The 120,170-nt window shown below is 36.1% G+C and overlaps 1 protein-coding gene across 2 annotated transcripts; it reads right to left on the bottom strand.

The window, feature by feature from the left end:
- Positions 1-36,837: 36,837 nt before the first annotated feature.
- Positions 36,838-73,817, bottom strand: DCN (decorin). Of its 2 annotated transcripts, none has more exons than XM_081248121.1 (8): positions 73,524-73,817; positions 69,443-69,689; positions 57,919-58,031; positions 51,876-52,089; positions 50,953-51,066; positions 46,360-46,453; positions 42,832-42,970; positions 36,838-37,555 (listed from the first exon to the last, which is right to left on the bottom strand). In XM_081248121.1, the coding sequence occupies exons 2-8, from the start codon at positions 69,654-69,656 to the stop codon at positions 37,361-37,363; spliced, it is 1,083 nt and encodes a 360-aa protein (XP_081104247.1). In that variant the 5' UTR covers positions 69,657-69,689; positions 73,524-73,817; the 3' UTR covers positions 36,838-37,360. The 2 variants fall into 2 exon arrangements, with proteins under 2 accessions (XP_081104247.1, XP_081104248.1); XM_081248122.1 differs by lacking the exon at positions 73,524-73,817 and adding an exon at positions 70,457-70,606.
- Between the last annotated feature and the right edge of the window lie 46,353 nt (positions 73,818-120,170).

The raw sequence follows: 120,170 nt of genomic DNA, 5'->3' as shown, positions 1-120,170 counted from the left end.
CATGTATAAAGCCATTGGTGTAGGACTTGGCTTAAAATAAGTGATTAATAAATTTAAATGCATAATATTTTATAGCTATTATTAGTTATTATTCATAGAGTCATAGAACCACAGAATTGGGATGAATCTCAGAGATCATCTAATGATGGGTTCTATGAAACCAGTTCCCCAAATTCTGCTGCTGGTCTTTTTTTCTCATGTGAAGAGCTAAAGATAATGTGGTAAGAGTACTCCATCCAAATGAACTGCCATATTGTTTTCCCTTTGTGGTGGTTGGATGGCATGCCATGTTCTCCAAAGCTCTGTGTATGCAGTGAGATACAACTGTGCATCTATGAAAGTGAAGTCATCCTAGAGCATAGAATAGGATGAGCTATAATGACAATTCCCTGCTAATAGAGGAGAAAGTTCTGTCTTTATCATTCTATACATGGAGGTTTCAAACTCAACTCTCTTCTTATTATATGTGACATAAAAGTTGTGTGTTTTGGCATATTTAGAAAATGCAGAGGACAATAAGAATTTTAGCCCATTTGGAGAATACTTAGAGTGGAAAAATAAAAATATATATTCTAGCCCAGAGATAACCGTCTTTTGGTGCTTTTCCTTAGGGTGTGACTATGTACGCACACAAACCAACAGACATCGGTTTTCACAAAAATATTACAACATTACGCTTATAGTTTTATAATCTTTTTCACATAACAGTAAGTTGTGGATACTTTTCTATACATATTATTAAATATTATTCTCTACTGTCATTTTAATTAACTGCATTAAATTCTATTATATAGAGGTACCATAATGTAGTTGTTATTTTTTAATATTATAACGAACATTTCCTTTCTCTTATAATTTGCAAAGCACTGTCACATGCAGTGGAATTTTATTCTTCACATTGGTTGTACCTAATCTGTCTGTTCTGCTTATCTCAATAGACACATTTTAAATGAAAATGCCATTTTAGTAGGTGGCTTATGTTTTCGAATTAGACAATAAAGGAGTGGATTTGAAGTTTATTTTCTCCCCTCACATCAATCTTTTTACCATTCTTAATTTTAGCATTTCTTTTTTTTTTTTTTTTTTTTGCGGTACGTGGGCCTCTCACTGTTGTGGCCTCTCCCGTTGCGGAGTACAGGCTCTGGATGCGCAGGCTTAGTGGCCATGGCTCACGGGCCTACCCGCTCCGCGGCATGTGGGATCTTTCTGGACCGCGGCACGAACCTGTGTCCTCAGCATCGGCAGGCGGACTCTCAAACACTGCGCCACCAGGGAAGCCCAATTTTAGCATTTCTTATGAGCCATAGAACTATCTTTCATCTGCAGTCCTTACATATGGATGTATATATATATATTTTTTTACATTTTTTTCATGTAATGTCTGAAACACTTATATGAACATATTTCCATACAAATAGCCCAAAGAAAGTTTAGTATTAGTTGTTTTTTTGTTTGTTTGTTTGTTTGTTTATACTGCAGGTTCTTATTAGTCATCAATTTTATACACATCAGTGAATACATGTCAATCCCAATCGCCCAATTCAGCACACCACCATCCCCACCCCACCACGGTTTTCCCCCCTTGGTGTCCATACATTTGTTCTCTACATCTGTGTCTCAACTTCTGCCCTGCAAACTGTTTCATCTGTAACAGTTTTCTAGGTTCCACATACATGCATTAATATACGATATTTGTTTTTCTCTTTCTGACTTACTTCACTCTGTATGACACTCTCTAGATCCATCCACGTCCCAACAAATCACTCAATTTTATTCCTTTTTATGGCTGAGTAATATTCCATTGTATATATGTACCACATCTTCTTTATCCATTTGTCTGTTGATGGGCATTTAGGTTGCTTCCATGACCTGGCTACTGTAAATAGTGCTGCAGTGAACATTGGGGTGCATGTGTCTTTTTGAATTATGGTTTTCTCTGGGTATATGCCCAGTAGTGGGATTGATGGATCATATGGTAATTCTATATTTAGTTTTTTTAAGGAACCTCCATACTGTTCTCCATAGTGGCTGTATCAATTTACATTCCCACCAACAGTGCAAGAGGGTTCCCTTTTCTCCACACCCTCTCCAGCATTTGTTGTTTGTAGATTTTCTGATGATGCCCATTCTAACTGGTGTGGGGTTATACCTCATTGTAGTTTTGATTTGCATTTCTCTAATAATTAGTGATGTTGATCAGCTTTTCATGTGCTTCTTGGCCATCTGCATGTCTTCTTTGGAGAAATGTCTATTTAGGTCTTCTGTCCATTTTTGGATTGGGTTGCTTGTTTCTTTAATATTGAGCTCCATGAACTGTTTATATATTTTGGAGATTAATCCTTTGTCCATTGATTCGTTTGCAAATATTTTCTCCCATTCTGAGGGTTGTCTTTTGGTCTTGTTTATGGTTTCCTTTGCTGTGCAAAAGCTTTGAAGTTTCATTAGGTCCCATTTGTTTATTTTTGTTTTCATTTCCATTACTCTAGGAGGTGGATCAAAAAAGATCTTGCTGTGATTTATGTCAAAGAGTGTTCTTCCTATGTTTTCCTCTAAGAGTTTTATAGTGTCCGGTCTTACATTTAGGTGTTGAATCCATGTTGAGTTTATTTTTGTGTATGGTGTTAGGGAGTGTTCTAATTTCTTCTTTTACATATAGCTGTCCAGCTTTCCCAGCACCACTTGTTGAAGAGACTGTCTTTTCTCCATTGTATATCCTTGCCTCCTTTGTCATAGATTAGTTAACCATATGTGTGTGGGTTTATCTCTGGGCTTTCTATCTTGTTCCATTGATCTATGTTTCTGTTTTTGTGCCAGTACCATATTGTCTTGATGACTGTAGCTTTGTAGTATAGTCTGAAGTCAGGGAGTCTGATTCCTCCAGCTCTGTTTTTTCCCCTCAAGACTGTTTTGGCTAATCGGGGTCTTTTTTGTCTCCATACACATTTTAAGATGATTTGTTCTAGTTCTGTAAAAAATGCCATTGGTAGTTTGATAGGGATTGCATTGAATCTGTAGATTGCTTTGGGTAGTATAGTCATTTTCACTATATTGATTCTTCCAATCCAAGAACGTGGTATATCTCTCCATCTGTTGGTATCATCTTTAATTGCTTTCATCAGTGTCTTATAGTTTTCTCCATACAGGTCTTTTGTCTCCCTAGGTAGGTTTATTCCTAGGTATTTTATACTTTTTGTTGCAATTGTAGATGGGAGTGTTTCCATAATTTCTCTTTCAGATTTTTCATCATTAGTGTATAGGAATGCAAGAGATTTCTGTGCATTAATTTTGTATCCTGCAACTTTACCAAATTAATTGATTAGCTCTAGTAGTTTTCTGGTGGCATTTTTAGGATTCTCTATGTATAGTTCATGTCATCAGAAAACAGTGACAGTTTTACTTCTTCTTTTCCAATTTGTATTCCTTTTATTTCTTTTTCTTCTCTGATTGCCATGACTAGGACTTCCAAAACTATGTTGAATAATAGTGGTGAGAGTGGACATCCTTGTCTTGTTCCTAATCTTAGAGGAAATGCTTTCAGTTTTTCACCATTGAGAATGATGTTTGCTGTGGGTTTCGTTGTATATGGCCTTTACTGTGTTGAGGTAGGTTCCCTCTATGCCCACTTTCTGGGGAGTTTTTATCATAAATGGGTGTTGAATTTTGTCAAAAGCTTTTTCTGCATCAATTGAGGTGATCATATGGTTTTTATTCTTCAATTTGTTAATATGGTGTATCACATTGATTGATTTGCGTATATTGAAGAATCCTTGTATTCCTGGGATAAATCCCACTTGATCATGGTGTATGATCCTTTTAATGTGTTGTTGGATTCTGTTTGCTAGTAATTTGTTGAGGATTTTGGCATCTATTTTCATCAGTGATATTAGCCTGTAGTTTTCTTTTTTTGTGATATCTCTGTCTAGTTATGGTATCAGGGTGATGGTGGCCTCATAGATTGAGTTTGGGATTGTTCCTCTCTCTGCTGTACTTTGGAAAAATTTGAGAAGGCTTGTTGTTCTCTAAATGTTTGTTTGTTGTTCTCTAAATGTTTGATAGAATTCGCCTGTGAAGCCATCTGGTCCTGGACTTGTGTTTGTTGGAAGATTTTTAATCACAGCTTCAATTTCATTACTTATGATCGGTCTGTTCATATTTTCTGTTTCTTCGTGGTAGTCTTGGAAGGTTATACCTTTCTAAGAATTTGTCCATTTTTTCCAGGTTGTCCATTTTATTGGCATAAAGTTGCTTGTAGTAGTCTCCTAGGATGCTTTGTATTTCTGCAGTGTCTGTTGTAACTTCTCCTTTTTTATTTCTAATTTTATTGATTTGAGTCCTCTCCCTCTTTTTCTTGATGAGTCTGGCTAATGGTTTATCAATTTTGTTTATCTTCTCAAAGAACCAGCTTTTAGTTTTATTGATCTTTGCTATTGTTTTCTTTGTTTCTATTTCATTTACTTCTGCTCTGATCTTTATGATGACTTTCCTTCTGCTAACTTTGGGTTTTGTGTGTTCTTCTTTCTCTAGTTCCTTTAGGTGTAAGTTGGGATTGTTTATTGAGATTTTTCTTGTTTCTTGAGGTAGGCTTGTATAGCTATAAACTTCCCTCTTAGAACTTCTTTTGCTGCATCCCATTGGTTTTGGATCGTCGTGTTTTCATTGTCATTTGTCTCTAGGTATTTTTTGATTTCCTCTTTCATTTCTTCAGTGATTTTTTGGTTATTTAGTAATGTATTGTTTAGCCTCCATGTGTTTGTGTTTTTTACGTTTTTTTCCCCGTAATTCATTTCTAATCTCATAGCATTGTGGACAGAAAAGATGCTTGATATGATTTCAATTTTCTTCAATTTACTGAGGCTTGATTTGTGACCCAAGATATGATCTATCCTGGAAAATGTTCCATGAACACTTGAGAAGAAAGTGGATTCTGCTGTTTTTGGATGGAATGTTCTATAAATATCAATTAAATCTATCTTGTCTATTGTGTCATTTAAAGGTTCTGTTTATTTATTTTCATTTTGGATGATCTGTCCATTGGTACAAGTGAGTTGTTAAAGTCCCCCGCTATTATTGTGTTACTGTCGATTTCCTCCTTTATAGCTGTTAGCAGTTGCCTTATGTATTGAGGTGCTCCTATGTTGGGTGCATATATATTTATAATTGTTATATCTTCTTCTTGGATTGATCCCTTGATCATTATGTAGTGTCCTTCCTTGTCTCTTGTAACAGTCTTTATTTTAAAGTCTATTTTATCTGATGTGAGTATAGCTACTCCAGCTTTCTTTTGATTTCCATTTGAATGGAATATCTTTTTCCATCCCCTCACTTTCAGTCTGTATGTGTCCCTAGGTCTGAAGTGGGTCTCTTGTAGACAGCCTATATATGGTTCTTGTTTTTATATCCATTCAGCAAGCCTGTGTCTTTTGGTTGGAGCATTTAATCCATTCACATTTAAGGTAATTATCGATATGTATGTTCCTATAACCATTTTCTTAATTGTTTTGGGTTTGTTTTTGTAGGTCCTTTTGTTCTCTTGTGTTTCCCACTTAGAGAAGCTCCTTTAGCATTTGTTGTAGAGCTGGTTTGGTGGTGCTGAATTCTCTTATCTTTTGTCTGTAAAGCTTTTGATTTCTCCATCGAATGTGAATGAGATCCTTGCTGGGTAGAGTAATCTTGGTTGTAGGTTCTTCCCTTTCATCACTTTAAGTATATCATGCCACTCCCTTCTGGCCTGTAGAGTTTCTGCTGAGAAATCAGCTGTTCACTTTATAGGAGTTCCTATAGGAGTTAATTTTTGCGAATTTGATTGCTGTGTGTCTTGGTGTGTTTCTCCGTGGGTTTATCCTGTTTGGGACTTGCTGCACTTCCTGGACTTGGGTGGCTATTTCCTTTCCCATGTTAGGGAAGTTTTCACCTATCATCTCTTCAAATATTTCCTCTGGTACTTTCTCTCTCTCTTCTCCTTCTGGGACCCCTATAATGCGAATGTTGTTGCGTTTAATGTGGTCCCAGAGGTCTCTTAGGCTGTCTTCATTTCTTTTCATTCCTTTTTCTTTATTCTCTTCTGCAGCCGTGAATTCCACCATTCTGTCTTCCAGGTCACTTATCTGTTCTTCTGCCTCAGTTATTCTGCTATTGAATCCTTCTAGTTTTCCTTCTAGTTTTCATTTCAGTTATTGTATTGTTCATCTCTGTTTGTTATTTAATTCTTCTAGGTCTTTGTTAAACATTTCTTGCATCTTCTCGATCTTTGCCTCCATTCTTTTTCCGAGGTCTTGGATCATCTTCACTATGATTATTCTGAATTCTTTTTCTGGAAGGTTGCCTATCTCCACTTCATTTAGTTGTTTTTCTGGGGTTTTATCTTGTTCCTTCCTCTGGTACTTAGCCCTCTGCCTTTTCATCTTGTCTATCTTTCTGTGAATGTGGTTTTTGTTCCACAGGATGCAGGATTGTAGTTCTTCTTGCTTCTGCTGGATGTATATTTTTAAACACATTCTATAATTGCTTCCGTTTCTCTTGGCATCTTACATGAAAAAATACTTTTAGAATTATCAATAGTAGGGTTTATTATATTTTTGTATTAATTAGTTTGCACTGTAGAAGTAATATACATGAATGGTATAACATGCTGAAACATTTAACGGCATACCAGGATATAAGGTTAAATGTAAAATAACCTCTAACCCAACTGACTTTCCAATCTCACTCCCCAGAAGTAATCGTTTTTTTAGATTTTGTTACTTCAGATATTTCAGACGTGTTCTATATACCCAACCAAATTTCATCTCTCTCTCTTTCTTTCTTTCTCTCTCTCTTTTGTCCTATATGCCTTGTACTTTTCACCTAGAATATTTATCTTATTTTATCTGATTAATATATATATATTTCTGCATCATGTTTTATATAGTTACAGAACACACTGTTGTATAGGTGTAACAAACATTACTTATATTTTTGCTCAATGGTGAGTGTTTCAGTGGTTTCAGTGTTTACTTTTTGTTGTTAGCACAGTTCAGTTGTTATGACACACAGTGTTTTGTGGAGCAAATTTTGTGCACTAATGCAATATAACTTAGGGAAAATTCCAAAAGTGAAATTTCTGATGAAAAGTGTGTGCACATTTTAAGACTGCCATCATAGTCTAATTATTGTTCTGATTATCACTCTCATCAGTGGTACATGAGGATATATTTTCACCCTTCATTCATGAAATTTGGATATAATCAAGCTTAAAATTTCTGTGATCTCATTGTTCAAGCTTTATTTACTAAATAATATTTGGTACTGGTAGTCTCCCATCTTTATTCCTTAAGATAACAATAATGAATTCATTATGTGTTAACATAAATAATATTTTAATTAAAAACCCAATAGTTTCCAAAATATACATAATGAGAGGAGAGGAATTATATTTTTGCAAATCTATTTAATAAACGGCTTAGTAGACAAGAACTGGATTCTTATAGCTGCTTCTTTGTTCAATCTGTTGTGATATGTTGTGATGTTTGATATGTCTGAAGAAAATCTTGTCTCAGATATTAACTTAGGAAAATAAGTATATTAATAGCTTTTTAAAGATAATTTCAAATACTCTTCTTTAATAAAACATCAAACCTCAAAAAGTGGTAATTTTAAAAAGGTTAGTTGTAATGTGAAACCTGAAATCATATCAAAGAACATTTTTTACACTGATTTCTAAAATTAAAGGGATTAATCTCCAAAATTTACAGTTCATGCAGCTCAAGATCAAAAAAACAAATAACCCAATCAAAAAAATGGACAAAGACCTAAATAGACATTTCTCTAAAGAAGACATACAGATGGCCAAGAGGCACATGAAAAGATGCTCAACATTGCTAATTACTAGAGAAATGCAAATCAAAACTACAATGAGATATCATCTCACGGCAGTCAGAATGGCCATCATCAAAAAGTCTATGAACAATATATGCTGGAGAAGGTGTGGAGATAAGGGAAGCCTCCTACACTGTTGGTGGGAATGTGAACTGGTGCAGCCACTGTGAGAACAGTATGGAGGTTCCTTAAGAAACTAAAAATAAAGCTACCATATAATACCGCAATCCCACTCTGGGACATATATCTGGAGAGAAACATGGTTCGAAAGAGTACATGCACCCCAGTGTTCATTGCAATGCAGTTTACAATAGCCAAGACCTGGAAGCAACCTAAATGTCCATCGACATAGTAATGGATAAAGATGTGGTACATATACACAATGGAATATTACTCAGCCGTTAAAAAGAATGAAATAATGTCATTTGCAGCAACATGGATGGACCTGGGGATTATCATACTAAGTGATGTAAGTCAGACAGAGAAAGACAAATATCATATAATATCGATTATATGTGAAATCTTTAAGAAAATGATACAAATGAACTTATTTACAAAACAGAAACAGACTCACAGACTTAGAGAACAAACTTATGGTTATGGCGGGGAAGGAGGGCGAAGGTACATATTGGGAGTTTGGGATTGACATGTGCAGTCCCAAGAAGAATATATTGATTTTTATTGCATCATAGAATAAAACATTTCAAAATACTAATAATTTTAGACAAAATTTTAAAATTTAGAAACATTTTTGAAAAACAATGTTTTTAAGTATTTTTGCAAAATAAGACCACAAAGTATAATTGCTTTCTTTTTGTTCACTTTTATAGACACACAATTTGAGGATTTCAAAATAATTATTTACTGAATAACAGCTACATAGAGAAAGGATAGCAGGTGTAAACAAAGAGAAATAGCAGGAGAACAGTATTGTTAGTGAGAACAAACTAGATTAATCTCTAAAAATACATTCATACTCTATCCGTATGACTATAGAAAATTCTAGAAAGCACAAATAAACACAGGCAAGTAGTCTATTAGCCACCAGAACAATACCACATGTCATGTTGCCTCTGAAAAAATGCTTTTCACTTCTGAGATAATTAATGTGAAACATGCAAGTAACATCTTAATGTTATTATAAAAATAATTTTTACACTGTGAACTCTCTGAAAAAAAGTCTTGAGGTTCATGATCTACACTTTGAGAACTACTGCCTGAGACCTTTTCCTTGTGGGCTGCTCATCACTTAGGTCTCAGCTGCCTCGGACAGGCTTTCTACCACCCAAACTGAGGGGGTCAGGGACTTGCCTTCATTTATTCTCTATTGCTTTAACATATCATCGTTTGTTGCATTTACCACTCTCTGGAATTATCTTAGGTTGTTTGTTGATTTTTTTAGCAGTGTATTTTATAACTATCATTTCCACAAGGATAAGGACTTTATTGGTCCCTTAGGGTTGGCACAGGTCCTCCATATATGTTTGTTGAGTGGATGAAATACTTTTCAAGAATACTCCTTGTTGTTCTCAACTTGTCTATTTTTTCAGATGGATTCTCATTTACATTTTTATAGCAAAAACAATACTGTTGGATTTGAATGAGGTCACACTGATTTTTATAATTCAACCGAGGAGAAGTTGACATCTTTACAATATTGTATTTTGACATCCGAGGATAGATTGTCTTAGCATTTATCTAAGTGGTTTTTTGTAACTGTGAATATCTAGCTTTTAACTGACTCTGTACAGTAAATTAATTAACTTTGCACAACTCCATGACATGACAGAATCATGGTGGAATATGATTCCACTCTAACCATTGGAGAATTTTAAATAGTTTATTTTTAATCTTTTTTTCAGGTCTAGTTTTCTCTAGATTATCTTGTCTCTATTACTGAACCAACCGAACCTAGAAGATACAAAAATACTATCATTTACAATGCTGATATGGATTTCGATTTTTTTGTACAGGATAAGCAAGAATTTAACTTCCCTTTATTTTTCATGAAAGTAGGTAAAGCACAAGGAGTGTGCTCATGACATTATAGTTTTTTTTTAAGTTCAAAGTTTCAACCTAGAAGTTTCTCTGACATGTCCTTTAAAGCTCACAAGACAGATACAAGCCACTGTATGTGAAGCATGTCTGCCAGCTGTTACAGTTTATATATGTCTAATATAATGTATATCAGGATTATAGATATTAATTGGATTTAAGTGGAGTGAAATAGGAAGAAGTGTAATACTCATTTCAAATACAAAATTTTTTTAAATACATCAAGGTTATATTATGACAACTAAGCATAAAAAAGTGATGACATCAGGCATTCTGCCTTCTTCTATCCCTTATTAATCTGTGTGTGTGTGTGTGTGTTTATGCAATACGTTCTAGCAGTTAAGAGTGTTCTATAACATATCTGCTGATTCATTTTTAGCAATTCACTTTGCCTCAGTTTGCTTATCTTTAAAATTGGAAAGGTCATGGTGCCTATTTTGCAAAGCTTTACTCATGACCTTAAATGAGTTATGCATGTAAAACTTTTAGAAACATTTCTTGCAGACAGTAAACACTCAGTGATGGTTAGCTATTATTACTGTTATGGAGGTCCACCACTTCCAGCGTGTATGAAAGAGAGTGACATGGAAGGTGGTGCATTGTGTAGGAGCAGCAAATTCCCTGAGATGGGAGTCTTTGTTTCTGTCTCTTCTGTTGTCTGCTTTGCAACTAACTCTATGTATATAAACTCTATGTATTTAAACCCTTTAAATCTCATTTTCCCCTTTTGTAGAATAGAATTAATTACCACCATCATGGGCGATGGTAAAAGGATTAAATGAGTTAATACATTACTTAGAACATTGTAAGCATACAGTGGTTTATTTTGGTAAGCTAAAGCATATAAAAATAGACATAAATTATTAATATTTATACTAATATTTACATTAAACATGCAAAAACAAATTAAAAATACAACTTATCAAAAGTATTATAAGGTAAACTAATAAGATGTAATGAAAGAGACTACAAGCATTGGAAAGCAGAGAAAGCCTGCCTGTTGGATAAACAAATATTTAAACTGGGTAGGAAAATGTGAAGAAGTGGAGCAAAGAGTGTTCAGTGCAGAGATTTCAGAATTTTTTAATGAGGGGTCAATGATAAAAGCTGGGTAGTTTAGTGGCATGGAAATTGCAGTTGGTTATGTAATGATGACCAGGTTATGTAGGTCATCACAGTCCATACTATACATTTTAGATTTTCATTCAAGTGCTTTGGGATGCTAATAATTGTAGGTAATTGAATGACAAGAGGAAGCCGAAAGGCCAAATTGGACACAGCAGCATTAGTCCAGACAAGAATTGAAGATGATGACTTGAACTACAGAGGTGGCAATGGAAATGGATAGAACTTAGTACATATAATTTCAGTATAATCAAAGAATGAGTTAACTGCATAAAAATATTTCCTTCTAATGTCTGTAGCTGGAACTTAATTAAGAACTTTAAAGACTGTAAGCACTGAAAAAAAATCTTATGGAGCTACTCTTCAATATGCAATTCAAATTAAAGTCAATACAAACCTATACAATGAGTGTAAGACAGTTAGAAAAATTCTGATTTGCCTTTTGAAGGAAAACCAAATTATTCATTTATTGGTCCACACGTAAATGCCTATAAAGACTTAGGCACCATATTGCACTAGAGAGTCGAGGTGGAAAAGATGCAAATAAGCATGCAGTTATGATGCTGTGTGGCAAATGCTCCTACAGAGGAAAGAATAAGAGAGAGTAGCAGCAGCAGAACCAGGCCTGATTGATTGAAGAAGGTTTTACACTGGGAAGTGAAAATCAAGATGAGCCTTTACAGTGAAGGATGAGCTGGGGTTAGCCAAGGGGAGCATAGTTCACATAATTCCGGACAGAGGGAAAGCTTTTGAAAGGTACAAAGGGTGGAAGAAACCTATACTTTTGGGAATCAACCGCTTTCCCGTGACGGAATTCATGAATAGAAGGTCTGTATATACACTGAAAGTTTAAAATAAATTCGTTTTTCTTCTGATTAACTCTATGATGGCTCAGAACATATCATTTTCCAAGGAGCTAAATTAAACAAGGGTTTAACTATGCACAAATAGCATAAAAGATTAAAAATATTTTTGTCTTAACCTTTTAAAAAATGAACACTTTCCTAGGAGTCTAGGAGGCATATTGTACGACTATAAAGTTTTTGAAAACTGAAGTTATCCTGAAGTGTATTTTTAGTACCAAAGTCATGTTTTGAAAATGACATAATATTGACTCATTATAAAACAGGTTCCACTAAAAACAAATTGACTTCTAACAGCAAATGGTATAAGGACTCATGATTTTAATGTTGAAAGCTTTGGTCCTGAAATTTAATATCTACCCTCCATTCCAAATATCCTTCCTCTGTTACATGTGCAAGGAAATGGCTGACCTGTAAGATTAAGTAGTTAATAGACTTTCAGATGATACACATTTTCCAGGGCTATAGGGTTTCCCCTAAGATTCAGAAAAGAATTTTAGAAAATAGCTCTGGGGTTTTAAAATATAAGTTGTAGTTGACTTATTCATAAACCACAAAGTTTTTTAGGATAATTACTTCAATATTGAAGACTCTAGTGTACTTCTAAGCTTCCCGTCTGCAGAATATATATTTTTATATACTCACCCAAACCTCTTATATTCCAACCGATGCTTAATTTCTTCCTTTGCACAACAATGAAATGACCATGTTAATAAAAGTCTTTCTAAAGTTTCCAAGAGGAAAATGGGGCAGATCCATTACAGTAATCTTGGCAATGATTTGTTGATTTAAATATTTCTGTATTAAAAAAAATCATGGTTTTTGGCTTCTCTAATTAGATTTGGCCATAACTCAAATTTTGAAATAAATTAATGATTTCCAAAGTTGGCTGTTGATTGAAATCCTTCAAGGAACTTTTTAAAAAAAAATACAGATTCCCAAGAAATGTCTCTTGGAGATCCTAATTGAAAGTGTGTACTATGACATTTACATTTTTAACAAACACCGAAAGTAATTACGATAATCAGATGAAAGTAAGTTATGTTCTATTCATTCCTCTATTTTTGCTTCTCTATGTAGTAGACTATCCAAGGTTTGGATTCTCCTCGTTTCTCTATGTTTGCTTCTCTGTATAGTGGAAGATACCATCACCCTAAGTTTGGAGGCCTTAGGCTAATATCAGGCGTTTGTACTATTTTGTGCTATTGTACAATACGTGTAAGACAGTTATAAAAATTCTGATTGTACTATTTGTACTTTGTACCATTGAAATGATCTTCTCCTCAGGACCTTAGATTCCAAAAGCCTGATTTCTTATAGTCCCCTGTGCTAATGAAACAGCCCCTTCGTAATTCCTGTGCCTTATCAGTTGTCTTATGGAGAGAGTGTCTCTGCCTTTTTTTTTTTTTTTTTTAAGTGAAAAACGTGTGACTCCAATGGAGGAAATTCAGGATTAGTTAATCAGAAAGACCCATAGGGGAAGCGAAGACTTCATCATAGCTTTCTTCATGACTATCTATTCAGTCTATTAATAATGCAAATTTGGGGAGAGAAGATGTTAAAAAACTCAGGGTCTTCAGGAATATTCCTATTGGTCCAGACATGGACTCTGGCAAATCTAGAAACTAGTTAGTCATGGAATATTTATGCATTTTATGTTGATTGAAAATTAATGCATGGAATTCAGCTGGACAAAGAAAATTACAACACTTATTTTTTTTATTTTTTGTTTAATCTCCCTTCCACCAACACTAGATGGGAGGAAATCTGAGCTTAGTAGTTGACATTTTGTTAGTCTCCATCTATTTAAATAGCCCCTTTCAGTTTAGATTGTCCCTTTAGCCTTCCAGAGTTTAACTCCCTCAACATTATCTTCTACAGGATGGAATCTGGGTGTGGAACTTAATATATCTTCCTGGTGACAGGGGCTGATGAAGGGATGGAGCAGCTACTAGGATTGGTATGGTGGTTCTTTTGTTCCTTGGTATCTTCACTGATGAACTCCTGCACTGGAGATTGTGGCTCCTGAGTTTGTGACCTCTTATCTCTGGGGTGGATTGTGTACCCATCAATCCTCTATGATGCTCATGTCTCACCATCTCTGGCTGGCTTTGAGTAACTTCCTGATGTTTGGCTATGACTCCCAAACAAATCCTTGCTTGAGTGGTTGTCTCTGCAATCACTGCAGTAATAGAACCAAGGCCAGAGTAGAGTGAGGGAGGTCAAGAAGGGACTTAGATGAGTTTCAGGATCAGTTTTCCTGTTGCTGCTGTAATAAATGATCACACACTCTGTGCCTTAAAACAGAACCAATATATTATCTTTCAGTTCTGAAGCTCAGAAATCCAAAATGAGTTTCACTGGGTTAAAATCAAGGTGTCAGCAAGACTACATTTTGGTGGGGGGTTGGGGGGGCTCTAAGAGAGAATTCATTTCCTTGCCTTTTCCAGCTTCTAAAGACATCAGTTTGTTTTGTCTCTTAAGTCCACCGTCTTCAAAGCCGGCAGTGGTCAGTTGCGTCTTTCTCACATCACATCACAGTCACATCATGTTACATCACTCTGACATTAACTTTTCTGATTCCTTCTTCCACTTTTAAGGACCCTGTGATTCCATGAGGCTTACCCAGATAAACAAGGGCCATCTTCTGTTTTAAGGTCAGCTGAGTAGTGTTCTTAATTCTGTCAACTACCTTAAATCCTCATTGCCATGGAATGTAATATGTTCACAGTTTCTGGGAACGAGGATGTGTACATCTTTGAAAAGCCACTATTTTGCCTACAACAGTTTCTAAAACATTTTGGGGAACTATGGGTTCATTTAAATTAAATCTCCAAGGATGTTTGATTAGAAGAAAGTTGTGCTCTTTAGATCTATGACTTCTAACATGTTTGATCATAATTTTTATTTATTTATTTATTTATTTATTTATTTATTTTTGCGCGGTACGCGGGCCTCTCACTGTTGTGGCCTCTCCCGTTGCGGAGCACAGGCTCCGGACGTGCAGGCTCAGCGGCCATGGCTCACGGGCCCAGCCTCTCCGCAGCATGTGGGATCTTCCCGGACCGGGGCACGAACCCGTGTCCCCTGCATCGGCAGGCGGACTCTCAACCACTGCGCCACCAGGGAAGCCCTGATGATAATTTTTAAAAAATCAATTATAGCCACATCACATAGTATCTCCTAATTTATACTCTAACATTAGACAATTAGACTTTTTATTTTTTAGCTTTTATTATCCAGCTAGGAAGGTGATCTGAGATTTGACTTTTAGTAGCGTGATTCAGCTGTTATACATTGCCAAATTGTGTATTTAATATTCCCTTGGAATCAAGGGAAAATAAAATTATAATAAATTTATTCCTGGTCTGCTTAATGTCCTTTCTCGGAATAGACTTGGGTGTAACTTAAAAAGTACACTGAGACATTTCCTTGTGGGCATGTGGGTTGTTCTTCCCAGAAGTGTTGTTGTATACTAGTCTGGGCAACCAGTCTCAGAAAGGAGGGTGTGAGTGCTCACAAGTCTGCATTTATTTCTGTGATCAACATGGTCATGGCTCAGAGTAGAATCCCTAAATGAGTCATATCTCACTTTGCCACTTTGGAAAAAAAGAAAAAGATGAGTATCTAAGAGAAAAACAGTTATGTGGTTGTGCTGGATCATGGATCACAACCACTGAAAATACTAATCCCAATATGAGTACCAAATTTCTAATATCATTTTGTCCAAGAATTTTATCAGGATCCTTCCTAACACCAACTCCCTCCTTCCCCATTTTCCTGCCTACTCCCCAGTTATATTTCCCTTTACTGCTCCTATGATTACTTTGTGATAAACACAACACCTGCTATTGTTTTATATATAATGTAAATATATACATAATGTGAATATATATTAATATATATTTACGTATTTTATAATTATGTTATTTTACATATATAAATATATATAATGTAAAGTAAATGTATATATGTAATATATATATATATATAAAAACATGTTCAGTAATTCCCCTACATACGGACCTTCAAGTTGTGAACTTTCAAAGATGTCCCTGTATGCCCCTGTATGCCAGCTGTTGTACTGTACTACTGTACTTTTCAAGGTACTGTACTGTAATATTAAAAATGTTTTCTTTATTTTTTGTTTGTTTTTATATATTATTTGTGTGAAAAATATTATAATATTACAGTATAGTACTGTATAGCCAATTGTGTTAGTTGGGTACCTAGGCTAACTTTGTTGGACTTACGAATTGGGCTTACAAATGAGTTCTCAGAATGGAACTCATTGGTATGTAGGGGACTTACTGTATATACATTTAGTTAATATGGTTTCCACACAGAAGACGACTAAATAGAACAAGAAAGTAAACAAAGGAAGGGAGTGTATCATTACTTTTAAACTCACTACTTCAATTTTATTAGCTTTTATATATGATTCTTCTTAAGGAATACTGTTATAGTATATATTTGGGGAGCATTCCTTAGAAAAAGAAAAGAAAGGCAAAGTAAGTATTTTTCAAATAGGGCTAATGTGGTTGAATTTGAACCCTCTGCTTCCCTTCCTCAATTCCAAATGTTACTTTCTTCCTAAATGAAATTCCAAGGTCTCCCTCTTCCACTAATATAGGAATCTTTCCAACTGAAGTGGTGAAACATGTCTAAGACATTATTATGTGTTTGAAGACGGTCACTCTAAAACACCAGTTCTAATCAGGTCTCTCTAAATGCATCTCGTTGTATATGCAGAGCTCCATAAGCAGTTTATTTTAATTCCTTATTTCTTAAAAGAGTCTTTCATGGTAGTGATATCTAGAGAAATTCACCATTTACCATTCTTGACAAAGGTAATAAAGATCATTAACGTTTTAGTTATTTACAATATAGAGAGCCCTTTTATGTATATTATTTGAACTGATCCTTGTTAAAACTCAGTGAAATACAAATTATTAAGTCTGTGTTAAAGATGAAGAAAATCAGGCCTCAGAAACAGGACATGTGCCTCCAAATTCCTTGACTTCTCAGCTCCACCATCCCTGAAAGAGGAGATACTGTCTCATGTTTTCCATTTCCTTTTGGATACTCATTCTCTCACCACCCCTCATGACCACCCCCAACTCAATTCAGATTCTTCCACTGCACATGGTACATGTAAGCCCTAGGGCTTTTCTCTCAGCAGGCTGTCTGTCTCAGTTACTCTTTTGTTTTTGTCATAATATTATCTAAAGTGGGATCTGGCTGCTTGTTGTTCTAAAGCCCATAAAGAGGCAAAGTTGGTGGAAAGGAAAGTTTGCTTTACTTTGGAGGCCAGCAACCAGGAGGGAGGGCGGACTCCTGTCCAAAGGCCAACTCCCCCAATGACAATCAGTGGGCAAGAGTTTTGTAGGCAGAGGGAGGGTCTACATGCAGAAATGGCACAGTCAGCTCTGACAGTCATCTTGAAGTTGGTCATGCGGTGTTCAGATCAGTGTCATCTTGATTGTTTTAAGTACAGTTGATCATCAGTTCCAGGATCTATTTGTTCCCATTTCTTTGAGGCCAGCTCTCGGAATTGTGGCAGCTTATGTCATGGCTATAGTCTGGTCATCATGTAGTTAACTTCTTCCTCCTGATGGGGGTTTTAGTATCTATAAGACAGCTCACAGAACATGGCTCAGAATATTATCTATAGCCCTTGAGGAGGAGCTAAAAGTCCTTGACTACGCTTAATGACTAAACTATTAATCTTTGGTCTTTGACTGCTTTCTTTTGCTTCTGTTCTGCATTTTCTCGCTTCTCTGATTAAACTTATTAAAGGTTTTCTGCAGACAAGGGCCATAGGGTCCTGCTCTGCTTCAGTAGCACCTATTACAAGTTGCCTTTTATTTATTTGTCTGCTTACTCTGTGCGTGTGTGTGTGTGTGTGTGTGTGTGTGTATTCCTCAATGGAGTGAGATCATACTTGCTTTTTATGTTGTTGTTTTCATCGTAAAATCTCCAGCATCTATCACAAAGTTCTGCACAGAGTAGGAGTTTAAATATTTGTTGAATGAATGAACAAATACATGAAGATCACGGTTTAATCTACTCACAGCTAAAATATTATATATGCCAAAGGATTCAGAATTCGATTCGGAGTCTGATGAATATCTTTTAAGAATTAAACCATAATGGAGGTAGTTCCGGGATTATGTGAGGTCTTCCAAAAGTCTGGGAGATATCCAAATCTCCCCACACTTCGTAGGCTGTGTCATGAAAGCATTTAAGTTTGTTCCTTTTGCCTCACAGTAGAGTCTTTAAACTTTCACTTCTCAACCAATTTGTGCTTCAGAAATATTCATACTATGAGTCTCACAGATTTAACAGTCTCTCATTGCCAATTTAAAACATGCCATCAACACTAAGTTTGCGTGCAAATGATAAAGAATACAGAACTTGTGGACAGGTGGTAGGATTAGTTCTTTCACTAATTTGCTGTTTTTTTCTCCCCAGGGCAGTTTTTTAACTTCTTTGGACTTCACAATCTTTATCATTATAATGAAGTCAGCAAAGTATAACTAGGTAAAACAACAACAACAAAAGAAATAGTAAGCAGAGAAAATCAGTTACCATTTTAGACCTATGAAATAACATTAAGAAAATTTTTTTCATTGGCAAAATGTAATGAAATGTTCAAAGCTGTTGATCCAGTAATCCCCATATCTAGATATCAAAATATTAAGTGATTTATAATCAGGACAATAAGTTTCTCAACCCTACATAATTTTTTCAACATTATGTATTATTTTAGAGTAATAGAAAGTTGGACGAAATTCTAAATTAGAGGAGAAAAAAGCATGCGTAAGTGATTATATGGTAAACTCATGTAATGAAATATAATACATTACTAAAATTATACCAATATTATGTAATAAAGAGGAAACAGTTTTATTCAAATAAATCAGTAAAAGTGCAATATATAATTTCATAATCTCTCTTTGCAGTGATATAGAGCTATATGGTCTTGCATCAGCATACATACCTAACAATGAAATTTTAAAGTGAAATCATTGACACAATTATCTCCTGGAACTAAAGATATCTTTATCTCTAGTCTCATAATTTTACACAACTTAATATCAAAATAATCATCTTACTAAGAATCAATTCCTAATAATGAATAATTCCTAAATGCAGATACAGAATTCATTATTTTATGGGTATTTTTTGTAATTATGATCTTATTTATGTATTCTTATCCCAACCAGAAATAAAGTGAAGAGTTTGACTGTCAAACATATGTGGGCATTTTGGATAAAAGCTTGAAAACTTTTAATTTAATTTTTATACTTTGAAAATTATAATAGCTTTTTGAAATGAAATTATACTTTGTATTTCAAATTTGATAAAAGATAAAATAAAAATTTAAATTATATATGTTATGAATTTATTCACATTTCTATTATAAATAATGTGAAAAATATTATGATACATTTTGTCAAGAACATCTTCCCTCATTCTTTGCCCATATTTGTTTTGAAGAACGTACTCTGGGTACTCAGAAAGCATTGCCTCACCTCAAAAATATAGTTTTAAATAAATGTACTGTCTGATGACCAAAGGAGGCTTTTCAGACATTATGCTTCATGTAAACACAAGCCAACCTCAAAAAAACCCTGGCTCAGTTTGCAAAAAGGAATCTTTTAGGTGACTGTTTTTAAACTTCATTAACTCTAATTTTCCATTTCATCAGTAATGATCAGAATTCCTGAGGACTGTCCCCTAAGGTATCGATCTAACTCACCAACATTTATAGAACCCACTACAACAGATGTGATTTTCCCTCATTTTGCTTGCTGAAAATAATGTGGTGTTTTACCACAACTGCAGTTTTCTGGTTTCAGAGCCCAACCCATAGAATTTCATTTGGTTTTCTAATTTGATCCAGCTGTTGAAATGGAACTTTTCTTTTCTCTTTTCTCCTTCTCTTCTCTTCTCTTCTCTTCTCACCTTCCTTCTTTCCTTCCTTCCTTCCTTTCCTTTCTTCTTCTTCTCCTTCTCCTCCTCCTCTTTCTTCCTCTCTCTCTCTCTCCAGTCAATTATTCTTTGGAAATTTATGGCTAAATCGAAGTAACATTGTTAAAAAGAAGTGAATTTTCAGCATGACAAATGCTACCGGCACACACCTGTTTCATAAGGCCGGTACAAGGAGTAATGAAGACTTTACTAAATGTGCTCATCTGTGTCACCTTGAACCTATCCCCTGCCTCCGCCTTCTAGAATCCAAGTTACTCCTTCAGGTTCTTCTGGCAGAACCCCTGTTATAAAATATCTCTATTAACTCTTTCACCCTGAACACTCAAAATTAAGAAAAAGAAGGTAAATAAAAGCAGCTAGCTTGCAGTTTTGAATAATACTTTCAAACCTTCTGAGTAGCTGGCTGTGAGTGTGAGTATAGAGTCTAACCAAATGGTCTGCTTTGCTCTGACATTCGTTCATTCATTTAGTCCTTCATTCATTCACTCAAGATATATGGAATGTCCAACTGTGTGTTTAGAATTAGCCTTTGTTCTGGACGGATAGCAGTGGATAAGATGGACAAAACCCCTGCTCTCAAGGAGTTTTTTGGGGGAAAAGATAATAAACAAATAAACAAGACACTGTCCAAAAATAGTTTAAGTACTATGAAAAATAAAATAAGGTAAAGGGATGGAAAGTGATGAGAATATATGCTGTTTTATAAATGGTGGTCATGGAAATGGAATTTGAGCACAGATCAAAGTGTCCCAGACAGAGGAAAGAGCAAATACAAATGCCCTGAGGTAGGACCAAATTAGCATGTTACAGGTGAGAGTTAAGTGCAGAGGTTTGGACAAGGAAGTGTTTGTGTAAAGCCTTATAGATTGTGATGTGGGGTTGTGTAGGAGTGGGGTAGAGAGAGAGGGTGAGTGGAAGCAGGAAAATCACTCAGAATATTTCACATCCCAGGTGAGAGATGATGGTGTTGAATTGGATGATAGCAGCGTTGATGAAAAGGAGACGTATTGAGGATGTACTTTGGATGTTATGTTAGTAGTATTTACTGATGGATTATCAAAAACTTCCCAGATTTTGGGTGAACTAATCAATGACTGTAGAACACTGACAAGAAACAATGTTTGTTTATTTCAGTAACATGAAGGGAATGAAAATCATATTACATTCTTTTGGACAACAAAAAGCTAAGAATATTAATAACGATTAGTTGAAAAACAGGTGCACTAATTACTACTTAATAAGTAAAACTCATATTCCTTGTTTAAAATTCAGTGGGTTTATTACAGTACACTAGTGATTTGAAAAGGCTTTCTCTACTATTCTTTCTTTTTTTTTTTTTTTTGCTTTCTAAAACTTACACTTATAGATTTTTTTAACATCTTTATTGGAGTATAATTGCTTTACAATGGTGGGTTAGTTTCTGCTTTATAACAAAGTGAATCAGTTATAGATATACATATATCCCCATATCCCCTCCCTCTTGCATCTCCCTCCCTCCCACCCTCCCTATCCCACCCCTCTAGGTGGTCACAAAGCACCAAGCTGATCTCCCTGTGCTATGTGGCTTCTTCCTACTAGCTATCTATTTTACATTTGGTAGTGTATATATGTCCATGCCACTCTCTCACTTTGTCCCAGCTTACCCTTCCCCCTCCCCATATCCTCAAGTCCATTCTCTAGTAGGTCTGCGTCTTTATTCCTGTCTTACCCCTAGGTTCTTCATGACATTTTTTTTTCTTAAATTCCATATATATGTGTTAGCATACTGTATTTGTCTTTCTCTTTCTGACTTACTTCACTCTGTATGACAGACTCTAGGTCCATCCACCTCACTACAAATAACTCAATTTCGTTTCTTTTTGTGGCTGAATAATACTCCATTGTATATATGTGCCACATCTTCTTTATCCATTCATCTGTCAATGGACACTTAGGTTGCTTCCATGTCCTGGCTATGGTAAATAGAGCTGCAATGAACATTGTGGTACATGACTCTTTTTGAATTATGTTTTTCTCAGGGTATATGCCCAGTAGTGGGATTGCTGGGTCGTATGATAGTTCTATTTTTGGTGTTTTAAGGAACCTCCATAATGTTCTCCATAGTGGCTGTATCAATTTACATTCCCACCAACAGTGCAAGAGGGTTCCCTTTTCTCCACACCCTCTCCAGCGTTTATTGTTTGTAGATTTTTTGATGATGGCCATTCTGACCAGTGTGAGGTGATACCTCATTGTGGTTTTGATTTGAGTTTCTCTAACCATTAATGATGTTGAGCATTCTTTCATGTGTTTGTTGGCAATCTGTATATCTTCTTTGGAGAAATGTCTATTTAGGTCTTCTGCCCATTTTTGGATTGGGTTGTTTGTTTTTCTGATATTGCCTCTTAATTCAATTAACAACTATTTATTAATTGCTTACTATAAGCCAGGTCTTAGGGAAATAACACAAAAGAGTGCATGGACATAGTCACAAAACTTTCCGTCAAAATACTGAAAAGTTTGCTCCATCTTCTTCTGGAGTTTAGTGCTGTAGAGAAGTCCAAGGCAGGTGTAATTATTTTCCTCCTGTAGATAGAGTCCTTTATATTGTTGTTTGTCCCACATTATACCTGGGTGATGTTTTTGATTATTTGTTTTGCACAGTTTGAATTCGTTTCTTTTTAAAGAACAGCAATTACTCATGGGATGGTTTTCTCCTTCTGTTTTTATTTGTCTTCACATTGGACTATTCACACCTTTGTCTTTTTCCTTTGCCTTCTCAATGCAGTGTTGATTTACCTCTTTACTGTTTCTGAAATGATCTTATTTTTCTCATAATGTATTTTCATTTCTTTAAACTCTGCGTGTCACCCAGATCTCTCTTTCCCTCTATCTCAGTATCTCTTGTGTCATAAATGCTACTTTTTCAATATTTATTTAGAACTTTTCAAAATTTCTGTTTAGATAAATGATTTTCAAAGCAGTGATTCCCAACCACCCCAATGCCAGTTCAGTTCTCCTTTTTATTGTATGTTGCAGAATATTTTCCTAAAGTTCTAGCTGTTTTAACAATGTTTTCTCATCCTTGAGTGATCTCTACTCAGGCTGGCATTTTGCCCATCAATAAACACTTCAGATGCTTCTTCTTGTCTTTTTCTCTCTTCTGGCTTTTAAAAAATAATCCTTTTATATATTAAGCAGGAAACTAAGTGGTGTGCAGCATTCTGGTCTTTCACAACGATTTTTAGACTGTGAATTTGCTGAGCTAAGGAGGAAATTCCTGGTTCTATCACCTGGTCATCTTATCTTTCCAGATACAATGAAAAGAGGAAAGTTTCAAAAATAACATAGAAAAGCAAAAGTGCATCATTTCTGTGGCTCTGCCAAGAAACATAAAAACAAAAAGCCTATATAAGATGTTATAAAAATGAATTGCCTATTTCCAAACTTACACTGTTGCACATGGAATACCATTTTTATCCATTTTGCATGTAACTTATTGAAACTCCAATCCCAAAATGAGTGCAAAAAAGTATTAATTAAGGCCTAAGATTAAAGAATATAAAAGCTCTTGTTCATTCAGAAATTGACTCTAGATACATAGTAGTGTTGGCTCTTTGACAATGGTCTCAGCAATATTTTTTCAGATCTGTCTCCTCAGGCAAAGGAAACGAGCAAAAATAAAGAAATGAGATCTGATCACACTTAAAAGCTTTTGCACAGTGAAGGAAACTGTCAACAAAGTTAAAAGGTTACCTACGGAATGGGAAAAAATATTTGCAAATGATATGTCTGATAAGGGGTTAATATCCAAGATATATAAATAACTCATACCACTCATATAAAAAAAAGCACAGCCTAATTAAAAAATGAGCAAAGGATCTGAAAAGACATTTTTCCAAAGACATACAGATGGCCATCAGACACATGAAAAGATGCTCAGCATCACTAATCATCAGGCAAATACAAATCAAAACCACGATGAGATATCACTTCACACCTATCAGAATGGCTATCATAAAAAAGATAGCAAATAAGAAGTGTTGGCAAGGATGTGAAGAAATGGGAAACTTGTACACTGTTGGTGGGAAGTAAATTGGTATAGCAACTATGGAAAACAGTATGGAGGGTCCTCAAAAAATTAAAAATAGAACTACCATATGATCTAGCAATTCTACTTTTGTGTATATATTCAAAAAAAATGAAAACACTAATTTGAAAAGATATATGCACCTCAGTGTTCATAGTGCCATTATTTACAATAGCTGAGATATGGAAGAAATCTAAGCATCTATCAACAAATGAATAAATAAAGAAGACGTGTGTGTGTGTGTGTGTGTGTGTGTGTGTGTGTGTGTGATGGAATATTACTCAGCCATAAAAAAGAATTAAAAATTGCCACTTGCAACAACCTGGATGGACCTGGAGGATATTATGCTTAGTGAAATAAGGCCAACAGAGAAAGACAAATACCGTATGTTAACACTTATATGTGGAACCTAAAAGATAAGATGAATGAATATTAAAAAAAAAAGAAACAGATTCACAGATATAGTGAACAAACTAGTGGTTAGCAGTAGTAAGAGGAATGGGGGATGGGCAAGATAGGTGAAGGGGATTAAGAGGTATAAACTACTAGGTATAAAATAAAAAAGACACAAGGATGTAATATACAGCACAGGGAATATAACCAATATTTTATAGTAACTTTATGTGGAGTATAATCTGTAAAAGTATCAAATTACTATGTTGTAACCTGATACCTACATGTACTGTAAGTCAACTGTACTTCAGTTAAAGAACTACCAAACCAATACATTGTAGATCTTAAACTTAAACAATGTTATATATCAATTATGTCTTAATAAGAACAACCCACCCCCCCCAAAAATAGTAGTGTTGGTTTCCTTACTCTGACTGACAAAGAACCAGTATTTTTTTGGTAGGATAATTATACCTTTCCACCAACCAAATATGACCATTCCAGTTGCTCAGTGAAGAGTTTGTATTAGAAGTCTTTTTACTTTTAGCCATTGTCATACAGGGTAGCATCTTATTGTGTTTTGTTTGTTTTGTTTTCTGTTCTTTAAATAAAAATTATATATATATATATATATATATATATATATATATATATATAAAGGGTACAACATGATGGTTAGAAAGACATATAAATAGTCAAATGATTACTACAATCAAGTTAACTAATGTGTCTTCTCACAGAGTCACCATATTCTTCTCTTTGTGGTAAAAGCATCTGAAATCTACTCTCTTAGCAAATTTCCAGTATTCAAAACAGTATTATTAACAATAGTCATCATGAGCTTTTAAACAGCATTTCCCTGAGGACTACGTGATCTGTACATGTTGTACATCGTTGATCTTACCATACATTTTTTGGGTTATTTACATATTTTCTTTCATGAAATGTCTGTTCAAAAGTTTGTCCATTTTTTGAAGGTTGTTTGGTCTTACTGAAGTTAAGTTTATGTGTGTGTATACACACACACACACACACACACTCTGGATAAAAGTTCTTTGTTAAATATATGTATTGGAAATGTTATCTCAGTCTGTAGCATTCTTTATTTTTCTTAAAATGTCTTTTGAAGATAAAAATTTTAATTTTATTAAAGTCCAACTTATAAACTTATTTTTTATGACAGTTCATGTTTTATGTATCATATCTAGGAAATCTTTGCTTACCTCAAGTTCACAAAGACTTTCTTCTATGTTTTCTTCTAGAAATTTTATAGTTTTAATTTTTACATTATATTTATGATCCCTTTTGAGTTAATTTAATTTTTATGTAGAGTATAAGGTAATGGTCAATTTGAATTGTTTTTCATATCAATATCTAGTTGTTCCAGGACCATTTGTTAAAGTGCCTTTCTGTCCCATTTCAATTGTCTTGTCACTGTCATTGAAAATCACTTGACTGTATATGTATGGGCTCATTTCTGGGCTCATCTCTCTTTTGTTCAATTAATTTTTATATCTATCCCTTGGCTAATGCCACACTATCTTCACAGAACTTTTTAAAAAGTGTAAATGATCAATTTTTTCTTGGAAAAAGAGCTTTGTATCTACCCAGTTGTTTGCATTTTCATGTAAACTTGAGAATCAGCTTGTCAATTTATATATAAAGTTTTATTAGAATTATGATTGAAATTGTGATGAATCTATAGGTCAATTATCTTACAATAATGAATTGTCAAGTGATGAACACTGTCTCCATTGTTAAGGTCTCCTTTGATTTCTTTTTTTAAAAAATATCTTTATTGGAGTATAATTGCTTTACAATGGTGTGTTAGTTTCTGCTTTATAACAAAGTGAATCAGCTATACATATACATATATCCCCATATCTCCTCCCTCTTGCATCTCCCTCCCACCCTCCCTATCCCACCCCTCTCACAAATCACCAAGCTGATCTCCCTGTGCTATGTGGCTGCTTCCCACTAGCTATCCTTTGATTTCTATAAGGGATATTTTATAGTTTTTTATGTATATGTCTTACATGTCTCCTGTTAAATTTATTCATAAGTTTTCAAACATGTATTTTATAATTCTAAGATAAACAGAATAACAAAAATTCCAGGTTTTTGCTGCTGGTAAGCAAAAACAAACCTGATTCTTGTATATTAACCTTGCATTCTGTGATCTTGCTAAACTGACTTATTAATTTTGTAGGTATCTTTTATTGTTATCTTAGTATTTTTATGGCTATATTCATGTCATTTTCAAATGAAGATGGTTTTACATCTTCTAATCTTCATTCTTTTCATTTATGTTTCCTGTCTACTGCATTATCTAGCACTTTCCGTACAATGTTTAATAGAAGTGGTAAGATTAGTCATTTTTGTTTTTTCCTGTTCTTAGGGAAAAATGCCCCACTTTCTAATAACGTCATATTGGGGGATAGGGTTTCAACAGATGAATTTTGGAATGTCACAGACATTCAGGCCATAACAGAAAGGGAATGGATAAATGAGAGAGTGAGGGAGTAAGCCAGTGAAGATGTAAAGGAGATACCAGTAAGAACACGGAGCAGGAAAAAGGATCTTTTTCTTCCCCGGTCTCTCAATAATGCAACTCTTTGTCCCCTAGCTAATGGATTAGGCCTATGTTTAATTTCATTTCTCTATCAAAGCCTTTTAAAATTACTTATACCTTGTCTCTTTCAGAATATAAACGAATTCCACTGTTGGTCGTAAAACAGCAATGAGATTATATCAGTGAATACACTTGTCAACCAAAGGCTGTAATATCAATGCAAAGCATTGCTATTGTTATTATTACTACTGAAAGAAAACCCAGTGAAAGGATATACACTGAGGGATGTTAACTATTGTGGTGATCGTTTCACCACTGTATATACAGTATGTGAGTGTAAACACCAAATTATTATGTTGTACAGTCGTCCCTCGGTATCCATTGCGGGTTGGTTCCAGGACTTCCCACAGATACCAAAATCCATGGGTGCTCAAGTCCCAGTCAGTCCTCTGTATCTGTGGGTCTGCATCCATGGAGTCCATTAACTGCGTATCACTACATGTGTTTATTGAAAAAATACGAGTATAAGTGGACCTGCACAGTTCAGACTGGTGTTGTTCAAGAGTTAATTGTATACCTTAAAGATAATGTTATTATTTGTAGTATTTGTAATAATATTTGTAATTATATCTCAGTAAAACTGGGAAAAAATACATGCTTGCCCATGTGAAAAAATAAGCCAAAACAACTTCAAATCAATTTGCTATTTTCAGAGTCAAAAAGGACCAAGGTCAAGGAGTTCTAGAAACCTATGAAAAGACTGTGTTTACATTATTACCTCATTTCCAGTTTTTGCCCACTAGGGCCAAAGGCATTCTTTCTCAGAAAGGAGTTTAAAGTGGACCCTAGATATCTGAGAAAATGTAGGCTTTGTGGATGTGACGGCTACTTTTATATCCCAGCTGTGTTCTACAGCCCACTCATGAGTAGCTGAGTTTTCTGCACTAACTTTCCCTTTCAGAAACTACAAACTCTGTCATCACTCATCTTAGGTAAATAGATGTCTAGTATATTTATCCATGAGAGTTGCTGAAGCTAGGAAGATATACCAGAGGAAAAAATCCATCTATCAGTCCAGATGTTATGAAAAGGATCTTAATCAAAATAACAGCATTCATGAACAGCTGGTCTCATAAGCTTTATTTATCATTTCCTAGACCTCAGAAAAAGCTTTGTGAGTTGTAGGTGGCCTGGTATTTCTCACAGTGTTCCAGATGTTTTTCCTGAAGTCAAAGACAGCCACAGGAAATTTGTTGAGCATTATAATTTTTAATCATGAACAGGGACACAATACTTTTGACTTTCATTTCCTCTCAGAATCTTCTCAGGTATTACCATTTCATTCATTTTTAAAGTTGATTGAAATAATATCTCACTTTCACATCCCACTGTTATTAACTACAGGAAATCAAATATACATTTTTTTGTTTTTATTTTCTCCAGACCTAGCATAGTTCCTGTCATATTCTATGTCCTCAATAAATGTGTGAATTAAATAAATACATGAATGAATGATCAAATTAATTAGAATTTTACTTTTTCTCTTATGAGCATGTTAAGATTACAAGAAGATACCCCCTCCATACACATCCCCCACATACATGATTTTGTGAGAAGATAAGAAAAAGTAAATTATTTCAAGAGAAATGTTTTATATTTTTTTACATATCGATGCCAGATCAGGTGGCCTCATGGATTCTTTATAAACTAGTGATCAATAGAAGTTATAACAGAATTGTCTATGCTGGAATTCCATGAAATAATGATCAGCTATGGAATTTATACGTGTTTCCGTGGTTTTCTAGTTAAATGTGTTGGTACAGTGCCTGAGGCCCACCAAGACCTCCTGCAGTTTGACGAATATGCTTTCTTTATGGTACAGGACTGTTTATTCATAAATGTCAAACATCCAGCAAATTATCAATCCACATTCAAGGCAGACACTAAGCTGTAATTTTGTTAATGTGAACTCTCGAGGGAAACAGAAACTAGACTGTGTTTTTATATAATTTTTAACTCATAAGAGAAAACACAGGGATTTTTTCAAAAACAATAAAATGCTTTCTCCTCAAGAGGTTTTTATTTCCCGGATTGTTCAAGCAAGGACTGTTTTGGAAATGCTGACAGGATCTTAGCAAAGGCATCCAGAGGGAAACATATGTTTATTTATCTTAGAAACCACAAGAACATTGCAAAACGCCAGAATTGGCCCTATAAAATGTGTTGCTAACATTACAGTATGACTGCTTAGTTTTGATAAAGTCAAATCATTTCTGTGCTGATAAAGGAGGGCAATCTATACTCTGACATCTCCCAAACTTATGTCTACAGCCCAACCCTCTCCCTGAGCTCCAGACTCCTAGATCGAGAGCCTCTTGTATACCTCTTCATAGAAACTGAATAGGCATCTTAAAAGGAACAAATCCAAAACCAGACTTTTGATTTCAGCGCTCTCCACCACAGCCTCCTCAGCGTTTCCCAACTCACTGGTGACTTCATCCTCCCGGTGGCTCGGACTAAAATTCTTGGAGTCGTCTCTGTCCCTCGTCTTTCTTTCTCACACCCCATTTGATTTCTCAGCCATCCTTGCCCTCTGTATTTTCAAAACACTTCCATACTGTGACCCATTCTCACCATCTTCTCTGTTACTAACCAGGTCAAAAAACATCATCATCTATTGTTTATAACAATCACATCCTAAATACCCCTCCTGGGTCCATTTCTGTTTCTGGGTCCATGCAACCTGAGGGACCCTTTCATAGACAGTTGAATCAAGTCATTCCTCTGCTGAAAACCCTTCAATAGCTTCCTGTCTTGCTCAGGGGAAAAGATAGTCTTTAAAATTGCCTAAAAAAGTCGTACAGGATTTAGGTTCCCATTACCTCTCTGACCTCATGCCATATCTTCCCTCTCCTTTATTCATTTTACCTGTTCACATTTGATCTCTTTCTTACTAGAACCTGCCATGCATCTGCCTAACATTGGGCTCCTTTTTTGGCTTTCTTCCTTCCATCCTTCATATCTCTGCTCAAATGTTACTTTATCTGAAGGTCTTTTTCTGACCATCCTATATAAAATAGCAAGTCCTATCCTCTCATTTTCCTTATTCTCTTATCCTTTTCTTTCCTCTGTTTTATTTGTCATGCCCCGGAAGGTCTCCTCCCACTGTGATGTCTGCTGCATGAGGGTGAGACACTCACTGTTCATTGCTGTATCTCCGCCACCAGGGCAATGTCAGACACACAGTAGGTCTTTAATAAATATGTGTTGAATGAACAAAGTGATATGTGCTAGTAGATATGTCAGGCCTAGATAGGAGGGTTAGATTATTTTGATGTTTGAGTAGATTTAAAAATTGATTTGTGTTCCTACGTTTGTCTGTGAAGGCCTGGGAGCATGAATTTAGCCCTCATAGTCCCTACTGCAATAAGGAGCCTGGAGGGCAAGTCTCCTAACCATCGATGGCTAATCAATGGTTGGGAGTCATGTACTCAGGGGGGCATTTCATCCAATCCTTCTCTGGTTATTGTGTACTGGGGGGGAAATATGGACTTTCTCTTACTTCAAATTTAACTCCATTTGAAGGTTGTTTTACATTCCTGGATGTTTATGTTTGATTTTAATAAGTTTAGTGTTTTCCCTCTCTTGGTTTTCCTTTGTTTTCCACTGTTACGGTTTGTATTGTGAAATTGACAGTCTGTCACAGACCTGTGACTTGAAGTAACTGTGACAGATGGTGCACTAGAATATATAAACAGATCTCTTAAAAGAAATTACTTAGAAATAAGTATGAGAATTAAAAAATGAGCAGCAAAATCAGAAATGAAATAACTCAGCCACCTATAACACCCGTTCTGCAGGAGATGAGAGTCTGAAGGGCAATGAAGTCTTGTAAAGAGTTAACAGTGTGGGGCTTCCCTGGTGGCGCGGTGGTTGAGAGTCCGCCTACCGATGCAGGGGACACGGGTTCGTGCCCCGGTCTGGGAAGATCCCACATGCCGCGGAGCGGCTGGGCCCGTGAGCCATGGCCGCTGAGCCTGCGCGTCCGGAGCCTGTGCTCCGCAACGGGAGAGGCCACGGCAGTGAAAGGCCCTCGTACCGCAAAAAAAAAAAAAAAAAAAAAAGAGTTAACAGTGTGCCTTGAGGGGCAGTCTTAGAACAGGCCTTGCTGGAACTCTGGATGAATGAGAAAGTGTTGTGTATCCGTTTTTAGTTTTTAGTTTACTTAAGGGATCAGGCGTCTCTTTGTTTGCCTGGAAGATAAGGGAATGAAATCCTGCATCTGCAGCTGCAATAAACCGTGGAATGAGGAATTGTATTATGGAGAAGGAGGAAGGAAAAAAGAAAAGGAAGGTATGGGGATGATTCAGTAAAATGAGTGAACCAGGAAAAGAAGCGGACACCCAGGTTACGCCTGATTTATGTGACGAGATTGACATAGTAACTTTCATTGCCAGATCAAGGTCATTGAAGAGGAATGCATGAAAAGAACATAAATACTGTGTTCTGGAAAATTTGGGTCACTTGAATATGGTAAGGTGACAGCTCTTAAGACCAAAATGTGTACAGCCTAGGCTAGCTTGAATGTGTGAAGGGGGCTTACCCAGCCACAAAGGGTCAAGGCCAAATTCATACTTCACAGCCTGTTATATAAACCACACACAGTCAAACAAAAGTGTCAATAAAAAGGAAAACAAAAAATAAATAAGCATTCTAATAAAGATAAAAAGAAGTGAGTGTTAATGGTTGAATTATGTCCCCTCAAGAGATAGGTCCAAGATCTAACCCCTAGTACCTGTGAGTGTGACCTTGGCAGATGTAATCAAGTTAAGATGAGGTCATACTGAATTGGAGTAGGGCTTAATCCAATATAACTGCTGTCCTTATAAAAGAGGAGAAAAGACAGACACACAAGAGAAGGAGGCCATGTGGAGACGGAGGCAGAGATTAGAGTTACGCTGCCTCAAACCAAGAACATCTGGAGCTACCTGGAACCTAGAAGCAGCATGGAGGTGTCTCCCTTGGAGCCTTCGGAGGGAGCATGGCCCTGCCAACACCTTGATCTTGGACTTCTAGCCTCCAGAACTGTGAGAGAATAAATTTCTGTTATTTTAACCCAGCCAGTTTGTGGTACTTTGTTACAGCAGCACTAGGACACTAATACAGTGAGTGAGTGGCAGGGGGGCAGGGGGTGTTGTTCACAGGGGCCAAGCAGTGGGAGACAAGAGACAGACATGGTCCAAGAGGAAATGAGAGGACCTATTGCTTTGTCCCTCAAAGTACAGATGGAGGAACAGCAACATTCCTGGGAGCTTTTTTGAAATGCACAATCTCAGACCCCACCCTAGACTTGAGACATAATTTCCCTTGGGATGATTGCAGCCCACACTGTGCAGCCTGGGGAAAACAGCAACAGCAAAAATCAACATATTGAAACCCTTCTCATGTATTAGGCTCTGATCTGAGAGTTATACTCGACAAGTTAACCCACTTAGCTCACACACCAATCTATAAGGTATGCACTATTATTATTCCCATTTCACAGACAGGGAAGTGAGTCACAGAAAGGTAAAGTAACTCTCCTAAGTATGTGAATAGCAAATGTTGAAGTCAAGGAAATGAGCCGCATGTATCTTTATTTCAAAAGAAAAATATACAAGAAAAAGTTGTGCTGATACCTAAGAGTGGGATGCTGAAGGGTTAGTCCTCTCTCTCCTATGGATCTGAAGGAAAATTAGAAACAGTTCTACTGCTGGAAAAGGTGTGCTGGAATATCTACCTTGCAGAGGAAACTCCAAAATCTTCCCCATCGTTCTATCTCTATCCATTCCTCACCCAGCTGTAGATTAAGCAGCAGGGTAGCTGCACTTTTTCCCCTACAAGAGGAAGCTACAGCATGAAGGAGGCAAGACTAGAGAGGAGAGTGCAGCATTCAAGGTCCAGCTCTGAAAAAATTGTCTAGAGATGACGTAGACCTTGAACACCAAATGCCTTCCCATAGAGATTACCATTTCACTGTAGTCATGAGAGTGGGATCTCTTGAGAGGTGTGAGAGAGAAGAAGAAAGACGTTTCCTCCCTCCTATTGAACATTTTGGGAAATTGATACTTTGTGGGCCAGCAAGACTGTGGAAAGAGAAAAAAAGGCCACTTCTGCTAATGTTATCCTCAGCTCTGTGTATATCAAATGTACATATAAACCACTGCTTCTGCTTCAGAAGAAAGTAAAGGAGCAAACCCTCCTCTATGCCACTGGATCAGAGATGATGTGCTATGTACACTTCTGAGTGGTCGAACTTAATCCACCCCCCATCTCCCTGTTGAACCTTCACACATTCATCAAAATCCACTCCAACACTTACCTGCTCAGTGAAGTCTTCCATGTTCCTCTGTGCTTATTCTCCTACCCTTGGGGGATCCTCTGAACTACTGCTGTAACGTGCGTATACTCCTGTGATAAAATTTATCCCTCTGTATTTCTATTGTTTGGTTAAATGATTGTGTCCTTTGTTAAACTCTGATCACCTTAAAGTCAAAGATGGCATCTTATTCAGTCTTATATCCCCAGTGCCTGGCACAGATCTAGTAAATACTTTTCCATGAATAAAAATCCACTCTGTACCATGAAAATCATATTTAAAGTCATTGGGAGTATTTAGAATATGATAGCAACCAGTTACATATGGCTATTAGCTTAAAATTCATTAAAATTAAGTAAAATTTAAAAGTAAGTTCTTCAATTCTATCACATTTCTAGTACTCCATAGCCATATTTGGCTAGTGGATACAGTACTGAACAGTATTGATATAGAACATTTTCAAAGTTGGACAGTTTTTGTACAATATTTTCAACTTTTATGAACAAATTTATCTTTTTTGAAATGTGAAAACACTAATTTGGACTGGTGGGATGCCCGTTATTTTATAGCCCTGCACACTATTGCAAAGAAGATGGAAGATGCTATGGATGTTCAGTGATTCTTCATTGTTGGGCACATTCTTTTCTAAAGTAGCAGAAAGCAACACATTGAAGTGATGGAAAGTTTGCCTTTCTTACTTACAGGCTGTGTATCCATGGGAAAATTACTTGACCTCTCTGTGGCTCCATCTGCTCATCTGTAAAAGGGATATTAAATAACCATACAGAGCCCACAGAGCTGTTGTAAACATTAAATAAGATACTTTATATACAGTTAAGACATAGTATTCAATAAATAATAGTGATTATCTTTATGGCATCTGCACCTCAACACTCTAACCTATTAACACAATGCGGAGGAACTGCTGAGAACCATGGATAGATTCCCTTCATAATTTTTAAGACTATCACATTTGGTCTTGACATGCTATGAATTGCATAAACCGTTGCATAAGCAAGGGCTGACCCTAACTGGATCAGGGCTATGATTCTGACTCTGCATTTCCTATATCTCAGTTTCATCATCTGTGAAATGGAAATAGTACATTCTTATGGAATTTTTGTGATAAGTAGACATGGTCCAAAAAGAGCCAAACACGGAAGCTGGCAATTTGTTGTATGCATTGAATAAACTCCAGAAATAAATATCTATTGTTGCTACTGTTGTTGTTGTTGTTTTTATCTTTCTACCAGGAGTTATCTCATGTCTGCAATATATTCAGCGCTAGTTTATTGAGTGAATGAATGAACAAATGAATGAATAGAGTATGCTAAAGCAATAAATAGCATTTTCCATTTATTGGCTGATAATAGACTATGAATAAATATCACTAACATGATCACTTGATAATTAAATAGCTCGTACAGAGCTTTGTACCTTCCAGGCAGTAACTGGTATGAGGAGAATATGACTTTAACTGCAGCAGTTTAGAGCCCTGTGCTCTGGCTCTCATGATTCTTGTTTTTTAAATTTATTTTTTAATTAATTAATTTTATTTTTGGCTGTATTGTGTCTTCGTTGCGGTGTGCGCGCTTCTCACTGCGGTGGCTTCTCTTGTTGTGGAGCTCGGGTTCTAGGCATGCGGGCTCAGTAGTTGTGGCGCACGGGCTTAGTTGCTCTGCGGCACGTGGGATCTTTCCGGACCAGGGCTTGAACCCGTGTCCCCTGCATTGGCAGGCGGATTCTTAACCACTGCGCCACCAGGGAAGCCCTCTCATGATTCTTATAATTATCCAAATATTATTTTGGTTTTCTGCCAAATTTATGTACAATACATAATTGACTGCTCGTTAATATTGACAGTGTGCATCTTCTGTTTACTCTTCGATTTTTAATACTAACCATATTTCTTTCAGTAAGTAAATTCTGCTTTAGTCAGAGCCATTATAAAAACAGTCTGCTGTTTCATAATAGAAAACCAGATTTAGCTAATCAGCTGACAAAGTTTCATCAAATATTTTTGTATTTATTAGCACCTCTGATCAATGCAGAAAAGAAAAATAATTGGGGTCATAAAAAGTGCCTGGGATGACAAACGATGTAAGTGTAATGCTTAGCTGAGGCTGGTGGAATTTGTTCAATCATCCTACGGATACTGTTGTAGTGTTTGGGCTAGTTATTCTTTGAGTGTCCTGACCAGATCCATTCCCCTCCCTTTTCTGCTCCGCCCCAGGAAGAGGCTTAATCTTCCTGGTTTTCTTGATGGTTATCTTCCCTTTAGGTTTGATCAGTGAAAGGATGTGAAGTAGAAGGAAAGAAAGGTTGATATCCTGCTTCAGTACTTCACCTCTGGTGGATGTTGCAATCCCTCCAGGGACATGGCTGCCTGGGCATGGGAACCTTCCATGGCTGTCCTCTCACTTAGCTCCAGAAACTCAATTTCTTCTGCTGTCCATTTAGCCACATGGGTGAGAATGCCTTTCCTCCATTGCCCATTCCTAGGTGCCTCACCATACCTAATTTCGTGCCATAAACTCTGCACACACTCTAAAATAGTCCCTTCATTAAATTATCCTCATTTAAATTCTCTGGGGTAAATTCTGTTTTCTACCAGACCCTGACTTGTACAAAGGTTAAAAGAGAAAGCTCTATTGCCAGGTATTTACCAGGTATTTAACTATAAGAAAGTTATTAAACTTCTCCTAACTTCAGTTTACTTTTCAACAAAATGGGAATAACAATAGTATTTACTCATTTACTCTATAGGGTTGTGAAATTTGTATGTAATAATGAGAGAGAATCTCATGACTTTTCCTGAAATTTTGTGTTAATATACTTTTGTGTGTGGGTAAATGATGGAGGAGATTCATATTTTGCAACCATACGGGAAGCCAGCCTGAAAATGTAATGAAGGAACGCAAAGCTGAAAGAATTGCAGAGAAACTCCGCTAGAGGCTCATCTAATAGCAGGACTGTTTTGTATTTCCCTTTATTGTTACCAGTTTGGATCTGGGTCTCAGTATTTACAATCAGAAAACACCCAAGGTTATAAAAGAAATAAACTGTTTTCTCATGTTTACTTATTAGATGGTGATAGCATAAATGTAGTTTTGGATAAATATTTACTCTTGGTAAATCAGCCCATTCCCCAGGCTTTTTGAATGGTCTGCTTTGATAGTTATTTCTAAATCCTGCAGAAAAAGAACTTTAAAATCGAAGGTTTAACTAAATGCAGGAAATATTTCTAATACATCTAGTAAGTACAGAAATGCTCAGCCTGATTACACACGTAATAGTTTTAAAATTGATTTAGTATTTAGTAACTAAAAATAGTGGTTTTTTAGACCAATAAGAGAAAGTCAGTTTGTGCCTTATCAGCTTAATACTGAATATAGATAAAGTAAGTTATAATGCACAAATGTCAAAGGACAGAGGTAGAATGCATACCTAAGAACTTGAAAAGGTGTGCTGTTTTTATCAAGAAAGCAATGTTTACTCTCTTCAGAAAATTGAGGTTAGGGAAGATTTACAATTACGCTTTTATACAATAGTAATTTAAAATGTACTTGTGAATTTATTTTTTTTCAAAATAATGACATTAGCAAAAATTTTACATAGCCTGTATTGAATTTACACACTCAAATGAGGCTTTATCAGTAATAATGGGGATGAATACATTATTGCTAGACTATGTCAAAGGTGCTAATCCCCCTATGAGTTACAGAAGATTGATACCATTTTTACTGATTTCTTCTGGAAATTAAAAGCTCTACTAAATTGTTTACTCCAAATTTTACATTTAGTGAAATAAGAATATCTGCAATAGCTCAGTTAACATCAATAATAAACTTCAAAAAAGGATTCTGAAAATGGCAGGCAAATTTTTTTTTTATTGTAGACAATTATTTAAACTGCATATTTGGCTTTACGCATAATAAGTCACGTGGGGAAAACATCCACATTGCAGTTAGGTTTCCAGTATCTAGCTTTCTTTTTTTTTTTTTTTTTTTTTTTTTGAGCTGTGATGTTAACGGGATTTTGCCAGGTTATAAAAACGAGGGCTTTCTTGGGAGCTACTTGTAGTTTCCGAGCTGAATGGCAGAGCGCACATAGACACATCGGAAGGTAGATGGCTGGATCTCCCAGTACTGGACTGGGTTGCTGAAAAGGCTCACCCCGGAATAAGAAGCCTTTTTGGTGTTGTATCCAGGTGGGCAGAAGTCGTTAGGGCCGATGGCAGAGATGTTGTTGTTATGAAGGTAGACAACCTACAACCCAAAATAATGGCACATGGTTATTTTCCTCTAACTATATTGAGACCGTACACGTATATACTTTATTCTTTTTTAGTACATTCATCCTTCAGTTTAAATACTTAGTACTTCTCAAACCAAACTTTTGATTTATCTCTCTCTTTTTAACCTTGCTTTTCCCTCCCTTAGTCTTCCTCATTTCAGTATATGGCATTTCAGTCCTTCCAGATGACTCAGGCTAAAAACATTGACGTTATCTTTGACTCTCCCCGTCTCTTATAGTCTCTGCCCAACCATCAACAAATCCCACTAGTGCAGCCTTCAAAATGCACATGTAATCTAGTTCTGCCCCATATCTACTCCTACAGCCTTATTCAAAGCCACCATTATTTCCTTCTGGATCATTGAAGTTGCTCTGACTGTTCTTCCTGCTTCCTCTTTTGCCTTCTTGAAATCTGTTCTTTCTTTCTTTCTCTTTTTCTCCCTTCCTTCCTTCCTTCCTTCTTTCCTTCCTTCCTTCCTTCCTTTCACCAATTATTTTAAAAAGTAAGCAAGTTATATCATCTTTGCCTCAATACCCCAGCAGCTTCCCATCTTATGCAGAGTAAAATCCAAAGTTCTCACAGTGGCTGACAAATCCTACATGATCTGGCATCCTTCTATGCTGAGCTCATCTCTCCTCACTGTTCAATCCACCCACCCTAACCTACCTGTTTCTCTTCTCTAGAGGATGGTCCCTCCTCAGGTTGACACACACTGTTTTCTCCTTCTGGCATAAACTTCTCCAAGATGTCTCCAGGTCTTACTGACTCATGTAATTCATTTATCCTTACCAAAGAAGTCTTTCTTGACTATCCCAGTCTGTCTGCCATTTTCTGTTCCAATTATATTTATTTATTTTTATTCAGCATAATGATCACTATATAAAATATTATACACATATTTATTTGCTTTTTGTCTGTTTTCCTCCTCTAGAATAAAAGCTCTATGAGGTAGGAAACCTGTTCATGACTGTATCTCCAGTGTCTACTAGAACAGAGTAGGTGTTCAACAAATATATGTTGAATGAATAAATGAATTCATGGCTATTTCATAAATTGTGTCTACATGGAATGTTATGTTTTCAGGGGAAAGATAAAATGGTAGACCTTTTAATGAATTATATAAAATAAGGAAGTAATACATAGTGAAGTAAGAGAGGGTATAGAGTATTAGAATTGAAATTAAAAATCACAAACTCTAAGAAAAACTTGAATGTCACTGCATTTGGAATATATAGACCTAGAAATTTTTAACAAAAATGTATTCTATGTTACAAATTCAGCTCAATGAATATAATGTTATAGTTCATCAGAAATTTTTTCTGAAATATATTTTATGGTTATGTTTAAGATAATGGTAATTTGTTCATAGATTTTCTTAGGGAAATTAATATCAGACTTAAAAAAAATTATAGAAATGAGTTTTTACTCCCATTATTTATATGTGAATTCTGAAGAATAAGAAGTGAATTGATCATAAAACCAAGGCTAAAATATAATGCTAAGGCAATAATTTCTAAAGCAAGCTATAAAACCTATGAGGTACTCCCTTAAAATAATTGACTTGAGGGCTTCCCTCGTGGCGCAGTGGTTGAGAGTCCACCTGCCGATGCAGGGGACATGAGTTCGTGCCCTGGTCTGGGAAGATTCCACATGCCGCGGAGCGGCTAGGCCCATGAGCCATGGCCGCTGAGCCTGCACTTCCGGAGCCTGTGCTCCGCAACGGGAGAGGCCACAACAGCGAGAGGCCCACGTACCACAAAAAAAAAAAAAAAAAAAAAAAAACTGAAATATTGTTCCACCTACCAGAACACTTGCACTCATATGCTGGTGAAAAGGGTCTTGATTAAGAAAGGGTTTAGAAGGAGAACAATAGATGTATTACAAAAATAGAAACAAGGAATATTAAAATCAAAACAGTATCTGTGAGGTTCGTGTGTGTGTGTGTGATTCTCAAACTTTGAAAATTTCTTCTTGTCGTTGACCATTCTCCATTTCTTAGAAGTGATTAACAAGAAAGGAGAGAGGTGTTTGGTGAGAGTTTATGGCTAATAGTGAAAACGAGAGAAGGAAATATCAAGACATAAAGTATTAGTCTGTGTAAAAAGGAAAGTAAATTTCCAACCTGTTCTATGAGGTCAATATTTTCTTAAAGCCAAACAAAAATCATCACAAAAAAGAAAACTACAATTAAATATCTCCTATATAGACAAAAAATTACAAAATATTAGGAAACTGTATCTCACATTATAAAAGGACTATTCACCATGGCCAAGACCAAGCATGATTTATCTCAAGGGTGTAAAACTTATTTAACTGGAAATCAATTAATTTAATATAGTATATTAAAGGAATAAAGGACAGAATCACATGATCTTCTCAATAGAAAAGAGAAAGCATTTGAAGAAACGCTTTCATGATAAAAATTTTCAGTAAACTAGAAATCAAAGGGAACGTTTTTAACTTGATAAAAAGCATCTACAAAAGACCTATAGCTAACATCATGCTGAATGGCAAAAGGTTGATTGCCCTTTTAAACTAGGGACCAAGCAAAGATGTCTAATTTTATCACTTTATTCAACATTGTACTGGAGATTCTAGCCAATGCAATGAAGTAAGGAAAAGAAATTAAAGGAATTCAAATAAAAAAGAATACTTTTAAAATTCTCTTTATTTTTCAAATTACATGATCCTGAATGTAGAATATCCAAAGGAATTCACAAAAAATTGCTGCAACTAAAAATTTCAGTACAGCACTAGGGTAGAAGAAAGATACACAAAAATCAACTGAATTTCTATAAACTAACAACAAAAAATTCAAAAATAAAATCAAGGTAAACAATTCATTCACAACAGCATCAAAAATAATACAAAATTTCGGAACTTAATAAAAAATTGTAAAGCTTGCACACTAAAAATGCCAAAATATTGCTGTGAGAAAATAAAGACAAAATAGAGAGATATCCCATGTTTGTGCATTGGAAGACTAAATGTTATTACAAGGAAAATTCACCCTTAATTGATCTTCAGATTCAACACAATTCCTATCAAAGCCCTAGCAATCTATCTGAGAAGAAATGAACAAGCTGGTTCTAAAATCTGAATGGAATGCAAAGAAACAAGAATAGCCAAAATTTTGAAAAATAAGAACAATGTTAGAGGGCCTTCATTTCTAATTTCTAAACATAATCAAAACCTACAGTTATCAAAAGGGGTAGTACTAGCAAACAAAATGTGGTATATCCATACAATGAAATGCAATTCATCAATAAAAATGAGTGAATTACTGACACACGCTACCATATGGGTGACCTAAAATTACTATGATAAGTGAAAGAAGCCAGCCACAAAAGCCACACATTGTATGATTACATTTATATGAAATGTCTAGAAAAGGCAAATCCATAGAGACAGAAAGTCGATTAATGGTTCCCCGTGGCTGGGGATGAGCTTAAGAACAAGTAGAAATATATAAAAGGGATATTTTGGAGGTAATCAAAATGTTCTAAAACTGGATTGTGGTGATGATTGAATAATTACATGATTTTGCTAAAAATAATTGGACTATATAGATATAGACAAGAAAGTAGAGTAGGTGAAACCCCTGGGACCCTCTAGAAATGCAGGTAAAATGGGTACATGGATGCCAATTAGAGATTGAAAACCAAGAGTGAGGTCCTTCTGAATGTGGGGCTCTGTGTGAATGTCCATGAGATTTGCTGATATTCAACAAAGATTTCAAAATGACATGTTTTAGAATTTTTTCTCTGAGACCCACAGTAAGACACACACTATATTATTGAGCTTTAGTATATATGGAGCTATGCATATGAAACAAAAATTTTATAAAATACTTACCATTACAGTGGTATTTTCTATTCTATTCAACTTATTCCATCCCATCCCATGGGATGTTCCAAATGAAACTATTAAACTGATTTTATGAGCTCAGTAATAAGTTCAGACTAAAATTTGAAAAACAGTAATCAAGAAGATGAAAATTATTATTCTGAGATCTAAAAACAAAACCCAAACCAACCAAACAAAAAAGCCCACCACCAACAAAAACCTTAATAGTGACAACATTAGCTATTTTTATTAGGTCTTCCAAGCATCTCGGTTTTACTTGTGGCTCCAAGCTATGCTTACTCTCCACTCTACCACCACCAAAGACCCACTGAAAATGAATCAGCATGAAATGAAACATCTTTAATTTCATCTTCATATGTAGAATTCTTACACTTTACTGAAAGCTAGCTAATGTAAATTGTGATATGTAAACTTAATTTGGAGTTTTGGGCACAACTCAATAGAATAAAAGAGATCAGAAATTTATTGACACCGTTGACAGCAGAGTAAAGGGTAAACCCATTTTGAACCCCAAAGAAGTTGAGATACTAGATTACCAAAAGGTCAACTTTATAAAACGGTTTTATCTGTAAAACAGTGTCAGTTTAAGACACAGTTTCTGAATCACCATGATTTAACTAAGTACCTACTGAAATTTCTGAAAGAAACAATTTAAATATAATCTTTAAAAAAAACTGAAAAATTAGAAGAAATATGCAAATATGTAAAATCTGTCGATGACCACATTATTGATCTTTTAAAAATATATAATTTAAATAATGTGTTTGTTTAATTTCCTCAAGGTAACAATGGAAATCTTATATTGTTATATATGAAATTACTATGATTATTTAAGGTAATAAGCACGCTTTACATTTATAGATTTATGGACTGTAAAGCTATATTACCATAGTGGGCCACTGAACCATATCTTCTTATCTTTAAGAATACACTATAACTTAATAATTTGTATAAAGTTAATTCAGTCAGTCACACTACTATCAATAGATAAACACTGTCTTTTGACCTATATGACATCTGCTGAAGCTAAAAGTTACAACTACTATTTTATTCCATATCTATGCACTACAGATGGTATCATCTTTTCCAACAAGTATGTATTTGTTACACAGATCTGTGACTTGAAACTACCCTGCTTCATAAGAAAAATATTACATTCTGGAAACAAGCATTATAGTAAGTTCAAGGCAGTAGTCCTAATTTTTAAAAAGTAATACTAATTTAAACCTATAGATTTCACAAAACCAGAATGAATGTGTAGAATCATTAAAAATATCTCTGCAAAAGAATTTCTAAGCAGAGCTTCCTGCCTCCTAGCATCCCAGTAGGGAGGATTTGCTCCCTAGATATCCCTCACAATAGTTAGTGGCATTGCATTACCTGGATGTACTTATGATCCGCCAGCCCACCAGGCACTTTGATAAGCTTGTTGTTGTTCAAATGAAGTTCCCTCAAATGAGGAGTGTTGGCCAGAGAGTCATTGTCGACAGCAGAGATGCTGTTGAAACTCAGTCCCAACCTGCAACAGAAAACAGAAATGAATGGATACACTACACGTGGATGCCTTCTTACAGGCGTTGTGTGATTAATCAAGTCATTAGGAAAAGAATTTTGTTTTGTTTTGTTTTTGTACTTACTGTTAGCTCTGCCTAATGTGATTTTTCCAAACTTTCTGAGTTGGATAGAGCCCATTTGTTCTTAAGGTTTCAGCTCAGAGTTACCCTCTTTAAAACTCCTCTGACAGTACCAGACTGGATACAGTGTAGTGTACCCCTAGTGAATGCTCATATAGCATCCTGTTATCACCCTCTTGTAAAACTCTAGGGACTGTGTACTTGTGGGTCTGCCTTGAGAAAAGTGACTGTCTTGTGGTATATCCAGTACTAACACAGAACTTGATATGATCAATGAATAGCTGCTGAATTGACTGTATAATGAATACAGTGAATTCATTTGAGAGAAAAATGAAAGGAACATTATCATTTCCGGCACTTTGTAAACCAAGCAATTGTATATTTATTATGCAAATTTATTTGTTGTAAATAAAAAGTGAAAGGTTCTAATGAGTCAATAAACCTACCTGCCACAAAGGTTAACAGAATTAGCATTTTACATTTGTTTGAGTTTATCAGTGACCATCTGTTAACTGTCAGAATATGCCTGGTGCCAACATTCTTGGCCTCCTGACACTGATCTCTGATCTCTGGCCTCTAGAGCCCTGATCTCTGACCCTGATCTTGGCCCCTCTGACATTTCTTATACAATGCCACTCAAGGTTTTGGGTTGTATTTTTTTAAAATTAGATGTTTAACAAGTGAGAGTCTGCAGCTGTGATGTCCCCTCACAGTAAATGGGATTCAAAAGTCAGGAGAAGTTGACTTGAAGACAAACTTGTGTACCCAACATTCTAGGAATAAATCTGTCAGAACCAGGGTTCTGTCAATCCAAAAGGGCAGAGAGAGATGAGGCAACGAGGTTGTGGAAGAGAACCAGAAAGTTCCTAGGAAGAGAAAGGGGAAGAATCTATTGGATTCCTTCAAATTTAGTGAAAAAGACTTGGGTCCTTTTTGTAGGATGATTCCTGCTTGCTTTCAGCTAGTTGAGATCTTTGAGCCCTTTTGGCATTTAGATGTTGGTTTAGGTAACCAAAGTCTTCCAATTTTAATCATGACTTGGTATTTGAAATAACTGAGATTAAAGTGTACTGATTTTAGGCTATTAATAGCACAGTTGGTTTGTCTTACTTATTGATTATCAATCTGGCATCTTGTCTCATAATATTTTGTTTTTTCCCAGTCTTAAACTCTCATCTCTTATTTCTGGTCTTTCCTTTTCTATTTCAGAATCATGTCTCTATTTCTTATAGCACTCTAAATCCCATATCTAATTTGGGCTAATACATTTCTTAGAATATAATAATCTTAATTATCTATTGAAGGAAACTACATTTTCAATGATTAATTTATATTCACTCATCAAATGTCTTTGAGAAGCTATTATGTTAAAGACTTTTATCCTAGGCTTGTGAGGGCAGAGGAGACATGGCTCAAAAACCACCATGATTCTTTCCATCGAAGAATATTCCATCTATTAGGGGAGATGATGATATATATGCTTAATAAGAAAAGGGAAGTTTGCCTGATTAGAACACTTTATTTTTTTGCAGAGGGACATACAGTGTTTTCTCTTCACTTGTTCCTAGTAACTAATCAGAATATTTGCACTGCAACAATGTTCTGAGATCAGTGGCTGCTTTTTTCTCCTTTCCTCGGTTTTGATTTTCATCACCAAAATACCCTTCATGTTCCAAAATCAGTGAGGAGCAAAAAACATAAGGATTTGATGGCTTAATAGATGGATTTTTCTGGACTTGATTCCAAAGAGAAATGTATTTAGTCAAGTCAAGAGTTGGGAAAGTTTGTTGGCCAATGAGGTATTTTCCTCTGATTTAATGAATGGAATTCAAAATCCATTTAAACAGAAATCTTCATTTCTATTGACCTTTTCAAAGTTTATTAGCTCTTTATACTTCTATGCTTCTATTTGATACAAAGCATATGATTTTATATTAAAGAGAGGAAACTCAAAATCTCCATACCACTTTCAGTACAAAATAAACTTTTCTAAAATGGCACAAATATTACGACTGATTTACCATATTTAGAATTTTATACTGTGGTCAATCCCAACTGCTACTTCTACTCCTCCTCTTCCTCCTCCTAATAATAATAATCCAATAACAATAGCTGTCCAAGAGACAGTTTTACACAATGCACAATAAACAGTGCAATTGTTCTACACAGTTCTACACAATAAACAATGCAACTTATCTTCCTACAGTTTTCTCCAGCTAGAGAGACCGAATCAACATAGAAAGGTAGGTATTGCATAACAGTATTTTGAAAAATATCTTCTTCATTAGAGAGTATAATTAAAATAGCTTTAGATAAAGGATTTCTTATCATTTGAGACACCAGGGTTATATATTGCAGCTATAGTCACATGCATATGACACCTTCAGGCCTCACGCTCCACTGGGTCACTGGGGGATACCCACAGAAATGGGAAAAACTGCATTATATATCCATCTGCTCTTAGGTATTTCTCAGAGACAAATGATATGCTTTATATTTATTTATCCACTATGAAATTTATGTGCAAAAAAAGGAGAGCCAATTTGGTACAACCCTGTGCTTCTCTGTAAGAACATTCAGCAACACGTGTGGATCAAGAGCAGAGTGCTCCTTGAAGACAGCTGAAGGGTCTGCCAGCCCTCTGGTTTTATTGCTTCACCACATTGCAAATACAGGAAGACTGAAGTTAGGTTAGAAAGCAGGATGGGCACTAGTGATCATCTATAAGGAAAAAAAAAGTTAAGAAGGCTCAGAAAAAAAGTTTTTTTAGAGTACATTAAATGTCCCGAGACATTTTAAACTCTTTAGAGAATAGGAATTAGAGAATCTCATGATAACTATTCTGTACTGTAGTGTGAGATGCCCAGTATTCCCATGTCTGGTAGCTTTCATTTTAATACATTTTCAAATTCTGAATACTATGTTATAATTTACTTAGCCTTCTGTTTCATACAGTCAAGTTAGAACAGATTGAATGAATATACTGATTTAATCAAATATCTTGTACATATGATATATCTAAATTAATCTAAAAACAATATGGTATTCATAAAAAATAAGGGTGATTTTGGTGGGGTTATGATAAGAACACTATTTCATTAGGTTTTTTTTTAATATTAATAATTGGGCAAGCTGAAGTTTGAGGTTTATAGAAACAACAACAAAAAATGTGGTTTAGGCAAGAGAATCAATCATCATGTTTCTAATTCTGAGCATATAGGCACAATATACCTAGCCATTTTACTGATAGAATGTTATGAAAGAATATTATTACTTAGCCAAATTATTCAGTCCTTTCAGGCTAGCTGCATCAACTTTGGTGATTTTGTTGCCATCAAGATGTAATTCAGTAAGGGAAGAAGGAAGACCTGCAATATGGAAATATAAGAAGTTAAATTAGTAGATAACTGTAATTAGAGAATGTACAAAGACTTAATGAGAACATGTGCCATCAATTTTCCACAAGACATACAGTTTCAAAGGATTTTCTTTGCATCTGATTCATCAGTTTTGCTTTTCATCTTTTTCCTTCATCCCTTTTATACAATAATATATGTTTTGGGAAGTAGTACAAGCCCTTTCTGCTTTGCTCCTAGATTTATTATGACAAAAACATGGTCTGGGTTTATCATGTAGTAGATTTTTGTCTTAGCCACTGTCAGGATACAGTTGTAGAACTGAAGAAAAACCCTGAATCTCATTAGTTTCTTACAGCTTTGTTAATGGGCTAGCACTGCCATTGACAAAGGATAATAACTGTAAAATGAGGAGATGGGCGTTTGCACTACAATAAAGCGATTATGTATAAGTTCAACCTATAAACAAACTTAACCAGGTATTTTATTAATGAGCATAATTAATAACTAACACTTATATACTGTGCTGGCTTTAGTTTTAATCAAGTTTTCCATAAAAACATCAAATGCCTCTGTAATACAGTGTGTAGCAAGAGCTAACACTTACTTGTTCCTTTAAAATCAAAACTGTTTCTTTATACAAGACGAGTACAGAGACCTATAATCAAGTGATCTGCCATATGTGGGGCACCTGGGGAAAAAATTTTAAATCCAAAGTATCCCCTAAACCTCTGGATAGTACTTCGTGAATGGCTACGACTTCTAAAAATTTAGTAATGTAAATTTAAAAGTTTAAATCTCTTATTTTCATTTCCTCCTGCCATCTGTGGCTCTATTAGGTTTTTATACAGCATTTTAAATGGAATATTGTTCCATGTACAAGAACAGCAACAACTACAAAGAAAATAGCAAATTGGTTACATGTAGAACTAACATCTGCTTAGCAGAAATTGGGTTGGCCAAAAAGTTCGTTCGGGTTTTTGTAAGATGTTGCAGGAAAACCCGAACAAACTTTTTGGCCAACCCAATAGTATTTGTTGTTTGTTCATAAAGAATAAAACTGGAAAATCACAGGTTATGTTTGGTCTGAAATTTTCATTGCAACCCACTGAATTCTGTCAAGATCATCTATTTAATGTAAAAGTTTATTCCATATTTGATTTGAAAATGACTATTAGTTTCTCAATAGTAGTATGATTTGTGTGGGAGACATACTAAGGAAAGGAACTTCTACTTACTAAATGTCTGTTATGTGCTGAACACTGAGATTAGCATTTTCATAACTTAGCTCATGTAATTTTTTTCAATGTATAAATTATTTTTCATTAACCTCGTTTCATCGATGAGGAAACAGATTCACAATTACCCATTTTGTAGGCTCTCTAGCTACTAAGTGGGGAAAGTAATATGCTCCCAGATGGCCAAAGAGAGTTAAAATAACATGTTCTTAAATGAAGGAAATGAAATAACAATGGCATTATTCTTATGAGTAAATGTCAGGAAATCAGTCACTCTTGGAATAAGGGATTTCAACTTGAGTCTCCTTAGAATAAATAAACGTGGATTTTTAAAATACTTCTATAAAGAAAGCAAGTGAGTATATAACAAAGCAATGCGTGTATGTCCTTTTTTCCCTATCACTATGAAAAGACAATAAAAAAATGTAGTGTCTCTGGAACACCAGTTATCATCGCATCCATCATTCTTACCTTGTTTCTAAGTGTCTTCCCTTTTGGGACATCAGTTTCCAAAAAAAAAAAGTTATGGGAAGTTTGACTGTGGAAGGAAATTTTGCAGTGGGATGGAGAGAGGCAAATTTATAAAGAATATCATTAGCCTTTGCCACTATAGCACTTAGCCAAATTACTTTTTTTCTTTTCCTTTGCCTTTTTTTTTTTTTTTTGCGGTACGCAGGCCTCTCACTGTTGTGGCCTCTCCCGTTGTGGAGCACAGGCCCCGGACGCACAGACTCAGCGGCCATGGCTCACGGGCCCAGCCACTCCGCGGCATGTGGGATCTTCCCAGACCGGGGCACGAACCCGTGTCCTCTGCATCGGCAGGCCAACTCTCAACCACTGCGCCACCAGGGAAGCCCCCTTTTCCATTTTTAAGAGAAAATATATTGAGAGCTTACTTTGGGCCAAGTACTCTCTCTATATATTACAATTCTTATTTACTGATACATCTATTAATCCTCACAAATATCCTAGAAGATAGGTGTCACTAATACCTTCATTTTATAGGTAACAAAACTGAGGTTTTAGAGATGTGGAATAACTAGCCCGAAGTCACAGAACAGCTAACTGATTGAGTCAGGCCTCACCCAGGTTGGTCTAACTCCAGAGTGTGAATTTATAATCTCTCTACTCCTCCATGGCCTTTTCATGTCCATCAGTGATGGGACATAATATATGGAAATTAAGACTCCTGGAAAGTGGTGACGTCCAGGCGTAAGGGTCCCAGCCTAGGATAGGTAGACTCATACATGACACAGGCATAAATATTCACAGGAAAGAAGGACTTAAGATGGCAGCAGAGTGAAATGGTCAAACACGAGCCCTGATGTCAGCCCAGCACAACCCAGCTGTGCCACTTCCTAGCTCTAAGGCCTTGGTCACAATTTACTTTATCTCTTTAAGACTTATTTTCCTCATTTATAAGACAGGTGTGATAATATTACTATAAAGGATTGTTTTGAGATTCATATAACAGAAGCCATGAAAAGCATTTGGCACAAGTGCTTAAAAAAACTTACTATGATTTTAATATTGTTAAGAGTTGAGTAAATAAAAGCAAGCTAGAGAAGATGAGAAAAGAGCACCTAGCATAGGGATAGACACATATAAGAAATCAAGGAAAACTGATCACTAAGTGATGAATGTGTTACTGAGGTATATTTAGGAGATGTAATTAGAAGGACAGCAAAATCAAAGATTGTACTTAACGCAAATCATCTGGCAGCATCAAGTAGTGAAAAATACCTGGACCTTAAATTCTAGCTACTTTACTTCACCTCCTACAGCTCTAAGGCTTTAGGCAAGATAAATATAGAAAATTATATGTATATGTATATATATCTAATAAAATATACTATTGTAAATATAAATTAAAAATATATTTACAAATATAAAATCCTTGCACTGGGGATTAAAAAATTACTTGTTACATGTAACAAGTCAGACTCAACATGAAAGTACTTTGTGAACTATAAATCAATCTCCCTCTATCTATCTATCTATCTATCTAATCTATCTATCTATCTATCTATCTATCATCTGCACCAGTAATTGCTATTAATGGACATCAAAAACATACTTTGTAGCAAAAAGACTGTGGAGAGGGCAAGGGGTAGTAAGGAACCATTCTATGGACTCCGTACTCTCTAGACTTGAAGTTTCTGTGGAAGCACAGTAAAGGGAAATTGTTTTCTGTGGGCAAGTACCTATATTTTCTACCCAATTCAGGAATAAGACACCTAAGTTGAGGAGGGGCCAGACTAAGGGGAAAATTTGAGAATACAGAGGCAGTTTTGTGAGACTGAAAAACCTGGGACCAGAAAAATGTAAATCTTAGAGAAACTTATTTTTGGTGATTTGATGCCTTTTCTCTCACAAAGATTGGCTTATGTGCCTCTCCTGGCTAAGCCTTAGCATGATGAGCTTACCCCTGTGACTATGATGATTGCTGTTTATTTGCGTGTCTTTGTTCTATGCAATAAGATCCTTGAAGGCAGGTCTGCATCCTATTCACTGCCCTGTCTCCAGTGTTTGTACTTTGCCTAGGCAAAAGGAGTGTTTAAAACACTTTCAATGAATAATAGAAAGTAATATTAATCCACGACTTATCTACAGGCCAGATATTTCTCTATTTATTTAGTTTTAAAACAACCCAATGAAGTGGATGTTAATATTATTACCACTTTACAGATTTAAAAAATGTGTCACAGATGTTGAATAACTGGTCCAAGATCGTAGAGCCAATTAGTGACAGTCTGAACTCACGCAAATGAACCCCAAAATCCACACTCTTTACAACACACACCACCACTCTTAAATAAGAATGTGACCACTGTGAGTCCTGTTATTCAGATAGTAATGACTAGAATGTCCTAAGATGGAAAGGAATTCACTAAGGGATTAGAGACTCAAAGTAAAAATTGGCTCAATATCAGAGGTACTTCCACGTATCATTTTTTTTTAACAAATTACCACTAAAGCACTCTATTTTTTAAATAATTGTACTTTTTTTCTTTGTGATGTCACAATTCCATAACATAAAATCATTGTGTGTTAACCTACATTTTATGTTAGATGTAAGAGACTTTATAGGTGAAAGAGTCTAGCCATCTCTACTGTGAGCCTAGCGGGCCCAGTGGTCAGCTAGGTTCAGTAGAAACACTTCAAGGGATAGAGAATGGCCACTTGAGTCACCATTCAAATTTCCAAAACCATTTTTTAGTGTCAAAGCCTTTGGATTTAGATATTCAAATTGCTTTGGAGAATTTACGTCACCTTGAGGGATGGTGGTTATATTGGTGTCAGCAATGCGGATGTAGGAGAGCTTCTTCATTCCCTGGAAGGCTCCATTTTCAATGCCTGAGCTCTTCAGAGGGTTGGTGCCAAGTTCTACAAATGCAATAAGTGCAAAGCTTTTAGAGGACAATTTGAGGATATTGCAAGTCAGAGTAGTGTCTGTTCAACAAGAAGAAATTTGGGTTAATAACAACTTGCCTGAAAAACAAGAGAGAAATTAAAGGACATGCTTCTCAAAGGGATGGCAAATGGGGTAAATATTTCCCTTATTAAAACAATCAAAAAACGAACAATAACAAAAAACCCCAAAGATTTATGAAAAAGCAATAGTAACAAAAACGATAACAACAAAAGTATTTAAGGTCCATACACAGGTCTGCCTAGAATCAATAAAAGTGTTTATACATCACACTTATTATGGAGCAATTACTTTACTAAGATATATTAAAATGTTGTTAAAATAATTTGAATCTAGGATTTTTAAGCCAATTATAAAATTACAAATATTTTACCACACATAGAGAAAAGTTTTAGAACACATTTTAAGGCAAATGATTTATAGATGTTCAGACTAGAACAAATTCCCACAACAGAAAGGTATCCTCCAAATATCTCTAATAAGCACTACTTAATTCCATCCTGTACCTTGGGCATGCAGCAGCTAGTGTAGCATCAGCCCTAGAGCTTTCTTCCACATTCTCAGATCCTCAAGGACAAGAATAAAAACGTCTTAAGGCACAGATTCAAAATCCCATTTCTCCTGGCCCGGCTACTGTTATTTCTATAGTCTTAAGACATGTAAGTTCTAGCTAATTTACCTTCCTGTAGCTAAAGCTTACTTGTAATCTCTTAAGGTGAACCTTGAATCCTGCCTGGTCTTAGAGTTATAAGAATATCTGTACCTACGACAATTAACTGGTTCAATCCATTGAGCACAGACTTTCGCACTTTGGTGATCTCGTTCTCATGGACACGCAGCTCCTGAAGAGTTTTGGGCATTTTCTCTGGCAGTTCCTTCAGTTGATTCTTGGACAGATAAAGTCGTTCCAATTTCACCAAAGGTGCAAATGCCCCAGGGCTGATTTTGCTAATTTTGTTGTTGATAAGAATCAACGTCTGTAGACAGTGAACAAAAGCAACATCTTAATTCCAAAACCTTCCACACATAAATATGTATGTAAAGCAAGTGTGTGGTTTATTCATTCCATTCATGGGACTAGCAGAGAAATCTGCAAAATTAGAAGAAATCAGAAAAAAATTAAACCGATCTGATTCCTTTACTTGAAAACATATGAGGACCTGAACATCAGGAGTAAAGGGGAGAAAAATTTGATAAAATACAGATTATAGATAGATAGATAGATAGATAGAGATAGAGATATTTAATTTTTAAACAATAAATACTCCAAAATATTGAAATTACTAGAGTGACCTGAAAAGAATCATGTGCCACAGGCATCCATTCTGCAGTCAGCTTTTCAACCTAAAAGTCCATCTTCATTGGCTGTTGTCATGGATTCCACTACAAAAGGGTGGCACTAATTTATAACATCACAAACAATGCAAGAGAGTAAAATTTTCTTGCAGCCTCACAGAGTTAGATATAATCGCCTTCCAAAAGTTTGCCAAATTAGCACATTATGTTGTAGCTCATTGCTTTACTTTGCATTTCCTTGTCACTTGAGAGGTTAAACAAATTTCCTTTTTTATTTTGCTACCATTTATTGTTTGGAGGAAAAGGATTGCTTGCTCACAAAACTTCACATTTTTCTTAAGTTTTAATGTATTTTAATAACTAATTTACAGAATAAAGGTATAGATAATAGGATATGCAGAGACAATATATTTTTCTTCTGTTTTTGCCCTTTTTACATATAAGGGTTTTATGTAGTCAAATATGTTATTTTTGGGGTAATTTAAAAATGTTTCTGAGTTCCATTCATATAGGAAGTTACTTGTAATCCATTATTGTTATACTATAGATATTGCTACACCTACTTTTGGACTACCTCATTCTCCTCCAATGAACTATATGTATACAGAACAACACTGATATTATTTTAAGTCAATTATCAACTAATCCTAAGGAATTTAGGATAATTTTACCAAGGTTTAAGAAACTTGTATTTTCAATTGTAGTACATTTTTAGGAGCATATGAAAATGGAGAGGGGCAAAATAGGAACTAGAGGAATAGAACAGTGAGAACTTTCTGTCTCAGAAATGCAGGACTACTTTCTGAAGGTAACAGCTGGTTTAATGGCCCATGTACATCCTCATATAGTTCACATTATTTGACTAATTAAAACTTATTACAAGTAACATAATCTTTTTTTTTTTGCGGTACACGGGCCTCTCACTGTTGTGGCCTCTCCCGTTGTGGAGCACAGGCTCCGGATGCGCAGGCTCAGGGGCCATAGCTCACAGGCCCAGCCGCTCCGCAGCATGTGGGATCTTCCCAGACTGGGGCACGAACCCGTGCCCACTGCATCGGCAGGCGGACTCTCAACCACTGCGCCACCAGGGAAGCCCATAGATAATCTTTTAACTAATCCTAACAGGTACATTGGTTGATTAAAACAAAATCCTAGGAAATTTCAAAGACTAATACAGAAAGTTCAAAAACCCATGAGGGTTAAAGTCATAGGAAATTGATATTAACAAGCAAAATGTCCAGAAAATCAGTAAAAGCCAGAGCTAGAGGAGAGAAGAGAGAACTTGCATCATTAAAAGGCAGCCAAAATGGTGGATGCTTAATTATAAAGGCAAAGGCTGTCCTTAATTGCCACCCCTGGAAGAAAATTCTGAAAGACTGATACAATTAAATGAATTAAACGTGGTCTGAAAATCTGTCTTACTTTACATTGAATGTTGAAACCTATTATGAAGAATCAACCTGCTGATGTGTTATCTGAAATTTCAGGTAATAAAATATTACTTCTTTTCCTAGATAATAACTAGACAATGTCTCTACTGGTGAGTATGCTGTAGTAATAATAACTGCTGCTAAATTTTGGGGTGGTGTGACATTTGTTCCCAATTATTTCTTCAGTAAGGTAGAAACTATAATAACACCTACAGGGGGTTGTTGTGATGATTAAAAAATGATCATGCATATAGCATATTTCCATCTGCTTCTTTGGAAAGCACCTTTCAAATGGCAGTGTTGGTTGAAAGGTCTAGTCCAGCAAAAAGCATCTCCACTTTCAGAATAAAATAAATGTGAAAAATGAATCAACCATACACATTTTGGTCATCATGATGTAAAATGTTAAGATATATATAAATTAGAGCTTCATCTAAAACAGATCCATATGTGAAAAAAGGTACTCATGTATATACAGTACTGCTAAAGATGGTTAATGTTAGTTTCATACACAGGGAAATGTATTTAAGAAAGCATAGTTATAATATTATAACAGGCAATGGAAAGATGTCAACATGGGAAAAAGCTGACTAATTACATTGGTTAATGACAAAACAGAGAAAGAATCAAAGGTGAACCGCAGATATTCTTCAGGAGATCGGCTGAGGAAAAAAAGAATCACAAGCAGAAATGGATTATCGTTAGTTAGGTAAGAGGCCAAGAGAAGTCGAATTAGGAGAGACCTTGTTGCTCAAGGGTCAGGAAATGCCTTGAGTACTATTTAACCTGAAATTGAAGCCCAGGCTCAAAAAATCGGGACTGCCTACTTCTCTGGTAACTAAAGAAAAGTGATCTAGCCTGGTAGGTAGGGGAGAGGTGATGAAAAAAGTGACTGACAATAGAAATAGAGTGGAAGGGGGAGTAAAAGCATTTTTACCACCTTCATCAAAGAAAGTGGTCAAAGGTATAAACTTACAGTTATAAGACAAATAAGTACTGGGGATGTAATGTACAACACGATGACTATAGTTAACACTGCTGTGTGGTATGCCTGAATATTGCTAAGAGAATAAATCCTAAAAGTTCTTGTCACAAGGAAAACATTTGTTTTTCTTCTTTTTTTAAATATCTGTATGAGATGATGGATATTAATTAAACTTATTATGGTAATCATTTTGCAATATATGTATGTCAAGTCATTATACTGTATTCCTTGAAGTTATATAGTGCTGTATATCCATTATATTTCAATAAAACTGAAAAAAAATGTTGAAACCCGACTTAACAGTATGTACAATTTTCTCCAAAGCCATTTATGTAGGGCCCACACTGTACCAGGTGTTGTTTAAGGGATTTTATTGTTACTATAATATTTACAGGCAATTTATAAGTGCACAGACTCAAGCCAGACTGTTCCCCAGTTTAGATCTCAAACTCTGGCTCTTATTTGTTGTGTGACAGTAAGCAAGTAACATAACCTCACTGCGCCTGAGTATCCTCATCTGTATTAAACGTGTTCTCAAGAGTGTCTACCTCATTAGAATAGTTATAAGAATTAAATAAGTTAATGTACACAAGATATTAAGAACAGTGTCTAGTATATAGTAATGGCTAAAGAAGTGTTTGCTATTATTCAATCTTTGTTTTATTCATTTTTGTGGTACGCGGGCCTCTCACTGCTGAGGCCCTCTCCTGTTGCGGAGCGCAGGCTCCGGACGCGCAGGCTCAGCAGCCATGGCTCACGGGCCCAGCCGCTCCGCGGCATGTGGGATCTTCCCAGACCGGGGCACGAACCCGTATCCCCTGCATCGGCAGGCGGACTCTCAACCACTGCGCCACCAGGGAAGCCCTTGTTTATTTTTAATTAAAAGCTTTTAAAATTAGATTTATTAAGCTTTAATTCAAAGGAAATATATTGAATGTTGATATTATTATACTGAATTTTCCATTACTTTATAGAATATGTATTTTTTTCTGCTATATATAAGTATACAACTACTCTTAAGCAATATATACTGCTCATAGTGAGGCACGGTTGTAAATTAATAAAATTATTGAGAAAAAGGTGACATTTTTCTGTTAAATCCTTTCTATTTTAATCCTTGGTAAATTTTTATTTCTCTCCCTTCTCATTCAAGGGTGGCTTTCCTGGCTGAAATTATGATGTTTATTTGCATAATAACAGGGATAGAAATGGTCATGAATGAAAGAGTAAGAGAAAGATAGCTGTTTAACATCCTCTAAATGGTTAGAAGCTCTAATGAACTCTGTCTTCTTCCAGTGTATACTTTAAAGCAGAAAGAAAGAGATTGCCAAGATGATAAGTTGCCTAAAAACATACTTAGCAGGACACATGGAAAAGAAAGAACACATTGTTACAAACACCAGATTTAGTGAGAATGTCACAGAAACTAGGTATCTCTTACTTAAGGTATGAGGAATTTAAACAAATTATTGAGATTATACTTAAACATACAGGAAGTTGGGTATAAGAGAATTCTCCTTCCTTAAAAAAGTAGCTTTAGGCTAAAGTTATGCAAAAAAAATGAAGCTTTTTAATACTTTAGTTTATTAAAACTAATATATTCATTTTTTATTATCACCTCTTTTAACTTATTCCAATGATAGTTTAAATACTCACTGACAAACTTTGTTGGTATCTCCATCGTTTCACTCCTAGTGAAATCATAACATGAAAGCAGAGAGAAGGTGAGTAGGGGCCCATGTCCAGTAGCCTGTCAGTGGAGAAGGAGCCCACTGGTCCAGGGTTCAAGACCTCCAGCACAAGCCTTACCGTCCACTACTTTGGAGCCTGTATCTTTCACTTTAGCCCTCTTCTCTTTTTGTCTGCTGCTCATTTTCTTCTGCCTTTCCTTTCCTCTTGCACAGAAAACTCTTCTCTTCCTTTCAAAATTCTGCTAATCCTCTATGTCCCCTTTGTTCCGTATTCTCTCAAAACATTAACTGGCTAACCTGATGTAAGAGCATGTCTTTTTCTTCTCTTACTTAGTGCCTTAAATATTCACTACTTATATTGTAATGTGCTTATATTGTTGGATACTTCAGTAGTTTGATGATGCCATTTTATAACTTGCTATTATTTTTGTTAACTGTTCCATGGGCAATCTTCAAATCTCAAGGAAAAATTCTTTGCTTCCTTTTAAAAACCTGGTAAATTGGGCTTCCCTGGTGGCGCAGTGGTTGAGAGTCCGCCTGCCGATGCAGGGGACATGGGTTCGTGCCCCGGTCCGGGAAGATCCCACATGCCGCGGAGCGGCTAGGCCCGTGAGCCATGGCCACTGAGCCTGCGCGTCTGGAGCCTGTGCTCCGCAACGGGATGAGGCCACAGCAGTGAGAGGCCCGCGTACCACACACACACACAAAAAAAGTCTGGTAAAATTTTCTCCTAATGGACAAATGTTTATTGCTTTTCTCATCTTGGCTGTCAAAAAGTTGATAACTAAATCTTGCCTTGATCATGCCATCTCTTTTCTGCTGGAATCCTGACTGGTAGACTGGATGTGTTACATTACAATAGAGTAGAAGGAAGTGAAAAAGCAGAATAAAAACACAGATACAGATAAGGATGCAGCATGCATAATCTTAAATACAAAGCAAACTATATAGCTATATAGACATTTATTTTTTTCTCTTGGTGTCAGTCTTTGAGCCTTTACAAAGCCATCTGCATGTCTTAGAAAATGAATGAAACAAAAGAAACAATGAAATAAAATAATACTAAGATCAGTCCATTTTGTGTTTTGTTCCACTATTGAAGTACATTCTAATTGGGAAGATAAAGATTTTAATCAATAAAATGTGTGAGAAGATTAAGATATAACATATCTTTTAGAAAGCCAATACTAAAGTTATATGAGGTATATGTAAGAAAATTGGATGTTTTTTTAGGGGTTAATGAACATGTTGCTTTGCTCCTTTATCACCCCCTAAAAAGAGAATTTAATAAACACTTATGTGCTTATTTATTACCATATGGTAATCTTGGCCTTACCTAAGTTTTGTTTTCAAAAATACTTTGAGTAAGATCTTGTTATAACTCAAATAAATAATAATTCTTACATGAAGGTTCTTCAGGTTCTTAAAGTCTCCATCTTTGATTTCAGTTATTTTGTTGTTTTGCAGGTCCAGCAGTGCAGTGTCAGGGGGAAGATCTTTTGGCACTTTGTCCAGACCTAGCATGAGAGTAAAAGCAATGTGCACTCAGTGAAAAGGGACACATGACTACAGAATCACAAAGGATGTGTTTACAGAGAAATCAGTGTTTCAGTGATAGTTTTACTGCTACCATATTTTTCTTCTTCTAGGAATTATATCAACTGTAGTTTAAAATATCTGTTCTATCTTTTCCAACAAAGTCAAATGAGTTTAAAAAAAAATCATAAACAGGGCTTCCCTGGTGGCGCAGTGGTTGAGAGTCCGCCTGCTGATGCAGGGAACACGGGTTCGTGCCCCGGTCCGGGAAGATCCCACATGCCGTGGAGCAGCTGGGCCCGTGAGCCATGGCCGCTGAGCCTGCGCGTCCGGAGCCCGTGCTCCGCAATGGGCGAGGCCACAGCAGTGAGAGGCCCACATACCGCAAAAAAAAAAAAAAAAAAAATTTATTATATGAAGCATTACTTTTGGACTTTAAATTTAGATCTAAATAACGGAGTTATTGTTTTTAGTTTATAAATGTAAACACATTGAAAAACCAAATGCTTATGGCATTAAAAAAAGACATTTCAATAGTCATTCAACTAGATGTATAAGGATAAACTGCTTTTATTCAAAAGGTATGGCATTTAAAATAAATTATCATTATGAATGTTAACGGAGAAAATATTAAATTATATAGCCTTTTTCCTTTCTTTCTTCCATTGGCTTTGTTCCATATTGATGTAAGCAAAAATTTGATATTTTATTAACTCAAATTCCTATGGTCATTTTCATATTTTAAGATTGCATAACATAAATCAGAAACGCTTTTCAACGTCTCCATCATATCTTAGACTTAAAGTGCTGAAGATCGTTCTTTCATTCATTCAATAACATCTTATTGAATACCTTTTAGACACCATTAATTTATTAGGCTCTGGGAATATAGCAGGAACAAGACAGAAATTGCCCACATCCTCATGGAAAAAAGAGTTCAATCTACAGTTTTCAATTAAAAGGAAAATTGAAACAGGGTATATAATAATTGCTTTGTTGGGAAGATATCCTTTCAATTTTCAATCTTATGTAAGCATACAGGTAAATTATCATGCTAACCATATTCCTATCTTCATATTGCCATGAAAATTACAGAAAATGTATCTGAAGTACCAACTTCTGATTTCTTTCCAAAAAAATCTTTTTTGTTCACATTATCACTGTTCTGTTGATAATGGCAAAAAGTCTAGTTCCCAATTCAGTGATCAGCTATGGTTATAAATTTGAATATCAAAGTGCAGGTGATTCTGCACATGCATAAATATATTCCAAGAACTCACTACAGAAATAGTTCACAGAGAAATAACCAAAATGAGGTGTTTTCAGCAATGAACAGCAAACCACTAGAACAGCTACCTTGTAGGAGGATATTTAACTGCACTATACACTCATGATCACTGCCATTTTCAGAAATGTCAGTTTGCTAATTTCATGCAATTAAGAGTGGTAGACTTCTGCCAAATCTTTGATAATTAGTGTTCTTCAACGCAGAAAAGGCACATTTCCTTTCATTTGTAGAAAAGTTACTGCCTACAATTCATCATTACTTCGTGGGCTTCTTTGTCAAAGTCTTAATTCCCACTTATGCTTAGTTTTATACATTGTTGAACTTATATTATAGTGGCCCCCTTAACAATTGTTCAATGCCAAAGTGAAGATACATTTCAGATGTGAAGAGAAAATGATATATCTGGATGGCTGACAATTTTGATTATGTCATCCTAGAATTTTATAGTAACAGGAACTGCTTTGGATGAATTATATACATCTTTTCCCTGAAGATTTAGCATAAAAAAAACCAGGCTTGTGGTTTCTGCAGCTTAGTTCTTAGAGAGTTGTTATAATGATCAAAATCATAATCCTACAATCTTCTCTGAATTACTAGAAACTTCATATTCATTTGAGGGACTTCACATATCAGCACTTTATTATTAAAACTTTATTTAGCTTTACAATTTATAAAAAAATTGAAAATATGTTATCTCATTTACCTCACGGCAATCCAATGAGACAGGTAAGGCAGTATGATAATATCATTTTTTCAGATGATTTTTAGAAAAAGTTTAGTGACATGAACAAGCTCATGTAGCTAGGAGTGACAAAATGCAGATGAAAAGCCTAATTTCCTGGCTTCCAACAGGATATTTTTTTCCCCTATCATTCCTATTTGTATCCCCAACAAGAATTATTCTGACATCAGACCCAATAACATGCTGTACATTTAAGGGCTAGACAAGGTATTGGGGTATTAACTAGCTCACTCAAAAAGTATAGGCAGAATACAAAGGGGAAATTATCCTAGCTATGAGTTCTTAGAATGTCACAAAGGGAAGGACCATTGAGTATCAGCTAATCTGTGGTTTCCAAATTCTGATCAGGTAGACTCTATGATGAGGTTCTTATCCGCCTATATCATAATCAGAAAACTATGAGGGCAATTTGGTTAGTTTTAATATAAATTATTAGACACACATACACATGTACACACACACATTTCTGAGACTAGCTCCTGCCTCCATTTTAAATATACCTTCTTTTAAAAAATGATTCTGATAGCAGATGCCAGGTTGTTGTTCTTTTGTTGGATTTGGTTTTGACCTTCATAAGAAAGTAACTTGTTCAACATTCAACAAATTTTACTTGTCCCAGAGATCAGGAACTTTCAAGCCAGTCTAATACTCTCTTTTCATAGGTAAAGAAACAGAAACCCAATGAAGTTAAATGGCTTCTCCACAGTGCCTCATGGCTAAACTAAACCAAGAACAAGATGCATGAGTCCTCACTCTAGAACTACCTGATATGCCATGGATGCATGGAAACGATGTACATATTTTTAAAAGATGCTGATCTACACTGTCCCCTGAACATACTGTGCTTATTCCCAGCTACTCATTTTGTTCATATAATTTGTTTTATGGAATACTCCACCCACTCATTTTCTTCCATTTCCATTCTAACAATCCTTTAAAGTGTACCCACTATCCCCACCCCCCTCTATAATATTTGTCATAACCACTCCAGAAAACAAACTCCTCCAAAATTCTGATCTATCAACTTATGTATTATACCACATTTTAGTTTTCTTTCTTTTCTGTAAGTTCTGGGTAAGTAGGGACAAATGACTATTTTTCATGAGAGCTTTGATCTTACTGCCTTATGTACAGAAATAAATTTTTGACTGATTAGTTTTAAAATCATCGTATATTCTGTTGTCCCATTGTGAAAAGTTCATGGCCATAGCTTCAAGATCTTTTCTGCTATGTTTTGTTACAATCATCTCTTCACATTCTTCTTTCATAAAGGTATATATTCTCATAATAAATCTCCCAAATTATTAGCATGCAGCTGGCTCAGAATTCAACAAGCTATTCTATAAAATAATTTCCTACTATAGTGCATAGCAGGGTCCCAACTCCTGGTACCTGTAATTATTATCAATAATGAGAAGAGGGCTTCCCTGGTGGCCCAGTGGTTGAGAGTCCGCCTGCCGATGCAGGGGAAACGGGTTCGTGCCCTGGTCTGGGAAGATCCCACATGCCATGGAGCGGCTAGGCCCGTGAGCCATGGCCGCTGGGCCTGTGTGTCCAGAGCCTGTGCTCCGCAACGGGAGAGGCCACAACAGTGAGAGGCCCACATACCGCAAAAAAAAAAAAATAATAATAATAATAATGAGAAGAGAGGGTAAAACTCTATCTTGCTGATTATTAGTCTGTAAGTCTGTGACAAATGATTGTTTTTTATTTTCTGTACAATACAATTATAACGCATATTATCCTGGAAGCTGCAATCTATTTTTCAGTTGTTATCACACACAGATTTTTCACCTAACGCACTTGATTCTGAGTTGGTTTTTCTTGTCAGTCATTTTGTGGGCTTGTTATAGTCATCATTTTTCCCATGAAGTTCAAGACCTTTGGACAACTCGTCTACCAAGCCCCCCACCTTTGGATGATAACCCCTCAGTTTAGTAGGCACATATTCCCAAAAAACAATTAGACCCCCCCAAAGAGCTGTTCGTGGTCACTTTAACCCTAATTCAATCATGGCAAATCCTACAGGCTTGCAAATCTGTAAAATATCAGTCTTTGTTTATATTAGGATATTCTTTCTTTTCCTCCGTCCCTTCCTTCCTCCCTTTTTTCCTCCCTCCCATCCTTTCTGCCTTCCTTGGCATTACTGATATCTCCCATCTTACATGTTCTTCTTCAATACACACTTGGCCAACCCCATCAAAAGATGGAGTCAAGTTCCTGTCCTTTCACATCTGGTATGGCCTTATGCTGTCTCTCTGAACTAAGGGAACGTGGTGAAGGTGATAGAGCATGACTTCCAGAGCTAGGTCAGAAAAGGTTGTTCAGCTGCTACCCAGTTCTTCTGGGATGCTCGCTCTCGGGCCATCAGGGGGTCATGTAAGAAGTCTGTCTACACTGAGACCACTATGCTGGAGAGGCCATGTGAGACACTCCAGATGACAGAAGAGCTCAGCTCCTAGGCAACAGCAGAACAAACTGCCAGTCATGAGCGTGAGCTGTCTTAGGTCCAGTCTGGGCCATCCTCCCCATGGCTATGGCCTCAGCCAACACCTGACTACAAATGCATGAGAGACCGCAAGTGAGAGCAGCCCTTCTAAGCCCTGCTCAAATTCCCTGTAGCTTAAATCATGAGCAAAATAAAATTATTTTTTAAGTCACTAAGTTTTGAGTTAATATTTATTCAGCAATAGTAACAGGAAAAAAGTGGTTTCCTAAATTTAATTATTTTTCAATGAGCATTCTTTAATATAATTCCAAATCTTCCATCAAAATGCAATTATTTTCAAGGCTAGACTGAATTATTTAGTTGCTCTTCCAAATTCAGTAAAGGAAACTTTATCTTCTTTAATTAATAATAGGGTTATTAATTAAAGTAACTAAAACTCTATTTAAGACATTACCAGAAAGTCATTTCTGAAATAAAGGCTAATAAGAATTGTACTTCTTTTTCTAGTTGTCTCAGTGATGAATGGTATTGTTGTGCTAGCAAATTTCATCAATCTGGTAAACATCATGTTGGACAAAGGCCAGGTCATCCTAAAATATCATGCCTTTTTTTTGTTGTTTTCTGTGGCAGGGGTCCAAACTCCAAGATTTATTCTTGTTGATTTCTAAAAAGTTTTTATATTTCTGTCTTCAATTTAATAATTAGGTCAATGGTGATACACTTTAGTTTTGGCATATGATCAAAATAATATGTAGGAGTCCCAGCTCCATCAAAAACCATTTCTTCCAAAGGCAGGAATGTTTCCCTCTTTTCCTCTTAAAAAATAGCAATTCAACTCTGATGGCAGTTGGATTCAGAAATAATAGATCATTTTAATTCGATTCTCTTTCCAAATAACTTAAGGAAGGTTTAAGCTTCCTGGTTCTATAGTCATCCTCAAAAAGAATAAGAAAGGATATGCTACAGTTCCATGACTCCTAATTTCCAGTCAGCCATGTTCCACCCTGTTTCCAGCTTGAATCAAGAATATTGTAGAACTATGCATTCATTCAAGCACTAAGCCATGCATATGTTCATTTATTCATTTATCAAGCATTTATTGATGTTTGAGAACCTACCAAGTATAAGGCATTTTTTGGAGTGGAAGACCAAAAGATAAATTATCACCATGCTCTTCTTCTGGGAGAGAAAGTAAATATTTAAATAAGTAGTTAAAGATAATAATTATTATCTATGTACATATAATTGATTATTGCAGAATCATCAAAGCAAATATAGATTACAGTGAAAGCACAGAAGTAGGCAGGCTGCAGAAATTGCCTCAAAACCATCTTCAGACTGAGTCAAGGGTTAATTGAATCTTGAGTGTTACAGTGTAGCTGCTACAGGGCTTCTTCCTTTTGTTAAGACTAGATTGCAAACTGGGTTAATTCTTCTTTATCCTTATTTTCAAGGAAATATATAATTTTCTTGCTACTCTTTTGAAGGACAAAAGTTAAGATTAGAGGGTCTCCTGCATTCGTCCAGGACATTGATATTCTGACTAACCTATTCCCATCCTGTCCTCTGGAGCCAGGAATGATGTTCCAGAGGAGAATGCATCACAGCTGCAGTCTAACCAAATGCCTTGATCCCACACAGCTGCCTCTCTTTCCCTCCTGGGACTAAGAAGGAAACCAGGGAAATGTCAGTTGTCAGGTCAAGGAGACAGATGCTTCCTTTGGCCTTCTCTGACCCCTCTCTTCCTCCTCCTCACCTTTAGCCCCTTGAGTCAGGGGCTTTGGTTATCTGGATCACACCTGAGCATTCCTCTTGCTGCATCTGAGATCTGTCAGACTCTATCCCTACCCAAAACTATTTTAGGCAACCCATGGGCATGCTCTGTGCACAGCCTCCTTCTTGCACCACGTCTTAGAGATACCCTTGTGATGCATCTGAAACTCTGAATGAGAGTCACCCCACATCCCTGTTGCTGTAAAGCTAGATGTAAACAATGAAAGCAACTAAGCTTCCAGCATTCTCTCTACCCCTCTACAAATAGTCCTAATTTATTCTTCTAGGATGATTTCATGGAAGAAGTCTAATGGTTCATTTACTTCATGCATAAGATTTGCTTCTGGAAAACCAGTTTCCCCAAACAAGAGACAAGCTCTGGCATCTATGTTCCAAGTGGTGACCACTAACAAACAAAATTTCCACCAATTGAAGCAAAATGATTAAAAAGAAGAAAACTAACTTTATGCAATTTAAAGGGTTGTACATTTTCCTGAGATTTTTAAAAAGTAAAATATCCTTTGCATTATGAGGTACATTTTAGGGACCATTAGTTATTTACAACGCTTTTGCTTGGCAAAATAAAATGTTTCATCTTCTGGCATCATGTCTAGAGGGCTAACTGTGCAGGCTATGAATCATCTGTGATTATTAAATAGCCAAAAGCTTTATTGTTCTCTCTACTCAACCAAACCAATTTTGTTCAAAGGAATAGTATTTGGAGAATACTATTTTGATATTTATACAATTTTCTAATTTTTATCTATTTTGTGATGTGGCCTTCTTTTGGGGGAGGGGAGAGAAGGTGCTATTTTGTATCGAGCTTGACAAGCCATATACTTAGTGTTTCTCAGTTTCACATAAAAATAAAGAACATCATGAGAAATAACTTCGTGTTATTAGCTGACTTTGTCTGAAATGGTCAACTGAACATAACAGTTACTATGAAAAATATTTTTATAAATATTTTCTATTCTTACCTAATAGGTAAGAGATATTCCCATTTATCCAGTGAGGAAACAGGTTTTGAAAGTTTCAAAGTTACAGGTAATAAATGGTAAAGCAGGACTTGAGTTCAGAGGTGTTGAACTGCATGACCCAAGATCTTTCCACTATTAAATTTTTTTTTTTTTTGCGGTACGTGGGCCTCTCACTGTTGTGGCCTCTCCCGTTACGGAGCACAGACTCCGGACGCGCAGGCTTAGTGACCATGGCTCACAGGCCCAGCCACTCCGCGGCATGTGGGATCTTCCCGGACCGGGACACAAACCCGTGTCCCCTGCATCGGCAGGCGGACCCTCAACCACTGTGCCACCAGGGAAGCCCCACTATTAAATATTTTAAGGGTATTTCAATTCTTTTGAAAGTTGTTTATAAGAAATATATCAATAAATATTGCTTTAATTTGGAAGAATAGTTAAAAAACAATACTTATGCTTATTTCACCTGGCAGGGCTGATGTACCTTTAATGGCAGAGCTGATGTGCCTTTAATAAATGAGATGAAAGTCAGTACCAAATAATGCTTCTTGGTGACACTTGATCCACAGATGAATGGCTGAGCCAAAGAGTACATTAAGTAAGGGAACTGTCTTCCTTTAAGATACTAAGTACATAAAACAAAGCATCCAATTACAGGATTAATATTAGGGCATTCAGACAAAAATGAGTAACATTGTGGGATTATTATTTTAAGGAAACCCATAGGGTTCTGAATTTGCTAATCCTACATTTACTTTTATATTGTTATTTTTATAAATGCTATAATTATGAGTGGACTTTTTATGTCTTAAGAGGATAGATAAAGAAAAGAAAATATGGGTCTCATAAAATTCTGGTTCAAATTACAAGTTAAATTACAAGTTCAGCCAAATAATTTGGCCAATATCAATGGAGAATTCATTACTTTCTTAGCTAAAATATATGTTTACTTTTTCAATCCCCCATGCTCTAGAAAAACATATTATAATGCTATTCTGACAAGTTGGAACTAGGGACTAAAACAGTCAATGGGTCTTCTTGAACACCTCAAGTTTCCCATGGACTGATTATTCAATTTTAATTTCACAGTTTTCATATCTTAGCTTTGAAAGAACTGTTTAAAATTTTGATGCTGTTTAACTTTGTCAGAAATACTTCTTACTGGCAAAAATAGTCAGACATTTGAATAAGACATGTTTGCTTATAGTAAACATTATGTAGATAATAAGATGACAAAGATCTATTGTCCTTCAACACTGAAGCTCCGCTCTGCTCATTAAAAGCTCTAGCAAGGGGCTTCCCTGGTGGCGCAGTGGTTGAGAGTCCGCCTGCCGATGCAGGGGACACGGGTTCGTGCCCCGGTCCGGGAAGATCCCACATGCTGTAGAGCGGCTGGGCCCGTGAGCCATGGCCGCTGAGCCTGCGCGTCCGGAGCCTGTGCTCCGCAATGGGAGAGGCCACAGCAGTGAGAGGCCCACTTACCGCAAAAAAAAAAAAAAAAAAAAAAAGCTCTAGCAAGAATAATCCTTAAGAAAATATTAGTCCTTGGTATAAATAGGCATTCACATTTCTCACCCCAAAGTGCATTGCATTTTTTCTTTGCTATGATAATTCAAGCTTCATGTTCAGATTACTAGATAACTTAAAACAAAAAATAAAATAAACTGCATTGCCATTACTATGAGTGAGGTTGCCCATTTCCCCTTCTCTGCTTTTTCCTGTTTCTTTCATCTTCTACTCCACATAATTATCATATAGAAAAAATGTATTGAGGCTCTACTATGGGTCAGGTACCTCACACAGATAATCGAATCTCTAAGACTGACTGTGATTTCTCTACAGATGAAAATGTCAAGGCTCTGAACAGCTTGCCATGATCATAAAGGGAACAGAGGCTATGCAGTCGTTGAAAATGTGAATACAGTGTTTTCTTTAAAGGCAGTGGACTGCTTTTCCTTTTAAGAAATGTATTTTCTGTTTCAGAAATATCTGACTCATTTTTTGGACAATATATTTAAATAGGCATATGTGAAAAAAAAAAGTAAAAGTTACTTGGATGAGACCGTTGCTCATTGGAACTCAGTACTCCCCTTTAAACATGGTTCCCCAAAATGAATCATTATTACAACCTTAGCTACTACTTCTGTATATAAGATCAGTAAGCCCAAAGGGATGACGTACACTCTGGGCTCTTAGAGAAAAAGATAACTTGGAAAACGTTCTCATCTGAAAACAACACAAAATAAACAAAGCAAAATAATAACAAGGACAACCAAAAAACTGTATCATGAGACATCCACATCAGTGAGCTTGATGTTCCCTAAGGCTACATTTTTCTGTTTAGTTTTGAGCAATAGGCTTGGGAGTTTTTTTGTGATAGATAATTAGAAAACTGTCCCAATGCTTTAATCAGAGTCAAGCTTTATGAGTTATTTATCATGAAAGCAAAGTAAAACTGTATTTTTGGAAGAATAAAACTTCAGTGAAGTGACTGGACAAGACTTCCTTAAAAATATCAACTCTTTATTGTTGATAATATGTGTATGGGGGGTAGTTATGGATCCTTTTAAACTTGTTCTCAGGCAAAGTGAGATTCAACTTGCATCACATTTCTTAGGAACTTGGCCATTTTTGCAATATTTGAAAAACTTTACCACTAGTTTATCCATCATATGGTGATTCCCTTCTTCAGATATTTTTAACACCATTATTTTCCTGTCTAAACCAGTAATGGAGGTAATCTCTAGATGCCATAAAAGTTTCTGTAGAATTTGCTAGTAATCTAATCCCCCTTGTCTCTAATACACAATTCAAAAAAGGAATAACCACCACCAGTAGAATATCAGACCCACAAGAACTAGGACCATATTTGTCTTCCTCATCCCTTTCTCCCCAGGGCCCAGAACAGATCTGACCCATTATGGGATCTCAATATACTTTCTGAATTAATGAGTTAATCAATTAATTTAGTGGAATTATCCTGTAGCCTTTTTAAAGCCTTTATTTACACGTTTTATTTGGGTTTAAATGGCTGTACAGTACATGTCAGCATCAAAGAATCTATCTCAAAGTGTTTGTTTTTCAGTTGTTACTATTTAACATGTTTTACATCTTTCTGGGTTCCTGTATGTAGTTTATTGCAATTCTAGGAGTTAGTAGCAAATTTTCCTGCAAAATACTCCTAGAAAGCATATTCTGAATAAATACAGGATTTCAAAAATAAGTACTCTACAAAGCTATGAGGTTTATTCTATAAGGAAATGCACCATGGCAGAATCATTCTGTGAGGATTTTTTTTCTTTCCAGTAAGAAAAATGAACCAAAAAAAAGAGGAATGTGAATCAGCTGCCATGTAAACTAAATTCATTCCCTTTTGGCCCATCTGCTGGGGCTTCGAACTTTCTGGAGATTTATCTTCTGAGTATATTGCTTTTGGAATTCCTAGGCCAAATTTTTCTTGAAAGCTAATAAATCAAACTGTATTTACAGTGTTAGGATAGAGATATATGCTTCATGATTATGTTGAATATTTATACCATAACTTAGTTATAAAGATTTCCTTTGAAACTTTCTAAAGAATATAAACAGCTAGATTACAAAATGCCAAAGGCAGAGGCAAAACTAAGACCCAGGGATTAAGGGAGTATTTTGGTACTTGAAAGATAAATTTCTGTTCTAAAAGTTTACTTGTTTTGCTCTTGATAACTCTGCATACTTTACAATTTAGTAATGTTCAAACTGTTATCTGGGCTAAGCCAAGAGTAGAGAGATCACCCAGGTTTTCTTAATATCTAAGATTTCATGAGAGCAAATCATCAAATTAAAATAAGCTATCACCCTGGAATCATAGAACATAAGATATTATTTTGTTCAAAATTTTATTTTGCAGAAAGGGAGCCATGAAGCTCAGAAAGATTATTTTCTTTTTAAGTGACTTGTCCAAGATTGCAAAGTGACGGAGCCCTGACTTAGAAGAAAGTCCCCTCACTTCAAAGCTATTTCTTTCTCTCCTGTCTGCTTCCCTTACTCCTCATTAGGTGGCACTGTCTCTCACAGTTGGAATTGCAGAAATTAAAACTGAAAATGCTAAAACTCCCACAGAAGCCATTCCCATGGATAAAGCAGACAAGGTAGGTAAAGAGAGCCTGCACCCCACTCACCCAAATCAGAACACTGGACAACTCGAAGATGGCATTGACAGCGGAAAGGGCACACGGGCGCCTGAGGCTCTAATTCAGGAACTTCGGGAAAGCGGTCGTCCGGGCCTATCCCAGAAGCCTCATCTTCCAGCATAAAGTCAAATAAGCCTTTCTGCTGAAACGGTCCAGCCCAGGAAACTTGTGCAAGCAAGAGGAAGATGAAAGTTGCCTTCATGATCTATCTCATGTATTTTCACAACCAAGGAACCTAGGAAACAAATGAAAGGTTTAGAAGAGTAGCCTTGCCTAGTGTATATGGTTATTCTTCAGTAACACCTGACAGTGGAATGAGCATAGAGAAAAGCATAAAAAGTAATATTTTATTTATTGTTAGGAGCAGAGTGTTAGAAATATATTTGGAAGGTAACAAGGTACATTAGAGACTAACTCGCACAGCTATTTACTTATGAAGAAAAATTTGAATAGTTGAATCTGCTTGGTTGAATTTGGGTCCGAATTAAGACCATGGGTTATATAGTCAAGCCACCTGCAAAACTGTTATGATGATAAACCACTTTGGAATTTTCAATGCTCACTCAACACAAGCCATGCCACAATTAAATAAAGTTTTGAGAGAGCTCCAGTTCCTGCTTCAGAAATATCTCTGGAAGCCAATCTCGTCTCTCCACCCCACTGTATTTATCTTGGTCCAGACCCTTCTCATCACTCCCTGAACAAGAGCTTCCAAATGGACTCAGCCTTGAATATTTCTTCTGCTCCAGGCCATCTTCCACTCTGCTGCCCAAGCCATCTTCTAAAAATTAAATTTCATTGTGTTAATTTTCCCTACCGCAAACCCTTTGTTGACTTCTCACAGCTTGCCAATAAGGTCTACATCCCCTTTGTTGCATATAAGACCACACATAATTTGATACCAACTGATATTTCAAGCCGTATTTCTCTCCATTTTCTCTCTACTCCCAGTCCCCACCTCAAACCTGACACTCAAAGCTAATCACCATTTAAAATACCTACCTCGTAAGAGTGTTGTAAAGGCTAAATGAGATAATGGGGTTCCCTTGTGTATTCCCTGGCTCATTCAGGCAGGATGCTGCTTTCTCTTCTATGCTCCCAAAGCATGTTGCTTACCTCTTTTAAAGATCTTATCACATTATATTGTAATTTGTTTCGCATGCTTGGCCTGCCCCCCCCCCCACTAGAAGATGTACTCCTTCAGGGCGTGTCTTAATCTTTGTTGTGTACCAGGGCCTTGCACAATATTTTGCACATGACTCAATTGACCGTCAGTTTATTAACAATACACGTTATTCAATTTGTTCTAGGCAACCAACTAGTCTGATTTTTAAAAATATGATGATCTTTTTTCAATATCAAATTTCTAGCATAAGAAAGATATCAAATTGATAACCTCAACTTGGTATAAGCAAGATTCAGTTTTTAAAATAAATCTATTGGCTAGTTTCTCAAACTAATCATTTTTAATAAACTAATAGACATATATGGAAAATCCTATCTGATTTTTATATGACTTATATGTTATCTGATTTTACCAACAGGACTATTTTGTAAACAAATCGACAAACAGAAAGTATGATTTCGACAAATCCAGACAGTTTTTATCCATTCATTCAACAAGCCCTTATAGATATGTACATCTATGTTATTAAGTCAGTTGTTTAGTTGGCTGAACTAAATGTATCTGAATAACAAAATCTTAATAAATCTGAATAACAAAAAGTAGTTGATTATGGGGGAACAGTCTATTTTTGAGTTCTTATATTTTCAAACCCCACTGAAACTGCTCAAAGTATTCCCAGAACACATTGTAGATATTATCTTTAGTCTCATCATCTTTAATTGTACACTTATAAGGGTTCATATTAAAGTTGTACATTCATAATTAGAGAATTATTTTCAGTCATTATCCAATTATAGCATATACAGAAAAGAAAAAGTCTTTGTATGCTCTAACCTTAATGTATCTTCTGGAAATGTTTGCCTAGATCTACTAGAGGGGAAACAAATGTTCTAAAATTTCTTACAATTTTATTTAGTTTGTATTTATTACTGACGCACGTCTCAGGCAGCACGTATGCAATACAGAATAGTGACTTTTCATTTAAATAATAACAAGAAGATTATTATTCACACTGCCCCTTTAAATTCAGTATCCGGTTTCCTTTAGAAACCCATTCCCACTCAGTTACTGCATTGCCTTTTAAAGGAGACCCTATTGTTTTGGCAGTGTTCCCTTGGATTGGATATAAGAGAGTGGTTTTCTGTCTGTTTCACATTAAAATGCAATGTTTATGGTTTACCACAAGTTTGCTAGCCTTGCATATTTAATGTCTTACAATTTTTGAGAAAAATGAAGCAAGCTAATTGCAGATTTAATAAATAGCAACAAGAATTAATGCAGATGTCGCTTTCTGATCTTTCTCCAGAGCAGAAAATGCCTGGTTCACAAATCCAAAAAAAGGAAATGCTAAACATTAGCTCAGAGGAATATTATCATTTACACTTGTTTACTCTTGTTAAAATGGTACAAATTCTCTACACATTCTTTTTGGTTGAAGCTGAACTCAGACAGCTTTTAAGCTTCCATTACTTATCATTTGTGTGTGTGTGTGTGCAAGCATGTGCGTGCATTTTAATCCTGAATGTCCTGGGGAAGAATAATATGTGTCCAGGTACTTTATACAAATTCCTCCATGAAATAACTTCTTTAAAATTAGTGTCATAATACTTAAAAACTCAGCATCTTAAAACAATTAATGTGGGCTGTTGATACTGATGATTTCTTTAATCATTTCCTTCCTTTCTTAATAAATCAGGAAAAAAAAAAAAAAAACCAGCAGTTGGCCATGTAGAGAGCAAGGAGACTATTCTTGAGATGATATGCTATTAAAATTTCATTTCGACTGTTTTAAGTATTCTTAGAATGTATGCCTCTTTTTAAAATGCTAATTGCTAAGAATGTCACTACTTTACTAAAGTTCCTTGCCATAATTTATGTGTTCTATCAAAAATAATAATTTCTGGTTTCTTAAACTACTTCATTTCATTATACCATGCAGATCAACATTTGTATGATGTCATTTAAGCCTTTGGTGTGAGTTTCAAAGTCAAACTTTAACCCTCACGAGATAAGTAAAGCTGTAAATGCAGAGCAAATTAAATCCTCCAGCACTAGGTGAATTAAAAACCTCCATAACAATAGAAATAAGTGAAAAATAAACAGCGAAAGCAGTATCCATCCATAAATAAAGGCTACTATAGGAGGCATGTGGTTCTTTTTCTGGTCAAAATAGCAATTTGAAGAAAAAGCCACAGGTATTTACATCACTGGGAGTCCATTTAACCAGTGGTCATCATGTTACCCTGTTTTGAAATTAGAAAGAAAAATAACCCACACTTTCATTTTAGAGTGAATGTATCTTATAGTAAAATTTTATTTGCAGCGAAAATTCTGGCAGGGTCTCTTCTTTACATTTAAGAAATTATGTAGCTAACTGTGAGATTATCTTAGTTCAGTCCTTAATAATCAGCATAATTATATACAGTGTTTATTGTCACCTCTCTGGTGATAATTTCTCTTATTTTATAGTATACATTAGACTTCTATAAGTTATCACCAGAGTTCACTTCTCTGAGGTTTTAAAGTTCTTAAAATATACAAGAATTCAGGAGGAGAATAAATCCTTAAATATATAATCCAACTACGAATAATATGCCAGTCTAGAATACTTTTCTATAAACATTTCCCAAAGAGCTAAACATTTAATTAGCACAAATAAAAAATATATCAGTAAAGACAGTCATGGTGTTAGGTTATAGTTTCTTAAGAAACATCTTTGCAAGAACAGAGAGAAAGAAGTAAAGCAATGCATTCAACCATTTTTACCAAATATTTACTTTCTGTTTTCAAGCAATACTTGTTTAAAATGCTGCATAAAGGTTACTAAAAGTTTAGCACACATTGTTTTCTTTTTTCCTCTTACCAAATAATCCCTTTTTTCTCAACTTGATCAAAGTTTTATTAGTCTGTAGCAGAGTTCAGGACAATTATTGAAAACCATACCTTTTAATCCGGGGATCTGCCACAGGAGCCCTCAAAGCTGAGATGTAATTACACTAAATATTCAGCCCAGGCAAAAGAGTTTGCAGGTGTGGAAAGGAGGAGGGGGCAGGTGCTGCTCTGTGACTGTCACTAGGTTGAAAACCTCCTGCTTCTACTCCATAGCACAGTTAAAAAATAAGGTTTCCCTCAATGAACACAATCCGGCTGACACCCACATTAGATCATATGGTAATGATATGTCTCTTGTAGTGTAGCCAGAAATTTTATCGGCCTTTTTTTCTCCCCATTTAAATGCTTTATTCCTTTTTCATCTGCTTAAGATTCTAAACTTCTTCTGTAGTGTAGCAGTGGAGCAACTTGACTTGGAATTTGTTTTACCGTGTGGATTCATTTCCCTAAAATTGTAACTAAAGGGTTTATTTCCCCACCCCCAACCCTACTCCTCTATCCACCCTTTCTAGTCTTGTTTATAAGTCACATTTATCATATTACTGAAATGACAGCTTTTTCTTGCTTTCAGGATGTGTAAGTCCAGCAAATGGAATGAAATTATTTTTAGCGTGGTCTGTGAAAATAAATGAGTAGTCATTCGGATTCTTACTTGCCTTGGGCTGTTTGTGCAAGTTCAAGTACTACGCTGTGGAGGTTTTCTATGTATTTTGAACGTATTTCTAAAGTGTCCTGGAAGAAAGCCATGGTTTTATATGAAAAGCATGTCATTTATTACTTTCCTTACTCATAGTTTAAAACCTTTCTTGTTGTCTACCAGTTGTGTGTGTTTTTTTAAAATAAAACACATAGGGCCTCCCTGGTGGCGCAGTGGTTGAGAGTCCGCCTGCCGATGCAGGGGATACGGGTTCGTGCCCCGGTCTGGGAGGATCCCATATGCCGCGGAGCGGCTGGGCCCGTGAGCCATGGCCTCTGGGCCTGCGCGTCCGGAGCCTGTGCTCCGCAACGGGAGAGGCCACAACAGTGAGAGGCCCGCATACCGCAAAAAGAAAAAAAAAAAATAAAATAAAATAAAATAAAATAAAACACATAGATCTTAGAAGTTGATCACAGTTTAATTTAGCCTGTATATGAAAAATTTTATTTTCATAGGCTACACTTGTATATAATTCAGAACTTTGAAAATGGCAATACAGTCTATGGCTCTTTCCAAATTTAGTAAATAGAACGTGCAACTTCAAGGAGAGAGAGTTATTCAGCCAGTGGAAGCTTTTTTGAGTTTTTGTAATTCCCTTGCTGGATGCTGTCAGTCCTCTGTGTGTGTCTCTATGTTTTGACTTGTATCTTTATGTCCTGGCCCCTAGGCTGTTACCAGGTAGAAACTTGAAATCAACATCTGTGAAACATGAGAGGATAACCCTCCCATCCACCACCCTCCCTCCCCCCCTCCTCTAGCCATCTAAGTGCACAATTCTACAGTAAATATACTTTTGCCTTGATGAAATGTGAAGAAATTAAAATTTTGAGTGTGCATCTAAAGAAGGGAGGAAGGGTACTATCACATGCTATTTTGTCTTATTTTCCAAGCCCAGTCTCCATAATTTTAACACCTTACCCCACTCCTTTTCTCCTTGGCATTTAATAAACCCATGCCCAGTTAGTCTGATGGTTTAGGAAAAGGAAAATATTTTTCCTGGACATTGGTGCAAAATCCATGATCCCCTTACCTGGAATCAATTAACTTTTCCACTTGAACTCCTCTTGTATTTATCTCATTCTTATAACATGCAATCACTTCTTCATATTATGGTTTTTTATGTACATCTCTTACCCCAAGGAATAAAGCACATTCTCTTCATATTTGTAAGAGTCCCCACACTCAGCACAAAGTATATAGTAAATTCTCAAGAACCACTTGATGAATGACTATTACATGAAGATAGATCATTAGCTATGGATCATACCATGATTATTGTTTTGCTCAGGTCTGGTTTGCTCCTTATCAAAACCCAATCTACTATAGTGCTATAGTGTATATGATGAATAACAGTAGTAATTGTTACCAGAGAGAGAGAGAGAGAGAGAGAGGGAAGGGGGATTGGGAGGGGGAGGGGGAGGAGGAGGGGGAGGGGGAGGAGGAGGAGAAGAAGAAAGAAGAAGGAGAAGGAGAAAGAAGAAGGAGGAGGAGAAGGAGAAGAAGAAGGAGGAGGAGGAGGAGGAGGACAGGAGGAGAAGAAAACACATTATCTTGATATGTAGATCATCTTACTTTTATAAAGCAGAACCATTTTGGCAAGTTTCACATCCAGGTTCTTCCCTCTGATAATAAGCTATATGAACTCAGCATTCTTATCCTCTCTGAGTCTCAGTTCCCATATCTGTAAAATACATAAAAAGTATTACCTAATACATAATGTTGAAATAAAGATGAAATGAGGCAAAAGGTATAAGGCATATAATTCAGAGCATGGCTGGGATAAATTAAGCTCCCTGTAAATGTTAGTCTTTATTGTTTTCTGATGTACATCATAGCAATCCTTTGAGTTGGGCATGGGAAATCATTTTTACTCCTTCCAGTTTATAGATGAGAAAACTGAAGTCCAATGCTCTGCCCAAGCTCACAGAGCTAGTAAGAAGCCCAACAGAAATGAATACCCAAACCTTCTCATACCTAATCTAGTTTACCATTACTATACTGCATTTTAAGAAAGATCAAACTCTTAAGTTATAGGAAATCAATAATAAAAATTCTTGGGTAACATGCCTTTGCAGACTAGTTTAAAAACTGTGACCAAGTTTTACACTTCTTTTTAAACTTTATCTTTGTGCAGGAAAAAATATTTCTATCTTTTAAGTTTTAGTAAGAACCTCACCTCCAAAATCCCAAGGATTTTACTGAATATCATTTTATTTAAAATTTGTACCTTTAATCAGATGTTGTTACATATGTTGTCATATCCACTTTTAGATGGAAGAAATTAAGTCACAGCAAAGTCATATACAGCAAGTCACAAAGAAGCCATAAGGATCATCGTCAGAATCCTAGGTCACTTGCAATCAAATGGGAAATGAAACAGTTTTGAGGCTAGAAACCATGCTTGTGCAAAGGAGGCTGAAATTTATCCTGGCTTGGAATGTTTGGGGGTAGGGTTCACTGAAATCTTGGCTGCTGTATAGATATTTGAAATATTCAAATACAGAGCAGATACCAAATCTGCTGTTAAAACCACTTAAACTGTGATTTCTACTGACAAGCCACTAGTTAACAGAGTGACTATATTCTGCATGTTATCAAGGTTCATTTCAAGGCTAGTCACTTTCTCACTGACATCAAATACAAGTGATTTAAATTGTACCTGCATACTAAGATGCAAAGAATGCCAGGGCTTCCCTGGTGGTGCAGTGGTTGAGAATCTGCCTGCTAATGCAGGGGACACGGGTTCGAGCCCTGGTCTGGGAGGATCCCACATGCCACGGAGCAACTAGGCCCGTGAGCCACAACTACTGAGCCTGCGCGTCTGGAGCCTGTGCTCTGCAACAAGAGAGGCCGCGATAGTGAGAGGCCTGCGCACCGCGATGAAGAGTGGCCCCCGCTTGCCGCAACTAGAGAAAGCCCTCGCACGGAAACGAAGACCCAAAACAGCAAAAATAAATAAATTAATTAATAAACTCCTACCCCCAACATCCTAAAAAAAAAAAAAAAAAAGAATGCCAGAGTTTAGGAAGGTCTCCTTCTGACACCCTTTTATTTTCAAAGAGGTCTGGAAGTAAGTGATTATCTTCACAAACCTGATGTGACTGTTTTATTCTCAGACTGACTCTTCAAAGTAAGGTCAGCAGCTGGAATGAGTTGTTTGGCTCTTTCTTTTGCCACCCTAGATAGATTTTCTTCTTTAGCCCAGAAAGAAGGCTAGAGTGGAATTCAGGGTGGCCTAGAATGCAGGTTTGAAACACAATTGTTAGTAGAAAACGATCACCTTGGCCACCTTCTTTCTTTCCCATATGCCTCTGCTCCGTCAACCTACCGCCACTGTGTTCAGTGTCCTTGTGCCTTGCGTAAGTAACTTAACCTTCTGTTTTTCAGGTTTCTAATCTATAAAATGTGTCTAGACATAGTACCACCTACATTATAGGTTTGTGGTAAGGTTTAGAAAAAGATTAATACATAAAGCATCTAGAACTGCACCTGACACATCTCAAACAATATATAAGTGTTTGTCGTTGCCTCTGCCACTGCCACTCTTGTGGGCATGGTTGTTACAAACCTTTCCTTGGACACTCCAGTCCAGTAATCAGACTGCACCCCTGTCCTAGCCTAAGGTGTTGCCTACCTAGCAACGAAAAATATCACCTAAACGTTGATATAGTTGGAAAAACAGGGACTTTGCAGTTAGATAAGCTTGGGTTTAAACCTCTACTTTGTACTTGTGAAATAACTGTCTGGCTTTCTTCATGCATGACGTTTTAGTGGGTTCCAAGCCCTGCTGAAATCCATTCATAGACTTTATAAGGATCCAGAGACTCCAGGTAAAGAATCTCTAATCTGAACAATGAAGGAGAAGTGGGAATAGAAACAAGGACAGGGTAAATTATGAACTAAGATAACGGTATGGAGATACGTGCCTCTCTTTCATGACAAGGAGGTATTCAGTTCCTTAATTCTCTGACTCTTGAATGTTCAGGAGCATCTCTTTTGTCAAGTGCAGTCAAGAGATGTATTATTCCTTTCACAGAATTGATCAGTAGGTTGTACAGGGACACCAAGCCAAGATTTATTGAATATCTAGTAACCTATCAAGCAATCAATCAATCAGCAAATATTGACTGATGAACCACTATGGAAGAAAATGTTAATACTAGGCCCTGTGGAGGATACTAATAAACAGAAAATATAAGGTGAAGGGCACGACCTCAAAGGACTTACACTGCAGTAAGGAGATAGGGCATAAGCTATATATATATATATATATATATATATATATATATATATATGATAACATTTTAGAGTTGTAGTACCATAAAACTTATAATGTATTATACAATTATAACTCCTGGCCAAAGTAAAGTATGATGTAATTAAAAATAATTGTCTTAGCAAGTCAGAAGAGGAACAGGGGAGAGATCACCTTACATATGGGTGGTTAGCTAAGTGTTTAAGCTAAATAAGGTACAGTTTGAGCTGAATCCTGAAGGATAAAAAGAGTGTGAAAGTAGAGGGACAGCTTTTTTAGGCTGGCAGAACAGCACTATCAAAACCTTGGCAATGAGAAAGCAAGAAATAATAAATAAATAAATTTGGCTTAAAAGGACACTTTTCAAAGAAGCCGTGAGCTCTTTTCTCATCCTTGAACATTCAACAACTACAGTGGTGTCTGACATGGGGATATCACACAATAAATAAATGGTCCATGTTTATGATAATAACTAAAGGGAGATAAGGAAAGAAATGAGGGTAGAGTATGACTGTGGAAGGACTTGAAAGTCTCCCATGGGGCACTTATTTACTCATTCATTTGTTAAGCAAATACTCATTTGATGATTAATATGTGCCAATTCCCGTGCTAGCATCTGGATGTCATCAAAGGTACTTGAATGAGATAATAACATGATACAATTTTATTTTAACAAATCAAATCTAGCAAGTATATGCAGGGTGGTGAAACTGGAATCAAGGAAATTAGGAGGCTATTGCTTTAGTCTTGAAGTATTAATACCTTAGTAACAAGAAGATGATCATGGCCAAAAATTGGGCCACTGCTCAGGAAGTTGATGTGATATATTAAAGATAAATGTTTAGCTCACCTCTTCTGTGCCAGGCACTGTGGTGTGTTCTTGAAATTCATTATCTCAGTTAAGACTCATGTTAACCTTATCAGTTATGCACTATCATAATTAATTTTCCTAATCAATTTTAAAAGCCTGGAACTAAGGCTCGAAGAAGCTCTGTACTCCACCCACTGGTCTCTTTACCACTCCAACCAGCTGCTTTTGTCCCATAAGCAATGGCAGGAAAATAGTTAACTTCTTTGCTTGCATCTTTATCTCCAAGGAGAACATTGTTTAAATGGAAAAGAGCAGCAAACAGAGATGATTAATTAAAGCTCTTGATGTCTGCAAAAGTCATAAGAAATTAACTATTTTATGTGAGTCCAACTTTGAAGGCACTAAAATAATCAGTCATCTTGATAGTGACTCTAGTGTGAGTAATTATGGAGAAATCATGCAATCTAAATTGTGGAATAAAAAAAAGAAAGAAAGGATTTACATAGAAGTTTTCTCTGTGCATTCTCACATGGGAAAAGCCCTTGGGTTGCATGAAGGCTTGCTTCCCACCTTGAGTGATGGAGGAAATGTTGACATTTTACAGACAAGACCACCTTTGGAGATGTGCCTATGGAAACTACAAAAGAAAGATAAAAGCCAGATGTTATCTGAAAGACCACCTCCTAGCCGTGCCTGTTTACTTATTAGTTAACTAGTGCTGCTGGAAATGAAACCTGCTACCACAAACCCACCAAAGTTTGCCAATGCTATACTTCCTTCTCAAATGAAGAAAAACATTCTGTGTGAAGATGAAAGTTGAAGCCAAGCAGATGAGATAGACCACAATAATGTGCAATGCCTGAATTGTGAGTTGAGCACACACACCCTGAGGCCAGAATGCTCAGGTTTGATTCTTGGCTGTGCCACTGATTATGTGTGTGACCTCAGGCAGTTTCCCCATTAACGATCACACCTTATTACACAGAAGGATAAAATGAGTCTGTATTTGCAAAGGGTTTAAAACAGAACCTGTCCTATAGGATAACCTATGTAAGTTTATGTCAAGTAACACAAATTTCAGAACAAATTGAGAATTTTAAGAGATTATTTGCTTCTTCGTCTTGCCTTTTATTCATACTCTCACCTGAAAGTTATGTCCTGTTTAGTTTGGAGCATGCAAATGCAGGTCATGTCTGTGCAGTGTACTTACTGCAGGGCACCTATTTGGTCTGTAAATATTCTCCTTTCAGTTTACCCTGTATCCTAGGAAAAAATAAATGCTCCACCACAGAAAACAGTCCTCCAGAATTTAAGTAGGCAAATGAATGAAAAGTTGGATTCTAATGTCTGTACTGTAAAATAATGGCTTTGTTCAGGAAATTTTTCTGAGATAGTTATAGCCCTCTGAGAATTATTTGACTTGATTCAGGTTGTCCCTTCAATAGCAATAATTCATCCCTTGTAGTTTTTTCTTGTTTAAGTTATTTCTTTAATAATTCATGAGATGAGGGCTTCCCTGGTGGCGCAGTGGTTGAGAGTCCGCCTGCCGATGCAGGGGACACGGGTTCGTGCCCCGGTCCGGGAAGATCCCACATGCCGCGGAGCGGCTAGGCCCGTGAGCCATGGCCGCTGAGCCTGTGCGTCCGGAGCCTGTGCTCCGCAACGGGAGAGGCCACAACAGTGAGAGGCCCACGTAACAACAACAACAAAAAAATTCATGAGATGAAAGTTTTGATGCAGATAGATATTAACATGACAACAAAGTGAACCATGTTTTCCCATTTAAATCACATGAGTGTTTTTATTTTTGGAAACAAGCCTCTATTTTGAATAAAACCATTTTAACTTCTTGAAGAAATATTACTGTTTAGAAATAATTTATGTGCCCATTTTTTGTAGGATGATGTCTGAGCATATTATTTATAAAAGCATTAAATCACCAATGTGTGAGCTTACTTTATAATTATGAGTCTCTGGGGAAAAAAACAGAAAATGGAGGCATGATCACTGTGGTGCTTCAGGTTTAAATTCTCTTTGGGGCTTTCTTCATCAAAAGGTTGGCTTCTCATGAAACATCTTCATTCCTTGAGGCCAGTTTCAATAATTTCTCTGGCATTCCTCATGCTCTGAGACAATACAAAATCCAACTAAAAATTAAGTATTTAATTCTTCCCATAGGCCAAGAATCATACAAGTTGGTGCTATCAAGACAGCTCTTAAAGATTTGTTACCTTCTGAATGATAAGAACATTATGTACTTGTCTGAGAAGAGTAAAACCACACAGTGAAAGCTGCTGAGAGATGACAGGAAATACGGGGAAGATTCTTTTTTTGTTTTTAATCCATGAGGTTGCAAACCCCAGTGGTTGCCAGCTGGCAATTAAAATGTAATGGCACCAACATTACATTAACAAGTACTTAATGATGCCATTGCAAATCTGGTGGTGTCAAGGGCTTTTTTGGGTATGTTTTCATTGTAGTAAAAATATACATAACATATATTTTATCATTTTACATTTTGTGTTCAATGGAGTGTCATTAAGTACATGTACAACGTTGTGCAACCATCACTACTATCCATTTCCAGAACTTTTTCATCATCTCAAACAGAAACTCTGTACCCATTTAACAACTCCACATTTCCTTCTCCCCTCAGTCCTCAGTGACCTCTACTTTGCTCTCTCCATGAATTTGCCTATTCTAGATACCTCACATAAAATGGAATCATACAACAAAATTTTAATTTAGGGAAAAAAATAAGCTTTCCTTTCTTTTTTTTTTAGCTTTTTTTTTAAAAAAAAAGAATGTATTTAAGTGGAGGGAGAGTGGAATGCAAAGAAACTATCAGGGACAATGAAAGAGCTGGAACCATGTTGCTCCAAGGGAAGGGTTTCTTCCAGGAGGAAAACCCTGGCCTCAGTCATTAAACCTAATAGATGGGCCTGGGAGCTTGCTCTGTTTATGTCAAAGATGTGATTTGAAGGCACCTAACATTCTTTATTAAAATCAGCACCAAACAAAAATGTAACAATTAAGATATATTAATTTTCTGTAGAAAATAATTCACCAAGGAAACTTTCTTATCACCAAATGTCTGTTTATAAGCATTGAGAATATAATTTTCAGGCCAGCTAATGCATTTGGAATGAGGGTATTGACACTCCTTACTGATAGGCATTTATTTTCAGTTCTTTGCTCAGTGCTAGTAACTGAGCTATAGTAAGTATGTGTGTCTTGTCACAGCAGTTCTGTGAAATAAGGAACAAAAGGGTATGTTTTGTGACTATAAAATACACTTAAACTAACGTGGCATAGCCAAATAAAATCTTTAATCTTGGTCTTACAAGAAATACTTTCTGAACCAACTAACTATTTTTATGAAAGTACTAAAGAACATATTTTCCTGAAAGAATAGCATCTATTTCTATAAAGTGCTTTTAATATTTCTTTTAAAAATATTGAGTATGGGCTTCCCTGGTGGCGCAGTGGTTGAGAGTCCGCCTGCCGATGCAGGGGACACGGGTTCGTGCCCTGCTCCGGGAAGATCCCACGTGCCAGGGAGCGGCTGGGCCCATGAGCCATGGCCACTGAGCCTGCGCGTCCGGAGCCTGTGCTCCGCAACGGGAGAGGCCACAACAGTGAGAGGCCCGCGTACCGCAAAAAAAAAAAATTGAGTATGTTAAAATTAAAAACAAACTTCTTAAATGTTTAATTCCAAACAACAGAAATAATTTAAGCACCGTGCAAAGATTTTTAGAAAAAGATATCAGTACCAGACAAAAGCTACCCTGGGAGAAGTGAAGTTACTTTCATCCATAATTTAAAAATCAAAATTCAGTTCCCTCCAAATTTAATTTATACTAAGGCATCCTAGATGTGGGTGCCAGAATGAAAGTTCCATCAAAGCGGGGATATTTGCCCTTTGTTTCACTGCTATATTTCTTGTGCTTAAACAAGCATGGCATGTGGTTGGCCAAGGTAAATATTTGTTGAGCACTAGCCCTCTAGGGTCTGAGGTTCCCCGACCTCAGGGCATACAACATTCAATTCTTCCATGTTACATCCCTTAAACACCTAGAAGAATCTGTCTTCACTGGTAAAGACCTCTTAGATTGGCACAAGATCAAGTCCAAGTTCCTCCTTCAGACTGGTAATTTTGGAGATAGTCCTTCCAGCTTTCCCTGCCACATTCCAGAGTTCAGACTTCACCATCCCTAATTGCTCTTCAAAGCACCACAGATGATCCCCAGGTACCCACACATAGAATTGCAAAACCTCATCTGTCTAAACTTCCTTATGTGCCTCTTTACTTCCATTTCCATATCCCAAGTTTTTTTCACCCTGCATCCTTTCACTCACAACTGTCATTTCCCCCATAACTCAGTGATCTTCAAAATTCGTTGATTACCAACATCATAACTTTTATCTTCTCTGTCTTACCTAATGATTATAAGTTTTACTTCATAATTATTTACTTAATATTCTAAAAAAAGTTTGAAAAACCATATCTCTATATAGTAGTTATATTTCCTATTATATGTTTAAATAAATAATTATAATAATAAAACTATTTATCAATGAACCCCCTAAAATTGCATTGTCTACTCTCAATGAGAGAGGTTTTACTTTTTGGAAAATATTTAATAATCTTTAACCCAATGCTCTTAAAACCAAATTCCAATATTTTATATTTGACAATGTTAGTAATAATTAATCCATAATAGATATCAGGCATGTAGATATTTGAGGGCTTCCTATCTGATGCCCCTTTATTTTGCTGGGGTCAGGTCAGAAACATATCCCTAGTTCTCCATGTCTGTGAGGTCATTCAAACCTCTTTCCCAAGTGTCACAGAGATTCCCAATAACAGCAATCTAAAGGCTACACTACTCTTATTTTCTTTGCGTTAAATCTACTCTGTATGGATCCTGGGCTGGTTACCCATAATGCTTTTGCTGGGTGAAGTTACCTGGAACAACAGTATCTAGACCAAATCTCACAGATCTTCTAACGCCCTATCAATCCAGCGTTAGATCTTCCCTAATAGATTCCCTTATTATTGCCTTATCCTATTTCCAGACTTGCCCCTCAATATTTTCTTTGACAGTTAAGACTCTTACATATATATACATATACTCAGAGATGCCTTAGGTCAGGTTCATCAGAAAGTAGATCCTGAGACAAAGTTTTCTTGCAGGAGGTTGATTGATAAAAGCTCTCAGAAACAACCCTTGTAAGGGAGAGAGGGAAGCAGGGGTTAGACAGAAGGAGAAGTTGAACTGTGTTGAGGTCACAGCTACAACCTTGGTGAATCCGGTGGAAAGCTCTGAAGCTGAGTGGACTTTAGACCTGACTCGAATTCAGCAAGACAGCTGAACTCCTGTACCCCAGCATCAGCCAGATACAGTGTGTGAGTTGCCTCTGAGAAGGGACTTAACCTTGTGCAATGTAGCCCCCTTCACCAAGGGACCATGATGTGAACTGTCAGATGACAAAAATTCTGGCAGCTAGAGAAATAATTGCCTCAGTACTGAAGAGGAGATCTGAGCAATGACCCATATCCACCACAAGAACTTCCTATCCTATAGTATAGGAAAACACAAACCAAATTTTTATATGAATCAAGTTCACAGTATTTTCCATTATTTTGAAAATGCCTTTGTAATTGTTTATCTCACTGAACTATGAGTTGCTTGAAGGTCAGGGCCAAGACTTCCACTTTCAATTCCTGACATCTGGCACAATAGGTATATAGTTGCTCAAAGATTGTTAAAACATTGAAACTAAAAAACTGGACATTTGGGCTTCCCTGGTGGCGCAGTGGTTGAGAGTCCGCCTGCCGATGCAGGGGACACGGGTTCGTGCCCCGGTCCAGGAAGATCCCACATGCCGCAGAGCGGCTGGGCCTGTGAGCCATGGCCGCTGAGCCTGAGCGTCCAGAGCCTGTGCTCTGCAATGGGAGAGGCCACAACAGAGAGGCCCGCGTACCGCAAAAAAAAAAAAAAAAAAAAAAAAACTGGACATTTGACACAAGTCCATAAGCAAGCAAATTACAACAGATTAATAATACAGTTGACCCTTGAAAAACGCTGGCGTTAGTGGGCCCTCCACATACTTGGATCCTCTGTACACACAGTCCTTTTACATCTGTGGAGTCAATGAGCCACAGATAGTGTGGTTCTGTAATACGTATTTATTGAAAAAAAACCCATGTATAAGTGGACCCTCCAAGTTCAAACCTGTGTTGTTCAAGGGACAACTGTATATAAAAATTACAAATTTAGCCAACAGACTTATACATGACTTTATATATTATAGCATTTTGTTATAAAAGTATGATGAATTGTAATCTAATCCAGGGGTTTCAAACACACTAGCACTTGAGGGTTGAGGAAAGAAATGGCTGATTCTTCCCCAAACCTCCTCTGCAACTAGAATACTGACATTTTATGTCCACATCACCCAATCACTGAAAAGAAGTCCGTAAAAAGCTAATAGTTCTCAACAGTTATTTCATACAATATATATGAAGAAGACACAGTGTTTTAGTCTGCGAAGGCTGCTATAATGAAATATCAGAGACTTATAAACCACAGATATTTATTTTTCACTGTTCTAGTGGCTGGCATGTCCAGCATCAAGGTTCCAGAGATCCTGTATTTGGTGAGAGAGTGCTTCCTGGTTCATAGAGGGTTGTGTTTTTGCTATAACCTACATGGTAGAAGGGGCAAGAGATCTTTTCTGGGGCCTGTTTTATAAGAGCACTAATCCCAATCATGAGGGCTTCACCCTCATGACCTAATCACCTCTCAGAGGCCCCCACCTCCTAACACCATCACATTGGGGATTAGATTTCAATATATGAATTTCGAGGGGCTGTAAACATTGAGTCTATAATATACTACTTTACTACAATTTCTCATATTTACAAATAGCTCTAAAGTAAAATAATTACAAGAATATACAAATTAGATATATCGTGTCATTTTAAAAAATTTTGGCTATTCATAAGATTCAAAGACATTTTTTAAAAATTTTGTCTATTTTCCTAAGATGAAGTCGATGCTACGGATTTTAGATCTTTCTTCTTTTGTAATACACGTACTTAATGCTATAAATTTCTTCCTACCACTGCTTTTTTACTGCATTCCACAGATTTGATAAGCTGTCTTTACATTTTCATTCACTTCAAGTATTTTCAAAAAATTCTCTTCAAACATTTGTCTTCTTTTACCTAAAAGTTATTTAGAAGTGTGTTGTCTAACTTCAAATATTTGGGAATTTGCCAGCTATCTTTCTGTTTGATTTGTATTATAATTCCTTTGGGTCTGAGAGCATACTATGTGTGTTTTCTATTCTATTAAATTTGTAAAGGCACATTTTATATCCCAGAGTGTGGTCAATCTTGGTGAATGTTCTATGTGAGCTTGAGAAGGATGTGTACCCTGCTGTTGTTGGCTGGAATGGTCCATAAACATCAATTAGTTCAGACTGATTAAACTTGGTTAAATATATCCTGATTTTCTGTCTGATGATCTATCAGTTGCTGAAAGAACAGTGTTGAAGGCTCCCACTATAGTAGTGAATTTGTCTGTTTCTCCCTTCAGTTTTATCAGTTTTTGCCTCATTTTTTTGGACACTCTATTGTTAGGAACACACATTTCAGAGAAATTAAAATTGACTCTTTTATCATTATGTAATGCCCATTTATCCATGATAAATTTCCTTGTTCTGAAGTATGCTTTGTTTGAAATTAATACAACTACTTCAGTTTTCATTTGATTATTGTTAGCATAATGTCCATTGCTCTATCCCTTTTAACCAATCTGAGATTTTTTTTTTTAAGTTGGTTTCCATCAGACAACATAAATTGGGTCTTGCTTTTTTATCTACTCTGACAATCTTTGAATTTTAATTGGTGCTTTGACTACTCACATTTAGAGTAATTCTTGATATAGTTGGATTAATATCTAACATGATTGTAACTTTGTTCTATTTGTTGAATTTGGGTTTTTTTCCCCCTTTTCTGCCTTGTCTGGCTGCTAAATGAACATCTTATATGATTCCCTTTTACTTCACGTCTTAGCACATAAATTAGTTTTTAAAAATGTAGTGTTCGCCTTAGGTTTTCCAATATACATTTTTAATTAATCTAATTGTTACTAAAATGATACTATATCACTTCACGTGTAGTGCAGGCGCCTTATAACAGAATATCCCCAATTCCTTTTTCCTCTCCCTGTGACATTGCTGCCATTCATTATTTATCCATAGGTTATGCTCACACAGAATATTATTACTATTATTACTTTAAACAAAGTTATTGTTTATATCAAATAAGAATAAGAAAAATAATTTTTTTAATCTTTTTTTCTCTGACATTTTTCTTTCCTTTAAATAGATCCAAGTTTGTGGCTTATATCATCTTCCTTCTGCTTAAAGAAATCTTTTAACATATTTTGCATACAGGTATGCTGGTAATGAATTCCTTCAGTTTTTGTTTGTCTTAGAAAGTTTTTATTTCTCCTTCACTTTAGAGAGTAATCTTTCTCGATATAGAATTCTTGGCTAGTGCTTATTCTTCTTTCAACACTCTGAAGATTTATCCTACCTTCTTTCTTGCATAATTTCTGACAAGAAGTCCATTGTATTTTTGTTCCTCTGTAGGTAAGGTGCATTTTTCCCCTCCCAGATTCTTTTAATATTTTTTTTCTGTCTTTCTGTCTGTCTGTCTGTCTCTCTTTATTTTGGAGGGAAAGTGTTTCTAAATACTATGTGCCCAGAAGTAGTGTTTTGGTATTTGTTTTTGGTATTTATCCTACTTACTGTTCTCTGACTTTCCTGCATCTGTGGTTTGGTGTCTATCATAAAGTTTGGAAGCTTCTCAGCCATTATTACTTCGAATATGCCTTTCTTCTTCTAGTATTCCAGTTACGTGTATGTTATATCTTTTGACATTATTCCACAATTTTTGGATGTTCTGGGTTTGGTTTTTTTTTTTTTCCATCCTTTTTTCTCTTTGAGTTTCATTTTGGGAGGTTTATATTGACCTATCTTCAAGCTCACTGACTCCTTCCTCAGACTTATCTGGTCTACTGATAAATCACAGCATTCTTAATATCTATTATAGGGTTTGGTATTTCTAGCATTTCTTTTGGATTCTTCCTCAGAGTCTCCATCTCTCTGCTTACTTTACCCAAGTGTTCTTGAATGTTATCTACTTTTTCCATTAGAGCTCATAATGTTTTGTCAAAGTTTTTTAAAAAAACCCCTGTGAAAATTTCAACATCTGTGTCACATTTGAGTCTGGTTCTAATGCTTACTTTGTCTCTAGACTATTTTTCCCTTACCTTGCATCATGCTGTGTAATTTTTTGTTGAAAGCCAGGCCTGTGTATCAGGTAATGGGAACTGAGGTAAATAGGCCTTTAGTATGAGGACTTAATGCTAATTTGCTTAGGAATTGGACTATATTTGTATTTGCTCTGGCTTTAGGTAACAAAAGTTTCAAATTCCTTTAGTGTCCTTGGTTTGTCTCCCCACTTAGCTTTTGGCTTCCCTAAGTACTCTTCCTCAGAAAAGGTTTGTACCTTGCAGCTCTTTCAGCTATAATCCACTGTTACTGCACTAGAGCCTTATTGTGTGATGATAAGGAAAGGGGGAAGAAAGCATTCTCTAATCTTATGATTAAATCTTATTCTTTTAGTGGGCCTATGAGTCTGGACTATGGCCTTCACAACTATTTCTCTCCTGGTATATCTTCCCCCCGCCCCGCCCCCACCTTGCTTTGGTAAAACAGGAAGTTTAGAGGAGCTGAATAAGGATCAGCTGGGATAAGGCTCTGGTAAAGTCCTTTCCCCAGGATAGTAGATCTTTGTTACAGAGAGCATTCTGGGTGTGTTACATGATGATTATACAACTCCTCCCCATTCCGGAGCTCTGAGGGGATCTTCCTCGGGTCTTCAATTGAAACCTGGTAGAGTTTCTAGAGGTAAAACCCATGTAAGTTTGGGGTTCCCCTAAGACCTCAGAACCTAAGAGTTTCTCATTTTCATGCTAAACCACAAAATTACCATTTAAGTGTTTCTACCAGTTTAGGGCTACCTCGGCTTCTGCTCCAGTTAGCAGATTCCAACTATGAGTCTCTGAATTCAACTGTCTAGCCAGTATAGCATTTTGCCCTGAAACCTCCATTTTCTAATGAGTTCAAGAAAAGTCATTGATATTTGTGGTTTCTGGGTTTTTTGTTTTCGTTTTTGTTTTCGTTTTTAAATTGTAACAGTAGTTACTTCCAAGCTCTTCACATATTATTGCTGCAATTGGAAATGTCTTAGTTCTTTTCAGTCAGTGACATTTGTCTTTCTAGCTTCTAAAATTCTATTGCTGTAATCTTTTTTTTTTTTTTTTTGCGGTACGCGGGCCTCTCACTGTTGTGGCCTCTCCCGTTGTGGAGCACAGGCTCTGGACGCGCAGGCTCAGCGGCCATGGCTCACGGGCCCAGCCGCTCCGCGGCATGTGGGATCTTCCCAGACCGGGGCACGAACCCGTGTCCCCTGCATCGGCAGGTGGACTCTCAACCACTGCGCCACCAGAGAAGCCCTGTAATCTTATTTTTTCTTTTCATTGTCCTTTTTGATGTTAAGACCTTTTTTGGACATTTTTATGGAATTTGGTGAAGAAGTAGAGGTTAATACATTTGTTCAATTTCCCACCCAATTAGTTAAACTTTACCATTATATTCCCTCAGAACTCCATGAGACATAGTTTCCTCAGCTAGGTCAATATCTATATTGGCTCCTAGAATCATTATTTTGTTCACTTTTATATCTTCAAGGCCAAAACAGTACTTGGTAAGTAATAGGTACCTCAAAAATATGTGCTAAGTAAATGGGTAGATGAATGAATGACTGACTGAATGAATGGTCACTTAAATAACTGGAGTTGTAGGTATGCTGAGAAGGGTCTTCTCTTCAAACCACCTCATCATTGGTCTGCTTAGGCTGGAAGTTCCATTGGAGTTTCATAGATGTCAGTCTGTAAGCATTTTCTTCTTTTTGGAGTTGTGTGTTAATGTTGAATGACTCTGGGAGAAGTGACAGGGAAGCCAATATCACCTAACATTATGGTAGAAAATTTGCATGAACCTAAACAAAATTGTTTGAAGACTGTCAAAACTGGCAGAACTCACATATTTGTGTTGGTAAGATACTCTTCTTTGTAATACCTTGAGAGGAAAATAAAATATCTTTAATATTAATTCTTTTTCCTTATCACAATTGTATCTGCATATATTTTTTACATGCCTAATTATTACTTTTACTGAAGAATTTCCATGTATCATTTGTTAGTCTAATGCCTGGCACATAGGTAGTTTTTAATAAATAATAGTTTCTAATTGATCAAACAAATTGAATGAATTCATTCACACATTGGATTGAGGGATATGTGTTTATTATAGATTTCTGCTCTAGAGTAGAAGTCAGCAATTTTTTTCTAGGTAAAGGGCCAGGTATTAAATATTTTTGGTTTGTGAGTCATAAATCCCTGTTATAACTATTTAGCTCTGGCATTGTAGAGCAAAATCAGCTATAGACATATGTAAATGAATAGGCATGACTGCGTGCAAGTAAAACTTTATTTATAAAACTAGGAAGTGGGCTGGATTTGAGCCATGCACCCTGGCTTGGCAAACCCTACACTAGAGTCCAGGCATTTGACTGTACTCTGTAATTTTTTATTCCTCTTTCTACTGAACATTCCCTCTGGTATGTCCCATAGGCCCCTCAATCTCAGCATGCTGAAAACTGAGTTTATCATTATTCACCAACTTAAGTGTTCCCTGTGTATTTTCTACCTCAGGAAGTGCCAAAACCTTCTCCCCAACTAATCAACAGTCTAAGATTGCCTATCTCCATTTCACTTAGTTGTTCTGGGGTTTTATCTTGTTCCTTCATCTGGAACATATTCCTTTGCTGTCTCATTTTGTTTAATAGAAACCAATATCCCTTTCATTTTATAGGATAACATTTTAAAAAGTAACATACATGAAAAGAGGATTTGAAATCAGTTGCATTTTTAAAGGCATGTTATCATGGTTTCTGTTAAATTCCATCAGTGTATTTCTACAACAGTGCATATCTATGACTATATCTCTATTTGGAAATAGCATTAAAAGTCAAAATTCAAAAAGTTGTAAATGTCAAATCTAGAGCCAAATGCTCCTACTATATACCTTACTCCCATGATGAGTTTTGATTTTTATGTATGAAAACATAAAGAGAGGGAATATATTTATTTATGCACATGTAAAATGCTTATTTTTGAAAATTTTACAAGTTTTCATTGAGGGAATGTAAAAATTGATGGGTTAAGATATTTTATAATACTGTTTTGAGCATAATATATATATTATTTAAACTGTTAACTCAAGATTTCCATATTTCTTACCAATCGGTTGTCTTTTTTTCCCTTGTTGCTTTATTTTGTAAGTAATTATTATTATTTTATTTTATTATTATTATTTTTTTGCTGTACACGGGCCTCTCACTGCTGTGGCCTCTCCCATTGCAGAGCACAGGCTCCGGACGTGCAGCTCAGCGGCCATGGCTCACGGGCTCAGCCACTCCGCGGCATGTGGGATCTTCCCGAACCAGGGCACGAACCCGTGTCCCCTGCATTGGCAGGCGGATTCTCAACCGCTGTGCCACCAGGGAAGCCCCCGTAAGTAATTATTGACCAAACCTGGTTGTTCTCTAAAAGAAATTCATTTCCCCATAATGTTTGTGTGGACTCTGGGGCTATGAATCATGGAGACACATAATTTATGTATTTGTAGGGATACATTAATGCATTTTTTTTACTTGAAATTACATTTAAACCCTGAATATAACAGTAAATATTACTCAGCTGCTTTTTTTTAACATACAAAGTTTGTAAAGTAAGGCTTTTAAAGCATGCAATTCATGTTAAAAGATCTAAAACACCCATTGGCCTGATCTGGAGTGAGAAGTCCCTGGAGTCAGGGGAACATCCATATCCAAATTTCAGTTCTTCAGAAATAGCTATAAATCTGTGCAAACAACGTCTCTTATTTATTAATACCACCTTTATTTACACTGTATGTGTTTTTCCTGGAAGATTACTCAAAATTTTGCAAGTTAGTCTGTGAATGAATACATAAGAAAATACTTATCATTAATCACATGCATTCACTCACTTCAGGGAATTTCCATTTCATAGAAGAGTGTGTTCCAGATGTGTTTTATAAGTTGCTTCTCCTAGAGACATTGGTAGAGAAAGAAAACTCAGATCCTTAAATTGCCATTCCAGAACTCCACGTTTTGTCTGAGAGCAGAAGCAGTGGTCTTAGGGGGCAGAAGCCCTTTGAAATTCTTTTCAAATTTTAGCCTCCAGGCAGCAAGGAGAGGCAGTGGTGGCCAGGGAAGGGTGAGTGAGCAAAAGAAAATGTGATCTCAGGATCCAGAATTCTGGGTCAATGCATGGCCAAACATCTTCCACAAACTGGTTTTTAAGAAGCAGTGAAAAAAATCATGCACAGATGAACTTCTGTAAAGTTCTGATGCATTACTGTAAATTGCTATGAAAAGACCAAGATTTATTAATATAATGTACAGTTTCCTAATGCTATCCCACCTGAAGCCCATGGCCCTTTATGTCCTCTGGTTGGTGTTGGTTCCTTTCCAGGTAGAACCCAAATCAAAGGTCCAATTTCAACTCAGTGGAGTGAGCAGCTCTACTTCAAAAGGTCAACTTATGTCCTAAAGATGACATAATTAACCTCAACTATTAGGTTCAGGTTAACCTAACCTGAACTATTAATAGCCATTTTTACTAGTTTCCAAAAAAGAACAAGTTCTTCTTACTGTTAGGTTTTTTTCACAAAAGGTTTTGGTGTAGTGCTAGATTAAAAGGTAAATTTAAGTGGACATGATACATTGTTTTGGAGTTCTTTTGCTTTGGAGTAATCTGTATTTTGGTAACCAGTTTTTACTGACAGAGCCACAGAATGACAATGTGGTTTAAAATTGCCTATGAAGCACAATGTGTTCATGAAAAAATGTTATAGAAATGCTCTGTCTTTGCCGTTTTATTCAGTGTCCCCCAAAACGGTCATGTCACTGAGGTGAGAGGGTTGACTCTTCCATATCTTTTCACAAAAATCTCCTATATAGTATTTCTCAAAGTATATTAGTGGCAAATAACCCATTTACATCAAGACATCTTTCTTGCCACTCCTGCACAACTGGAATTCATGCCACCTCACCTTCTAACCCAGCCCTTACATCTCAGCCTTTGGTTCAGTCCTTCTCCAGTTAGGAACAGGGAGAGTGTGTTGTAGGGAAGAAAGCTTTGTATTAGTGCTCTATTGCTGCTGTAACAAATTACCACAAATTGAGTGGCTTGAAACAACACAAATTTATTATCTTACAGTTCTGGAGGTCAGAAATCTGAAATGGTCTCACTGGTCTAAAATGAAGATACCAGTGGGGCCACATTCCTTTCTGGAGACTCTAGGTTAGAATAGAAAAATCAGAACATTTGTGCTGTGCCTGGCATTGTGCTCAACTAGATGGAACTAAATGACTCTCAGTTTATAGGCACTGGGGAGTGCTTCTCTATTCATTTGGCTTCCTTCTGTTTTTATTCCAGAACTGTGAGTGGCAGCAATTACTGGTAGGTGGGTTTGCCCTCAGTAGACCTCAAATTTTCCTTCAGGGGTCTATTCTAATGTCTCAAGGGTGGATAAAAAGAACAGAGAGCATTCCAAAATCTATTTGGCCATTAACCTAAGCCACATTTTCCAATATAGGTTTCACTGGCAATAAAGTTGACATATTCATCCTATCACTTTATCTGCTATATACAAGATGAATTTTATTTGTGACCCCCTAAAAATTCAGTATCCCTTCTATACAGTAGTTCTGGATTTACTCATATCACCAGTTTGGACTCAAACACAGATCTGACACCAAAGGTCTTATTCTTAACCATTAATCATCTTTGCCTACATGCTACAATTATCGATATTTTAAAGTTTAAATAATTTAATTAGCCATATCTAACACATAAAAGATGTTCAATAATTGTGAGATTTTCTCCCACTGCTTTATGAGTAGAAGGAGAATCAAGTAAAGTAGAAACTTTAAAATATTGGATAAGGTAACTTTTACATTAATCAGCTCTCAACATGTAGGGCAAATAATTTTCAATCTAATAGTTGGTTGTTTTTTCATTCATTGATTGGTCTCTTCATTCATACATTCAATTAGTTTTTACTTTTTAGAGAAAAATATAAGGTAAAATGAGTAAGTCCAAATTTAGTTTTGAGCATAGCATTCATGTTTTTAAATGAACAATATAGAAGAATGAAATTCAACTGTTTCCCTGTAACTCTCAAAGCTAATATTTCTTTTTTTCCTGATATAGAATAACATAACCAAATAAGATGAACTGCCTGGAACTTATAATAAATAATACCAGTTCAGCTGTGTAGCCATAATTTTTGCTTTTGTGACCCCAGCATGAATTCATCCTTGTATCTTCTGACAGTAACATAACCTCGGCATACCTCTAACAGACAGTCTGACTATCACATATAATAATTATAGGAAAGGTTGAGACAGATTTTTACATGATTTAAAAAAAGTTGTGGACAGGATACTCTCCAGTATTATTATGCTTCCATGGAAAAGCCAACTACTAACACTTACTAAACAACTAACAACAGATTTTCTCTGTTGCAGCTGGCGATAAGTTTTATAGATCAGTAGATATTTCTCGGGACATCAAATGCAGGATGAGATCAGTCTGTCTCTATGGGATTAGGCTGCAAAGCTATTGGTGTTTTTGAGGAAAAACAGTGACAGATGGTGTATCATTCACTTGTTGTATAGGCATCGCGCTACCACGTAGCTAATGTTAAAAGCAGAATTTCCACTTGTGAAAATATACACTGTTGCTTTAGGAAGTATGAATACCTGCTCTATCATCTTATGCTCTAATAGTTAAGCAGAATGTGGAAATTTTACCCTTTTGGAAATACAATTTGGAAAGCCAAATTTCATTTGATTTTCTCAACTACAAATTTTTTTAAGGCTCTTTTGATACTTGCTTGAGGGTGTGATGATTTGCAATGTAAGATCAAGTATTAAATAAAACACTAAACTCTGACGTCAGAAAATCAGAGCTTGAGTCATGGTTCATTCATTTGAAATGCATGACCTTGGGGAGATCATTCAAGTTTTCTAATATTTATTTGTTAATAACATATATCAGCCTCAGACATTTATTATGAAATTTTATAGGTCATTTTCACTTCTAAATATAATATTTGGTATATAGTAATACTTATTAGCTATTATTATTACTTTATGTTAGTTAGGGTTTGAGCAGAAACAACACATTCAAACTATCAAATTGAAAAGACTTTATAATGAAGGACATATACAGAGGCGTGTTCAGGCGGTAAAGAAAGTGGAGAGAATGGTTGATTATCCATAACAAGCAACAGCTGCAAACAATGACCAGCCTGTCAGAAAGAGAGAAGGGACTGGTATTATCAGAATGCAGGGAAATCTGTAGGCTTCGGAGGCTGGGATCCCTGAATAAATGTGGTAGCAGAAGCAGAGTCACACAGCCACTGACACAATCACAGCTGGTGGGGAGGGATGTGAGGCAAATCAATTCTCCGCTGCCCTACACATTACTCTCATATGTCAGACCCAGGGGAAGCCAGAGACTAAGGAAGCACCATAATGAGGACCATAGAGGTCCGCCCTCTGGGGCACAGGACAGGGTAGAGATGGTACATAGAGTGTAGCCAGCATGGCATTCGATTTGACGGTCTCCTCCTGAGGTCCCATATCTTGTCCTGCGTGAACTGTGACAAGCTGGGCCTGTTTGCCAAGCAAACACTGCTCTATCTCATCCAGGATACAGCTGTGGCCTCCTTGGAGCCTCCACTGCTCTGGACGCCCGTTACTCTCTCTCAGCCACATGAACTTCTTCCTTGAAATGCAAGGGTCTTGAGGTCACAAATCCATAGAACTTCCCTGTACTGGAAGCCTTCTCATCCTGGTCTCCTAATGGAAAACCATTGCCAAGGGCACTTTGATGTGAAGACACAGTGTAGGTGTAGCGGTGTTATTCTGTGAATCATTTCCAATATCGGTAACTCTGAGGGGCTAGACCACCACCACATTTTCCTCTCCCAAAGACACACTTTTGAATACAAGTAGTATTTAATCTTTTTCTGAATAGAAGAAGGTAAATGTATTAAACATAAGATACTTGTCAATAGTTGCCCTTTATATCAGTACATTTAACTTTGGAACTCCTTTCATGTAAAATAGTTGGTACTTTTAAACTGTTCCACAACAGTATTTCAGGGGAATAAGATACTGGCTTGGTGTGTGATTAAACAGAAAACATGTTTTCATAATGTCTTTTCTCTATTGCTTTAAAGTAGCTAGATATAATTTAAAGCAGAAGATTGAGGTAAATTTCTGACTCCGCCAGCTCAGAGAGCTCACTTAACCTCAGTGGGTGGCCATGCTTTCATCTTTGACATTAGGATGTGAATATTTGCCCTGCTCTAGGGTAGAAATCACATAACAGATATGAGAATCTTTATGTAAATTATGGTTTATTTGAGAAACTAATTCTTTTTTCCTTTCTCTCTCTCTGTCTCTGTCTCTTTCTCTTTCTCTCTCTCTCTTTTTTTCTGGCAACATGAACTCTGCTATCCTCTAACTCAGGGAAAGCCTAGGGTTTTGGTCAAGAGTTATATAATGACTAGCTCTGAGACTTTGAAGAAGTCCCATGACACTAGACAGATAATAGATACTTTAAAGATATATTATTTTAAAAGCCTATTGAATAAAATATATTTAATTTTATCTTTAATTATCAACTTTGTACAAAGTTATTTAGCTATGATCATATTCAGATATTAATTCGTTTTTGAGATATAGTTGGTTTTGCAGTTCCTTGCTAAGTTAATAAAGAATAACATTGTTTCGTGTAATTGATTGATAATGTTTAATTCAGTTATGATGTTAGTATAACTTTAAAAAATGCTTGCCCTCATCATAGAAGAAGAATGATATAATATACCAGATGGAAATCCACTTACTCCTTAGGGGTCAGGAATGCAAATAAAATAACTACGTAATAATATGGTCCAGCTGCACTTTTGGATTTAGCAGAGGCCCTAGTCGTGATATGACATCTGAAAGATTTTTCACAACATATTTTTCCAGATGAAATTTGTCATGTCCAGATACAGGATCTGCCAAATTACAAAAATCTACACAGATGCTAGATTTTAAAAAAAGAAGGGACTTATACAAGTTAGGAATTGTTTGAACTACTCCTTCTCCTCCTCTCATCCCCAAAAATGCAATCCAACAACTCAAATATCGTTCAATAAATCTATAAAATAAGCAGGTTCTACCTTGCTCTGAGTTTATTTCTTTATATGAAACACATGAAAAGCCCCCGATAGAGGGTGTTTGTATATATGAGTGTGTTTGTGTGTGCATGTTTTTAAAATATGGACCATTATTGGAAAACCAAAAAAGCACATAGGAAATGTACACTTACATTTTCACTGCTGTTCAAAAGACCTCATGCTTTGGTCTGTATCCTTGACCCTTTCACAGTACAGTCAGTTGGTGTAGTGAAGAATGTTATGAACTATAAGTCAAGTAAACAAGTCTTTATAAGTCAAGTAAAATCAGTCCAAATTCAGGTTCTCCCATTTTCATGCTTTGTGGCCATCGTGACAGTCATTAAACTTTCTGAGACTGAGGTTCTAAAATGAACAAAGTCATGCTTAAACTAGAGAATCTCCAGGTTCCCTCTAAATTCTGAAATGTATTGAAACTTATGCTTCTAATTTTAGAATTCAATTATCTGTGGCCTATGTTGCCCCCAAATGGCCTCTAAATAAATGTTTTATTTTATATTTTAATAGATTTTATTTTTTAGAGCAGCTTTAGTTTTTCAGGAAAAAAATGTTCAGAAAGTACAAGGAATGCCTTTACACTCTCTGTTCCCTTCTCACTGTTTCCCCTATTATTAACATCTTGCACTACTGTGGTACATTTGTTACAATTGATAAACCAATATATTCAGTACATTAACTGAATTCCATAGTTTGCATCAGGGTTCACCCTTTATGTTGTAGTTTTGACAAATGCATAATGCTATGTGTCCACCATTATAGTATCATACAGAATAGTTTCAACAACCCTAAAAGTGTCCTGTGCTCCACCTATTCATCTCCATTTCCCTCCTCCTGAACTTGGGAAACCACTGATTTTTTTCTATCGTTATAGTTTTGCCTTTTCCATAATATCATATGGTTAGAATCATACAGTATGTAGCTTTTTCAGGTTGGCTATTTTCTCTTAATAACATGCATTTATAGTTCCCCCAAGTTTTTCTGTGGCTTGATAGTTTATTTTTATCACTGAATAATATTTATCGCATAATTGTATTATTATTTGTTTATCCATTATCCTATTGAAAGACATCTCATTGCTTCCAATTTTTGGCAATTATGAATAAAGCAGCTATAAACATTCGTGGGCAGGTTTTTGTGTGGACATAAAATTTTAACTCATTTGGGTAAATACCTAGGAGCATGATTGTTGGCTGTATTGTAAGACTATGTTTAACTTGTGAGAGACTGCCAAACTGTCTTACAAAGTGGTTGTATCATTCTGTATTCCCACCAACAAAGAATAAGTTTTTATAAACAAATGTTTTTATTTTAAGAAATACAATCTAAATAAAATCAGTCCAAATAGCTCCTGAGTATGAATAGTTTAATAACTAAACATCAGTCAGCTTATACTTCATATAATAGGAATTCTTGTTTATACAAGATTAAAAAATTTGATATATGTTTAATAGTGTTGTTTTACAGACTTTGCCATCATTTAAACTATATATCTAAAATATTCCATATACATGAAAAAAATGTGTTTTGTATAATATCCTATAAGAACACTTTTAGCTACCTGTGATAATGTCCACTTCAGTTCATGTATATTTATATTACTGTAAGTTAGGCATACAACTGATGAGTCTGTATATTTATATTACTGTAAGTGAGGTATACAACTGATGAGTCTGAGGAATTTCTACAACACTTCTGAGCTAATCACAAGTCATGTTGGTTTTATTGAATCTCAGTACTTGGCCTCTGGTTGATGCAGATGTTTTCTGGTGATCAGTCATGTCTTGGTGAGATCCAAGATTATAACATTTAGAAACCCATTGTATAAGAAATTAAATTTTCAGGCCTAGAATATAAGCTTTGGAGCTTGAGACCCTTTTATAATATAACTCCTGATTTCCTCTCTACTTTCACTTATTTCCACTGCTGGTCTTATCCAATGCTCCAGATATAAAGAAATATTTGACATGAAAATGTTTGCTTTAGTCCGCAAATTTTGGAAGCCAGTATTATATAGTGGGTTCAGATGTGGGTCCTAAAGCCAAAGTGTTGGTTCAATGCCCAGATCTGCAACTTCTTAGCTATTTGAAAATGGGTTGTCATTTAACTTTTATTAGCCTCGGTTTACTTCATTGAGTTGTTGTAAGAATTAGATGAGACAATATCTGCAAATATTTGAGCACAGCAGAGAGATAGCAGACCAGAAAGGTTAATGAGTCCTATCATTAAGAGTGTTGGACTTGTTTCTTTCCACTGACTCTCCTTTTCTCTGCCTCACTTATTTATTAAAAGCATTCAGGGATCATCTCCAAGAAATCTTCCTTGGCAACCTGTCGCTGTCGCCTACCAACAAGCTGAATGAGTTCTTCTTGCTAGATGGAGCCTTCTCTTTCCCTTTATCCTAAAACTCATCACTCTATCTAATTTGTTACTTTTCTGTTTGTTACTAACATGTAAAACCCCTTGAGGTCCCAGACTCTGTGTTACCCCCTTGTTATTGCCAGCACCGGGCACTTAGGAATCATTTGGTTAAAGTAACGGAAAACTTGACTCAAAATCAGGCTTAAACAACAGAGGAACTTAATGGGCTACATAACGGATGACCAGAGGTATGTCCGAATTTAGGCGAGGTTTGATCAAATGTTCTTGATGACATCAAAAAAGACCCTTCGTTTCCATGCCTCCTTGCCACCATTCTCAGTGTTGTTTCAACCTAAGGCTGCTCTTTCTTGGGGTTACAGATGGCGGCCAGGGTCTGCTAGTGGCTACCAGTGACTCAATTACTGTCAGCAGACAGAGAGAACATTGGTCTGAGGAGTTCTCCCAGGAGAACACAAAAGCTTCTTTCTTTCTCAGAAGCCCTCAAAACATCTCTTCTTGTCACATTGACCTGAATTGGATCGTGTGCTCATCCCTGAAGGCCAACAGCATGGGTTGTGCCTATTGGCTTAGTCAGTTGGGTCATACCTAGAGCTGGGTTTGGACTATTTCCACCTGCCTTCCCCGCCCCCCGCCCCATACCCATTCACATGAGCTGCGCAGAAAAAGAGGAAAATAAAATAAAATTAGCAGACTGTTACCAAGAAAAAGGAGGAACATATGTGATGGACACAATTACACCCTCCCTTTTCAAAAGCACAAAACTGGATCAGAAAAAATCTTATGATCTTTAATGCTAAGGCATCTATGAAAGAAAGTGATATGCCTAAGTATGATTTCTGCCATCTACCTCTTTGAAATGAAATTCAGATTATGTGTATGGGAGCTAACCTCCAATATATACATTGTGAGTTGCATATACTGTTTGATATGAACTTCATGAGAATAGGGTCCTGACTTATTTGGTTTACTACTAAATCCCCCAGTCATAGAATAGTACCTGACACATAGTAGGCATACAATAAATATTTGTTTAATTAGTTCATTCAATTAATATTTTTAATGTTTGAGGTTTACCAATAGAGAGACCACAAATGCACATGCTGGAGTAAAACAAATCACATTTTTTCTGTCTAGATTATTAAAGTGTCCAAATCTCTTCATTAATGACTAATTTACATGGCATTGGAAAAAAAGGAGCAAATAAAAATGATGTGCTCCAAAGAACTTGTTCAAATCATGTGAGCAGCTGCATCATAAGGTGACTGATGAAAAACTTCGAGGCAGTGAGGCAGGGACTCAAGATTTGTATGCTAGGGGAGAGCAGGGTTAACCCATTCCAGGTTATTCTCAGTACAGCGATCTGAGTGAGGAGTTAAAATCTAATTCACAACATACAACTTCTCTTTACGAAACTGTACAGTGGCTCTGCATTTCCATTTGAAAAAATCAGCCAAAAAATTTTAAAGCCCATGAGACTTCAGAAACAACCCCTCTCCCCTAATCACGGCTATAACTTAGATTAATCTTGTGATACTCTCTCCCTCACTCCCCTCCCACTATTGTTAATACCTTGCTGTTGCTCAAATAATCCAGGTAGTCTCTCGCCTTAAAGCCTTGGCACCAGTAATTCCCTTTGCCTGAAAAACTCTTCCCTTACATTGTACGACTCTGCTCAGAGTTATCGCTCTATGATAGATAACATGGTGCCCTATTTAACACTGTATCCTGTTCCTCCCTTATACCTTGACACCAAAACTCTATATCATGCTCTACCTTTATTATTTCCATAGCATGTTTTACCTTCTCACACGCAATGTAATGTATTCTTATCATTATTATTCATTTTTTATCTCCATCATCAGAATGGAAACTCCATGAAAGTAGAGATTATTATTTTGTTCACTGATTGATTCTGAGGCATAGAATAAGCCTTGGCACATAATATAGCTCAATACATATTTAGTAAATAAATGATTGAATGAGCTTCTACTGTATTAACCATATATTCAGGTCAGTAGTTCAGGCTTATACTATACAGAACAGTAACCCAAAAGGGCAAGTTGATTGTCTTTATTTTCCAATATGCTGATTATTATTTATCTAGGCCTTCTCCATGTTTGAAAATATTCTGCCAAACAAAATGTACTTTGAGCATATTTAATACTCTAAATTTTTTCTGTGTTTTAATAAAACCCAACTCTCAAATGAAACTAAATAATGGTACAATAGACATAACAGTGACTACTAGTTCACAGCCAATTTTGGGTTTCTGAGCATTTGCCCAAGGTCCAAGTATGTAACAAAATTTTGAGCAGAAACTCAAAGGTATAAATATATACTTTATTGATCTATTGTGTGACCCATTATGGTTGAAATTTGAGTTTTTCCAGCAGGACACTGCTAGGTATAAGGATTGTACGTTTTTCACAAAGTGGCACATATCTTTATCTGGAGAACAGACATTTCTAAAAAATTTTATGATTCTACTTTTAAGCTTTTTTAAAAGAGCTAGCCAATAAATAATCTCTATTTTAGTGAAACCTTAATTGTACAGAAACAAACACATATATAAGAGAGATAAGTTCTTCTTGGTATTTTTTTTTCCTGATTGGAGTCTTTCTTTCTAAACATTATTAATTGATACTAGTGACATCCTCTTACTTGGAAATTAGTCAGCAGTTATTATGGATGTGATTGTCTCAGTTCATTTGGACTGCTATAACACAAATACCATAAACTGGGTGGCTTATGTATATTTATGTCTCACAATCTGGAGATAGGAAAATTCAAGATTATGGCACCTGCATATTCAGTGTCTGGTGAGAGCCTGCTTTCTCATTGACAGCTGTCTTCTCATTGTAACCTCACACGAAGGAAAGGGTGAGGGGTCTCTGTGGGACCTCTTTCATAAGGGCACTGATCCTATTCACGAGGGCTCCACCCTCATGACCAATGAATCATTTCCCAAAGGACTCACTTTCTAATACCATCTCTTTGGGGGTTAGAATGTTAACATTAATTTTGAAGTGACACAAACATTCAATCTATAGCAGCGATTATTTGGCACTTTTTTTTTCTTAATTGAGCTGATAATAGAACAATTTAATGCAGTGATTATTTGGCATTATTTCGTTCTTCAGAGCTTCATTCCTTGAAGATGTTAGTGTTTTTGTTTTTCTCTTTCAGAATTCTTGCTTCATTTATATCTGTTTACCATGTATTGAGAAAGAATAATGGTTGAAAGGGTCAAATGTTATAACTTCAAACTGCTTAAATAACTTGATTTCCTTTAGACTGGGCCATGTATTTTCCTTGCATCAGACTTCCTGACAGCTTCTTGTCTTCCCTATGACATCCAGCATCTCTCAGAAATCTCTCACCGGAATTCATCCAAGCTTTGCTCTTCAAAATTGGAAATTTTTCATCATCTTATGACAGTCTTCTGTTTAATTCTTCCCCTCTTTAGTCAACCAAAAATTTTCTTATTCCTCATATAATTTATCTATTCCTTTACTCAATAATTTCAATACATATTTTTAGTCCCTAGTATGAACCAGGCACTGGTCTAAAGAAAGGAAATGTAGTGGTGGACAATACAGACAGGTTCTCTGCCCTCATAGAACTACTGAATGTGGCCTCTTTCCCCAAGAAACAATGCCTCTCTGTATTCCCAGTCTTGTGAAGTCCTTCTCCCTAAACCTGAGTTGGTCCTGTGACGTGCTTTAACCAGTAGAATGCAGAGAAAAGTCATGCTATGCAAGTGGTGGCCTAAAGGTTAAGAATGATGGGAGATTCAGCAATTTCATTCTGGAGAAAGCTCCCCATAATGTAAGGCCTCTGACTACCCTGAAACCAGCATGCTGTGAGGAAGACAACCTAGCTACATAAAGAAGCCATGTGACTGAGGTCATCTTTGAAGTGGATGCTTAATTGGCGTCCCGCAGATGAGCTGCCCTAGCTGGAATCATCTTGACCAGAAACAAACTCCACTGACCCTGGCCCAAATTGCCAAACTGTGCTCAAGTAGACAAAAGAATTGGTGTTTTAAGGCACTAAGTATTGGGGTCGATTGTCATTTGGCAATAGATAACCAAAGCACAAGGTATTTTCAGGTAAGGTTGATTGGAAAAAAGTCAAAATTCACCAAGCGTCACCACACCCAAATATTATTTACAGATTTGTAGAAAAAAATGCATCTAACAGGAATCATACAAGCAATAACCATATTTAAAAATATTATCCTCTTCCATGATGCTTTATGCATTTAGTTATATATATATATATATATATGTATATGCATATACTCACGCATACTTTTATTATTTCATTCGTTTATATTTATTTTAATAATAATTGAGCACCTAGTGCCAGGCACTAGACACATGAAATATGTTACTGAATAAAAGTGATATATTTCACAGAAACTGTGAAAGATAATAAATACTTGCAGCATTAAGCCACTATGTTTTGGGTAATTTAGCTACAGAGCAATAGATAACTAACTGGGGAGCTCTACTTCAGACTATTTCTTCCCACTCCCCAAAGTCGTATTCCTGAGATCCCCGGGACCCGTAACATTGTTGCTTACAAAACGTGGATTCTGAAATAAGATAGGCCTAATTACAGATCCATAACTTCCTACTCATGTGTCTTTGAACAAGTCACTTGACTGTTTTGAGTGATCTCTTTCTGCACATTAAGAAAATTGGGCTGTAACACTTATTTCATTGGATGTTGCAAGGATCTAAAGAGACAAACATAAATACAAGCCCTGTTGTCATTTCTGCTCACATCACAAGTTCCTTTAGAAGAAATTCTCTAACTGCTAAGTTGATAGTGGAGTTGGAGAGTAGGGATCAAGAACTGATGTGGGGGCCCAGGCAAGGCATGATGGTGGCTCAGAAAGAGTCCCATCAAAATAAGACATAATGAGAAAGTAAAAGGAACAGAAGTTCTTCTTGATGCTATCCATTAATTTTTAAAACTTTTATATTCCTCTTAATAAGGTTCCATATCTTTAGGCTAAATTTTTCTATTTCCTTTAAATATTTATCATATACCATTTTAGTCATTCATCTATGAAAGTATTTTACTCTAAATTGTTCTAAATAAAGGTACCCAGAACTGAAAGAAATAGTCCAAACATTGACTAATCAGTACAAAGCTGAATTTTTGCCTCCCTAGTTTTAACTACAGTACTCTTCCCTTAATAAAGTTTGAAATGGTATTATCTTCTTGGTGATGAAATCACTCCTTTACTTGATATTGAATGTACTGATAACCATAAAGCTGCTAAGTCATGGTCTCCTTATTTTGTACCAGTGAACTCTGTTGATTGCACATGTGTGAAAGTCTCATATTTACCTCTGGTAAATTTCACCTTGTAACACTTCCCATCTCCTCAGTCCATCACTATCTTTCTGTAGACACATTTGTCCAGAGATAGTTGTTCTCTTCCTCACAGCTCATCACTAATTTCAATTTACTTCATTTCACCAAAATTATAGCTAAATGCATGTAGGCTTTTATCCATGTGAGGTGAGGAGATATAAATAACTATAATCAGCATCGAAATGTATTTGAATATATCTAAAAATCATCTCAATGAGTATTAACCAAATAACCAGATGTGCATGATTCATAAGTATTATGTTTATATTTCTTTCATAGAATACACTGATTAGAAATTTATTTATTTACTCATAATTTTTTTGTGGGCCATGTACTTTGCTAGGTGCTGGGGATATAGCAGTGAACAAGACAAGCTAGGTCTGTGCATTACAGAATTAATGACAAACAAACAATGGCAACACGTGACATGGAGTCAATTCTGTTTCACTTAATCTTTGCATGAATTCTGCATGTGTAATCAATTTTAATTGTCAGATTAACTGCAACCTCTCCACGTTCAAATAAATTTTAGAACACTCTGTTCTACTGCTGAGATGAAACTATTTAGTTTATAATTTGGGGCTGCTTTGGAAATGCCATCAGCCTATTTCAGAATGTTTTATTTTTACAACATATTTATGGTATCAGTTTTTGTTTTTCATTGATTGCATGTGTATATTCAAGATATATCTAGCCTGCACCTCTACTTTGGTACATCAGCCTTTTTTAAGAGTTGACATCATTGAATAGCTATGGTTAAAAGAACTATTCCATTGTAAGTTCTATTTTCCTTTTTATAAGTTGGTTATCATTTTGCCTTTGTGGTGTAGGTAGATTACACCCAAGTGTCTATTTAGAAAGAGAAAGGTCACTGAAGATGCAGAGTGCATTCAGTGGACTACACTGACCCAACATATACTACTACAGCCTAGTGTGTAAAACAAGATCGTGAAGAAAGCTTAAAGATATCTGGTTATATATGCCTCACGTTGTGAGTTATGGAGAAACTAGATGTTTCTGAGGGTAGAGCAAAGACTTGGACCCAGATTTTCTGTTTTCCATTCAGTGGTGTTTCCACCACACCATGTTTCATGCTTATACTGGGAATGCTGGGGATGTTTATACTAGGGCAGATATAGAGAAAATGAGATGGGCTGTGCCCTATTCCTGGGTCATAGGTTCATGGGGTTCATGATGGTATTCTCAACTTCTGTCTTTGTTTGAAATTTTCTGTATAAGAAGTTTAAAGGTAAGTAGAAAGAGCTCATCTCTTTCTTTCTTTCTTTATTTCATTTTTTTCATCTCTAACTTAGTACGTTACTATAATTTATAATGTAGAGGTAACTGAATGTAATATAATTTTTGAGGAAAGTTAAGTACAGATTACAAAATATTTGCCACTTTTGGGGCACACATCTGCACATAATCATTCTAGCAAGACGAAACTAGAAGCTATCCTAGGAAATAAGCATGATATAGAGCCACCATTTCTGCTATGGTAGAAAGTTGTTTTTGGTTTCAGGCTGATTGAATTTCAGTACTGTTGATAAATTATTGTTTCTATGATGTCCAAAATGTGAGCACTTGTGACATCTTATGTAGCATATTGGTTCATTTTATACTCAACCTAGTAAAACATTAATCCAACAGAATTCAACTAATTGGGACCGTACATTAATATCTTGTCCAATTATCTGTGCAAGAGTAGAATGAACACAAATAGATTGATAGGGAAGATATAATCATTGAAAAATAAATTCTGGGATATGTCTTGTGATTTCTACAGACTTGGTACACCTCTGAGAAAAACTTACAGGATCTTATTGCAAGTAAGATGGTCCTAAGATACATAAAGATACAACATCTGTAAAGGAAGATTGGGTTGGTAATTACACTAAATTAACTCAGGCTACAAATTATGTTAAATACATCTTAGAAAGTTGCTAAAACAGGGATAAAAAGAAAAAAGGGGCTTCCTTTGCACATTTTCGCTAACTAGAAAACTTAATAAAGAGAACTAATCATATTCTACGAGTTAGGGTTATTCAGTGAGCTTCAGTGTAGTAATACTGTAGAACAAAATGCATGACTCAAACAAATGCAGTGCTGATAACAGTCTCGAATGTCAAGAATGCTCACTGAATTTTCCTCATGTCTTATCTGATGTTTATGGCAGAGAATGAAGGAATTAAAATTTTTTGCCAACGACTTAAAATACAGTGGGTTGCTAAACTGTCTCTTCCCCAGAACCAGGACTATTCTTGCTGTTTAAGACACCACAATTCATATTCTTTTAATTACTCATTCTTAACAGCCTGGTGTGTCACAAAACTTGTGGCTGTAACTTTGAAGATTTACTTTTTCCATAGTTTACAAAATGAGCAAAAATATTATAGTAAGCCACTGAACTTTCCAGACTTCTTCAGAACCACAAACTGCTAGCCCTCTGTATGTCATCTGAAATGATTCAAAGATTGCTCACCCAGTACATATCCCCAAATTCCCAGGTTGAGAAAGCATAGATATTGGATAAGGAGCCAAACCCAGGGGAGCATGCCTGGGCTTTTTTGCACATGGAATTGCTTAGAATTAAGACTAATTCATTCAGGGACCCCAGGGTGGGAAACAGTTCTTTTGCTCTTTGAGCTCTGCCACATACAGGAGCGCTATTGTATTCCTTCATTTATTCAACGTTCATTCATTTATCAAGTACTTATTGGTAGAAATCAACCCCTCTTGTCCTCATGAGACTTGCATTCTGGCGAGTGTGACAGACAATAGTATGTGAAAAAAATAAATGAGATGATTTCAATAGCAATAGATGAAAATTTAATCCCGGCTCCTTTCTTCTTAGTAGTTGTGTGAACTTAGTAATGTTTCTTAACTTTTTTGATATATTAATTTTTTTTTAAGTTAAAAAAAATTTCTTTTTGGTTGCGTTGGGTCTTTGTTGCTGTGCGTGGGCTTTCTCTAGTTGAGGCGAGCGGGGGCTACTCTTCGTTGAGGTGTGCGGGCTTCTCATTGCGGTGGCTTCTTTTGTTGCAGAGCACGGGCTCTAGGTGCTCAGGCTTCAGTAGTTGTGGCACGTGGGCTCTAGAGCCCAGGCTCAGAAGTTGTGGCGCACGGGCTTAGCCACTCCGTGGCATGTGGGATCCTCCCGGACCAGGGCTCAAACCTGTGTCCCCTGCACTGGCAGGCATATTATTAACCACTGTGCCACCAGGGGAGCCTGAAATATTAATTTTTAAGATGTTAATGAAATAACATTTCTCCTAGGGTTTGTATGAAGATTAAATTAGATTATGTAGCAAAGTTCTTGGAAAATAATATGTGCTTCATTTGCATAGGATATATGCTAGGATGTCTGTATTGCTATCTGTAATGTTAGAAAAAATGGAAGCAAGCCAAATTTCCTCAGAGGAAAATGGAAGGGATAAATAATATGTATTATATTCATCTGGTGCAATGCTGCCCAGCTATTGAAAGGCACATAGTACTCAATTTAAACAAAATAGACCTTAAAATATAATTTGAATAAAAATTGTGGCATAAAAATATGTATATAAAACATTCATTAACATATACGTATGTTTGCAGCAATATTTTAAAAGGAAAGGAAACATACATATCAAATTCATGATGGTAAATGTACCCAGAAAGAAGGAAAGGACACTATAACTAGGAAGAGGATAGCAGAATTCAAAGAGTTCTGTACTTTATTATGTATTATTTATTTTAGTTTACAAATAAAGCACATAATAAATTGCATTAAAAATAGTAAGAGGCAGGGCTTCCCTGGTGGCGCAGTGGTTGAGAGTCCGCCTGCGGGAGAGGCCACAACAGTGAGAGGCCCACGTACCGCAAAAAAAAAAAAAAAAATAGAGGCAATATGGTGGGGGAAATAAAATCAATTGTATGAATAATTGAGATAATATATTTTTAAAAATGGTCTTGTGAAAGGGAAGTTCTTTGCATATTTGTGACCATCCTTTGCACAGGGAAGTTGCTTTAAGTTTGAAAGTTCATTTTCTCTGACTTAGCAAGGTTTTGTGAAATGACTGTGCTATTGGTTTTTCATTAACTCCCGTTTTTGAGGTAAAGCATATTTACTTAGGATAATGAAGATTTTTTTTTCAATATTTCATTTATTATTATTATTTTTTTAACTTAATGTTTTGTTTATACATTGTTTTTAGCCAGGGACTTCAGCACATCTGGGTTACAACACAAAATCAGGAGACTTCTATTCTTGAGCTTAAGTAAAAAGTCAGGGTGTTTCAGTGCACTGTCACAGAACAGCTGGCACACAATTTCTCCCTGCCCCACATATTACAAAGACTTGATTGGCTTTTACAGATTCCAAGTGGTCATTCTTCATGGCCTCTTTGTATTACTAAATATACACATTTGTCTACTGTTGCCAGCCTAAATTCTTTCCAGCTCTGATGGCTTTTAACTTTCACTGAGTACTAACAGTCCACGCACAGAGTCACTGAGGTTGTTAAGTTTCCATTTTTCATCTCACATAAATAGCTACTCAAGCAGATGTGGACTGGGATGGGGAAGCCCTAAACCAAAGCTGTCTGGCAGAGATTTGTCTTTCCTTACACAAGAGAGGAAAGGATTTTGGTAGCTAACATCTTCATTCACTGCATGAAAACCAGTGAAAACAAATCTAAAAACTAATTTTGGGGGACTCAGGATAGGGAGAAATTACTTCTAGATGGGGATCAAGACATACTACATGAAGAAAGTAGAATTTGACTTGAGAGAAGTTTTAATGCATTCATTTAATGCATGTTTTTTTTCAAGTAGCTAAAATTCACCAGGCATTGTGACTAACACTGTGCTGAATAAAATTTTACTAGGTGAAGAGGAAGGAATAAAAGTCTGAGCAGATGAGTAGTCTGAGTAGTTACAAGGACGCTTGAGCAATAGTAATGGGTCAGTCTAGGGTTCATTTATCTGTTAATACATTCAGCAAACAGTTATACTATTTCTACGTAGTTGATATTGGGATAAGTTCTGGGAATACAGAAACAACACAGAACAACACTGTCCTTTTCCAAGAATTCAAAATGTAGTGAGAAAAGGAAAAATTTTCAGAAAAAATAATGTGATAATCAGTGTAACAGACACACATAAGTAAGCCATGCTCCCAGAACTAAGCAACATTGAAAAATAAGATAAAGTTCCTGCCCTTAGTGAGAGACAGACAAGTAGTATACTTGATATATAAATATTGAGATTAAGAATATACACAGGGGGCCTCCCTGGTGGCGCAGTGGTTGAGAGTCCACCTGCCGATGCAGGGGACACGGGTTCGTGCCCCGGTCCGGGAGGATCCCACATGCCGTGGAGTGGCTGGGCCCGTGAGCCATGGCCACTGAGCCTGCGCGTCCAGAGCCTGTGCTCCGCAACGGGAGAGGCCACAACAGTGAGAGGCCCACATAACGCAAAAAAAAAAAAAAAAAGAATATACACAGGTACTTTGTGCTTTGGGGGATTTGCAAAAATGTTGGGAAAACTAGATTATAGGAGAAAGAGAGTGTGGCTAGATATTGGATTAAAGAAAAACATGAGGTCTAGATCAGTGAGGCCTAGGTAATCTGAACTTTAGGTTATGACCAGTGGAAATCTTTGAAGAATTTTAGTCAGAGGTGTGATCAGAATGACCAATTTCAATGGTCAGCTTTACCCTTGACATAGAGCAAAAGAAGGATGGGACAGTTAGAAGTCCAAGATTCAAAGGTTGGTTTAAAAATGAGGCTATAATATAATGGAGGGTACCACAAACATTAGAATAAGCAGAGGAATCAATAAAAACTTGCTAAATAAATGATTCAGCAATTCCTTCCTGGTTTTTTGACTGAGAGAAGAAAAGCACGAAACTTGGAAGATTACACTTTCGTGTCTTAGTCCAAATTCTGCTGGAGAGGAGCAGTGACACAGGAGGCAGGAAAGCCTCTGGGCCACACCACATGGGCCACGGCTGTCTGAACATCTGTGTCCATCTGGTCAAAGGGGAAATTGGTTGGCCTAAGGTTAATATAAAGGGGCCTGGGGACCATTTATTCAGAGTTAAGTAACAATTTTCTTTTGAGAAATTTACCTGTTATACTAACTAAAAAGTAAATTTCCACACACAATGGCTCATAGCTTCACAGCAGGAAGATCTGTTCAACATTCCGGAAAGTTCTGCTTTGCTTTTCCAGTTCCTCTCTTACTGAAAATATTTGGAGGTAATTGAGAGTTGGGAAATCTGCCTTCCGAAATTCCCTCTACCTATGACTTTCTGTGAAAACACTGGCATCTCAAATTCTGTGGTCCCTTTCTTCACTTGAAAATGTATTTCTATGTCCCTTTTAGTTTTAATATTTTATAACTCTCTTACAATAATCTATGACAATCATTTTATTTGAGAAATCGAGTAATCCCAAATACTTTTTTTTTGTGTGTGTGTGTGGTATGCGGGCCTCTCCCGTTGCGGAACACAGGCTCCGGACGCGCAGGCTCAGTGGCCATGGCTCACGGGCCCAGCCGCTCCGCGGAATATGGGATCCTCCCGGACCGGGGCACGAACCCGTATCCCCTGCATCGGCAGGCAGACTCTCAACCACTGCGCCACCAGGGAGGCCCCCAAATACTTCTAACATCTCCTTTGAGTCCTTACTATTTTATCATCTTGACTTTACTCAACTTACCAGTCTTCTTTTTTTTAATTGGAGTATAATTGCTTTACAATGTTGTGTTAGTTTCTGCTGTACAATGAAGTGAACCAGCTATATGTATACCTATATCCCCTCTTTCTTGGACCTCCCTCCCACCCCACTCCCAACCCCATTAGACTCCTAACATTTGACTTTAACTATCTTCCTTTTGTTTCTTTGCTTTGTTTTGTTTTCCTAATACTGACTTACTTTCACCACTGACAACTTTTCTAATAACTTTTAATATATCACACCTTGGGTCCCAAATCATTCTTTTCCTGTCATTTAAGTCTTAGTGAAATTTTGTCCTGTTAAATAGGTTGTCCTTAATTTTTGTATGATCATGCAAAACTACCTGCCAAAACATTCCATCTGAATTTATTCAACTTGAATGAGTTAGTTAGGCTAAATGTATTAGGCAATTAATCATATAATCAAAGCTGCACACACACACACACACACACACACACACACCTCTGACACATTAGTACTCATTGGTCTTGTTTATCTATTGCACTATTAAATACTTGAGGACAGATATCCACCTAACATAATTCTATTAAAATAACATAGCACTAATATAGATCCATATTTCTTGTAGGTGTGAACTAAATATGGGGCAATGATGATGCCATACTTTGTTACAAGATTTGTGTCCAATTATGTTATTGAACTGGCTAAGGTTTGGTCAAATTTCTTCTGTAAACATGAATAAACAGAATTGCATTTTTAGAGGGAAAATGTACACCCAAAGAAAACCATACAAATATACAAAAAATTATCCTCATATCCTTACACAATTTTATCTAAGAATAATATAATTTTAAGGAAATATCTGAAGGATATACAACGAATGAGATAAAAACAAGAAATTAAGCATTTAAATATAGGTATTATAGCACTAAAGAGCTACATAAAATTTTAATTATAATATTCATTTGAAAAAACTGTTTCGTATTGTTGTTCCTTGTTAATGTCTGATAGAATTGATATATATCTGCAAGAGTGGGAATAAATATTAAAATTTTGTACCAAATCTAGACTTTATCACTAACAATGGGTCAGTGGAATTCTTGACACATCAGCAAGTATCCCCAACTACAGATTCAATTCATTTTATCTGTCTCTTTTTGTTTTTTCAGAACATGAGGTTGTCATTGGCCCTGGGATAAGTATACATTATTGGGGTTTGGTTTATCCAAAACAGCATATGCTAAACTATGCTAAGTAGAGGTTTAAACTTGAAAATGATGTTGAAATGCTACTTTGGTTGTAGACACGTGGGAGGAAAAAGAAAAATTTGCCTTTCCATTGCCAGTGTCTTCCACATCAAGGAGACTGGGATAGAGTTGTCACTGTTGTGTTTCCTTTTTTATTTTGCACCTCAGAAGCCCTTTCTCTCTTTTTTTTCCTCAAGCATAACAGGGGTCCAAAGGCCACAAATGTTTATCATTGTCGATTGAGTAACCGTGGGCTTCTTTTGTAGGTCAAGGAAGAGATGTAGTAACTGGAGAGACCCTCTGCTTAGCCCTGACTTACTAATGACTATAACGGTAGAGTTATAGGTTAATCTGCTGAGATAGCAATTTATGTTTTGTTCTTGTTCTGTATTCCCTCTATTTGAACAAGGCAGGCAGACGCTTTGTACTCCTTTAACCCCCAGAAAAGTCTGTATAGTGTATTCTGCCTCAAATTTTCCTTTCTATCTTTCTTTTTTAGAAAATTAAGCTATTTAAAAATAAGATTATAGGGATGAGAGGAAAGAGGGAGAAGTGGTCAAAGGGGAGAAAAGTTTGCCTCATTCCAAAGTAGGGTCTACAGGTTCACTGGTTCTGTGAACAGTGCAGATGAAAAGCCTTGAAGCATCCATGGAAATGGGAGGAGGACACATTACGGGAGGCAACCCTTGACTTCCACAATGATCAAATTATCCTTTGCTCATGAAACATAGACATAAACACAGCATTGCTGCTCAGCAAGGTATTTTGAGATCTTGGACAATGGATATCTAAGTGGTAGCCAACTGTGAACAAAAGGCCCTTGGAGCTTAAATAATCTGAATGGGAAATAGGGAATAAGTTAATGATTCAAATTTAAGTTTTTGTTGGCTCTAGGGACAGAGTGTCATTGTCAGATTTATTATGATTTAAAGTGGAATATGTGATATGTCATTTCTTACATGTCCAGTTTGTAGAGGAAGAGTCACATTAGGTAACACCTCACTTACACCAATGGACAGATCAACAGAGAGAAAATTAATAAGGAAACACAAGCTTTAAATGATACAATAGACCAGATAGATTTAATTAATATTTATAGGACATTCCATCTGAAAACAGCAGATTACACTTTCTTCTCAAGTGCACACAGAACATTCTCCAGGATAGATCACATCTTGGGTCACAAATCAAGCCTCAGTAAATTTAAGAAAACTGAAATCATATCAAGCATCTTTTCCGACCACAACGCTATGAGATTAAAAATCAATTATAGGGGAAAAAAACGTAAAAAACACAAACACATGGAGGCTAAGCAATACACTACTAAATAACCAAGAGATGACTGAAGAAATCAAAGAGGGAATCAGAAAATACCTAGAGACAAATGACAACGAAAATACGACAATCCAAAATCTATGGTATACAGCAAAAGCAGTTCTAAGGGGGAAGTTTATAGCAATACAACCCTACCTCAAGAAACAAGAAAAATCTCAAAAAAACAATCTAACCTTACACCTAAAGGAACTAGAGAAAGAAGAACAAACAAAACCCAATGTTAGTAGAAGGAAAAAAATCATAAAGATCAGAGCAGAAATAAAAGAACTAGAAACAAAGAAAACAACAGCAACGATCAATAAAACTAAAAGCTGGTTCTTTGAGAAAATAAACAAGATTGATAAACCATTAGTCAGACTCATCAAGAAAAAGAGGGAGAGGACCCAAATCAATACAATTAGAAATGTAAAAGGAGAAGTTACAATGGACACTGCAGAAATACAAAGCATCATAAGAGACTACTACAAGCAACTCTATGCCAATAAAGTGAACAACCTGGAAGAAGTGGACAAATTCTTAGAAAGGTGAAACCTTCCAAGACTGAACCAGGAAAAAATAGAAAATAAGAACAGACCAATCACAAGTAATGAAATTGAAACTGTGATTAAAAATCTTCCACCATGCAAAAGCCCAGGACCAGATGGCTTCAGAGGTGAATTCTATCAAACATTTAGAGAAGAGCTAACACCCATCCTTCTCAAACTCTTCCAAAAAATTGCAGAGGAAGGAACACTCCCAAACTCATTCTATGAGGTCACCATCACCCTGATACAAAAATCAGACAAAGATACTACAAAAAAAGAAAATTACAGACTAATATCACTGTTGAATATAGATGCAAAAGTCCTCAACAAAATACTAGCAAACAGAATCCAACAATACATTAAAAGGATCATACACGATGAACACCTGGGATAATTCCCAAGGATGAAAGGATTCTTCAGTATACACAAACCAATCAATGTGATACACCATATTAACAAATTGAAGCATAAAAACCATATGGTCATCTCAATAGATGCAGAAAGAGCTTTTGACAAAATTCAACACCATTTAAGATAAAAAATCTCCAGAAAGTGGGCATAGAGGGAACTTACCTCAACATAATAAAGGCCACGTATGACAAACCCACAGAACACATCATTTTCAATGGTGAAAAACTGAAAGCATTTCCTCTAAGATCAGGAACAAGACAAGGATGTTCACTCTCGCCACTATTATTCAACATAGTTTTGGAAGTCCTAGCCCTGGCAATCAGAGAAGAAAAAGAAATAAAAGGAATACAAGTTGGAAAAGAAGAAGTAAAACTGTCACTTTGCAGATGACATGATACTATATGTAGAAAATCCTAAAGATGCTACCAGAAAAGTACTAGAGCTAATCAATGAATTTAGTAAAGTGGCAGGATACAAAATTAATGCACAGAAATCTTGCATTCCTATATACTAACAATGAAAGATCAGAAAGAGAAATTAAGGAAACAATCCCATTCACCATTGCAACAAAAATAATAAAATACCTAGGAATAAACCTACCTACGGAGGTAAAAGAACTGTACTCAGAAAACTATAAGACACTGATGAAAGAAATTAAAGATGATACCAACAGATGGAGAGATATACCATGTTCTTGGATTGGAAGAATCAATATTGTAAAAATGACTATACTACCCAAAGCAATCTACAGATTAAATGCAACCCCTATCAAATTACCAATGGCCTTTTTTACAGAACTAGAACAAAAAATCTCAAAATCTGTATGGAGACACAAAAGACCCCGAATAGCCAAAGCAATCTTGAGGGAAAAAAAGGGAGCTGGAGGAATCAGACTCCCTGACTTCAGACTATACTAAAATGCTACAGTAATCAAGATAATATGGTACTGGCACAAAAACAGAAATATAGATCAAAAGAACAGGATAGCAAGCCCAGAGATAAACCCACGCACCTATGGTCAACTAATCTATGACAAAGGAGGCAAGAATATACAATGGAGAAAAGACAGCATCTTCAATAACTGGTGCTGGGAAAACCAGACAGATACATGGAAAAGAATGAAATTAGAACACTCCCTAACACCATACACAAAAATAAACTCAAAATGGATTAAAGACCTAAATGTAAGACCGGACACTATAAAACTCTTAGAGGAAAACATAGGAGGAACACAATTTGACATAAATCACAGCAAGATCTTTTTTGACCCACCTCCTAGAGTAATGGAAATAAAAACAAAAATAAACAAATGGGACCTAATGAAACTTAAAAGCTTTTGCACAGCATTGGAAACTATAAACAAGACGAAAAGACAACCCTCAGAATGGGAGAAAATATTTGCAAATGAATCAATGGACAAAGGATTAATCTCCAAAATATATAAACAGCTCATGCAGCTCAATGTTAAAAAAACAAACAACCCAATCCAAAAATGGGCAGAAGACCTAAATAGACATTTCTCCAAAGACATACAGATGGCCAAGAAGTACAGGAAAAGCTGCTCAACATCACTAATTATTAGAGAAATGCAAATCAAAACTACAATGAGGTACCACATCACACCAGTTAGAATGGCCATCATCAAAAAATCTAGAAACAATAATGTTGGAGAGGGTGTGGAGAAAAGGGTACCCTCTTGCACTCTTGGTGGGAATGTAAATTGATACATACAGCCACTATAGAGAACAGTATGGAGGTTTCTTAAAAACCTAAAAATAGAATTACCATATGACCCAGCAATCCCACTACTGGGCATATACCCAGAGAAAACCATAATTCAAAAAGACACATGCACCCCAATGTTCATTGCAGCACTATTTACAATAGCCAGGTCATGGAAGCAACCTAAATGCTCATTGACAGAAGAATGGATAAAGAAGATGTGGTACATATATACAATAGAATATTACTCAGCCATAAAAAGCAATGAAATTGGGTCATTTGCAGAGACATGGATGGACCTAGAGACTGTCACACAGAGTGAAGTAAGTCAGAAAGAAAAAGACAAATATTGTATATTAAAGCATTTATGTGGAATCTAGAAAAATGGTACAGATGAACTGGTTTGCAAGGCAGAAACAGAGACACAGATGTAGAGAACAAACGTATGGACACAAAGGTGGGAAAGCGCTGGGGGTGGTGGTGGTGGGATTAATTGGGAGATTGTGATTGACATATATACACTAATATGTATAAAATAGGTAAGTAATAAGAACCTGCTGTATAAAAGTAAATTAATTAAATTAAATTTTTTAAAAATTCATGATCTGGAATACAGTTTAATGGATTTGTCAAACCAATGAACTAGAAGAATTGATATCAGGACTAATATATCAAACAACTCATTAGAGAAACAATGTTGTCAGATGAAATATAATTATAGGAAAATCTCATTGGAATTTGTAGAGGGAAATCTATAATACTACGGAGGAAGTCTGGATCTTTGTCGAATTTTTGAAAAATATTCTTGATGTTTTAATTTGGCACTGACAAAATCATTGCATTCTCAATTATCTTAGAATAATGCTATGAAAGATGTAAATCATGTTAACTCCTTAAATGAAAAAATGTATATGTATTTACTATCATACATCAAATAAACAGCAGGGAAGTGAAATAATATATCTAAAGAGATGGGAATTGAAATAATGAAAATTGGAAGAATATTAAAATCTGACCCTCAATGATCTCTTGCTCTCCCAAATTCTGCCATTTGCCATATATTCAGTACTAGTAGTCATTTACTATCTTGCAAAACACAAAATGCATAACGTCTTTGTTCATTTTATTTCTTAATGCCAGTGGATTAAAGTACAAATTATAATAGAAAGTGTCCTTTTATCTCTTCTATATAGTATTTTTTAATCCTGCACCAGGGTCCTTGCAGAAAATGTTTACTGGCATTATTTTTAACTCAATAGAAGATGAGAGTCATCAAATATCCTAGAAAAAGTCATCTAGAAAGTATATATTTCATGCAGATGGTCTTCTACTTGATAGAAAATGAGGAGAAGCTCTTCATTTCAAAGACAGTCATAATATTTAATATAAATTGGGAACAATAAACATTTTCAACAGCAGGGTTTGGGTAAAGCAAATTATGATAAATCTTTGCAATAGAATATTAGACATGTAACAAGAATATTTTATAGAAGCTTTGATGACATGAGAAAATACTGTGACTCTTGCTACTCTGATGTTAAATGAAAGAAAGATACAAAATGAATATATATACAATATGATGTTTCTCATAGGTATACGTATGTGTGTATATATTATATATAAATATATAATTACAGAAAAAGATTAAAATGTTAATAGTGTTTGACTGTAGATGGTAGTTATAAATGATTGCATTATAATATTTTCCTGCTTATTTTTCCTTTATTGTCTACCTTTTCTACAATGCGTATATATAATTTCTAATTCAAAAAATATGCATTCGTTGATTATGTACTCTACTCTTTCACACATTTATTAACAATAATGGAAAATTAGATGTTATGATAGGCTACTCCAGGAGAATCCAACCAGTAGACCAAGTTTATAGTTAGTTATAGAGTTAAAAACATGCTACCAACCATTAGCACCAATCATTATTCTATTACCAATAAAGAAAAATATTTGATCTAGTTCTAAATGTCTTCATGGGATATGGGGGTTTGATATTGTAGTCTCAAAAGTCGGTATGTATTTCTCTTATTGTTGATGGTAGTTGGAATCTTACCCTATATATATGATAATAAACATACTAATAAAGATGTTGAAAAAATTAAATAAGATAATATAAGAAATGCACATAGCCAGTGGCTGCTTCATGGTGGGTAGTTAGCTAATCATTGTTTGTCTAACATTCAGATATAATTGCAGAAAGTTGTCTGATCCTTTAAAGGACTAGCTTCTGGGCCTTAAATAGACAATATATTAAGTACCTTGTCCATTTTCTTTAATATGACCTTGGAGTTCCACTGGATGGTAAATGTCAAGCCTGAATGCTGGCTAATAGTCTTGAGATTTTGTCTTTTAAGGGTATTGTAGCACAAATCTAACAGATTATATATCTCCTGGGGAGAACTGAGTAGTGAAATTTCCAAGTAGCCTCCATAGAGTAAAGCGAACTGTAGGCAAAAGTTGAAGTAAAACTTCTAGCAAAATAACAGCAGCTTGCACAGCTATGGACTGTGAAACTTAAATACCCATAGCATACTTTAGCTCTTCATTTCTTCATTAATTAATCATAGTTTATTTAATCATTAATTAAACATCTATTTAATGAGTCCCTATTAAAGGACAGGAACATTTGTAATATATTACTGAACAAAATAAGTAGTATTCCTGACCTTTTGGAACAACCATAAGAACATTTAATATTAAGTGTAAGTTTAACTAGAAATGGAAATCTCTGAAATAGCAAAG

This window comes from Mesoplodon bidens (genome assembly GCF_964165515.1).
Source record: "Mesoplodon bidens genome assembly, chromosome: 11".
NCBI lineage: Eukaryota > Metazoa > Chordata > Mammalia > Artiodactyla > Ziphiidae > Mesoplodon > Mesoplodon bidens.
Note: the sequence above shows the minus strand (reverse complement) of the source record. Positions and strands in the feature narration are given on the sequence as shown.

Excerpts from the sequence above, each read along its gene's own strand:
- DCN (XM_081248121.1), bottom strand. The coding sequence starts at position 69,656 with ATGAAGGCAACTTTCATCTTCCTCTTGCTTGCACAAGTTTCCTGGGCT. Across the intron at positions 51,067-51,875 it reads GAACCAGTTAATTGTCGTAG|AACTTGGCACCAACCCTCTG; the intron begins GTACAGATATTC and ends TTGCATTTGTAG. Across the intron at positions 42,971-46,359 it reads GGACTGAATAATTTGGCTAA|GTTGGGACTGAGTTTCAACA; the intron begins GTAATAATATTC and ends TTTCTGTTGCAG.